Source organism: Typopeltis vanoorti, chromosome 21 (assembly GCF_054136105.1).
Source record: "Typopeltis vanoorti isolate ZY-2024b chromosome 21, IOZ_Tvanoo_1.0, whole genome shotgun sequence".
Lineage (NCBI taxonomy): Eukaryota > Metazoa > Arthropoda > Arachnida > Uropygi > Thelyphonidae > Typopeltis > Typopeltis vanoorti.
In genome coordinates this window covers 11,266,647-11,410,825 of record NC_143569.1, presented here as the reverse complement: position 1 = coordinate 11,410,825, position 144,179 = coordinate 11,266,647, and the positions used below count along the sequence as shown (strand labels likewise).

Below are 144,179 nucleotides of genomic sequence, written 5' to 3'. Positions count from 1 at the left end.
AATTATTTAATTATAAGCATTCACCCTAGCAAATATTTCTGAAACTTTACCTGCACCTCACACAACTATTTAGGTTCTTGTACCTTTTTGTGTATGGAATAAATATAAAAGTCCTTTATGATTTGTCGAATTATGGTAATCCCAGCTAATTTGAAAAATTAAAAACATTGACTTAAAGTGTTATTCAAAAAAAGTTTGAAATAATTTAAAACAGTATTACAATCCATAACTGGGTTCATATTGCCTCATCATAACAGTGATAGTATTAATGCTGTATGGATCATTCCCATGTAAGTTGCAAAATTTCATATCACACAATATTATTATTACTACAGGCAACTCCAAAGAGTCCTTACTCATCCAGGGAGGCCCACCAAATTTCTTATAGTTCTATGATAAAACGAAGAAATGTGTGATGAAAATTTTGATCTAGACTATTAATACGACAGTTGATTATTGATTAATATTTTGTAATTTAAGTTTTCATTATAAAGACTTTATTATTTCTTGACTACTCATGCACTAAAACATTAACTTGTCTTGTATCTTAGAATGAATTCCTGCATGTCTAATAGGTGTTTTATTTGATGTAATATGGACTATCTTTTGATATAATAAAACTTCAGAATTTGGGTTTCAAATTAAATTTTATACATTGACATTTTCTGGTGTTATTTCATTATGAAGCTGTGATTTAGTGTATTACAGGATACAAATAATGTATTTAATAAGGTTTCATAGATATGGGTGCCTGGTGTGGGATTTTTAATATAGAGAAGAAATTAAATCCATCTGAACTAATGAACACTAAATAGCTCTTATAAATGGCAAGATATTTAATCGGAAAGACTTTATGTAAAATATTGCAATTGCTTTCAGTGAAGTGTGACAGTATCATGGATGTTTAAAACTTGGCTAAACTGTTAATCCTGTGAACAAAAGGAAGTTAGAAAGAACACAATTCCTTGTTCCAAAAATATTGTAAGATCTTTAATACAGCCCAGGCAGTCTTGCTATTACAACCACATTGATTGCATGACATGAAAAATTTCCTACAAAATGTTCAATGTTGTACGGATCCAAACATCCATGCAGTGTAACCATATATTTCATGACAGTCAAATATAATCGTTGGGTGCTTGTTGAAAAAAAAGATTATATTTCTCTGGAGAAGTTGCTCTGTTAAATAAAGTAGTATATTTTCCAAACAAAACACACTTGCAAATCCTTCAGTTTATCAGTGAGAACGTTTTTGCTAGAAGTCACCCAAACAACCCTACAATGTGAAATACCTCAAGGCTTGGTCATTAACTGTTAAATTGGGTATTATTTCTGAACACTTAATGGGATATTGAAGATGGATCTTCAATATCCAGATACTGAAAGAATGAATGAATATATATATATATATATTAATAAACTAGGTTTTCAGTTGCTGCACAGGGAGCTTAAGCTACTCTAATGCTGCATATTAGAGTAGCTTAAGAGTTAAGTAATTTTTATTTAACTTTTATTTCTGTATAATTATGTCTGGGTAATAGAGATCTGAATAACATTGACCTGTTGCCTTTAACATTATAGGAAATTAACACTTCAACAAATTTCTTTATAAAGCATATTTTTCACAGAAATAATATTCATGTGTTTTCTGCATTCACTTTTCCAGTAAGTTAATATTTCTTCACTATACAGAATCTGTTCAAGGCAGATTAGTGTGGAAAAAACTTGAAACTGACTTTAGCTATCTTAATGCAGAAAAAAAAATGACTGCAATTTTCATTCCTGTATATTTGAATTGAGAACATGGCATGTATAGAGAAATAGAACATAATTAGCTCATTCCAGTAGCATAAATTTTCTTAAATGGGAAGGCTTAATGGATTTTTTTTTTTTTTAATTCAAGGAAACTTCAAAAGATTTTGACTAGACAACCTCAGACATTGTTGAACAAATTGTAGCAGCCTTAGATTAGTGGGTGTGGCTTCTTGTATAAGTGGGCATCTGTGACAATATAAAACTGATATTTAGATCAGGACTTTGGTAACTAAGGCTATGGAAGCCAAGATGTCTTGGCTTTTATAGTCTGTGGTGACAATTAAGGTAGTTGGCACACACACTTAAATGTAATTCAGTATTAATAGGCATTAGTCTTTCTTTACTGTTTTCAGAAGCTGAATAAATTTTGTTTTACCTGATTTATTCAGATAAATATTGGAAGACTTATGTGATATGCAGGTAGGTATTGTCTTTAATCTTGCTAAGATACTCATTTTAAGGGAAAGAAAATCAAGTAGATTACTTTTCCCTTAACCCTTGCTTACACTTTGGACCAAATGTGCTATACCTTTCTGTAGCCACTTTGTGTGTGTGTGTGTGTGATAGAAAACAAACATGTTGATAATGCAGTAAAATGTTTTATTTTAGTCCAGTATATAATTCGCCTAGTTTTTTTTTTTTCCATATTGAATGTTGTTCTCTTCAGTTTTTATTGAATTTAAGCACGATTATAGTTTTCAGATTTCATGGGATGGTATTGAGAAATGTTTGTCCTACCCATAAATGGTTGTAAATCCAAAGTGGAGCTAAGGTTTAAAAAAAAAAAAAAATTAAAACCATAAAAAAATTAGGCATTTCATTAAAAAAAAATGAAGCCATAATTCATTTATGTTTTGTGATCCAGTTGCAGGAATTTTAACTTCCTTAAGCATAAAACAATTATTGACTGAATCATTTAATCCTCTTTTTCATGCAATGCATATATATATTTATTTTTTGTCAATATACCTTGCAGGAAATTGAAAACTTTGTATAGAATAAAAACAATCTGGTCACTCATTATGAACTTAGTATTTGGCTCATACTCCAAACTGTTCATTTCTATGGTAGAACAGACTGCATTATCAACAGGCAGCTGCTAGTTAATGAGTTGCAGACATGATTGATATTGGGTAAGGGCCAACTTTGTAAAGTTGCAAATGAGAGACAGTGTGATCTAATAAATTGTTCATGTTCCTAACTCAAGAACCCAAGCAGTGCATGATTGTTGGAAATGTGGGTTTTTCAGTTTTTGATTTGATTCTTTCTCTCCGTTGTTTCTCAAATTTCACACATCTAAACCAATCGTTTTTTTTTCCTGCAGTAGCTGCCTATCATTTCTAATAATTTTGAACTTTTGCAAAAATATTTCAGCTTGTATGTATAGAATGTGCTTAGGAATAGAAAAAAAAAATCATAGTATATTTATAGTATATAGCCATAGTATACACGTATAGTATATAGTCATAGCATAGTATAGTAGTAAATAGTCAGTATACAGCGGAGACACTAACCACTTGGCTGGCCGAGTGGTTAGCATGTCTGCCATCCAGCCAAGAGGCTGGACGGCAGACATGGTGGTGGTGGTCGGCAGTAGATGGCGTTAGTGTAGTTGCGGTCAGTTGGTGGATTGTGAGTGGTGAAAGGAGAGGTGTAGAGCAGATGCCCTCCCTTGATGAGTCTTTGGACTCCCTGCAGGTGACAAATAATAATAATAGTAGTTCTGGTCTGTCTTATTAGGTAGTCTCTCCTCCCCCTTTTTTTTTTGTATAAAGTGTGATATACAAGAGTCCTGGGTGTTCTGTAATATGTAGATAATAAAGTACTATTAATGGCAGAGTGGACAGCATCTCTGATATCCACTCAAGCTGGGTTTAAATTCTCCTGTGGCTTTATTTAAGTGACTGAGGATTTCCATCTAATGAGACATCCTTCTTGGGAATATGTGAATGACTGAAGAAGTTTGTGTTTGATTTGTAGATTTAGGATTCCAGATTATCTGCTCATTACTTGTCCATAGTGCTATTAATGTACTATACGTTTATAACCTTTGCTGGGTAGGATTAAAATGGTACTTATTTTTAGAATAAGATTTTAAAATGAGAAATACTGTCATTGTTTACTATTATCTCTCAGCCCATCCTTTTTGTGTAGTATTCTCAAGTACTTTCAACCCACAATTATAAGTTCATTTGCTATTTATATATGTCTATACTTATATTTATTATATAAGTCAACTCAGTTAGGCTAGTGGCTGTGCGCTTCGCAGCCATATGCCTGGGGAAGGAGTGTCCTAGGTTCGATTCCTGTTGGTGACGTGAGGAGTTGAAGGATCTTCCTCAGCCATAGCAAAGTTAGCTGGTCTTAGGCATAGACCCCAGTTTATCCTGGGATTTTTCATCCTGTAAAGCAGGCAAAAACCGCCTTGAGAACTTAACACTACAGACATAGAATACACTGGGGCATAGGGCTGACCACCTTATCTTGTGAACAGTTTGAGGTCCGATGATTAATAAACTCTTGACACCACAAGGTAAAAGAAGGAAAGGAAGATGAGATGCTATTTAATATAGTAGCTAACATGTATATTTTTGTTAAATCCCTTTAAAGTATGTACTACTTAATATTGTGCAACAGTTTCCCCCTCCAAGTAGATGGGTGACATTAGGGATGGGGATGCTGAACAGTATTCAGCACTAATTTTAAATAAATTGTTATATGAAAAAAAAAATACAATCATGATTAACTAATCATTCCAGATCATAAGATTGTTACCATGCAGATTAAAGTTAGAGGTGACTATATCGTGCTTGGGTAGGCTAACCATATTTCCTTGAGACCAAAACGGGATGGAGGGGATTATGTAATATTCTGTATTCATGAAAAATAAGACGATAAAAAAAAGTTCTATTACATATACACATTATTTTTGCAAAGTCTTTTGCAACCAATAACATTGGTGTATGTGTTATCTGCACACAAAGCAACAATTTTGTTTTGTAAGGTAAATTTTTCACTTACTTCAACATAGCATACTGTATGCCGGATGTTTCACCAGGTAAGGAAATAAGGTCTAATTTTGTCTTGAACACCACAATTTGCCAAAAAGTACTGCACAACGATTGAAAAAGTTGATGTCTTTTTTTATTTGATGCATCCAAACTGACCATACTGCTTTTTATTTTTATTTAAATCCTCTTATTACTTCATCCAATATGTATGGTGATAAAAAGTTGGTAATTCCTGCTTCTGATTTGGTACATGCTGAAGAAAATTTTGGTGCATAAATTTTATTTATCGATGTGGACAAGCAGGCCTTGTCGCACAGTATAATAAGCAACAAGAGCTTTACTTGCTGCTATTTTATCGCTTTCACTATCACCACAAACGAGCTGATGTTTTTAACTGAAGCCAGTCTTTTCAGCATCCTTATGTTTCTGGCTATGTAGATGTTGGTTGATGTCGCTTCTGCCTCCATGAGCAACGGACAAATGACAATAGGCATACCACTTTTGTTCCATCACTACACAGCTTGTCCAGTTTAATAAATTTGAATTCTTTCTGAAGATCCTCATTAAAATGCAGTTTCGCCTCTTTGGTATTGCAAGGATAGAACTTAATATGAAATTTATCCCACCGGCATTGAATAACAAAGCCACCAGTTAGCATACAGGAAAACAAACTAACGCTACAGCAGAACAGACGCCTCGTCTGAGATGCGCAAGTGTTGCTAACATGTATTTTTTTATTTTCTCGCAATAAATACTGCAGATATTGATATTTAGTATCGAACAATGCGACTCCATGGACATATACAAATTATTGTGGTGTCCATGACATTGATACACGATTATAGGTTATGAATAATAATTTACGATTGACTAATGTAACATGTTTTTATTAAAAACGGGACAAAATTGATATATTTTTATTAAAACTACGGGACGGCCGGGAAATATATGAAAAAAAAAAACGGTACGTATGGTCAGCTTATGCTTGGGAGGTTGAACATTTTTTTAATGCACTAAATAAATAAAACGAGTGGACTACATTACCTAGGTTTTACGTAAATAGCTGCAGTAAATTTCTAATGTATCTAATGTATAGGAGAATTTTATAATAATAAAATTCAGTATATGAAAAATTCAGAAAGTAAGAAGTTGTCTTTAGCTCAATTAATTCCTCCAAATGAATTGCAATTTAGAAGTTCACAATTATCCTCCCCTCTTGTAAAAATTCTGTCTGAAATTTTTGCAACATTGTTCCTTGGCATGCAGAGAAATAAAGGCAAAGTAGAGCATTTATTATGTATGTTATTCTCACTTGACATTGTTACTGCTTTGTATTCACTCGGAAATAGTCATTCATTAGTAAAGATTAGTCTAAAAATCTTGCTGTTATGAAGGCTCTTAAAATTAATAAATAAGTTTTGAGGCACAAGTTTTGGTTTTGTCTTGTGCCTCAAAGGCAATTAAATTGTGAATTAAGTGCTCATTTTAGAATTTTCACTTGAAAAATGATTTCACTACCAATTGTAAATCCAGAAGTGAGTTTATCATGGGGAAAAAGGAGGCATTCGATTCTTGTTAAACATGTATGCCTAGCTTTGTTATAAGGCATGTCTTTAGAATGACTTTTATTAATGTTAGAATAATTTTTTTTTTAAAACTAGATATCTAGAAATAATTCGGATTTGAAATTTTGCTTTGGTAACATCAAATTCCTGATATGTATGCTGAGCTGGGTTGCCACCTGCCCCGAATTAGGCGGGACATCCCGAATTTTAAGAAAATTTTCAGCGTCCGGAATTACACCTAAGCGGGACAACATATTTAAAATGCAAATATTATTAAATCACTAATACCGGTACCAGTGTATTCAGTCTTTAATTTTTTATAAGGTTAGAATTACATATTCAACCTTGGCTTTTTCATTTTATATTATACATTTAGAGGAGAGGAAGACTTTCATATTCGATAAGTGTGTCCCTCTTTGGACTTACCAAAAGGTGGCAACCCTAATGCTGAGGGAATATACGTGATATTGTAATACAGTAAAACCCGAAGTTATGCAGTAGGTGGGACCAACAAAAAGCGCTTAAGTCGAATTCGCGTAACTCTAATAATAAATAACTAATAATAAAAGCTATAATTTTGCATGTAATTTATATACAAACATAGGTTTATAAAACACCTATATATTTTAAGATATAATCATAATTGTAGTTTTTCGTACATAAAAAAAAAGTTATTTCGATGTCGATGGTTTAATAAAATCTAATAGATTCGTCTGACGGCATAATGTCTTTTTCATGTCACGCAAAATTTCTTCATAGCAAGCTAATGATTTTTTTATTCCTTGCCTTGTGGCTACAATTCGTTCCTCGTTAGAATCTATGTCCTCCAAAATCTGTAAACCTTTCTTTTATGATTGTTCTTACCGTGGATTCCTGTAGATCGAACTTCTTTGCCAGCTCACAAATTTTCATTCCGCCTTCAAAATCCTTAATAATGTTGAGTTTTGTTTCCAAAGTCAATGTTTTTCTTTTCTTGCTAGCTGTAGAAGAATCTGACTTGCTTCTTTTGGACGACATTATTTTTTATGTGATAAAATTTTTATCAAGAACATAACATTAAACAATCGCAAGGTTTGTAGACTATAAAAATCGTGTATGAATGGAGACCGCGCGAAACACGTCAGTGCTTGTTCACAGCATGTGCGACACTTGCTAATGCGGCCGGCGCCGGAAAGATACGACTAGTGGTGAAGCGGGACGGGAATACATACATATAAGAAACCGCGTAAGTCGGGGTATGACTTACTAATGAAAAAGTTACACCACTACTAACTTCCTGCCAATTAATCTATTTCCTCCAAATTAATTTATCTGTCAAGATTTCAATGCTATCAGTTAACCTGGGTTCACATCCTATCCAAGATGCAAATAACCTTTGTGGACTTTTGAACTGGAAGTGAGAAATGAAAACCGTGCACCTCATACAGAGGTGCACGGTTTTCATTTTTCTGAAACAAGCATACTAGTCAGAGGAATGCATGCAATTGGCACTGTGTGTGTATATAAGACGAACCACCCTATGGAGCGATTTCAAAAAAGTAAGGCTGTTTGAAATAGGCAGTTACCCGACAGTGTGAAAATTTACAATCAGCAGAGGTAAATGATATACAAGGAAATATTTTTTTAAATCATAAAATAAAACTAAAAGAAGAGAGAGAGAAACTAGCTTCATGAAACCAAACAGGGCATCTTGCTATTTCAGAGCTTTTAAGTGAGGCTGAGTTACTTTAAGGAAGGAAGCCTATGTTCATAAGGTAGGCTGTCCCAGGAAATGGATGGAATAAAGGAAAAGTTTAAAGGTCCAGTGGTTGAAGTGTATTTGGATGATGGCTAACTGCTGCTTGTATGTATAGTTGATAAAGCAGTATCAGGTTGTCTGTGGGACTAGCTGGGGAGGAAAAAAATCCTGTGAGTGGTCATCACAGCAAAACAACCCTTTTGGAGAGCAGAAATTTTTAGTTTTTTTTTTTTGGCTCACACTAAGATTTTTTTGAGTGAAATTAAGTGTTTTGGTAGCATTTAAATGTAATGTTGAAGGAACATGGAGATCAGTGTTTAAGGTACTAGTTGTAAAAGACCTTGAATCCCAGGACATTTGAGTGATGCAAGGTTTCAGAAATATAATGAATATGAACAGTGTATTATAAACACAAGCTATGGATATTATTTCAGGCCATTGAGAGAGGGAGAAGAACAGGAGGTACTTCTACATTTGTAGAGAAATCAGGTGTTCCATATGCATTGAACAATCCAAGTGCAAATTCTTCTGTAAAAAGCCGAAATTTCAAACGTTTTTATGTCACGTTTTAATACACACACAAACTCCAACGTGCAATAATGAAAAACATTTGATTTGATATTAATTGAATGGTAAAAGTATCACTTTTAAGATTGCATTAAAATGAGCTGCAACATATCTGGCGTTCCTTTTATATATGTCCAACAATGTAGTTGCTTTCATTTGTTGTTATTGTTGTAATCCTGAAACGAACGATGAGCGCCAGGGGCAGAGCTCCCTAGTATATATATATATATATATATTATAGTATATATGTTACCGCTAAAGCTCGAAAGCCGTTAATGTGCACATTTCCTAGCTAATCTGCAGATTAACTGATTTGCTCCGTTAAGGTGCGGAATCAAGGGTTTTCCGCATTTTACCTAGGTAATGTGCACATTAACGGTTTCGTTTCTCTCATTTCCTTTCCCTACTCCTTCCCCCCCTCTCCCTCCACTTTTAGTTTGGTTTCGCCAGTGTCATATGTTTTGCAAATTCATTTCCTTAATTGTAATAATATTTTAAACCGTTTGATTCTTTGTATTATAGTTTTTTAATTGATTGATGATTGATTCTATCAACTAATTTGTTGATTGTTTGATTGTATTAACTTGATTCTTTAGATATCGAAAAATAAATAAATAACATTATGTTAATTTAAGCGTACAGAAACGTTGCTGTTGTTCCAGCAAAGATCTTATTTTCACTTTAACGAGTGCCTAGTAGGTAATGTGCAGATTACCTAGGTAATTTGAGAAATGAAACAATTTTCGGCACTTCGGATCACCCTAGTTAATCTGCACAATACCTAGATAATCTGTAGAATAACTGATTTCTGCACTTTAGCGGTAACATATATATTATATATAAACATGGTATATTAACATGTATATAAATGGCAAAAAAATCCTTATCCCATCCACAGTATACAAAATATATTATAGATTTATAATCTTCCGTGGGTGGGAACCACACATTTAAAAAAAAAAAAAAAAAAAAATGAAATGTCTAGTGAGTACCCTATTTCTTATCGTGTGGATGATCCATGAAAGTTAAAACATAGCATAATTTAACCAGCAGCATAACTAGAGAATTTCGATAACAGGAAATCCTGTCAGTGGTGCCATCGAGGAACTGCACAGATACAAAAGAGCTGCTATGCTTCTAATATGAAGCAGTACCATGGGGTGACCGAATGAATAGATAATCCAGATATCCTCTTATAGAGACAAAATGGAACATTCCCCGCCACCTCGAGCTTTTCGTACTGTACCAAGAATGAAGTTCATGTACCACTTTGTAAATAGTCATGGCCATATAATAGGTGGAGTGAATATAAGGAGTGAAAAGTTTATATATACAGTATGCTCAGACGAGGCAGCCTCCTTGTCAATACGGAAGGTTCCACTATTCAATAGGAGACACTGCACTTAAAAATCAGTTTTGAACTTTAAAATTAGGCTTTGCCATTTTAAAATCAGATTTCGATTTCTTGATGTGATATTTTGCAAGGTACAGTACGTAACGATGCCAGACCCTTTGACACTAATGCACATGTCAGACGAAGGAGAATCCATTCCGATAATAGGGTAAACAATCCGTATTGTGGATTCTTTACCCTATTATCGGAACATTGTATATTTTTTAAAGTGGTAACTATTTTCCTTGTATAACACTGAAAATTTTACGTATAAAGCACGTGATTTTGTATTTGGGTGACCAATTCGTACATCGCCTTATTTCTTTCTCCCCTTCAACGTGAATTGACTTCACGTTTCCAACTGAGGTTCTCATATCTATGGTCGGACAGTACAACTTAGGTGGAGGACAAAGCTGGAGTCTGCAGTCACTCCCCCCCCCTTCTTTGAACATTTGTTTCAGCAGAGCACGAATAGTAATTACTCATGCACAAAAGCTTTTATCCAATCCAACTGCTTTGCCTTTCTCCTGCAATAAATAATAATCGGCCGAAGGAAGTATTCAGTTAAGAGAAAAAGACTTAAGTATTAGTTATGTGGACTGTGAGTGAAAGCAATCCATTCAGCCTACATAACCTCCATTCTAATTTATGTGACTTAATTAATGCTAGCTTATAAATAGCCACACTGGAAGAAAGAAACTCAACTATTTCGAAATAGTTCTGAAAACTGTGTTTAAAGATTAAAAATTTAAAAAAGTTGATTTATTATTATAATATTATTATCAACATATCAATTAAAAAACAATGTGTTTGGCTTTGACTACCTTCAAAGATACCAATGGAAATTATTTAAAATTACTCCGTTATTTGAAGCAAACAGCTACAGCCTCTATAGCTCAATCAGTTTCAACTTTGTCGATATTCGAATCCAGGTTTTCCGTCCAAAGGGATTTGAATCCCGTCTAAGACGCAAGAAGCTTTTATCAGGGGTTTTGAATTGAAGATGAGTTAGCCAGTCTCATAAGAGGTGTAAAGGTTTTCCCTCACGGAAACTCGAATGGTTCATTCTTCAGCTTAACTGGCAGGGAGAATACACACACATACATAAGTAGGAACATCGCCTTGCTCAAACTTGGAAGTTGGGAGATCGACTGATTATGAACAAAAAACAAGTCAATGCCTTGTATGTATAGGGAGGAGAGGTACACTCAGTCTCCATAAAAAAGCCCTCTTTATTTTTTGGAGTCTGAATGGGCAGTTCGGTCTCCAATAGATAGTATTGAAATACTACATTTATGCCAATGCCTTCAGCGGATGAAAAGGATTTTTATTTATTACTACTTAAAAACCATCATGAAAAATTAAAAACTTATAAAAATTTATAACACAGTTTGACAGTACTAAATAAGTTTCCCATCAACGATTTTCTTTCGACTTATCTGAAATCAGATAAGTCGAAAGAAAATCTTTGGTCTAATATACTGTCATCTTACATTTCGTTCTGCTAATCTCCATCAAATTCCCCAGACCTCAAGACTTTCTCTGTCTCTTTCCTGTCATCAAACATTTGCTCTGCTAAACGTTATCACATCACTTTAGATTTAACTCTGTTCACACATTCTCGAATACTAATGTTAAGTTCCTAATATCATCTGTTTCCTTCTAATTTTTCTCAGAATTTTCATTCTAATTATCTAAACTGTCCTGTTTCTAACCTAGCTCTCAGACATGTTTTCTCATTTAGCTTTCTTAGCGATGGTGAAAAATCCAGAGGAGAGTATCCAAGGTCATTCCTATAGTCTGTGGGTAGTTGGAGCATGAGATTTATTTTTTATTGGAGAATAGTGAATCAGATGGAATGGGAGAGGTATGATATGGAATCATATCATACCTCTCAATAAATGAATTTAATGAGAGGTATGATATGATAGGTATTGTATGAATAATGGTTCAACGTTTACTCATGATAAATCCATGGAAGATGCCATGGATTATAACATTAATTTAGGGTTTGGTGTGTTATTCCACTATTTTCATCGTTTTGCTGTCAACTAGTCTAGCCCTCCTGATTCTGCTATCCATTTCCATATTAGATTGCAGTCCTCACCAAAAATTGTGTCTTAATGAAACCTTTTAGTTTTATAGATTCTCCATAAATCGCAAGCGATGTTTTCATGTTTTACTTCGCTTCATACTTTTTCTTGCTGATATCATACCAAATTTGTTGCAATATGTTAACTTCGTTAAATGACATGTGGTCCTGGCATGACCATTCGTCACAAAGTTTCCTTCCTACAGTTTTTTTTCCCCATTCTTAAGCATTTTTAACTTTCCTGAAAAAGATCACCATTGACAGTATGTTTTGGACAATGCAGAAGCAGGTTCTAATTACGTTGATTCACTGTGCCCGCATAACCTATTAAAATTGTAATATCACAGGTCTGGTTCTTTCCCCCACAGCGAAAAACTGAAATTGCTGATTAAATAACTTATAAGGCTATACAGCTATCCATTGAATTTGAAACTTTTATATAATACTATGGACCTCCTTTAGTCTGAATTACAGCACATTTGCCATGAAATCCACAAAGTGTTGCATTGCATCTTTATATCTACAACATAACAGGCTTGCACCAGACAGTTCTTTAACTGGCTCGAATTTGATGGAAGAGGACTGCTATCCGGATCTTTTATTCTAACATGTCTCATACATTCTGAATGGGGTCTCAGTTGTGACGGTGGCATTGTACTCCATGAAACAACTTCCACCCCTATATGGGTGTTCACAAAAATTTTTCCAGGGAGGGGGGCATAAAAAAATAATAAAATCAGCTAATGCCTTTTATTCCCTTATAGGGAGTTGGGGAGGCCTTTATACCTATCTAGCTTTTGGAGACCGAGTGGGCAGTTCAATCTCCACCGGTAGCCAATCAAAGATAGCTGACCCATGTCTATCACTAATTATAGCAACCACCGATGAAGAGGCTGGCAAACAAGTGCTGCCATCTCTTGGTACCTAACCCTAATAAGATGTTACTGTCTGAAGTAATTTCCATACTACGGTCGATTTTCTTGAGTTTACTGGACGAAAAACTCCGAGTTTCCCGGAGGAAAAACCTGTGTAGCTCAGTGGAAGTGGCGGTTGGTCGCTTAAAGTCAGACTTAAGTTCAAGTATAGTCGCTGACCGCAGGAACTTTTTCTAAGCCTTTCTTCGACCGATTCCCGAGTCAGTCGATCTCTGCCACGCGTGGGAAACTTAGACACAAATAATTGCATCCATAAATTTTTACTTAATTGTTTTTTTTTCACAAGTGGATTACAGAATACAGTATTGCATCAATACAAAAACAGATAATGTACATAAAATGTATATAAATGTACAACATAAAGGAAACAATGTATGTATAATATATATAGATAGTAATAATTTTAATAATCACTTATCATATAAGAATTGAATTTTCCATCTGTCGTTTGCAAACTTATCGATGACATTTTCAAGAAATTTCTTCTTTACTGCTTCCTCTTCTAGTTTCTTCCTGTGCACACTAATCATACATAAACCTAATAAGCGCGTTTCAGAGATAGTGTACCTTAACCGTGTTTTCACACGTCTCAAGGTGCTGAAACTTCTTTCAATGGTACAGGCCGTAACAGGTAATGTCATACCAATAGTTATTGCTGCAATGCTCCAGAACTTCTGGTAAAGTTTGGGGAATTTCAGTCGAAGGAAAATTTGTTCATTTTTCATATTTTCTTTAACAAACCCAATGCCAAGTGAAAGCTGCTCTATCCCAGCAATTTCTGCGGTTTCGTCAGGTAAGATTAAAAATCCAATAGATTTATTTGCAACAGATGCAATGCTTTCTGGTATTTCCATTTCACAAAGTTCTATAGGCCTTGACAGCCCCGACGCACTTTTATTACAAAATTGTAGTTTTGAATCACACAACCATGGTAAGTATTCCCTCTAACCAAGCAATCTAAACTGTCTCTTTCCAGAAGAGTCTTTTTTTGAAATCAGTCCTTGTTGAGAACATAAGTATTACAAAGGATTTCAAATTTTAAAGTTGGCGCTATAGCGGAAATTCCAACGTAAGAACCAATATCATATCCCAATAAATTATTTGAACTCGACAGAGTCATTTTGAATCGATGTTCCAGGAATCGGATCTACTTGTGTGTGTGTATCCCAAGGCATACATTTTTCTTGCTCAATTTCTATTTTAAGTATTTTTGCATTTTTTTCTAAGGAAGAAAAATAATTCCTTATCCATTCGGAAAGAGGGGAAACACAAGATTTTTTTTTTAGAATAAAACTATAAATACATATTTTCATTTTACATCGATTTTAATGATGTAAAACTTAATTCTTGGGGGAAAATATTCGGAATTAATGCAGTTTTCAGCATAATTTCATATATATATATATATATATATATATATATATAAACTGACCGACTTATTTTATTAAAAATCAAGTAATTAATTAATCCCAAAATTCTAAATTAAATTATTTCACTTTAAAAGCAAAAAAATAAAAATAAATAAATAAAACAAGTAAAATAATACTAAATTACATACACTTACCTTTTAAAAATGTATTCTTTTAAAAATGTGTTTCACTGTGTGAGGCAAGTGCCCCGTTTGCTCCCCCCCCTGCAGATGCCCATAACCCCTAGATAAAAAAACAAAATTGAGATGGACTTGTCGGTGAAATGTTCAGATACCCGACCTTCCAGCAATATCAGGGGACGCGATCTGTACCAGCAGAACATGATCCATACCACCTCCAGAATCTTGCGTTGTGTTTTCCAAGGCAAGCTGGGTTTATTGCTTCATGGGGTCCTTGCCAAATTCACTGACTACCGTCTGCACAAAATGAGGTGGACCATGATTCGTCATATCACATGCCTTTTTTTTTTTTCCAGATTTTGATATCATCCCTTCTTCCAGTGTCCAATCGCTGTGTTCCTGATACCACTGCAGAAGAACTTTGATTCTTCGCAGAAGTAAGTTGTTTCCGTATAGGCATGCGACTGTCACTATCGATCCTCTTCAATTTTTTCCGCGCAGAGTTCGGTAAGATATGGGTCGGGAACAGCCTTCGTTAAATGCTTCGGTCAATTGTTGCACACAGGAAGTTCTGTTTGACCATATCAGTCTTCTCAGACGACTCCCCTGTTGTAGAAATCGATTTGAGCTCATACAGACTTGGATATATGAGGATATTATGTGTGAAAGATCACTCTTGTTTTAATAATCCTGTTAACTTAAGTAATAAGTGACTGATGAGGAAAATACATGCACTGTACTTTTATGGATTTTACAAAAGCGCTTGATAGGGTGAAATATGATAAGTTGATAAGTTGATTTAAGTTTCAACGTATATATTTAAATAATGAATTTGTAGAGTGGATTGACTATCTGATATACATCTAAGGGTTGTGTAGGAGGATGCAATACCAGGGAGAAGTTACCACAGGAATCTGTACCGGGAACTTACTGTTCGATCTTTAGCAATGATAATTTCATTGGAAATCAAGAAGATATTTAGCTGTTTACATATCATATAAAGTTATTATCATATAAAGGGGAATTACATTTAATAATTTAATAACCTTCCCCTTTATATTATCATATAAAGGGGGAGGTTATTAAATGTAGTGCTCATGAATTTTTGGTGTACATCGGGACCTTTTTTCGTGGTGTTTTGCGTGGTTTTTCCCATTTTTTTAAAATGACAAATATTGCTAGCTACCAACAGTTGATCCCCCAATGCAGTGTTAAATTTAAAACCTGCTCAAGCTTCATGTGAGAAGTTAACAAACTTAATTGTCTCTCACTCTGTCCTCAAGAAATCAGGTAAGTATTTTCCTTATAAATTCATTATAGTGAACCTTGCATTATAACCGTTTCTCTGGTCCATGTGAATTTGATATAGGTGAGCATCTCCTATATAATGATTAAATAATGGCTCAAATGATTATTTGTTTGATTTGTGTATAGTTAGTAACGTGTCCTTGATATGAGACTGTTCCAGCTATTTTGTAGTTAGCACCAGAGCAATGCTTTGAGCCTATAATTCTAATAATAATGTAAGCAGCTAAATACCTTAAATGCTTTGATATGTACGTAATTTTAGTTGTGTTGTAAAGGTTGCAGTTCATCACTTCCAGAATTTATAATCTAAGAATGTTAGCCAGCGCACAAGTCAGGTGAATGTTGCCCAGGTCATGTAGCAAGTGATCATCACCGGGTATACATTCATCCTATCATGTACGCATATAGCAACTAAAATAGTCTTAACCATCCAGGAGCGGCAGCTACAAGGAGAAGGCCACAAGTAGTAAGTTCAATTACCATTGCAAAACAAAGTAAACCGATTTTTTTTTAAAATGTCGATGTTCCTAGATTTATCAACATATAAGTATATGATACAAGGTGTACGGTACGACAGATGGTTCAATAATTCAAAAGAAAGTTCAATAATTTTTTATTCTTGAATATTTCAATATATATATTCTATATTATATTCTGTTTTGTATGATTTTGCATTCTAGAGGTTCTCTATGCCTAATGTCCGTAAATCATGACCAACTTGTTCTACACGTTATGGCGTTTTTTAACACTTATACATTGCACGAGAGTTCTTGAGCACAAATTAATGCAATAAAGTGCAATAACAGAATTATTACATTGATGGACCCGCGATTTCAGTCAGGATTTACGACCTGCAGTCATGGAAGATTTCTCCATGACTGCAGGTCGTAAAGAGTCCAGCTATTCCTGTCCTGAGCCTTTCTAATTCATTTTCTTCCAACTTTCTTTTGTTGGGTCTTCCAGGTTTCCTTTTGGTATCTCTCGGAGAGTAGCGTACTCAGGATTTAATCTTGGGGGGGGGGGGGAGTTGAGTAGACGATTTGAGAATACACACTACGCATCGCATACGACCTATCACTGGGAATCTGCAATGATCGCTAATTCATAAGTAGTGTAGAAATAGAAGAGACGACACAACAGATTAAAAAAATAATTAGGAAAAAAATTTTTGGAAATTTTTCTAGTGTTTTCCTTTTCCAGGGGGAAGAGGTCCCTGGCTCTCCCCTCTGGGTGCGCCACTGCTCTCGGATACCAATTTGTTACTCTGTCCATCTGTTGTCTCATTTTAGCGAGATGTCCTGCCCATCTACTTTTGCTGTTGTAGATTGCTTTTATTATATCCTGAGTCCAGACTTCTTTCTGACTTCTGTTTGTCTTATCTGGTCTATTTTCCTCATGTTGCATATTCTTCTTTCTATTGCACATTAAGTTGTTTTTAGGCTTGGTGCTTTTAAAGTTGTGTTCCACGTTTCACTGCCATAAATTAATGCTGGTAGGATGTGACTGTTGAAAAGATGGGCGCTTATTTCAATGTCTGTTTTGGTTGGTAATTGATTTTATTTTGTTGAAGGCCATCCAAGCAGCTTCGTTTTCTTCTTGCTATTTCATTTGATATGTCGTTATTCATGTTTATGGACTGTCCGAGGTAGACGTAATTTTCAACTTTTCGATGATGTGCGTTCTAGAGTGACTGCATAATCTTTACACTTCGTTTTTCATCCATCTTATTTTGTCCGGATGTATTTCCAATGCAATTTTTTGGCAGTTTAGGCTAATGTCATTCAGCATTGATTCTAAGAGTCGGGTGGCGGGTAAGATATTATTTAACATTTCACCTTTCATGTCAGTTTTTCGAATGATGCTGGCTAGATGTGAAGAGATTAGGTGATGACATCGCCCTGACGTACTCCTCTACTCTACTAAGTTAATTTTAATCAGGTGATTAAAATTAACTTAGTAGAGTAGAGGTGATATTTGTTGTGCCTTCTTTGTAAATATCTTTTATGAACTGAATATTTGCTATTTCTACTCCTTGTTCTAAAGCATGGAATACTGCAATTTTTTGGCGATTTGGCTTATGTTATTCAGCATTGATTCTAAGAGTAAATCTTTCTACTAGAGCTTTAAAGAGTACTGCGTTATGCTCAATAGTGTGAAATGCCTTTTTACAATCTATAAAAAGAAAACAGTGGCATCTGGTATTCTCCACATCTTTCTGTTAGTTGAGTATAGTTTTATCGTTATGCCGTCAGTTCCTGGTGATCGGTCAGTTTTCATATGGTGAATGGACATATTTACTTCTTCAGGTAGAACAGATGGTATTTCCTAATTTTCATTTAGTACTGGAGCTATGACTACTTGTTTAGATGAGTAAATGTTCTCATAAGACGATTTTATTTTTTTCCATTCCACTTCTGTTTATGTGCTTGTTTTCTTGATTGTCTACGAAGGTTGATAGTAGTGGTTGCTTTAAACATTTTTTTTCTACTTTTTTTTTTAGGATACTGCAAAGCCCAGCTGCTTCTGGTCAATTTTGTCATTCTATATATATATATATATATATATATATATATTATAGTCGTCTTTGATATTCTGACTCAGTTGTTTACAGATAATTCTATATTCTAAACGGACTTTTCCTGTATCTTTTAATTTTCTTCTTTTCTTCAAGTTCTATCATTCTCGCTGATAGGCATTCCCTGGTCTTAGGTGGAAGTTCATGGAGATAGCTGGCCCAAGATTATTATTAATTATACCTGCCATCTGATGAAGAGAGGTGGCTGACAAGTGCCGCCATCTCGTGGTCCCTATTCCTAACATTATGTTGATTATCTGAGAATAGTGTAGGTTTCCAGGAGAAACGCTTGCATGTGCCAGAGATTTTCACATGCAATGGACTAACTTGGGAACCTGTCGAAAAAAAGGGCTTAGTAAAAGTTCCTCAAGTCAACGAGAAGAATTGAACTTTCGACGCTGGGCGGTTTAGCGCTATAGACGGCACTTATCACTTCCACTGAGCTATACAGGCCCATAATTATATGGATACAGACTTTATTAAAAATTCGAAAAAGCCTTTCTTCGACCGATTCCAGAGTAGTCGATATCTAGCACAGGCAAGCGATCTTTTCTTCCGTAAACTCTGGTTTTTCTCCCGTAAACTCAAGAAAATCGACCATAGAACATATCCTGTAACACATCCTGTTAGGGTTAGGTACCAAGAGATGGCAGCACTTATTTGCCGGTCTCTTCATCGGTGGCCGCCTATAATTAGTGATAAACATGGGTCAGCTATCTCAGATTGGCCACCGGTGGAGAACTGCCCACTCAGTCTCCAAAAGCTAGATACGGTTTAAAGGTCTTGCCTACTCCCTGTAAGGGAATATAAAGTGTTAGCTTATCATTATTATTATTATAAAACGCAATATAGCACTAGGTAATGTTGATGGCGGTGATATTGATGTTTCTTTTTAGTTACTCTAAATGGGAGTCCATTTAGAGTAGCTAAAATTTTAAAGCAATATTTTATGTGGACCACTTTGAGGAATTTAGAACAGACGATATCAGTTACCACTTTCACTCTGTGTAGTAGTCATCACTTAACCTTGAAAGGAGAATTCAAATAGAAGAGAGGTAGTGATAAATCTTATTCTGCAAAACAAGAAAACCCAGATTTAATTCGATTGCAATACCAAACAACCCAATCCAGTTTACATTTCTAAGTTAGTTTCCACAAAACCTTCCTTTATCCAAGTTTTCAATATTTAAGATCATTAGATGCATATTGCTGTTATTTCACCGCATCCATTTTTTGACAAATATCACGAAAAAGTAAGCTATTACACATTAGTAGATCGCCATTAGATAATGGGGCTATTTCGCTCTAAAGACCTAGACCTAAATATCCTATTTCAAGCCATCTCGCTCCTTCAATAAGCAGTGTTAGACTCATGCTGGGCGATAGAAATTGTCTATCATCTCAAATCACTACAATGCAATTCGAACCCACAGCCTGAGTCTAGATCTGAGTGCTATTCACACCCAGTCCAGATTCTTGATATTTGCCAATCCAGGTTCTCATTATTTCTCAGCCACTAAATCCAGATTTTGCATAAAACAAATCACTAGGCCTCAATTTGTGATCCCTTGTATATTTAGTTCAATACATCCAAACCATTTATTGCATACACACTATGCCCCAATATTGTGCTTTCTTAGTCGTATGTTCTCAGGTTAATTTTTCTCATTGTGGGATGATAAATCAGAGCTGTTCAGGTGAGGAAATTCTACTGCATGAGACTGGCTAACTCGACTTCAATTGAGGATATACTTTTTTGAGAGATGTACCTCACAACGGCACATCTCATCATAAAAATAGAAAATCTTGAGATTCCATGGGAGTTTTTATCATATTTAAGTTAAGGGATATTATATCCCATATTGTTTCTTAGCCGAATAAGAAACTCAAAGAGTTTCATGCCGAATATAGAAACTATATAAAGTTCGGCGATTCCAAGCGTAAGCAAATACCTGGATAGTGCAGCAACTGACCATTGAAGGTAGTGCAAGCTGAGGCAACTCATGTAAAAGGTGGAGCAAACGCTGATCACTACCCTTGATATTTACCCATAATGTGAACTTAACTCCTAGGAGCTGATTATTGTTCAACATTATGAGAGAAGGTCACTACCCAGACCGGTTTCGACCTTTTTTGAGGTCTCATCAGTGAGTAGGTAGACCATGTTAATACCAAGTTTGTAGCGAACAGAACTTACATCCCTTCTATGAGAATTGCCAAGATGTGTCCTATTAAATTACTAATTATAATGAAGACCCAAAGGCTTCAATTCGGCGACATGAACTTATTTAAGTTAAGGGATATTATATCCTATATTGTTTCTTAGCCGAATAAGAAACTCAAAGAGTTTCATGCCGAATATAGAAACTATATAAAGTTCGGCGATTCCAAGCGTAAGCAAATACCTGGATAGTGCAGCAACTGACCTAAATACTTGGATAGTGCAGCAACTGTTTTATCATGTAATTATATCTTTGAAATGTTTTTAACATGGAGGAGAGATCTCCGTTTTTCTTTTCGAGAACTGTTGTTTCTAGAAAAGAAAAACGTACTATTTAAATATAAGGTCGCGAAATTTTAGCGTTCATGATTGATATAATAAAAAGTAAATTTTCACTGAAATATGGGAGACATCTATACAACCTGAAGTTGAAACTAATCTTGCATTGTAGAACATATCTCTAATGCAAAAAAAATATCATTTAAGAATTGTACAGTTTTATTACCAAAATTACAGTATTAAGAGCAATAAATCACACTTTGACAGCAAAATAATACACATTAATGAAGGCCCAGATTATAGCCTAACTCTTAATTATAAAAATGGATTTTGATATTTGCCAACTGAGCCTCTTATACAGAGCACGTGTAATGTGGTGGAGTCAACTATTTCATTTTTTACGTTTCTATATTGGCATTATTGATTAACAGAAAATAGTCAATTTCCTCTAGTTGGCAACTGGAAGCTCTTTAAGCTATTTCTTTGGGAGTTCCTTAGTCTAATCAGACGAGTAGAATTTTTTTTTAACAAATTTTAACCAATGCATCTGAAAAAAGAAAAAAAAAAGCAGCATCCAGAGAACACATTTACTGGAGAGTATTAGAAATGTTAGGTTTTAGAGCCACAAGAAGGTGACGTCTGGCTATCATACTCTCCCTGAAAGCTTCAGTCATTGGATTTGCTTCCTATCACTGAATGCCTGGAGACTAGCTGCCCAATATCTTCAAAATATTAATTAGGGGTAAACGAGCGCTGCCTACCAACTGGAATAAAACGCGTCGTGGTATTTATTTATTTACACTCAATTTTTATTCTTCCATACTGTTTTGTTTCTCTTAACTTACAAAAATGAAAACAGTCACCCCGAAATAGCAGTCGCAGACATTTAGTTTCATATACGAGGGTGGTATGTAAAGTTCTCCGCCTCGACTATAGATGGCAATACTATCGGTACGATTTTTTTTTCTAAGCTGGTACATCTGTCATGAGCATCCATGTGAAATTGCAAGTCATTCTATCAAGCAGTTTGTTTTATACAACTGTCTAAAGCAAAAGTGTTGTCTGTATCCCTTGAAATGGATAAAATTGAGTACTGTGCGGTTATGAAATTCTTTGTAAAAGAAGGTTTAACGCCAAAAGAAATTCATTCGAAGTTCATAAAAGCTTATGAGCACTCTTCTCCTTCGTTTTCGACAATCAAGAAATGGGCTGCAGAGTTTAAACTTGGCCGTACCAACCTTGAAGATGATCCACGTGAAGGACGTAAATAAACTGACGGACGTAAATGAAGGACGTAAACAACACCAGAAATAATTGATCAAGTGCATGATATGGTATTGGATGACCAGAGAGTCGAAGTGCGTGAAATTGCGGACACTGGGCATTTCAAAAGAACATGTAGAATATATTTAAATTAAGGGGATATTAGATCCCACATTGTTTTAAAACCGAATAAGAAACTCAAAGATTGGAATCAGAGTTTCATGCCGAATATAGTAAACTATAAAAGTATCGGCGAATGCTAGCGTGAGCTAATGCAAGTAGTCCTAGTACGTGATACAATCTCTGGCAACTCGCAGCAAAGGGGGTAAAGTTCTGATCGCTGTTCTTGGTATTTTCCATAATGTAAAAACACATTTCCTAGGAAATGTATGCTGTTATTACATTATGGTGGGAGGTCACTAACCAGACCGGTTTCAGCCTTTTTTGAGGCTTTATCAGTGAGTAGCCAGACCAAATATATGCCCACGGGTATAGCGAAAAGAACTTATATACTCTGCTATACGAGTTGTCAAAAAGGTGCAACCATTAAGTTACTTAAATATAAAGAGCCAATAGGCTTCAAATCGGCGATATAAACATTATTTAAATTAAGGGGATATTAAAGCCCACATTGTTTTAAAACCGAATAAGAAACTCAAAGATTGGAATTACTATGGATGATACTTGGATTCACCATTATACACCAGAATCCAAACAGCAGTCAAAACAATGGACAGAAGCCGGTTGTAGTAAGCGCTAAAGAAGACAAAGTCGGTTCCATCAGCAGGTTATCTTGAAGTAACCCCTGGGAATATTCCGATCTTTTAACAAGACTACACGAAAAAATTCGTGAGAAAAGACCCGGTTTGCAGAAGAAAAAAAAAAATCATCTTTCATCAGGACAATGCACTTGCCCAGAAAGGTGAAAATTATGGGATCTGCACTATGAATTGTTGGAACATCCACCCTATTCCCTAGATTTGGCTCCCTCTGACTTCTATCTCTTCCCAAAACTAAAACTCTTCCTTGCTGGTCAGCGTTTTTCTTCGAATCAATAGGTGATTGCTGTAGAGGGGTATTTTGCAGATCTTACTGAGAACCACTACAGGGAAGGAATAATGGCGCTGGAGCATTGTTGGAATAAATATATTAGTTTTAAGGGAGATTGTTCAAAAATAAAAATAATTTTGAAATTATAATTCGTTTTTTCCATTGTTTGGCCGAGAACTTTTCAGATCACCCTGCTAAAAATGACAGTTGGTAGTATTATTCATCTTTTTTACGTACCACTCACTCACGATAGGTTATAAAAACTTATAGTACATTAGTACTGTGAATATATTTTGTTCATTTTACCTAGTCTGGAAATTCTTCTCTATAGACCAAACGTGGAACTTTTGGAAGCCTCATCAGGCTTTTAATAAGTGGGGAAATCGGTTCACACCATGTGATGAAATTTATTTCTCACCTTAAAGCAATCACAAACATTCATACCTACGGAAGGATTCGAATGCACAGCCTGTTGGTTGGAGAGTGGTATGCTAACTACTCCAATCAGGCTGCCAGATTATGCTTCATGCTAACTACCGGTTAATAAAAAAAACGAAATAAAAGTTCGTGAGCCAAAACAAACTATTTGATTTTATAACAAAATGTTTAATTGAAATATACATAAACGCGAAGGGAAATTATTTACTTTCGATATTAAAAAGAAATCAGCTAATTCGTTTTGTTCCCTTATATATAGGGGTAGGTGAGGCCCTTTTAGCCATATCTAACTTTTGGAGACTGAGCAGAAAGTTCAATTTCCACCGGTAGCCAATCAAATTTAGCTCACAGAAGACTATCACTAATTATAAACGATGAAGAGGAGCTGGCAAGCAAATGCTGCCATCTCGTGGTCCTTAATCGAATATGCTATTTTGTGAAATAGCGTGATTTTTTTGGTCGTTTTCTTGAGTTTATTGGAGTATGAAAATCTCCTTACCCGTGCCAGAGATCCACTAACTTGGGAACCGGTCGAAGAAAGGATTAGAAAAAAAAAGTTCCTCTAGTCGGCTACTGGACTTGGACTTGAGGCTCTTTTCTCACACCTTAGGGCAGAGGATGCAAACATCACTCACTGAGGTACACAGGCCTCTTTCGATATTTTTATTATTAAAAATATTGTTTGTCCGCACTGTTAGCCTAGTGGCTATGTGTTTTGCAACCATATGCCTGAGAAAGAAGTGTCCTGGGTTCGATTCCCGTCGCCGACGCGAGGAGCTTAAGAATCTTTCTCAGACATAGCCAAGTTAGCCGGTCTTGGGTGATAGCAGGGTTTTTCTCCTCTGTTTCATCTCGCAAGTAGGTAAACCGGCCCCGTGAACACAGGCAGCTAGAGCCATAGAATATACCGGGAGGCGGGCTAGTCACCTTATCCTCGGGACCGGTACGACTTAGAAGGGCTTAAGATAGCTCTGTAACAGGCCAATGGGTAGAAGGGAGAAGAGAAGAAAATTTTTCTTTATAGAAGTCAAACCCTTATTTCAAGGCATACTATTGAATTTTGATATCCGACTCCCTGTATTTGTAGTTCATTCGTTGTAATAATATGATTCTACAAGCTGTTATAATTTGTTTTAATGATAAGTTACTCATTTTGACTTTCTTATAATTTAAGAAAGTTTAAATGTTTTGTTCCATTTCTTGTGAATTCTTTTAACAATGGAAATTCCATTCGGATAAAATCGCAACCCTGTACCAGTCTTAGCAGATGGTGCATAAGATCACATAAAAACTATCTGATACCTAAAACAAGGGAATTTATAGTTTCTAACTAATTAAAACATTAACCAGACGAAATCAAACAACAAAAAAAAAAAAAAATAGATAAAAAAAGTGGTGATGGATAAAACAGTGAGGTAGAGAACAGTGTCAAGAATATAAAGCTGAAGCCAGTGCTTGGCGCACTTTTTATTTCTTTTTTAAATATACATAAAACTACGTAAATAATAATTGACCTATGAAACATCAAACGATATCTTTTGTATTTTATTTTCTTCTCCCACCTTTACAGACCTATTCTGGTTGTGGAAAACTTTGCAAGATCTTAAGTAATGTAAGAAACAACTATATTTCAAATTTCATAAAAAATTGTTGAATACTGTAACCCAGGGGTCTTCAACTTTTCAGACAGTGCGGGCCGCATTAAAAATTTCAATGAAGGACCACTAAGCTATACCGCGGTATTTAGAGTTATAAGTTGCTTTCCAGATTCACAAGGAAGGCTGTGCATTTGATACTTGACATAAAATCCTATAAAAATAAACAAACTCAGCTTTAAGAGCATAGGTAGGAGTCCAGTTCATGATAAGTAAATACAATCAATACTTGAAAAAAGATAATTTAATGAAGAAAACATTCATTTTTTACATTGTCAATGGGCAACTTGACAATGATTTTCCTTGACCAGCTTGTCGATGTTGGCATCAGTGTTGAAAGTCGCTATGCGCAGAGTATTCTCAGAGACACGCAGAGATGTTGGTCCGTGAAGCCCAAAACAAGAAAAGTTCTTGTTTTGGGCTTCACATGCTTCATTCTGGAGAACTGCTCAAATGTGCTTCCTAACAAAGCGCACATCTTCAAAGCCATGCCAGCGAAGATTAGAGAATGCGTCCTCAGAAATGTAGTCTTTGTAAAATGTAAGCAAGGGCACATTGAATAATTTTTCCTTCAAAGAAGAGTTGGAGTTCAAGCAGTTCCATTTGTACTGAGCCTGGCATTTCGGCAGCATTGACACTGAATAGCATTGAAAATAAATTTAAAGAAGGCTGGTTACGAAAATCACTAAATCTCTCTTCGAACTCACTTCGCAACACGAATAATTTTGTAGCGTATTCATCAAGAGACGAACAGTTGGACTCTGAGGCTGAAAATGAGTTGTCTTTTTTTTTTGCGAGTTGTGCCTCCCAAAGTTTGGCCACGAAAGCTTTGATGATGTGATCAAAGAGAGTGTCCACCACTTAATCTTTGGATTTTAACCGCGTGTTTAGGTCATTCATATGCAACGAGATGTCGATCACAAAGGCAAATTCTGTCATCCACTTCGGATAGTTAAATTCCGCAATCCGATTCCCCTTGATTTGCATGAACTGCTGTATTTCGCTCCTTAAGTTTAAGAACCTTCCCTCTGCTCAACGAACGCACATCACTAATAAACCATCGCCGTGATCCTCTTTGCACTCTTGAGTCAAAAACTCTTGGACTCGACGATGATTCAATCCTCTTGCCCTAATGTTGATGACATCACAATAACTTTCATTACATTCTCAAATCCAATAGTTTTCACGCACAAATTCTCCTGGTGGATTAAACAGTGGTAATGAACGAAATCTTTTCCTTCTAGTTCTGGTTCTTTCCGTAGCAGCACAACAAACCCTTCGTTCTTTCCCACCATAGAGGGGCACCATCCGTTATCACACCGTCGAGGTTGATTAAGATGAGGTCGAACGCTGGAGCGTTTACTTGGCAGCTTCAAGAATATCAGTGCCTGTCGTCGTTCCCTTCATAGATATGAGCGCTAGCAGTTCTTCTATCACATTGAATTGTTGACCAATGCCATGGACAAAGATAGCCAGTTGTGCTGCATCCTTCATCTGTGCCCTCATCTAAAGCAAGTGAATATGACGTAAATTCGGATGGCCGTTTTTTTAAAGTTCCTTCAATGTCATTGGCAAGTTCTTCGACACGTAGTGCTACATTTACCTCAGACAACACTTCCTTATTATTTGGGCGTAGAATATCAGCAGTGATGAGACACTCTTTTACAAACTCGCCGTCCAAGAACACTTGTTTTTTCAGCAATTTTTTCAGCTATTACATAACTTACTTTGACGCACACTTCGCTCTCTTCCCTCTGCCTTTTAAACGTACCCTACTGGCATTTTAAATTTGGAGACTGTTCACTTTGTCCACACGAAGCCCCTCTGGAAGGTGATCGAAATTGGACGCATGCTTTATCTCGTTTTATTTTATATTGTATTCTTTTGATACTGACACTGACTCACGACCAATTAAACACACTGGCTTATCGATCGCACAAAAAGTACAAATTGGTCCACTTTTCATTAAAAACCCGATAAGAATAACTTGATTTACCCTTTTTACTTATAGACGTCATTGTCATGGAAAGTGAACCCAAAAAATAATCCAAAATGGCCGTGTAACGGTTATTATCCACTGAATATGTCTCACACTAATGCAAAAAGCCACTTATACGCGAATATTACACTGTTCACGACTGACTAACTATGCATGAGATCCTCATGTATTTATATTAAATAACGAAGTATCAGGAACCTTCGAGATGTATCTGGAAGGCATTAGAGAGCGAACGAACTACTGCTTCAGCCATCTATGCGACATTAGTACTTAAGTACCGCTTAGTGCTGGTAGATGGCTGAAAAAGCATGTCTATTTAATATTTATTTTTATAGGATTTTATATAAAGTATCAAATGCACAGCATTCCTTGTGAATCTGGAAAGCATCTTACAATTCTATATACCACAGTATAGCTTAGTGGCCCCGCGGGCTTCATTGAAATTATATTTTATTTAATCGCTGTTAAGTAGTTATTTTTTCAAAATGGCCGGCGAGCCACGGCAAAGAGCTCCGCGGGCCACGGGTGGCCAGCGGGCTATGCGTTGAAGACCCGTGTGGTAACCTATAGACGGGGAGCGACTCTTATCACGACCTTTCTTTATTAGTCCGAACGGCTAAATTTCTATTTAAAATCTGTTCACTCACTCCATATCTGTACACCACACAATCTTTAGACTTGTCTACAGAAAAAGCATTCGTTCCTTATTTCGCTCTTCTTTTTTTAGTTTGATTCGAATTAATTTCTTTTAGGATACCTTCTGAAAACAAAAAAAAACAACCACCATATTCCAAAAGCCAAAATAGGTTTAACGATACAAGCTATAGAAGTGTATGAGAATTTTGCATTTTCCTTCAACCCAGTGGTTGATGGAGTAGCAATGCTACATACTGGCCATTGAATTAAAAACTTATTTTACATAAAGGCATGCGATCCTTTTCAATTGCCTGCGCATAGTTCTGTGGGATACGGGTTGGCAACAGACTTCATTAAATGCTTCGGTCAGTTGCTCTAGACGATGGCGATTTCGTTCCTAACAGATTGTCTTAGGACCACACTTACACCTCTTAAACAAGCAATGTGAGTGATTTTTTCCACCGAGGATGTCTTACCTTTCGAGAAAGTAGTCAGATCTGTTTTTTTTCAAAATCGTGAGTGCCCGTCTGACTGGAGCCAGACGGGCACTCACAATAAGCCCTTTATCGAACTCCCTAAGGATCCGTTTTTTCCATTATGATCAACACTGTTGATGATTACTGACCAGCAGCATTCTTAAATAGTTACCTAGATCACGTGATGTGAGTATTTTTTCATTTTATTATTATTGCCTCCAAGGACTCATCGAGGGAGGGCATACTACAACTCTCCTCTGCGTAAGTGACGTTTATGTGTATCTGCCAGATATCTGCATAAAAGTTTCTAATTCAGTGGTCGGTATGTGTAAAATATTTCCATATTTTCATGCTCACAAGGCCCAATGTGTGGAACTATTTACTAAATACTATTTAAAATATGCATTTATCAGCATGTAAGGATTCTTTTTTTAACATGTAGTACGAATTTCATTGTAGGTTCCTTAACGGGAGGGTGATAACGTGTCGAATAACAAACGTCTTGGGCAACTAAGGCAGGTCATGTTTTAGCAACTTGCTCACATTGTTTAATAATGTTACCATTGAACTAGACAAGGGGAATGGATACATCATGATACCTTTGGATTTTGCCAAGACTTTTGACAGAATACAGCATGGTAGACTTGCATAAATTGGAGAATGTGGATTGATAGTAGAATATTAGCGTGGATAAGAGGATGGCTACTGACAGATATCAAAAAAGTGGCATACGGTCTGCAATTTTTAAGGTAACCAGCAGAGTAAAGAATCAGTGCTTGGTCCATTGTTATTCAATCTGTACATTAATGATATTGGGAAGGATTGGCAAGTGACATACAGCTATTTGCAGTACTTGCAAAATGATTAAATAGGCTGCAATTGTGGACATGGGAAAGTGGATATCAGTAAATGTCAAGTCATTCACTTCGGCGTAATAAGATAGCTAATGTCGTATTATATTGATGGGATTATGCTAGAAGAAATTGATGAAACGGATCTTGGAGTGTTATTGGATAGATAATTGAAATTCAGGGGTCGTGTAGCAAAGATTGCCAGTACAACTCAAAAGATAATAGCAATCCGGAAACGAACGAATGGCATTTTGTATCTTTACAAGGCCTTGATAAGAACACACTTGGTATATTGTGCGCTGGTCTAGTCTCCTGATTTCTGTTGTGATTCTGATATATATTTATATAGTGGAGAGATTGCAAAGAAGTGTGTTAAAAATGATATCAGGATTGAGAATTTATACACCGCAGACACTAGCAAACAGGAGAAAGAGCAATGATATGATTGAGACTTGCAAACTCCTCTAAGGGTCATATAAGATTTCAGTTGATGGAAAATTTTCAATTTATGGAGGGTGGGGAAAGGACAAGAAGGCAGTCTTGGAACCTGAGAATGAATACAGCTAAGAAGGGGGGGGGGTAAGGGCTAGATTTTTCTCTAATAGGGTAGTGCACGATTGGAATGGATTGCCATTGGATGTTGAGTGCAAGCAATGCGAATGAATTCAAGAATAAGTATGACAGCTAGTGGGTGGGTATGTGGCCTCTCTCGATGAATGTGCGACGCCCTGGAGGTCTCTCCTAATATTTCTTTCCATGATCTTATCCTGGAAACATTTTGTTGAATATTAAAGTGAGCAGGTTCTAGGCATTTCCACATGACATTTTTTAAATTTAAAAATGAATGTACTTCCATCATGAAACTCATATTTTTCGTAATTGGGTCAAAACCTTAAAGTAGCATCTGCCTAGAAACTCTGACTGGGATTTTCTGGTTTTCCCTTTTCAGTCGTTTCAAACTGTAGGTGACTTTGTACGCATTGTCCCCAAAGTATTCCTGGTGAGATTTTTACAAGGTAGTTCACCATTGCTTCCCCCCCCCCCCCCTATTTTATCCGGGCTCGGAACCGGCATGTGGGTGGGACGTATTCATGACTGCAATCCATGCGAGGGCAGGAGCCGGTTTGCCTGTCCTGTGGGACGAAAAACCTGGGTGTAAAAACCCCTACCACCATATGAGACCAGCTAACTAACCTTCAGTCGAAAGAGACCAGATAAATTTCTCACGTCACTGACTGGAATCGAAACCAGGTCTTCGTCCATATACTGCAAGAGCTACAGCGGCTCTGGGATTTTCTAGATGTCCAAAAAAGCCTGTGCTGGATTTAAGTTTGATGTGGCCTCCGCTGTATACCGAGTAAAATTTCACTATTCTATAAGGATGTAGATATATCTTGTAATATGAGGACCTAATCTATAGCTTATCCAGCATATGTGTAAATCTAACATTAACGATCAGATTGGTACTTGCAATCGGAAATGTATTGGGAAAATATCTAAAGATGTCACTAAATTTTGAGCAAAAGTTTAACAAGAGAGATGCACTGTAGTGGAGAATGTTGAAAATCAATATTCCAGTTTATCAGCCGACGATAGCGAGAATAATGCAAACATTATGACATTTAGAAATGTGTAACCTTCAAGAAGGTAGACATTGAAAAGCTACTATAAACTCTCCATTAATATTCATTTCTTAAAAAGTATTAAACAATTTGTAACGTCTAATTCTAAAACGTTTGACACAACATATAAGTTAGACTTCAGAACTACTTGCTTTCATAAATTAAGGAACAAAGAAATAAATTAAGGAACAAAAAAAATCACGATAACTCAAAAACTAAGCGGAGTCTATGTGCAACTCAGTGAAAAGCAGTATGATGAGAAAGGAGCACCCAAAAATTGTTAATAAATATAATTTAATTTCATTCAGTAACAAAGCCCCTAACAACAGCACAGCGCAGCACTCACGCCAATGTTTCACTGTTTATAATGGTACCCAGGCACGCAGTCGGTACTAGCAACCATTGGTCCTGAAAAGCTCTCGTTAACCACCTTACCTGCCATTAAAAATCAAATACGCACCCTCAAAAGCTTGATATCCATCATAAATTTCAAAGTAATATCAATGGTATTACAACTTGTGGACATATACATACGTCCTGGCCGGTATCCTTCAATGGAGAGGTTCAGAGCAGCGTCTATCCAGAGTATCCCATACATGGTTAATGGGATTAAGGTCAGGAAACCGAGCTGGTTAATCCACGAGTACGAGTCTCTCTTGAAGATATTGGTCCACGAGTTTCGCTCGATGAAGACGAGCATTATTGTCTTGTAGGGACTTAGTCTATGTTATGTTAAGGAATGTTAACTATTCGTTCAGTTTTTGTAGTAGATGGAAAGTGTGAATAAACATGCTTTCACTTCTGAGAAATATCCATTTTTATCAGCATGCGTATTTAATACAGTGCACTTTAATAAACAAATAGTATTCATAAATATTCACAAACAGTATGCTCTGCTTAACCAACTTGGTTTTGTGTGTAGCTAAGTAATGCAGACTGCTCAATTTCTCTTATTGTTTTTATTAGATAAAACAATTGCTTTTCCTAATCTAATTTTTATTTAGATACAGCATTTGGCACAGTCAATTAATTCGTTAAATGAGTTTTTTATATCGGTTTTTGGGATACTGTTGAGGGTCGTGGTTATTACTGCCGCTTGAACGCTTTCAATGGTGTCGTATCGCTTTCCTTTCAGCTGCAAATGAAGTCCGGGAAAGAGAAAGAAGCCGCAGGGTGTTAAATAATCAGGTGAATACGCCGAGTGATTCAACACACAAACTTGGTCTTTGCTCTCTCACAATGTTCGAACGATGAGATGGTGCATTATTTTGTGCAAGAGTGACCAGCTGCCTGCATATTCATGCATACGCGACGAATTCTCGCTATCAATCGCTTCAAAACTTCGAGATAAAACTCACCATTGACTGTTTGGCCAGGATGAACGAATTCTTTGTAGATAATGCCCTTGGATTCATAGAAACAAATCAGCATTATCTTTACTTCTGACTTCTCCAAGCGACTTTTTTTCAGATGCCCCCTCTTGTGGTGGTCTGCACTCAGCATCTCTAGCGCTTTGTTTCGGGCATATACTCAAAACACTACGTTTCGTCACCAGTAACGATCATCTCAAGGAATGAGTCCTTACGAGCAGTTTTAATGAGGTCATCGCAGTGTCCAATTCGATACATTTTTTGGTTGTCGGTCAACTTATGGGGAATAAATCGTGAATTCAATTTACGAAGGCCCAAACTCTCTGTCAAAATGTTGTGCACAGTTTATTTTGGAATATCCAATTCATCTTCAATCAATCTCACGGATGATTTCGAGTTTTCTTTGATGAAATCACGCACTTTTTTGGATGTTAACTTCACTCAGTCCAGTTTTCGGATGGCCCGGCTTTTCGTCTTCCTCAAGCGACTTACCACTTTGAAATCGTTTAAACCACTCATAAACTTGAGGACGGGATCAACATGCATCGTCGTATACTTTTTGAAGCATTTGATGCGTTTCGGTAAAACTCTTACCAAGTTTAAAACAAAAGTCAATCGCAGCTCTCATTGAAGCTCATTTTCCGACGGTTCATCAAAACACACCGTCACTCTTGGCACTATAACTCGGCTTCTAATGAAACAAATGTCATAAACAGTTGACACAACACTAATGAAGGTTGCCACTTTCGACAACAAAAAGATACACAGGTGCCGCCACTAGTTTCTTCTATTTTCGAAAACTTTCAAGGATTTTGGCCCTGTTCCACTATCATTCGATCCTGTCCTTGCTCGCCCCTGTCTTGTCTTCCAACTGATTATTTGAAATGTCATCCTTTCAGTACATTCAAATACACTTTTGCCATTCGTATATTTTGTTAGCTGTTGATTAGTAGTTCTTTACAGATAGCTGCTTTCTTGCCTTATGTTCTTTGCAAGATTTCCCTTTTTTAAATTTATTGCAGATTTTATGGTCCATAATTCTATTCAATACAGTAGAGATCATGTCAGAACTTTATGAACTCATTACTATTGAATGTTTTGGAATTTGGTCACATCTGAAAACAATAATCACAGGAATTACCTTTAGGGAGGTTGAAATTTTGATATCAATAATATCGCTTCTGGTATTGATATCCTATATGATATAGTTCAAGTAGTTAATTTGTTCGATCATTTTACTTCTGACAGGAGATGGTACTTTAACCCCCCCCCTCCTGTTATGTCTGCGGATAGTTGCAAATTTTTTTTTTAACAGTTATGTTTAAGGAATATATTGCTCATGACAGTTCTATTTGGTCATCCGCAGCGTTCCAGAACAGCTAAAATTAATTTATGTTTACTATTTCATCTATATTAAATAAGAGTAGTGATATACTGGACATCCTCCCTGAATTCCTATTATCTTTTTTTCATTGATTCTTACAGCTATTTGGGAGTTCTGATACATGATGGCTATTGCTGCAACTACTTGATTTAATTAGCTGCTGCCTGTGACTTGAGTTCACATTCGTGCTTGTAACTTATTAAAGTATTAAAAACATACATTCCTCTATAATTTCATGGTTGGACTTGTTGCCTTTTTATTTTACATATTGAAATTGAAAAGATATTGGCTTTATCATGCCAGGAACAGCATGGCTGCATCGTTAACAAGTTCTATCTTTCTCCATCTACTCGAGCGGATTATCCTGATTAACTGCTTCGATATCTTGTAATGCTATTTCTGCCACTGTAGTGCAAGCGGCCAGTATTACATCGGATTTAGTTTCATTATTATCTTACGTCTTATAAATTGAAGCAGGTTTTCATTAAACTCATGTTTTTAAAAATTGGGTTCTTCACCTTTCTCTTCCCAAGCTGGATGTGAAGCTCCTGTTTTAAGACCCTTATTCTCTTTAATGATTTGGATAGTAATCAACTACATGGGAAGATAATGGTTTCTCCACATCGCTACTGTCCACTTTTTGTGTTGATCTTGGTTTTCCAATTAAAGTAACCGGCCTGCATAGAAGTTAAGTATAATGGTTTCTCCACATCGCTACTGTCCACCTTTTGTGTTGATCTTGGTTTTCCAATTAAAGTAACCAGCCTGCATAGAAATTAAGTATATTAACAACGCCAAGAATAACAATAAAAAAAAAAGTAAGGGGTTCTATTACTAAAGGAGTGATGCAATATCAAACACGCCATCAAATTAAATAAAGCGGAATTCTTGTACAAAGAAAATTAGTGGTATTCAATTGAAACTGGCGACAGATGCTTACTATTGTGTGCACAGGTCTTTATACAGCTGACGTAATCAGTACCTTCTTGCTGATAGGTTGTAGCTACAGAAACAATTTTCCTTTCTCAACATCGTATTTGTTTCACTGGAGTTCTGCATAGCGTTTAGAACATGAGATGCTCTCTTCCAGTATAGGCATACATTATTACGATTGTACGTTCCAGGAAAATGAAAGGACAGAAATTGTTGATGTTGAGTTCTACTTATCCGCTAGCCAAGCTGTTTCACAGAAACAGGACTAGTTTTACTTACTGCAAAGCAGTCTTTACAATAGTGTAAGGAACATATTTTATTAGATAAAGCAAGAAAAATGAAATCCACTACTACATCTTAAACCATTGTGCATGGCTAGCTTGATGCTCTAGCTAGCATAAAATTATATATACTAAAGTTACAAAGACACTCAAAGCGCGATTAATGAAGTCCCTTGCGACCAAACACGTAGCTTTTTCAAGTCAACCTTCCAAAATGAGCAGGAAATCATATCATCACACCCACTTTTCTCAATCTTACATATTGTAGAACATTCATGAATTTATAAAGAAATCAAAGCGTATGTTCTAGCCTCTCAGGAAAGCAAAGCGTTTAGGTTAAGCGACCGCATCACAGTACATTTCCATAGCTGAAGTTATTTTAGATCACAAAACAAGTTATTATAATGGTGTCAAAAGACTCATCACGGGTGACCCTACACCCGTGATAAGTCTTCTTAAATTCATTCACAGACAAAGCAAAATTTACAACCCTCCAAGCAAAAAATTTAGTCCTAACATCCTTGTTAACCACTCTTACGTAATCTCCAGGTGTCCCTTGTTCTCTCCCTTCCTGCACTGGTCTTTATCAATCCTATAAAATCCCTTTAATAAATTATATGCCTCTTATCCACAACCTTCACAGACCTGCAACAATTTTTGTTGCATTTTTGCAATTTTTGTAACTCTCCACCATTTCTTCATCACCAAAAAATCCAGATGACCAGATCTGTGTCTGTGTGCAATAGTCCAAATGCGGTCTTATTAATGCCTCATAAAGTGGAACAATAACTTCGTTAGTTCATATTCAAGTTATCATTCATAAAAATCAAAACTCCAGAAAAACGAGCACAGGTCCTTTGTTTACCTACATACAAGTGTAACATATACTGCATACAGAGCAACAGTAAGAGATTTCAAGTATCATGCAAAGAATATACGCTACAATGACGAAGAGTCTCAACGAAGCTAAATAAGAATATCGAGCACTTCTGCACTCTTATGGCTTAGTTAAAATGACACATGAACACAATAGTAGCAAACTACATGTATGGTAGAACCCTTTTAATGAGAAACACACCAACAAAAGCTTGCAAACCTCAAGCACATCCGCACGTTGTTATGTTTGTGAAAATGATTAGTGCCTCAACGTATTTTGACCTTTTTATGCAGCTGCTCACACTTCTTAACATGAAATAGTAAGTAGCCACAACACAGCTAATATTCAAGATCCTGGCTACCAAAGCAAACTCCACATCATGTGTGAAAATATCGGTAAAACTGTTACAAGTTATTTAAATACATAATGAAATAGTATGGCGACAACTATGTCAACACATCTACTCCGTGTTGAAAATAACTGTATTGGTCAGCGTTCAGCTGACCAATACAGTTATGTAAGTAGGAAACTAACGTAAATGTAGAATATTAACAATTGTCTGAAATGCAATTTTCGGTGATCTTGAAAATACGGTTAGACAATGAAAGAAATGGATAAGTAATTTGAGTGGATTTCAAATTTAACTGTATAAATAAAGTTGTTCACTAGTTGCTGCTGGTATTTGCATTTTGGGTAAATGATAAATGCCAATTCGGTAGCCATACAATCACTTAACGAACAGAAGTATCAGTTCCTATTACCTTGTTCCGGAGAACAAGAATTTTAGAGTATGTTTTATAGGATGTACGTCAAGATACGAAAAGCTTAAAGAGACCCATACGTTTTTCAGGAAAGGCACGTACTAAAACTGAGCTTTAAAAGAAATCTGATGCCTAGCGCTCTGGCTATTTTCAGACTTTATATATATATATATATTAGTAGTAAACAGCACTGATTGGTGTAGTAACATTGATATGTAATTCTCATGTACTGAAAAATTTGTTATGAGAACTGCAAAATAATGTCAAAAGAAATGGGATGTACTATTTGGCAACACAACACGTTATTATAAACATGAGATTGTTAGGGTATTTCACATTAAATGGAAAGGTGGTGATATCACAATTAACCTATCACCAATGTTCAGAGAAATTTTTTCGAGTTAAGACAGTAGTGCCTTGCCAATGCATGTTATGAATATACTCGTTCAGCTAGAGAAAAAGGTTCTCTAAGAGAGCCTGAATTTCCAGTAGCCTATACACACGAAAAATCTTTCCTTGAAAAAGAACATAGCTGATATAATGCTATAACATATATTTTCTAGTGAGCTTATATAACTCAAACACACCACAATGACATATTGCCACATTCACTGCAATTGTCAATAGCAATTAATGAAGTAAGCGAACATTAAAGAACTGCACATGAAGTTTCAGTAAGAAAATTAATTAACCAAACGTGGAGTAGTTATTCGACTTAAGCACAAATGAAATCTTAGATTCGTACAAATAATCTGAAGAAAAAAAAACTTGAAATAGTGGGATATTTTATCAGCCTGGGCAGCATATCCGCTCTCCAGCCAAAAGGCTGCGGGTTCAAATCCGCCTGTGAGCATGGATGTTTGTGATTGTCTGAAAATACTAGTGGCGGGCGGTAGATGGCGTTGGTGTAGATTATGCGAACCGCATCATCAACAGAGCTGTGGAGCAGCTGCCCTTCCTCGATGAGTCTTTAAACTCCCTGGAGGTAACGTAATAATATTTTATTTTAAAACAAAACATATATTCGTTTCAGGGCTACGTTGTTATAATGCAAGGAAACACATGCGACTGCATGCGTTTCCTTGCATTATAACAACGTATAATCATTCGTTCAGCATCTGTCATTAACATATAATGGAGGATACGATAATCCCCTTCCCTCTCTCCATCTGTGGTGACGATAAAGGACTACATTATTCAAAACTAGTCTACTTCTGTGGGAAAGGTAAGCGCGTGAACCAAAACGTCAAAGGAAATTAAGAACTACATTGTCCTGAATATCATCAATGGTTCCTGGGCATGAACATAACTCACTGAGTCAGCCCAAATGAAGTCTCATGGTTTAGGGATTATGCAGTGCTTGCCTTTTTGAAGTTTACAGAAAAGACACATCTTTACGAATTAAGGCCTTAGAAGAGTCAGAGGCATGGGATGAAGTTGCCCATAAGTATGGAAATCCAAACTTATGGTGAATACAGGAAGTTAAAATATAGTCAGTCATAGGAAAGCATATAGTTCCAAGCAAGTCAGTATGTGCCTTGAGAGAATAAAAACTGGGGGGAAATGCAAGAAAACAAACTAATGCTATAAAAGTTGCTAAACAACTAAGAAAGGTGGTGTGAATATATATATAGAGGATAAATATCAGGATGACAAAACGTTCTGGAGGAGTACTGTGAAAGGAATCAGAGATGAAGTAACATGAAAACTAAAGATATTGTAGATATCTGGAATATGATGAAATACTGTTACAAAAAAAAGTGAGTGAGAAAAACACTAATAGAAATGCAATAACAATTAATATTTGATAAAAAAAATATATCATATATCACCATGAAATGCATCTAGAATAGGCAATATTGAACCAGGAATGTTCAAATATTATTAAGGTATAATATAATAAGTTTTACAGCAGCAGCAATGTATATTCAAAAATAAAACGGAGGAATTCCCTTAGCAAGTAGACCAGGTAACGATAGGCATAAAATGTGAACGAAAACTCAATAAACGTCCGCCGTCCTTATATAATCTCTGAGAGTTGGAAGCTCCATAACATAAAAATTAGGTCACGACTCTGACCAATAGGAGACAATACAAGCACACCAGACAGAAACACCTAACCGACACGACCTCCATCCCCGAGTTCCGAAGATGACACGGCTCACACCCCTGACTTTTTTCTATCAATCCCTCCTCTTACCCAAAAAATAATTCCAATCTTTAGATCCTTCTGTCACCAACCCCCATGCCAAACACTTTCTACCAACCCTTAATATTTATATATATATACAGCTCAGTGGAAGTGGCACTTGCGACCACTGCGCTTGGTCACCACCTAAAACTTTTTCTACGCCTTTCTTCGACCGGTTCCCGAGTTAGTCGATCTCTGGCACAGGCAAGCGGGTTTTTCCTCCCATAAACTCAAGAAAATCGACCGTAGTATTCGCATTATTTCACACAGTAACAAATCTTGTTAGGGTTAGGTACCGAGATGGCAGCAGTTGTTTGCCAGCCTCTTCGTCAGTGGCTGCCATATTATTAGTGATAGACACGGGTCAGCTATCTCTGATTGGCTACCGGTGGAGATTGAACTGCGGATTCAGTCTCCAAAAGCTAGATAGGGTATAAAGGCGGTAGCCGATTTTTTCTTTAAACCCGGATTTCTTCAAATAATTCCACTCCTTTAACAGCAGATGAATGCATATTGCTGGGGAGAAAACAACATCCAAAAAAAAGATATGTCCGAATTTTCCTCCTATATTATTCTTTATATATATATATTTTATAACACTTAATGCCCTAAGATTTGAATAAAGAGCCAATGACAAAAAGGGGCACTCCTAAAAGAAAGTAGGCTATATTAGTCATTAAATAGGCCAAGTAAGATTTATGCAAGCATACTTAAGAAATGAAAAATGATGAAGAGGAAACAAACTGCATATCAGGAATACGCTGTTGTCCACTAACCACGCAGTTAGAACAGCAGGCGTATAACATGGTGAATCGTCTTGCTGAAAGAGAATTGTCAGTTCCATAAAAACACCACAATGTAAGAATTTTTGTCTGCAAAACACTCAGATACCTCTGAGTTCAATTTGCATGGTACCACAGAGGTCCAGGACCATACTACCACACCCCATAATTTCATAGTTGGAGTAATGCAATCTGGCAAAATATATTCACTGGGCTCCAACTACACCCATCCATCTACTCGGTAGAGGGTGTAGCATGATTCATCCCTATGTAACAGATTTCCAAACTTTTACATCCCACTGTGCATGCTCTTTACACAATTGAAGATGACACCGCATGTTGGTTTGGGCTTGCATATTGCAATCCTACTATTGGAAACCCATGTTATGAGTCTGTTCTGAATGTTTTTGTGCAGATTTGTGTTCAAGTCAATGCCCACAACTCTGCATTCAATGTCGGCTGTATAAAGGCATGTTTGGTGGGTTGTCCATTGGCATGCAGCACTCGCAGTTAACTCCCATCTTAGTATGCTATCACTAATTGTTGACTTGGGATGGCCTTGTCAATAATTTTGTTGAAAGGTAAGCCTGCAACATGGCATCCTATCACAATGCATCTTTCAAACTCCATTAGTTCCCTTCTCACAGCCACTTCAACTGGACAGTTGCACTGACTTGGGAACATCATATTCCTCAAATTTTTACCAGCCACAAACATGTGATTTGTTACATGGCACAATGCAACTTGTCCGTGGTGGTGGGTGTCCATTGACTTCTTTCCAAAGTGTAGTTGAGTATCACGGAAATACAAGAATCTGATTTCAGATTTTGTTGATATGGAAAAAGCTGTTCATATGTGATCTGTAGAACAAGTAAAATACTGAAGTTAAAAATATTTTTAGTGAATATGGTAAAATGAATTAAACCTATAAGTGTTTAAACCAGTTTAACATATTGGATTGGAGAAGGTAGGCTAAAAATAATGATCGAATACTGGAGATCAGAGCTCTGAGAAAAATGTTAGGGAAATGTACAGGTCACATCATATCATATCATTAAAACCGAAGATGTTAGAAATGAAGTTGAGGTTATTAGCATTCAACAATGTGCAAGCAAAGCTAATCTAAGATATTAATAGCAGAATGAAATTTCTCATTTACATTACTGTCGGATAAACATATCTGGCAGAAAAATTTGTTAGAAAGAATAACCTTTTTGTGTTATATCATCCTCTACTCCTCGTAGGTACGTACCACAAATTTGACAGATTTTCACTGGAATATCTCATCTAAAAGTAGTCACCAATTTTCAGTAAACCCACATGAATGGAATGACTGTTTTCAAAACAGAACCCAGCATGACTTCTGAAAAACACCTGCTCCATATGAAGCAGAATCTCCATTTTGGTTGAGAATTAATTCGAAATTTTAAACACAATGAAGTGCAAGTTTCTGTATAATGGATATTTCATATAGGAGTTTCATTCCTCAGAAATAAATGATATTCTGTGCACACATGCAAACTATCTTGGTCAACAGAACAATGGGTGGAAAAAAAAGACAATATAGTCGATTAAAGCAAATACAACTAAAACCGTCAAAAAGTGCTGTCTGAAGCCCCATGGGTTATGTTAAAGGAATTTCACACTTTAGCAAATTTCATCTTTAACTATTTGTGCAGACCATACTAGTTTGTTACTCACTTAGTTTCTAATTTAGTAATAACTTAGAAAAAAAAAAAAAAAACCTATTACTTGGGGCATTTTGTTTTCATTTCAAAACTGCTAAAAATATAACATTCCTAGGTGTCAAATCTATATATGAGAAAAGCAGTGAATACCACTCTGTGATTCTTTAAAGGAATTAAATATATTTAAATACCTTAAGGTATGATTATAGATTGTTTACTTTCTCTAGTTATTCATTTAGAGTATCTTGAGAGAATGACAAAGGCACAAAAACAAAAAAGTAAACAAATCTGATATTGACCATACTCTTCTGCAGATATCCAGTCATGTACTTACCAAATGTCAACCAAGCTGGCAAAGATACTTTCACAATAATCACCATGCTTGAATCATTGGTCAGCTATAGACTATTACCATGTGATTTCTCCTTACCTACATTTAATTTCAGCAATGAAATCAATTACATAGTTTAGGCAGATCATACTCTTTTTATATGTATAAGTCTACAGTTCATGAAAGTAATTTTGTTGAATTTAAGCCTCTTAAGAAAATGTGATTGCCATATCAAATTTAGACTTCCTATACTACTTTGTTATTACATTAATAATGTTGCAAATCAATGCATCTGAAATTTTTAGTTTTGATATTCAGCTTTGCTGGCCTGGTTGCAGAATGGATTACATCTTTCCTCCATAGGTTTGAATTCTGCCATAGTAAGGAAAATGATTAAAAGCTGTGGATTTTTCACCTCTACTCCTCCCCCTGCTTTCTAGCAGAAGTTTAAATACCTGAAAAGTAACAGTAGGATGAATGGATTATCCAACCCTTAGCCCATCCATGGTATATGTACACCAGGCAGAACATGGTGGGTGAGAATAGCATTAAAAAGAAGTGAAAATGATTATTCTACTAATGCTTATTTTAATATATTTAGCATATACATGTTACTTCATATTCTGGAAATTCCTGTTGTAAACAAATCTACAGCTCCAGACATGTTATGCTGAAATACACACACAATCATGGTTAAGTGAAACATTAAGTGAAGATATAAGATGCATTAACGTGTAAATGCTTAAGCTATCTGATATTGGTATTTTTATGGGTGAAACTGGGAACAGACCTATTGTTAAATTTGGTATCGAGTATTGGCATTTATTTTTCTACTAAACGTGCTTGGAAGCAGCCATTTTTATGATATATCAAAAGCAACTTTAATCCTTGACACAGAAATTAGTAAGTACTGTAGGTAAGTAAAGAAATAAAAGTGGAACACTCTTCTAGGGACCTTAACATGAAACCCTTTCAATTCACTTAAAGCCTAATACCAAATGATATTCATAAACAAGCTAGTGAAGGACTAACAGCCTTATGGATTGGGGGAGTGGACAAGCTATCCACTTGGCAAATTACATTGGTATTTAACATGTTAAGTGCTTACTATCAACTCTAGAAGAAATGCTTTTACAAAATACAGAAAGTTTTTTTTCAGCTAAATAAGGTTTAACTTATTTAAATTTCCAGTGCTACTCATGTATAAAGTCATGTCATATAATTTAGTCATGCATATTAAAATATGCATGACTAAGTTATATGACAGCATTTTTAAATTTTAAAAGTTTGAAATGGAATATTAATGAACCCTTTCACTGCTGAATCAAAAGAAACTTTAATCCTTGACACAGAAATTAGTAAGTACTGTAGGTAAGTAAAGAAATAAAAGTGGAACACTCTTCTAGGGACCTAACATGAAACTCTTTCAATTCACACTTAAAGCCTAATACCACACGATAAACATCTGCTATCACACGATATTCATAAACATGCTAGTGAAGGACTAACAGCCTTATGGATTGGGGGAGTGGACAAGCTATCCACTTGGCAAATTACATTGATATTTAACATGTTAAGTGCTTACTATCAACTCTAGAGGAAATGCTTTTACAAAATACAGAAATAGTTTTTTCAGCTAAATAAGGTTTAACTTATTTAAATTTCCGGTGCTACCCATGCATATTTTAATATGCATGACTAAGTTATATGACAGCATTTTTAAATTTTAAAACTTCGAAATGGAATATTAATGAACCGTTTCACTGCTACACAGGAACAGAATGAATTATCTGTTCCAGTAGCATTACATAATTATACATATTAAATATGTATGTAAAAAATAGCATGCAAAAATATTGACGAAAATTAAAGGAGAATTGGTACATTTCCATCTCAGTAGTGCAAAACAAAGCTGTAATTTTTATCTCGATGGCACAAATAGTTAAGTTCTAATAACCATATAAACTGAAGCTTGAATATAGTGCATACATTTATAATGCAAAGCATGGGCATGGTAGACAATTTTTACTGCTCAGAGACTATTAGAGGTCCACAGCTGCTTGAAAAAAAGTGGAACTAGAAGTTCATGGATTAGCCAAGCATGAGACAACTTAAGCTTAATGTACTATAGTTGAAGTCAGATACAGTGCATATATCTATAAATACACATACGAAATTTAACTGCTTGTGTAGAATTTCCTTTTTTTTTTTTGTGCAACTACATAACACCTAAGATAACAAGACTGTAGAAGTAGAATTCCACTACTCCCAATAACAAAATAAGCAAAGCTTATTTTGGCCTTACAATACATCTGAAGAAGGCATGACTAACAGTTCACTCATCTAATGTAATTCCACTGCTGTCCAGACTAACTCCATGTTTGTGCTGTCTACTGCAAGTTTTGCTCACAAAAGACTAGATTATCAAGTTTATGTGCAAATACATTCACTTGCAAAGTAGTCAGCATACAGATTTACAAAGAGTTTATTAGAGGTCCAAAGCTGCTTGAAAAAAAGTGGAACTAGGAGTTTATGAATTAGCCAAGCATGAGCCAACTCAAGCTGATGTACTATAGTTAATTCAATGTTACAAGGTGACCAGCTCATTCACTATTTAGAATCATGCAGTGTTTCTACTTTTAGTCAGTCAAAAGACTGACAGAAAGGCCAGAAGATATTTCATTACTGCTCTAGTCAAGGAAAAAAGAATTATAACTACAAATGTATAAGTGGAAGCACATCAATAGCTACCAGTTAAGACTGCATAGACATAAACCCTATTACTTTTAAGTTTTGCTTATTATCTAGAGACCAACTGTTAAGTATCGATCTATATTTTAATTCTTGCTGATTTCTGTAGTTTAAAGTTCTCTCTAAGTGAAGTCAGATACAGTGCATATATCTATGAATACACATAATGGAATTTAACTCCTTGTGTAGAATTTCCCTTTTTTTTTTTTGTGCAACTACATAACATCTAAGATAACAAGACTGTAGAAGTAGAATTCCATTATTCCTAATACAATAACTGGATACAGAAACCAAGAACTGAAGTTAAGATCAATACTTAACCCCCCCCCCCCCCCAGACAATAAACAGAACTTAAAAAATGAAAGGACAACAGAGAATTAAAGCCTAGTAGCTAATAATGTAGTTCCACTTATTTATATATAACAGTACTGAATTTAACCGTCCCTCCCACACACACACTCTTGGCAGAAGTCAGGCTAGGGTCACTGGTTGACCAGAGCAATAAGCTGTAGCTTTATGTAGTGTATCTTGATGTGGTTATGGCATTACTGCTCTGGTCAACCATGTGTATGCATATTCCTCAAGACCTTAATTATAAAATTTAAAATGTCAAGGTGTTATTTTAACTTAAAGTACTCTAATGCAGAAGTTTGTATACAAAATTCTACACAACGTACCATACCTTGACAGCCTTTTGTGGCTGAAATTCATGTGGAAAAAGTCCCACAAGTATGCCCCCTCCACTCCTCCTTTAGATCCATTCCAAAATGAGTACAATAATAAGAATGATGAAAACAAATGAGGCTACAGAAGTCTACCTGATGACTTAAGGATGTACTGGCTTTGTTCTGGCACACCTATGCAAATGCTAAAATAGTTCCCACTCTTATAAGTTAATACTGCATGTAATAGGTGGCATGTTTGAGTACCAATAGCAAAAGATTAAGAAAAATTCAAGCATGATACTGATTTTCTTGAAGCATTAAAATGGAACAAAGACTGGAAACAGTCACGTTATATTACATGTTTGCATATTATGCACGTGTAGTTCTCTCTCTAGTTTATGGAATTGATAAGTACAATGGAAACTGATAAAGCGATGTTGTGCTTTTGCATAAAATTTCCCTTAGCTACAGCTTGTAAAAAGCTAAGTTAAATGAACAATCTGGTTCAAATTCTAATTCATTGTGCTAAGATGAATCTGTAAACCTTCAACTTGTATTGGCAGCTGTTTTTTTTTTTTTTTTTTTAAATATACACACACACACATATATATATATAAGCTAAAAGCAATCACAAATCACACTGTTGGTATGATTATAATTAAGCAAATGGATAGAAATTAAGTATTTTGCACTTGAAAGACAAAATAATAAGGGATTTTTACAAGTCAGGTATTGTAATTACATACATTTCTAAAATTAAAGAAAATAAATATGAATACTAAGTTCAGTTCATCTTTGAAACACGAATAATTATGTACAAAACAGCAATGCAAATTGATCATTTATGAATCAGTCTATGAAAACCAAGTATAACAGACTAACTTGAGAAGATGCTTCATTTGTTTCTTTCTTTCCAACATTAAATACAATCCCAAAAACTATTTAAAGATTTATATAAAAACTCTGGCATGAAATAAAATTAACTATTAATATCACAATGTTCAAAAGGTAAGCATATCATTTAATATTTACTCTCTTGAACACATTGCTAACCGAATGATGAGCAACCTTAAAATGAGATTAAAACAATCACTTCCTGTATTGCATGTCTGGATGGTATAGATAAGAAAACAAACAAATTTACTTCAGTAAAGCTGAAACTCATTTTCCCAAAGCTATTTCGGTTTACACTGGCCAACTGATCTAGCATGTTCCACCACATGCAGGTGGAAGCCTTCAGTGGCAAGCATTATATTGCACATATGTTTTTCAGCCTATTTGATTTGCAAGATATCAAACTTTGTAATTATCTAAGCATGGTTGCTAAACCTTAAAGTTTCTCCAGTCAGATGCAATTTAACTGCAAGTCTATCACAGGCAAGTGATAGGTGGCAAAACCAAATCATCTCATGGTTGCTTCTCATTTAATGACACTCATGATCATTGTGTCAGCAAGCATACATGTGTAAGTGATTAAATTCTTATATTATGTACAATAAATATACATTTAACAAGTACAACAAAACACTGAAATCAACTTTCTTTACTGAATAAAAATTTGTCTGATATTATGTATTTAAGACCTATCAGGCTTCTGAGACTCAGCAAATCAAGCTGTTTCTTCTTTTCTATCAAATTTTCCTTTTCTCTGCATTAACCTGCAGTGCATTTTATCTCTTTTCAGGAAAAAATTCTAATTAGAAAACAGTGAATTTATATACTGCCATGCTAATAACTGTGCAATATCCATTTTATGGATTAATGTTGTACCATTCAAAAGAATTATTTCTTTACAGTTGAGCAAATATTCAAATGAATTTCAGTATCAAATTTAGAACGACATAAATAACTGACTTAATGATTTCAGTAATTACCAAAACTAAGTTAACATCTGTTGAAGTATAAGGATGTGTAATATTTTAAACCTATGTGTAGACTATGTTGGTATCCTTTTTGCATGTGTTTAAAAAATGCATAGAAATACTGATTACTTTTTGGTTAATGTGTCATATTTTTATACCATATGAATCCACAACAAATGATATGAAAAGTGCTTCTTCATCCCTGAAGTGTTTTTTCCATTTAATAAAACTAAAGACAAACATGGTATTAGATGTTTATGCAAAACCTTTTAAACATTAATATACTGGTAACTAAAATTCCTTTGGTTCCAAGCAGTGAAATTACTTCAAGACTAACAAATAGCATAGACTGACAATTGTTTTATTTCCTACACAGCTTTGTTAAATGTCAGAAATTATAAAACAGGCATGCACAATGTATGGGAGATGTGACATTGTTCACAATGTTTTATGACTGATGTCTACTATAGGACAGCAAATATGCCAGCCAAAGACAAACGGCTTTTGCTTGAAAAATTCAATGCATTTTAGCTGGCAATGCCACAGACCCAATTTTAAAACACTGATCTGAACAAAAAACAAAACTAGAAAATAAAGTGGATTGAACTCTGATAATCTTAATGAAGATTAAGGAACATCCTCCCCTCCCCATCACACCGTAGTTCAGTTTTCTTTTTTGATATCTGCTTTTTAAAATTGAACAAACACTAGAAATTCTGAAGTCAAACTGTGTTGGAAAGTACAATCTACCACTGTATTTGTAAACTGTTTAGTGAGTGAATAACTTAGCTACCACCACATACATTTTACGGAAAATAAAATTAAAAATAAAGGACAAGCAGCAGAAGAAATTTTTTGGCATTACAATACATCTGAAGAAGGCATGACTAAAAGTTCACTCATCTAATGTAATTCCACTGCTGTCCAGACTAACTCCATGTTTGTGCTGTCTGACTCTGCAAGTTTTGCTCACAAAAGGCTAGAGTATCAAGCTTATGTGCAAATACATATTCACTTGCAAAGTAGTCAGCATACAGATTTACAAAGTACAGAAAAAAAAAAGAAAAAAAAAGAAAAGGAAAAAAAAAAAAAAAAACCACCAACACTGTTTGTGGAAATTATTCTGGCATGCCTGCTGGTTTAAATGTGGCTTACTGGCTGTTCACACTCAATTCTGGACTCCTCAGTTTTAGCCACTCGAGATACCACTTTTGTTTATAGTCAGTTTAAACACCTAGTGATCTTCAAGACTGTTTCAGGCTATGCTCAGAGATGGTGGTGCAATTGATAACAATGAAAGGCTTTTGTTTTGAGGCTGAGGATGTATTAAAGACTGGGGAATGCACATGGATATCAATTGTCACCTCCTTCTTGCTGCTCATCTCCATCTCCTTGTGTATCTGAAGTCCATAACTATAAAAAAAAAAAAAATTTTAATTATAATAAATTCAAAGTATTTGTCAACACAAATATAACATTTAGGTTCCATTCAGTAATCAGATAAAAATGACAGCTGTAGTCTTAAATTTTGTTTAAATATTATAACTTTTCCCATCCATTGTTTTCCTAGTGACTTTGTGAATTACTGAAAAAATAAACTGGAAAGAACATTCCAAACATCATACCATTATACATAATTTAAGCAATCATAGAATATATCTGGTCAGATAAACATAAAAGACACATTTAGGATAATTTTTCTACATAGCTGTATTAATTGTTGCAGAAAAATGAGTTGTTACATGCCTAGTTGAAATTTATCTCCAAAACAGTCTACCTAATGTTCAGGTATACTCACTGCCCAATAGACTGAAAGCATCATTCTTTATAAACCATCATCTTAAAATGCCCTTATGTGAACAAGACAAATTTATATTCAAAATCATTGTTAGGAGGGTTACTTACATCAAAATCTACATAATTGAAGAAACCTTTCATGTCATTTATAAAGAATACAGAGAATTAAATCTCACCCCCAAAGGGCCAATCCTCATCTTTCCATGGTGCAACCATAATAGTAGGTATCAACAGACAATAGACAAACAATGATGGTACTGGTGCTTAGCTGACCAGAACACCTGGTTATTTTTGTCAAGAAGCCACTGCTAAAACTCAACAGAATTACAGATTGTTACAAACACATTTATGGCGCCTAAAGAAAAAGATTCAATTAGCAGAAGAATTACAGAAATTTCATGTGGATATAATAAGTCTTCTAAGACAAAAAGGACAAATAAGTATACAAGATATGCTCAGACAACAGTGATCAGGGTTAGGAAGAAGTAGCTATAATATTCAGTTAATGAAGATACAACTACAACAGAAGCTTAAGTTGCTTCAAGCAGTCAAGCAAATAAGTAAGATTTTGTATATAATAAGAAATAACTTATTTGTGAAAATAATTTTGCAGAAGATAGTAGTAAAGAAATATCATGCATTTGTTATGGGAAAATTTAGAGAAAAAGGAGGGCTAATAATGGTAAAACACTTGCAGGATTCCAGGTCAAGAGATAAACAAGTAATAACTATGTTCTAAAATAACATGCTTTAAAATTCACATGTAAAAGAACAAGAAAAAAAAAAAATTTAATGATGCAATGATATTTTCAACCTGGTTCAGAATATTAAGTATACAGAATTTGAAATGAGAAGTAAATCACATTGAAAAGAACATGCACAAAAGTTTTGAAGCAAATCCAGGTTTAAGTAGTATTCTGATGTGGAAACATATGAGGAAGATGAAAAACAAGAAACCTTATAAGTCCATTAGCAATATCTAAAGAAAATGTCCCCCCCCCCTTCAATTGCTAGTGATAAGTAGACTTATTGATTATTCTGCTTATAATAATTTTAAAGCAAACAAAGAATGTCAAAATACACTTGGATGGAAAGAACACAAATCAATAAGACTATATAATAAACAAATTAGTCGTTCAATGAGTTTTCAGAAGCTTTACATTGAAAAAGAGACCACTTCCTATTAATATCGCAAATTTGTCTTCCTTCATGGTGGTTGCGAATATGAATGCAGAAATCAAGAGGACTACTTCAACCCCAAATAAAGTGGTTTTTTCAACAGTTAAAATTAGACAATATACACACCGGCAAACTGAATGAAAAGTAATGGGTAAAGATTTGTTGTATATTAAAACAGGTAGCATTTGAAAGCTTAGGAAAAGAGAAGTCATCATAAAAGAGTTCTTGGTGGGATTAGGATATTTCTAAGATTACAGATGATACCCTTCTTGGAAGAATTTCTATTACCAACTAGATCCACTGAAGATAAGATTAACAGTATCAGAAAGCTTGAATAATTTCATACCTAATTTACACAAATTACAGTTACAGTATTTTCAGGATTTATAGTCATGTACTATGGAAGAATTACAAATACCACACGATAGAAAACACATTTCGAAGAATAGAAAAACATTAAATAACTTCAAGTCAAATCTGGAGAAGCATTAACATGGAACTGTTAAAACACACTGATGCAACTTAAATCAACACAGATTTCCCAAATAGGAAATGGGATGGGGAAGAACCACCAGAATCCCAGAGAAAGACAGTTATTTCAGCTTATAAATAAAGATAACCATAAAGGTCAAAACTTATCATGAAATAAGTCTTCTCAATAGAATGCATCACAGAAGGACAGAAAGATTAGAACTCCAATGTAGATTACAAAAGTTAAAGGCAGTCTTAGAAAAAATATCTAAAGTTCTCAGTACACAAGCTGTCATGTGACTAAGAAGAATAGAGAAAAATGGAAGCAAGTTGTGTTAAAGATGCTTAAAAAAAAAAAAAAAAAAAGTATTTTTCTAATACAGAAATAAAAGGGGTGAAGGGGCATTTTTTTTTATTCAATATTAGAAAATGAATGTCAAGAAGCAAGAAAATGTTTTAGATACTATTGAAGAATCTCAAAAATGAAAGCTTAGAAAAGTGCATTCTCAATCATTACCAAACTGGGAATAATACAGGTAGATATTTTTTCCCTTGAAATTTATGCTTCACCAAAAACCTGTTTTGATATTTTTGCATAAATATTTCCAAGAACATCTATCAACATTAGAGATATCTTAGTAATTCTCACATTTCATTAATAAGTTTAGTTTAATCCTTTATCCAAGTGTGAGCAAACAAAGTTTGCACCTGAAAGTATCTTCAGGACTGGGGTAAGGTAGTGCAACACCAGGCAACTCATTGCAAAGGTGGAGGAAGCTCCATCACTCATATCTCAGGATCTCCCATAATGCAAAACACATCTCCTTGCGGATATGTGTAATGCTATGCATTAAGGTAAGGGCCACTACCCATACCGGTTTTATTTCCACTACTGGGCCTGGCTCCCACTGAACGAGATCTCAATAAAGGTCGAAACCGGTATGGGTAGTGGCCCTTACCTTAATGCATAGCATTACACATATCCACAAGGAGATGTGCTTTGCATTATCGGAGATACTGAGATAGGAGTGATGAGAGCTTCTTCCACCTTTGCAATGAGTTGCCTGGTGTTGCACTACCTTACCCCAGTCCTGAAGATACTTTCAGGCACAAACTTTGTTTGCTCACACTTGGATAAAGGATTAAACTAAACTTATTATAGTCTAACCAAGTGAAAAATAAACTCTCAACATCTCACATTTCAGTTTTCCCTTTCATAGACTGAAGGAATGGGAGGTTTGCTCCTATCATCTGGAAAGCCTTTTGAATTTGTAAACATCACCTCTTGAACTTTTTTTTTTTTTTTATATATTTTTTATATATTTTATATAAGTCAGTCTGGAAACACTGCTCTAAAGATTAACAAAACTAAGCCATTTCAGACTTCTAATAAGCTTGGTGTTGCTGTCACACCAGGCAACAAATTTTCTACCCTATCAAAGAAACATCCATATTTACTTCAGGTTGGATATCTATTTTCAGCAGTTCTTTCCCACATTTCATGTTTGCAACAGCATTTCCTACAGATAGCAGTCATGGGTATGCACTTGGGTATTTGTTAACTACTTAATTTTTACTGAATAAAAATCCAATTCCTAGAAGGTTAAAAATTTTCAGTTATTCCAAATAAAGCATCTCTCTCCAGGGAGAACAGATTGAGATCTTTCATAAGTTTATGTTTACAAATTTTAAAATTTATTTTAGTAAAATGAATATTGTATCAGATCATATACAAAATTCTATTATGAATTATTGTAATCAAATGGTTAAGCATTTCTTTTTTTTTTTTTTAAGTATTCATTTCATAATGAACAGTAATGAAGACGATAAAATCTAATGCATCAGAAAATGAAATAAATGACGGAAAATCTCACGTAAAAAGATTTTTTTAATAGTATAATTTTTGCCTGTGTGTCACAGGCATCTTCAGTACATGTTAAGCTCAAATTAAACAATAACTGACAATTCCAAAAAGCGCCACCTAAGTAGCTAGTGTAAGATAACTAAAAAGGTTAATAAAATTTCCTAACAAAAAAAACTATATATACAATAAAAAGTTAGGAAAGATTAGCTGATTTGTAAAGTACTATCTCCCATTAAGGGGATAGATGTAAACCATCAGATCTGTTTAAGTTAGGAGAGTGGAGTAAAGTTTCACATGTTTCTTTATAAAGCCATTCTATGAGGAACCGACTTTTGTGAAGGACTTGTCTTTTTCCAATGAACTCTATGTCTGGTTAAGATGGCATGTTCTGTAAGTCAAATAGAGGCAGATTTTCCTGTTTGTCCAAAATAAGATAATCTACAAGAGCAAGGAATCTGATAGACACCTGGATAATTAAGATGTGGAAGCTTGTCCTTAGGAGAAGTGAGAAAGGTGGAGATTTTTCTGACCGGTAGAAAGGCAACAAAAATATTCAATGGTTTTAAAACTTTTGCTATAAGTTCACTAATGCCATGTACATAAGGGATAGGAATGCACGTTATTTCTTCTGAATTTGAAGAGAAAGAACATTAAAACTACTCAAAGATCTTTTGATGAAGGAATTCTTGTATCCATTAGATAGAAAGGAAGAAGTAATAGATTGCAGTTCTTTCTGTAAGAGATCGTCTGAAGAACAAAAGGAGTTGGCTCGATGAACCAATGTTTTAATAGTTCCTGCCTTTTGACTGGGATGGTGATGAGATTCAGCATGGATATAATGGCCAGTATGAGTCTTCTTTCTATATACTGAGAAATGTAGGTTAACATCTGGTTGGCGAAGAATTAGAAGATCTAAAAAGGCTAACTGCTTACTTGATTCTATTTCAAGAGTAAACTGGATTCTTTGATGAAGTGCATTTAACTTAACGAGAAACTGTTGAAGTTCATCAAAAGAGCCATATCAAATAGCAAAAATGTCATCGACATATCTGAACCAACGAGTAGGTCTGGGAGAAATGTTGTCAAAGATAGGTTTTTTTAAAATGTTCCATAAAGAAGTTGGAGACAGCAGGAGAAAGAGGATTGCTCATTGCTGTTTCTTCGATTTGTTGATACAACTTATTTTTAAAGGAAAAAAAGCCAGAATGTATTACAAAATCAAATATTTTTACAATATCTGAAGGAAATTCCTGTTGCAATAATTCAATACTTTCAGATAAAGGAACATTTGTAAATAAAGAAACAACATCTAAACTGATCATGATATCAGAAACGTCCAAATAAAGATCCGAAATTTTATTTTTGAAATCTAAAGTAAAGTATCAGTTCTTCTAGCTGAGGAAGTGAGTAAATTTGATAAAAATTTTGTAAGTGGGACAACTTATACAATCTACAACTGGCCTCAATGGAATGCCTGGTTTATGAACTTTCAGAAGACCATACAATCTAGGTGGATGACCAAAGAAGGTTCTAAGTTTTTTGTTTTTATCTTCATTCCAAGTCAATACATTATCTATAAGAGAATTAAGTCTATTCAATTGACTCCTGGTAGGATCCGACGTAAGAGGCCTATAAGTTGAACAGTCGCAGAGTAATAGGGACATTTTTCTCTCATATTCCTTCCTATCTTGAATAACTACAGCCTTCCCTTTATCAGATTTCGTAATAATTAAATTGTTATTTTCAGTGATTTCAATGCTTTAAATTCAGAGAAAGAAAGATTTGGACGAGGAGGCTTGGCATAAAAGAGAATTTTCGCACATTCAAAACGTAACCTGTTGGGTGTTTTTTTGGGATAAGGATCGAATACCTCTGTCTATGGTGTGAAAAAAAAATCCTTATTAGGAGCAACAGCAAAATCATAACCTTTTGATAAAACAAAACGTTCACTGTCTGTTAGAGGACGTCTGGAAACATTGATAACTACTACTACTTTATCTGTATCAATAACATTATTACTGGGTCTAGGTAGGCTGACCAGAGATTCAAACTTGCATTTTAACTTATCACGAGAATCATTATAAAGACCTTTAGGTAAGAATTCGAAGATATATGTAATATAGTGTTAAAAAGTTCAACCGTTAAAACAGATTCTAGATGTCCATAATTTCTCTATTTAAGAGGGCTAGAGACTTTTTAGCTTCATGTAGCTGATAATTTAAAAGAGACTTGCTAGCTTTTACATAGATCCGATGAGCTTTTAGGGACCTGAAAACTTCTTTTATTTTACAGCAGATAGGAATAACCTGAGCTATCTTACCTAAAGGTCTTTAATGATTCTCATGATAAGTTAAAATGCAAGTTTGAATCTCTGGCCAGCCTACCTAGAGCCAGTAATAATGTTATTGATACAGATAAAGTAGTTATCAATGTTTCCAGACATCCTCTAACAGACAGTGAACGTTTTGTTTTATCAAAGGTTATGATTTCGCCATTGCTCCTAATAAGGATTTTTTTTTCACAACATAGACAGTGATATTCGATCCTCATCCCAAAAAAACGACTAACAGGTTATGTTTTGAATGTGTGAAAATTCTGTTTAATGCCAAGCCTCCTCGTCCTAATCTTTCTTTCTCTGAATTTAAAGCATTGAATTGTAGATTCAATGCTTTAAATAGGTTGTCCCACTTACAAAATTTTTATCAAATTTACTCACTTCCTCAACTAGAAGAACTGATACTTATATAAAAAAAAACTTTAGATTTCCAAAATAAAATTTCAGATCTTCATTTGGACGTTTCTGATATCATGATCAGTTTAGATGTTTCTTTATTTACAAATGTTCCTTTATCTGAAAGTATTGAATTACTGCAACAGGAATTTCCTTCAGACATTGTAAAAATATTTGATTTTGTAATACATTCTGGCTATTTTTCCTTTAAAAATAAGTTGTATCAACAAATTGAAGAAACAGCAATGGGCAATCCTCATTCTCCTGCTATCTCCAACTTCTTTATGGAACATTCTGAAAAACGTATCTTTGACAACATTTCTCCCACACCTACTTGTTGGTTCAGATATGTCGATGACATTTTTGCTATTTGGAATGGCTCTTCTGATGAACTTCAATAGTTTCTCACTAATTTAAATGCACTTCATCCAAGAATCCAGTTTACCCTTGAAATATAATCAAATAAGCAGTTAGCCTTTTTAGATCTTCGAATTCTTCACCAACACATGGTCACCTACATTTCTCAGTCTATAGAAAGAAGACTCATACTGGCCATTATATCCAACTTGAGATCTTTTTCTTTTCAATATGACATTTAATTTCATCCTGATCAACACTAAGTGATGATTTGCTTCCTATTTCAAATTCCATATACATGCCTGTCCTGAATTAGCATGACGATATCACTGTCATTGTTGACAGTGATATCACATATTGCACAATATCACACAGAATGAAACTTTCTCGTCCTTTCTCCATATGAGTTTATGCACATCTTTATGTTCGAACAATGTCAGATCATTAAAAAAAAATTTTTCTTCTTTAAAAGCACATTTCTTTCCTACTCTGTTTAGATCTCCAAAAAGGATTATGTCAGTTGCCTCCTCTTAACTGCTCAAAAAACACTCCCTCCTTCACTACTTTCATAGACTGCCATTCAAGAAGTTTATCTTTATGTTTAGTATAATGCTATGAACACTCCTTCCTTTTGCTGATTGTCTGAAAATTGCATTTTATATTTGATGATTAGAAGAATCAATTGTTTTCATTTTGATTATGCCAATTGTTTCAACATGGTGCTTATCTAATTCTAAAGTTCCATGTTTTTTCTGTCGATATTTATGTTGATCATGTCTAGCCTGAGTTTCCTGCTGATGTTGGTTTTGTTCCAGTGGCCTCGTTTAACTGGGTAAAACTCCAGCATCGTTCTTTCTGAGATTTTGGTTTAAGCCAGTGTTTCTCAACGTGGGAAGTATGCTCCACAGGGGGGCAATTTGAATATTTTGGAGGGCAATTAGAATATTTATATTATACTTTTTCAGAATTTGGCTGACTATTATGCTAGAGTGGGGGCATCAAATTCTTTGAGACGTTGAGGTGGGACATGAGGTGGGTCCAAAAAAGGTTGAGAAACACTGGTTTAAGCCAATGCAAAATACAATCTAGTTCGTTAATTGTAAACTGCCAATTCATCTTTTTTGGTTCAGTACTCAGGCATACCTTTCAATGGAATGTACCTCAAGAAGGTGACCAGACATTATGTCAGAAGCCTCACTCAGTTGTGCATTCCTTAAAAAGATTGCAGGTCTCAGTGTGTAGCAGTGAGTAGAAACAGGACATAAATCATTCATCTTGTGTATGTTCAAAGTGACTTAAATGTCAGCCATATAAAATTAGCTTAAATGTACCTACCAGTTACAAGTTTTTATTTTATTTTATTTTTTTTTTTATATATACTTCAACATATAAGAAAGAGCATTAAATATCTTTAATATTATTAAATAGGATGTAAAGTCATTAGCCTCTATATACTAGTCAAGTCGTGAAGTTACTTCATGTGCAAACTTTGTTTGCTTACACTTGGATAAAGGATTAAACCAAGAATATAATTTCTTGGCATCATCATCAAATTCCTGCCATGTACCCTCAAGGGGGTGTACAGAATATGATAGTACTACATGAAAAATTTACATCATTACTAACTTCCTACCTACAATTTTTCTCCAAATCAGTCTATTACTTGTCAAAACTCCAACATTATCAGATCTTATATTTCTATCATCTAAGGCATATTGTACCGTATCAGTCCACCTATATCTTGGTCTTCCTCTGGGTTGTTTTCCTGCCAATCTGGCAGAAAACAATTGTTTTGCTAATCTTTCCTTGCTCATTCTGTTTAAGTGACCATACCACCCGAGATTAGCTCTGCTAATGCATTCCTGGATGCTGACAATGTCAAGTTCTTTCCTAATATCTTCGTTTTTAATATGATATTGCCATTGATGCCATCTGTTCATGCCTCTAATCTTTCTAAAGACATTCATATCTACAGTCTCTAGTCTTTGATCAAGTGTTTTACTTCTGACACAGCTCTCAGATCCATAAGTTAAAATGATTTGAACACTGTCTCGTATACATTTGTTCGGAACATTAACATATATATATTAATGTTCTCACTAATTTCTCTCTTATTCCATATGAATTTATTCAATTGACTTTCTACCATACCGGCTTTGCTGATTCTGTTGTCTATTTCCATATTTAATTTACCATCTAAACTAAATTTTCCACAGGTTCTCCACTCACAATGCAGTTGACATTTTCAACGATTCTACCTATTTTCACTGTCTTTTTATTGCTGCCCTTCATACCATATCTATTACAACAGTTATTCAATTTAGTCAGGTAATCTTGCAGATTTCTAGCAGATTTATTTACAAGTATAACATTGTCTGCATAAAGCAAAGAGCTGACGTTAACATCTTCAATTCTGAAATCATGTTTGATACCACTTTCCTTTATAATGTGATCCATATAGATAATGAATAACTGAGGGGATAACGTACATCTTTGTCTCAACACCAGATTTAACATTAAACCATCTTCCTGTACTTCCTTCAATTCTAACTGCTGACTTACAACTCAAATAAAGACTAAGTATTACTTGATATAATGCCCCACTGGCAGCATATAACTGTAGTGTATTGAATAGCTTCTCTCTTGGCACCTTGTCATGTCTTTTCCAGATCAACAAAACATAAATACAGATCTTTGTTATATTACCATGATTTCTCCACTATTTGTCGTAAAGTGAAGATCTGATCCTGACAGCCTCTATTTGGGCTGAATCCAGCTTGTTCTTCACCAAGCTTCTCTTACATAATTCTTCTCAACCATTTCTCAAATATACTTGCATATATCTTACAAGGAACACCAAGTAGGGAAATACCTCTGTAATTCTCACATTCAGTTTTATTTATTTCCCTTTTTTATATATGGGTACTATGAGAGCTCTACTCCAATCATCAGGAATTTGTCCCTCAGTCCAGCCACTGTAAGACTTTTACACCACCATATTTCAGCATTTCTGGTTGAATATCATCTACTCCTGCTGCCTTTCCACATTTCAAGCCTTTGATGGCTTTTTCTACTGCAAGTATGGATATGTATTCCTGACTGTATGCCTGTTGAGTTTTTTTTTTTTTACAACTATACTATCACTGCTTGTTTCATTTAGCAATTTTTGAAATAATTACTCCATACTTCAACTATATCTTTTTGTCCCATTTTTATGTCACCTTTATCATCTCTAACTCCTTTTACAGCACTCTTTCCTCAATTTCTAAGCTACTACAACAACCTTCAGAATATTTTGCCACCTTCTTGATATTTATATTCTATGTTTTTGCCTAAGTCCTCCCATGACCTTTGTTTAGCTAGTTTTACAAAGTGTTTAGCTTTCTTGCATTTGTCCCTGTATTCCCTAAGAGCACAAGCTGATTTATTTGCCAGGAACTTTTGATATACTTTCTTCTTTTCTTTCACTGCCTCTTTAACTTCCTGTGTCCACCATGGAGTTCTGATTTTTCTATCCTTGCAGACAACCTCACCACATGCCTCCCTGGCTGAATCTCCAAGGTTTGGTCCCTGTTCTCAAACTCTTTCATTTTTTCTTCAATAATCTTTGTGTATTTTAGTCTACAGCTCACATCTGAGAGCTGCTCAACTTTTATTTGCTTTAAAACTTTCTTAAATGTTCTTCTTTTCAATATGAAATTCAATTTTATCCCGCTCAAGACAAAATAGTGGTCACTTCCAATATTTCAAATCCCCTGTATACTCTGTAACAATTCTCCTGCACTAGGGAGAAAACATCACTATCAATAATAACATAGGCAATGAGACTTTTCTTATTCGTTGCCTCTTCTCTCCATGTGAATTTGTGCACATTTTTATGTTTGAACATGGTGTTATTAATAACCAGTCCATGTCCTGAGCAGAAATCCAACAGGTATTTGCCATTATTATTCTTTTCTCCAAATTTCCCCAAAATATTTTTGCATACCTGACAATCATTTCCTACTCTGCTATTTAGATCCCCAGTCTTGGCATCTTTATTTTATTTATTAAATATATATATACAGGTCTTTAAAGGAATTGCTGCCAAATTTATTGGAACCTTTTGACAAAAATTACCAAAACCTACAAGTTCAAATGTTGGTTCAATTTTGGGTGCTCAACTATTCCAACTCTGGAAAAACACTTAACTCTTTAGGAATAGAAACAATGAAACATTTCTGTGAAGAAATAAACAGAAGATTTGATACATTCTTTGAAAATAAATATTTCTACAAGATTTAACTAGTATTTTTCAAGTCAAACAGTGATTAAGTTTTAAATCTGATTTGAAAGTATCAAATGAAGTCAATAACATTCTCCTTATAAAAAAAAGGTGACACTTTGAAAATCAATGATGGGAGAAGGATAAATTACAGGAGTGATAATACTGCCACCAGGTCAAAAGGAGTAGAAACTGCAGAAAAAAGATATTTTAACAAACTGCTGTTAAAAATGTTCAAAAGACCTGATGATCCATTAGCATGGTTATCAAGTTCATTTTGATTTTTAAATTCATACCTGGGTGCTTAAGGGTCAAAGCTGTATAATTGAGAGGAGACCTCCACATAGCCTTTAAAGGAATGCAGAGAACCAACCAGGTCTTCTGACCTAATGGCCAATCCTCTTAGGTATCTACCTGGATAATGAATGAACGAGGATGGGCTGGCAATTTGGGATTTGGCTGACCAAATTGTATTCTTATTGGCGTAAACCATGATAAAAAAGGTACAAAATGACAGAATTTTATGCTGGTTGCCTCGTCGCACGGTTAAACAATGCCCTCAATTGTTTTTTGCCAGGGCAAACAGCAAAAAGTCAGCTACTGGAACAAATTCTAAAACACACTCAACTCAATATCATCAGAGTTCAAGATTGATACTATGAACATAAGCCTGAATGGCAAAGAAACGGAGCTAGCTGAGGAATTGGATAAGTACCAGATCGACATAATATGGGTAACTGAAACAAAAGACAAAAACTGGCGAGATCTTTCTGAGCAATAAATACAAAATGTTATATTCAGGCAATGACAATCAAGGAAAAGAAGAGTAGCCATAGTATTCAACACTAAATATGAGGCTAATCTTCTTAAATATTCACATGGAGAGAAGAAGCAGGGAATAAGAAAAGTCTCTTTCACTATGTTATTGTTGATATCATGTTTTCTCTCTGATGCAGGACAATACAGTATACAGGGGATTTGAAACTAGAAGTGATTACCATTTAGTGTTGAGTAGGATAAAATTGAATTTCATATTGAAAAGAACATGTAAGAAAGTTTTCAAGCAAATAAAAGTTGAGCAGCTCTCAGATGTGAACTGTAGATTAAATATACAAACATTATCCAAGAAAAAATGAAAGAATTTGTGAACAGGAACCAAACCTTGGAGATTCAGCGACTAGCCATAAAGAAAGCACTGATTGATTCAGCCAGAGAGGCATGTGGTGAGGTTGTCTGCAAGGATAGAAAAATCAGAACTCCATGTGGACACAGGAAGTTAAAGAGGTAGTGAAGGAAAAGAAGAAAGCATATCAAAAGTTCCTGACAAATAAGTCAGCTTGCTCTTAGAGAATACAGAGAACAAATGTAACAAAACTAAACACTGTAAAACTAGCTAAACAAGTCATAGGAAGACTTTGGTAAGAACAAAAAAAATAAATATCAAGGTGGCAAGATATTCTAAAGATTGTTGAAAAAGGTAAGAAATGGAAGAGTGTTGTAAAAGGAATTAGAGATGATAAAGGTGACATGAAAACTGGAGAAAAAGATATCCTTGAAGTATCAAGTAATTACTAAGAGAAAAACTGCTAAATGAAATCAGTGACAGCAGAGTGGAAAAAAACACTGACCAAACATGCAATCAGGAATACATATCCATATTTGAATAGAATAAGCCATGAAAAGCCTGAAATGTAGAAAAGCAGCTAGAGTAGATGATATTTGACTAGAAATGCTCAAGTATAGAGGTATAAAAGTATTACAGTTGCAGCACTGCATAGTTCAAAAGGTCTGGACAGAGGGATGAATGCTGGCATGATTAATCTATAGCATTCCTTTATGAGTATTGACTCCCTGGAAGTTTTGGATGATAATGAATATCGCATGTATTGAATAACTGAAGATAGATAATTCAATGAAATTGATTCAAAAATGAGGTCATTATTCACATTTCCTCTAAGCATGTAAACATAGGAGCACACTGCTGGTCATAGTTAGGTAGTCAAATAAGATTTAACTTGCCATTCTACTCTTTCCACCAAACTAACCATTCTCTGGGACCAACTTGCGCTGTTTCTGTCCAAGATTTATTACCTTCTTTGGGGTTCTAGAAATATCAAGTTCCTTTTATCTCCTCATCTTCCTGTTCTCAAATGACATACTACTGTGATAGGTTCTGTGACTTCTTTTGTATGGGGAGAACTCTCATAGTACCCATATATAAAAAGGGAAATAAAACAATGTGAGAATTACAGAGGTATTTCTCTACTGAGTGTGTTCCTGGTAAGATTTGTGGCAGTATACTTCAGAAATGATTGAGAAGGATTGTGGAAGAAAAGCATTGTGAAGAACAAGCTAGATTCAGGCCAAATAGAGGCTGACAGGATCAGATTTTCACTTTACCACAAACAGTTGAGAAGTCATAGGAATATAACAAAGATCTGTATTTAAGTTTAGTAGATCTGGAAAAAGCACATGACAAGGTGCCAAGAGAGAAGCTATTCAAAACACTACACTTGTATGGTGTCAGTGGGACATGATATCAAGAAATACTTAGTCTTTATTTGAGTTGTAGGTCAGCAGTTAGAATTGAAATACAGGAAGCTGGTTTAATGTTAAATCTGGTGTCAGACAAGGATATATCCTCCTCTATTATTCATTATCTGTATGGATCACATCATGAAGGAAAGTGGTATTAAACCTGATATCAAAACTGGAGATGTTATACTTCCACTACATCCCTGACTAAATTGAATAACTGTTGTAATAGATATGGTATGAATGTCTACAATAACAAGATGAAGATAATGAAAATAGGCAAAAGCACTGAAAATATCAAATGCATTGTGAATGGAGAACCTATAAAACAAAGCTACTTGGGCATGATTTTTAATGAAGATTGTAAATTAAATATGGAAATAGACAACAGAATCAACAAAGCTGGTATGGTAGGAAGTCAACTAAATAAATTTATATGGAATAAGAGAAATTAGTCAAAACACTAAATTAGCTGTATACAAGAGAGTGTTCAAACCAATTTTAACTTATGAATCTGAGAGCTGGGTTACAAATAAAACACTTCACCAAAGACTAGATACTGCAAATATGAGTCTTAAGAAAGATTAAAAGTATGAACAGATGGTCAGTGGCAATAATATTAAAAATGAGGATATTAGGAAAGAACTTGACATTGTTAGCAGAGCTAATATCTGGTGGTATGGTCATTAAAACAGAACAGGAGAGGAAAGATTAGCAAAATAAGCGTTCTCGGCCAAGTTGGTGGGAAAAAAAAGACTCAGAGGAAGACCAAAATATAGGTGGATTGATACAGTAAAAAGTGCCTTAGAAAAGAGAAATATAAGATTTGATAATATTGGAGTCTTGAGAGATAACAGATTGATTTGGAGGAAAATTGTTGATTGGAAGTTAGTAACAATGTAAAATTTCACGTAGTACTATGATCGTGTATGCCAGGAATTTGATGATGAAGAATCCATACTGTTCTCTATTTAGCAATTTAAAATCAAAGTTCTGTTAACTTTTTTTTTTTTTTTTGAAGGGAAAGCAAAATTTTATTTTTTTTATTTTCACAGGGTTCCACTGTTAGAATTAAACTTTTTAATCTTTTATAAAATCAACTTTTGACCTTTTTTGTTAAAAAAAAAAGTTTATTTAAAAGCCACAGCTTTAATTATCATCTTTTCAAATTGACACAGGTGCTTTGCTTCGCTCCTTAAACAGATGCACTTTGTAGTTGTAGAATTTATGTTTTGTAAGCAATTCACTACAAGATTTGCTTCAACAATAGGTAAGCAGGTTTTAACTTACGTCTTTTTACACACATGCTCAAAAATGTATTTCCTCAACATGTTTTGCTATCTATATGGCTAACAGTATCTTCAGGATGTTGCTTAAAATTGCAAGAAAGTGACAAAATTAAATAGATGTTTTTCATCATCATCTTTCTTTTATGCGGTGGCGAGGGTTTATTAATCATCAGACCTCAAATTGTTCACAGGATAAGGTGGTCAAGCCCTATGCCCCGGTGTATCCTATGTCCTGTAGTGTTGAGTTCTCAAGGCCGGTTTGCCTGCTTTGCGGGATGAAAAACCCCAGGATAAACCCTACTGTCCAAGACCAGCTAACATGGCTATTGCTGAGGAAGATCCTTCAGCTCCTCACATCACCGACGGGAATCGAACCTAGGACACTCCCTCCCCAGGCATATGGTTACGCGGATGTTTATTCAATAGCCACTAATATCTATTAATTGAAAAGACTGGAATGATAGTTTAAGTCATGAGTATCAGACATGTTGCATGCAATCTCTACATTGTTGTGTAAACTCTATGTTAGGGGTTCTCAACCTTTTCTAGTGGCATACCACTATATTTAATTCAATATATCAGATGTACCATTAAGGCAGTGGCTCACGTACCACAGGTTGAGAATCCCAGCTGTATGTGATTGTTGGCATAAGATAGGTCTTTGAAGTTACACATATTAATTACTTCCAAATGTTGTGAAGGATCATTCTTTGGTTTCTATTTTGTGTCCCTATTGAGTGAATCATCTCAGACTCTTTGAACAACCATCGAAGTAATCGTCTTCTTAGTAGGGAATGGAAGATGCCAATTAGCATGTCTTTGAGGATGTGTGCTTTTTCTTCCCTTTTGTTTTCACTATCATTTAGATGCTCTTTGTTGCAGATATTTATAAAATAGAACTTTTCTTTAGGAGAGCACGCAAAGTTTCATAAGATGTTGACTGGTTTGAAGGTTGTTCTGACGTTGACTGCTTTTGGCTATTTTTCTTGATGCATTGCCTTTGTAATTAATTTCTGGGTTATCATGGGTTTCATTGAATAGTTATTTTGGAGGAAGTTATGAAATAGGAGTTTGAAGTTCTTGTTTTCGTTTAATTATATGTAATTTTTGTTGATGGAACTAACTTGATTTGTGGGTTTCTTTCTTATAGATTTCTAATAATTATTGTCCAGCAATGTTTTTGTTGACAAGGATGTCAAGGAACAGTAATTTTCCCCCACTCCTACTGCTAACGTAAATTCATTTTTTTACAATTTTTGGGTATAAATAAAAAACATACAAGTTAATACCTGATTATCTATTATTGAATTTATATACTCCCCCACCCCCAAAGCATTAAATTCTACATAAAAATCAAAAGATAGTTCTTATTAGAAGAATGCCTACCGTTAAGTTATCTCTGAGGAGTTGCATTATAAGCGTGCTGTCTTTATAGGAATCTTCATTCAAGGTGTCAAGTTCTGCTATTGCATCATCAAATGCCTAAAATAAAAGAAATTTGAAATTAGTAACACAAAGGAAAAGTGCATGCTTAAAATTCGCATTATCAGAATAATGATACTATTATTATTCCCCCCCCCCCCCCCCCAACGTATGTACAAAACACTGATTTGGATATACACAAATTTCATTTCAATTCATGACAACTTAAGACATTGCAACCTCAAAGCATCTTGTGGATTGTAATTAGAGGGCTCTGAATTTTCTGGATTTCAGATAATTTATCAAATAAATGACTCTCCAGGATGGGGATGGTAACACAAAAATAAAATTTTTAGCCACATTCAATGACTAATGTTCACATATGTGTTTTCATACTTAAAAAAAAAAAATTGACTAAAATTAATTTGTCAAATCATTTATATTTTTTCATATTTTGTTCTAGAAACTTCGACATGAATCATAGCAATAACTATGGACATTTGAACATGGAAATAAGAATATTCAAATTCAAAAATCTGAATAAACCAAGATATAACAAATCAAACCATAAATTCTTATTCTTAATATTCAACTGGCGCTTAAAAGACCCACCTGCATTATTAGGAAGAGACTTCCAAATAACCTCTTAAAGAATGCAGGAACTAACCAGGGCTTCTGAACTATTGTCTAATCTCACCTTTCCGCGATGCACCCTGTTACGTATCTACCTGGGTACTAAATGAATGAGGATAGGCTAACAATTTAGGATTTGCCAGACCAAATTATATTCTTATTGGCTTAAACTATAATACAAAACAATGGTATAACATGAGAAAATTTCACGGCAGTTGGAGCATCGCATGGCCTCCATTGTTTCATCAGGGAACCATAGTGAACACAGTGAAAAGTCAGCTACTGGGACAAACTCCAGAGAACATCTCAACTCAACACCAACAGAGTTCAAGATCAGTACTATCAACATGAGAAGCATGTTGTTATATTTGGGAAATAACACGCAGAGAAAAGGAGTAGTTATAGTATGCAACACTAAATATGAGGATAATCTGCTTGAATGGCAAGCAGATATCAAGTAATGATGTGAGCAAATAGCAGAATGAGGAAACTAGACAATGAGATTTATTCCTTCTTAAGGGATTTTTTTTTAAGGCATTAGACAAGACAGCTGAAAAGGAAATGATTACCAGCCATATAATGTAATGGGAAAATTTGGAAAAAATAGCAAAGTTAATAATAATGGCATGTACCTGCTGGCTTTCTGCACAGGACACGGACTAGTCATTATTAATACCATGTTCAAACAGAAGAATATGCAAAAATTCACATGGAGAGAAAATGCACGAAATAAGAAGCCTTAATGACTTATTGTTGACAGTAATGTTTTCCCACTGGTTCAGGACACCAAGACTATACAGAGTATTTGAAAATCTTCATTTAATTTTCAGCAGAACAAAACTGAATTTCATACTGAAAAAAAGACATTTGTTTTCACACTTTCTTACGATGTCAACTACAGAAAAAATATATAAACATTATTAAATATTTTTTTATATATATTTCTTCAAACTTTAATATATCATCATCAAATTCCTGATATATACCCTCAAGAGGTGTACAGAATATGATAGTACATGAAAAAGTAACACCATTACTAACTTCCCATCTACAATTTTTCTCCAAATCAGTCTGTTACCTGTCAAGACTCCAATATTATCAGGTCTTATATTTCTGTCTTCTAAGGCACTTTTTATTGTATCAATCCACCTATATCTTGGTCTTCCTCTAGGTCTTTTTCCTGCCAACCTGGCAGAAAACACCTGTTTTGCTAATCTTTCCTCTCCCATTCTGCTTAAGTGACCATACTACCTGCTAATGCATTCCTGGATGTTGACAATAAAGTTCTTTCCTAATATCCTCGTTTTTAATATGATATTGCCATTGATGCCATCTGTTCATGCGCACAATCTTTCTCAGGAGTCTCATATCTGAGGTCTCTAGTCTCTGGTCAAGTGTTTTACTTCTGACCCAGCTCTCAGATACACAAGTTAAAACTGGTTTGAACACTGTCTTGTATACAGCTATTTTCTCTCTTATTCCATATAAATTTATTCAGTTGACCACATTCCTACCATACCAGCTTTGTTGATTCTGTTGTCCATTTCAATATCTAATTTACTATCTTCTCTAAAAATCATGCCTAACTAGCTGAAATATTTTACTTGTTCTATAGGTTCTCCATTCACAATGCAGTTGATATTTTCAATGTTTCTGCCTATTTTCATTGCCTTTTTAATGCTGACCTTCATACCATATCTATTACAACAGTTATTCAATTTAGTCAGGGAATCTTGCAGACTTATAGCATCATTCGCATAAGCAAAGAGCTGAGATTAGATTTTGATATCAGGTTTAATACCACTTTCATTCATGATGTGATCCATATAGATAATGAATAACAGAGGTGGGATAATGTACATCCTTGCCTGACACCAGATTTAACATTAAACCACCTTCCTGCACTTCCTTCAATTCTAATTGCTGACTTACAGCTGAAACAAAGACTAAGTATTGCTTGATCCCATTAACTGTAGTGTTTTAAATAGCTTCTCTCTTGGCACCTTGTCATATACCTTTTCCAGATCTACAAAACTTAAATACAGATCTTTGTTATATTCCTACGATTTCTCAACTAAATATCGTAAAGTGAAAATCTGATTCTGACATCCTCTATTTGGCCTGAATCCAGCTTGTTCTTCACCAAGCTTCTCTTCCACAATCCTTCTCAACCATTTCTCAAGTATACTTGCATAGAACACTCCACTCAGTAATGAAATACTTCTGTAATTCTCACATTCAGCTTTATTTCTCTTTTTATGTATGGGTGCTATGAGAGCACTACTCCAATCATCTGGAATTCGCCCCTTTGTCCAAGCCTTCAAAACGCTGCCGCGCAGCCACTGTAAGACTTTTATACCTCCATACTTGAGCATTTCTGGTCGAATATAATCTACTCCAGCTGCCTTTCCACATTTCAGGCTTTTAATGGCTTTTTCTACTTCAAGTATAGATATGTATTATTGACTGCATGCCTGGTCAGTGTTTTTTTACCACTGTGCTGTCATCACTGCTTGTTTCATTTAGCAATTTTTCGAAGTAGTTACTCCATACTTAAAGGATATCTTTTTCTCCTGTTTTCATGTCACCTTTATCATCTCCAATTCCTTTTACAGCACTCTTTCCTCCATTTCTGAGCTTCTTCAACAACCTCCAGAATATCTTGCCACCATCTTGATATTTTCTATGTTCTTGCTGAAGTCTTCCCATGACTTTTGTTTAGCCAGTTTTACACAGTGTTCAACTTTCATACCTTTGTCTCTGTATTCTCTAAGAGAACAAGCTGATTTATTTGGCAGGAACTTTTGACATGCTACTTCTTTTCCTTCACTGCCTCTTTAACTTCCTGCATCCACCATGGAGTTCTGATTTTTCTATCCTTGCAGACAACCTCACCACATGCCTCTGTGGCTGAATCAATCAGGATTTTCTTCAAGGCTTGCCACTGAATCTCTAAGGTTTGGTTCCTGTTCTCAAACTTCTTTCATTTTTTCTTTAATAATCTGTGTATTTTAGTGTACAGCTCACATCTGAGAGCTGCTCAACTTTTATTCGCTTGAAAACTTTCTTAAATGTTCTTCTTTTCAATATGAAATTCAATTTTATCCTGCTCATGACCAAATGGTGATCACTTCCAATTTCAAATCCTCTACACTCTGGTGTCCTGCACCAGTGGGAAAACATCACTATCAATAATAACATAGTCAATGAGACTTTTCTTATTTGTTGCCTCTTCTCTCCATGTGAATTTGTGCACATTTTTATGTTGGATCATGGTGTTAGTAATAAGTATGTCCTGAGCAGAAATCCAATAGGTATTTGCCATTATTATTCTTTTCTCCAAATTTTCCCAAAATATTTTTGTATGCCTGACAATCATTTCCTACTCTGCTATTTAGATCCCCAACAAGGACCAACTTTTCCTTTTTCATTGTGTCAGTCTTTCTCTAAAGCCTCAAAAAATTACTCTACTTCTATCTTAGTAGAAGTGGAGTAATTTTTTAATAACGGAGCAGTTCCCCATTCTCATATTTGCCCACATCACTCTACTTGAGAACACATGCCATTCAAGAAGATTAGCCTCGTATTTAGTGTTGAATACCATGGCTACTCCTTCTTTTCCTTGATTGTCATTGCCTGAATATAACATTTTGTATTTATTGCTCAGAAAGATCTCACCAGTTTTTGCCTTTTTTGTTTCAGTCACCTATATTATGTCGATCTGGTACTTATCCAATTACTCAGATAGCTCCTTTCTTTGCCATTCAGGCTTCTTATGTTGATAGTACCAATCTTGAACTCTGTTGATGTTGAGTTGGGGTGGGTTGTAGGAATTGTTCCAGTAGCTGACTTTTCGCTGTTTGCCCAGACGAAAACAATGGGGGGGCTGTTTAATTGGGCAACAGCCGACATTAAATTCTGTCATGTTGTACCATTATTTGAAATTTTGGTTTAAACCAATAAGAATACAATTTGGTTGGCTAAATCCCAAATTGCCAGCCCATCCTTGCCTGTTCAGTATCCAAGTAGATATCTAACAGGGTGCATCATGAGAAGGCGAGGATTGGAGATTCGGTCAGAAGCCCTGGTCGATTTTCTGCATTCCTTTGAAGGCTACGTGGAGGTCTCCTCTCAGATGATGATGTCATCAAAAACCTGAAATGTTGAAAGGCACTGTAGTAGATGGTACTTGACAAGTAATGCTCAGATATTGATGAGTTAATTAACTAAAAATTATTAATTAATAACTGAATTAATTTCATTAATTAATTCAGTTATTAATTATGAAATTAATAACTGAATTAATGCAATGGTTCCATTGCATTAATTCAGACGGTCCAATTCTTGATGTTTGGGATATGATCCTCAAGTTTGAAGACAAGAACCAAACCCAGAAGAAAACAGTAAACTGATTCAGCCCGAGAGAGTGATGTGTTAAGGTTATATGCAAGGAGAGAGAATTCAAAAGTCCATGGTGACTCAAGAGGCAGTCAAGGAAAAGAATAAAGCATATTGAAAGTTTCTGATAAGACAGCTAGCTTGTGTTCTTAGATAATACAGAGAAAAAGTGAAGAAAGCCAAGCACTATAAAAGCAGCTAAACAAAAGTCTGGAAGAATGAAGATAATAATCATCAGAAGTTTGGCAAAATGTCCTGGAGGCTATTGAAAAAAGGCTTAGAAATGGAGGAAAGAGTACTATAAAAAGGAATCAAGGATGAAAAAGGTGCTATGGAAACTGAAGATAAAAGATATTCTAGATGAAACAACTAGTGATAGCATGATAGTAAAAAAACTCAACAGGAATGCAATCAGCAATACTGGATGTTATAAAAAAAACATCAAAAAGCTGATCAAGTAGATGATATTTGAGTAGAAATGCTCAAATTTCAGATGATTAGAATACAGCTCTCATGATACTCAACTATGAAAAAGGGAGATAAAACAATGAGAATTATAAGATTTATGAATGAACTATACACGAAAAAAATGCTAGTTATATGGTGTAAATCAGAATTATATCATGCAACAATTTATATTTGATTTGTAATTCAGCAGTTAGAACTGAAGGAGGTAGAGGAAGATGGTATTATATCATATCAGGTGTGAGACAAGGATAGACACCATCTGTATGAATCATATTATGAAGGGAAGTGGTATTAAACATGATATCAGTGTTATGTTATGTTGTGTGTGTGTGTTCTAATGGATAGTTTGTCTGATTTGCAAATTAATCAAAATTATAGATGTTAATCTCGGCTGTTTACTTTATGCAGATGTTATACTTCTAAATAAATCTAGAAAACGTTTGCCAGATTCCCGACCAAACTGAATAACTGTTGTAATAAAAACTTAGTATGAAAATCAGCAATACACACAATCAAAACAGGCATAAACACTAAAAACATCAAATGCATCCTGAATGGCAAATCTATAGAACACTCCAGCTATTTGGCACCAATTTTTAGTGACTATGGCATAACTATGCAAAGAGACAACAGAATTAGCAAAGCTGCCTCTTTTCATGCCACATTTATTATAATAGTTATTCAATTTAGTTAAGGAAATCCTGTAAATCCTTGTACTAGGTTTATTTCAACCTACAGCTCTTTAATGGGAAAGTTAGCACGTTTTTTTTTCTTTTTTAACCATTACTGCACTTCACATGGCACTGATGTGTGATAGATTCTTGTATATTTTGTGTGTGGGAAAAAATTACGAATATAACATCTACATAAAGTAAAGAGTGATTTGAATATCTCCAATGTCTAATGCCAATTTCCTTTATATTGTGATCCATTTGGATCATGACTATAATGTGAACCCTTCTCTTATACCTGATAAGATAAACTCAAATTCCTGCATCACCTTCGGTTCTAAGTGTTGATTTAGAACTTAAGTACAGACCATGTATTGTTTAATACACCCTCTGTCCAAAAAGAGGCCGAACTTTTGATAGAAAATAAAACACAGGCCAATTATAATTATTCAAGTCATTTATTTCAATCAATACACTCTCCCTCAGCTTTGATACAGCGTGTGGCACAGTCAATTAATTAGTTAAACAAGTTTTTTTTTTACATCGGTTTTTGGGATACTGTTCAGGATTGTGGTTACTGCTGTTTATCGTTTTCAATGGTGTCATATCGCATTCCTTTCAATGGCAAATGAAGCCGGGGGAAGAGAAAGAAATCACATGTTGCTAAATCAGATGAATACGGTGAGTGATCCAACACACAAACTTGATTTTTGCTCAAAAACTGTCTCACAATGTTCAAACGATAAGATGGTGTATTATCGTGCAAAAGTGACCAGCTGCCTGCATCACAAAATTTATGCCGTATGTGACGAATTCTCGCTATCAATCACTTCAAAACTTAGAGATAAAGCTCATCATTGACCGTTTGGCCAGGCTGAACAAATTCTTTGTGGATTAATGCCCTCGAAATCATAGAAACAAATCAGCATTGTCTTTGCTTTTGACCTCTCCAAGTGACTTTTTTTCAGATGCCCCTCCTGGTGGTCTCCACTCAGCATTCCGTTTTGGGCTCATACTCAGAACACCACGTTTCACCACCAGTAACAATAGTTTCAAGGAAGGTGAGTCCTTATGAGAGGTTTTAATGAGGTCCTTGCAGTGTTCAATTCGATACATTTTTTTGACGTCGGTCAACTTGTGGGGAACAAATCGCGAATTCAATTTACAAAGGCCCAAACTCTTGGTCAAAATGTTGTGCACAGTTGATTTTGGAATCCCCAATTCATCTTCAATCAATCTCATGGACGATTTCAGGTTCTTTGATGAAGCCACACACTTTTTGGAAGTTAACTTCGCGCAGTCCAGTTTTTGGATGGTACGGCTTTTTGTCACCCTTATGCATCTCACGACTACTTTGAAATCACTTAAACCACTCGTAAACTTGAGTATGGGATAAGCATTCATCGCCATATGCTTTTTGAAGCATTTGATGTGTTTTGGTAAAACTTTCACCAAGTTTAACAAGTCGATTGCAGCCTCTGTTTGAAACTCATTTTCTGACCGTTCGTCAAAACACACTGCCACTCTTAGCACTATAACTCGGCTTCTAATGAAACAAATAGTGCATTAGTGGTGTCACAAACAGTTGACAACACTAATGAAGGTTGCTGCTTTTGACAACAAAAAAAAAAAGATACAACAGGTGGCACTACTAATTTCTTCTATTTTTGAAAAGTTTGGTTTCTTGTTGGACAGAAGGTGTATATTTGTAGCATTTTTAACAGCTTTTTCCTTGGCACCTTTGCCACATGCCTTTTTCGTGATATGCATAACAAATAGAGATCCTTGTTATATTCACATGATTTCAACTTTGCCATTTATCATGAAAAGATGACTGAAAATCCAATACCCACAACTGCTATTTGGCTTGAATCCACCTTATTCTCTAAGATTCTCTCAAGTATACTTGCATATTTGCTTACCACAAACACTCATTAGGGAAACTACTCTAAGTTTCAGATTGTTTTATTTATCTTTTTATAAATGGGTACTACAAGCTCTACTTCAATCAATTTGATCCTTATGACCAAGCCTTTTGAATTATGCAAATATATCTGCAATAAAACTTGAATAGCTCTATATTTGAACATTTGTGGTCAAACATCATCTACTTTTTTGCATTTCAGGTTTTTGATGGTATTCCACTTGAGTACTGATATCACTGCAATTCACTTTAATGTTTTCTACCATTGTGCTGTGCCTGCTTGTTTCATCCAGCAATCTTTCAAAGTAACTCCGCACATCTAGAATATATATCTAGAGTTTACTTCACACTTAGGAAAATTCTTTTACAGTACACTTTCCTCAATTTCTAAGCTTTTCAAAGCCTCCAGCATATTCTGCCACCTTTTTGATATTTTATGTTTTTAAAGTCCTCCCATGAGTATTGTTTAGTTACACTTTTGATTTTTCTATCTTTGTAGACAATCTCATCACATTCCCCTGGATGAATGAATGTTTACTCCATGAATTTCCACTGAATCTCAAGCTCTGCTTGTTTTCAAAGCATTTTTGTGAACAACATCCGAGTCTACAGTTTAATTTTGAAAGCTGCTCAACTGATTTCTTTTAAAACTTTTTACACACTTATCAATATGATATTCAACTGTATCCTGCTCAAAACTAAACAGTGACCACATCCTATTGTAAATCCTCTGTATATTCATTATTGTCCCTGAACTAGAGTGAAAATATTGCTACCAACAATAAACAGTCAATGAGACTTATTTGTCATCTCTCCATGTGAATTTGTGCAACACATTTATGTTACAATATGGTTAGTAATGACTAGTACATGTCCTTAACAGAAATCTGGCAAGTACATACCATTCATTTTAAAAAAAGGTTTAATTTTCTTGACCAAAAAGCTCTGGAATGACTTTTAATGGGATTATACTGATCAAGTGCATATAATAAACAACTATGTTATGCCAACTAGTTTCACCAACTAAGGCTGTTGGCATCTTCAGGGTACATAACTGATGTAAGGCACTAAAAAGTAAAAACTGTTACAAACTATAATCAACCGATTCCAATTATATTAAACAAAGAACAGAGTGCGTACAATGCATGCATCATCTCACTTGTTATTTAGGAACATACTATAGTTGGCACTGTAATTCAGTTCTGGCGAGTTGAGAGATCTAATAAGGGTCTTCCAGATCATGGGTAAGATTAGGAACTGTTGAGGTTTTGTATACAGCAGGCAACTGTTGTGGCCTCTTTATATATGAAATTCGCAACATTTCGTTGAGAAACTGAACAACATCTCGATCTCCAATACGGATCTACTCGCCAGCCTGGATGTTACATCTCTATTCACTAACATCCCTGTGGAGGAAGTCATCAACGTTTTAGGAAGTTTGTTCCCACAAGACATTACTTCTCTGTTCTGTCATTGTTTAACATCAAACTTTTTCTTACGGAATAAAACCATATATCAGCAATTGACTGGCCTTGCAATGGGTAGCCCCATCTCTCCATCTTGTGCTGATCTCTTTATGGAAGATTTTGAAAGTAAAATCTTATCTCAAACAGACCCTAAACCCACAGTATGGTGGAGATACGTGGACGATATCTTTATTGTTTGGAACCACACAAAAGAGGACCTGTTCGACTTTCTTAACGAAATCAACTCTCTACATCACACAATCAAATTCACTCTAGAACTTAAAAAAGATAACCAATTATCATTTCTGGACACTTTAATTAAGAAGTTTCCGAATGGTGGTATCAACCTCTCAGTTTACCGCATGTGTACATTTCACTTCCTGCCACCACATTTCTCTGAAACTTTGTATTATATACATGCTGAAGAACAATGCCTCTCTCTCCTTACAACAGATCAACAAGATCTCCAGGAAGAACTATCCCTGATATCTACCAACCTTAGCATGAATGGATTTCATCCAAGACTCGTCCACAAGATACTTTTCTCTGAACCCTGACAAAGACAAGGAGATGATATAAATTATATTTCTACCATCGTCATCCCATACTTAGGGACAATTTCCAATATTTTTATTTATTTCATTTTATTTTCCAATAATTTTAATTTATGGATATGATAGTTGCTTATAATAAAATAGCTGATCAAAGAATTCTAAAAAGAAATCAGGAGTGAACAGATCAATCAATGGCAGAATAATATGAAAAATGTACAATGTATAAACAGAACCAGTAATAATTTAATTATTATGAGAAAATGTTAGCCAAATAGTTATTTGATGCCAAGAAAGATCCACAAGACTCAGTTCTAGGGAAGTGATGCTGTTAAAAGAGTAAAACATATGATTGACAATATTCATGAGCCAATACAGTGCAGATAAATTTGGAACAAAGCTGCTGACTGGAAGTTTATAATAAAGTGGTATTATAGTATCCTGCGCAGTCCTAAAGAGCACATATCAGGAATCTAATAACATTCCAAATAGCAACGGAAAGAAGCATTTTGTGAATTAAGATGACACACACAAAAAAAAAAAACATTTGACAACTCCATAGTTTAATCATTTGGCTGGAAAAGCTCAAATTCTGTCTGGAATGCAAACAACCTTTATAAGGGCTTTTGAGCTAAAGGCTGGTCAGCCAATCTATAGAGATGAGGTTTCCACTGGAAACTAAGTTTTTCATCCGATAAAAAGGTGAACTGACCATAGAAGTGAGACTGTAGGTGGTGGATTAACAACTAATACATTAAACAGAAAATGAAAATATATGTTGTGTATATGTATGTCTAACACCATAAAATTGATGTTTTAAAGTGTTTTTCTATTGGGTCGATGCATCTGTTTAAGATTTGCAAACTTAAATAGAGATCCTTGTTATATTTCTACAATTTTTTTAACTACTGTAAAATAAGTACAATGCATATGACTAAATTAGACCTAAAGTTAAAGGTAAAATTGAAGATTGTCACAGTGACACATGTATAAAATATGCATGTGTCACTGTGACAGAAGCTCGCCAACTGTCCGTCCTGCAGAACAGCACCCTCACTCCACAAAACTTACTTTTCCATCCATACGAGATGGTTTAATTCTTGTTCCCATGAGATTTTGTAAGGTGCACAATCCTATTTCTGTTAGACACCAAAACCTGCTCTGGGAGTCAAAACTCCTACACACTTTCCAAGTGATGATTTAAAAAAAATATGCCAGTCATTGAAGAAAAAATTCAGCATATTCAGGTGGCTTTATTTATACCTTCATACAATGAATGAAAAATAACCCTCGCCAAGTTACTTCATAAAAGGCAATCACCTATCCAACTTGAGTAATTTTTGTTTACCTGCAGTTCCGCCTCTTATTCACGAGAGGTGAAAGTGCAGGTGAACAGATAAATTAAATGACCATCATAAATTAGCTACCATTCCAAAAACAGCACACCATATGTCTCCTGTAGTTTTTTGGAAAAAATCAGAACAACACTAAAATAGCACACTTAACTTTCCCAATTCCTACATTTCTTCAACTGCATTCAAAACATGCTCCCAAACTAACACCTGTCTGATATCATCACTGTAATCTTTTATATTTAGCTGGCACTTATTTCAATGCATGGAATAATGTATTGCCCAAATCCTCTCCAAGAAAATGGAGCAGCTAATCTCCAAACCTTTCTGGTGCATGTTATGGCTAACATGATCATTGAACACATGCACTAGGAAGGTTTGGAGAAACATGTGCTTCACTCTTTATATTTCCAGAGCATTTATTTGCTCATGTCTGACATCAAGGCTCACTAAGTCAATTGTCATCCTACCCATCAGCCTCTTATTGGATAGCAAGCTTTCTTTATTATATGCCACAGTGGATTACGCCTTCTCATCAAGCTTCTCCAGAAATGTAAGAGTGCCTTAGAATACTTTTCCATCACCTATCCTCTTTCTCCTACACATAAATTACCTATTTTCTTACTAATAATCCTATCTACAGCTTTGTTCACAATACCCATTTGACAAACCGTGCAGAGCTCTGAAAAACACTGATCTCTAACTTACAAGGTACTGGTGATATGACAAATGATCCCATCAGAATATTTCTTGCATAGAAATAAAGTATTTCTGTTTGAATCCAGCATATATTTAATTTTTAAATACAAAACTGCATTGATGCCAGTTCAGATTAAATGCAACTGGTACTTCATAATTTTGATTTCAGAAAAACTGGGAGGTTGATAGGACAAATCTACGTATATATGACCAGTCTGGTTGGCTGTTAGTGTACTTGATCTCCAACCAACAGGCTGTTGGGGTTTGAATCCAGCAATGGATGTTTGCAATTATCTTCAAGTGAAGATGAAATTCACTGCACAGTGTGAGAAGCCCTAAGTAAGCCACACTGTAAAGGCCCTAAGTAAGAGGGCTAATGGTCTGAAGTGGTCTCAAGATTAGGATTTCTGGAAAAAAAAAAAAACATTAGCCCACCCATGGTGCAAAATGTGCTATAGGTTAGCATATAACCTCTTGTGGGTGGGAACAGCATTCAATCCAATGCTTTGAACTTTTTAAAGCACCATACTAATGAATAATTGTTACTTTGATCCCAGGAACTTGGTGAAAAGACTAGAAGGATCACCTACAAGCATGAATAATAGGCAATTTATGTGATTCAATAATATACAATTCAGATAGACAAATCTGTAATAATTATAATAATAATAATACAAGTTTCATATTTAAATATGATTTGCAATGAATTACTACTACTTTAAAAATTGATTAATCATTGAAGAGAAATGAAGTTAGTTGTCCAAGTTTAATTTCTAATTAAATTATGCAGTCAATATTAGTTCATGCTGCATACAGTTAGTGATCAGCTCTCTGTTTAATTGTTATGAATTATTCAGGGATTTAAGCTCAAAATAAGTCTTCTGTTTTACCTGCTTTGCCAAATGACAGGCTCTGTCTGGTGCACTGAGTATTTCATAATAAAATACAGAAAAGTTGAGAGCAAGACCCAATCGGATAGGATGAGTTGGCTGCATTTTACTCTTACTGATATCAAAAGCTTCTTGATATGCTTTCTGCGACTCTTCAATAACACCTGCACAAAAAATAAAAATAAAAATAAAATTTCATTCATACCTGTTTTGCCAACTGACATGCCTTGTCAGGAGAATTCAGTATTTCATAATAGAACACTGAGAAGTTTAGTGCCAGACCCAATCTGATAGGGTGTGTAGGCTGCATTTTACTTTTACTGATATCAAATGCTTCTTGGTATGCTTTCTGTGACTCTTCAACAACACCTAAGAGATGAAATAAGATACTGTCAAAATGAACATCTAATCAAAACTTATCTAGAATACAGATTATTTTACTTATGTACCCCCCACTCCTCCTCTTGAATGACCAAGAGAACTTGTGCAGTATGTTCTTAAACATTACAGTTTAAAACATTCTAGACCATAACAAGCTTCTAAAAATGCATTTTGGCACAAGAGGCAACAATATCCACTTTGAGTTGCACTTTTAAGATTAGCTTGTTTTAATGTAATGGGAAGAAAATACTAAAAACATTTCCACAATCAGAATTCTGATTTTAATGAAACAGCACTAAATTAAAGCAAAAGGGACTAAACAGTAGAATGGAATATCAAATGCATTGCTTTTTCCAGAAGCACTGATTTACAAAAATTATATCTATTGTGAATTAAGGATAGTAGCTCATGTTATTAACTTTGTTAAAAACTAAAATATTTCCAACGAGAAACAGTTCCATAAATGTGAAGTTTTTCATAGAATTTAACTTTAGTCTCATGAAGGATATATTATTTCTATAGTTGCTGATGTCTTTCTCAATGCTTGGTTAGAAAAGGATGGTGAGAGGATCTCCTTGGTGAAGTCTAGATTTTCCAAACTTGATTAAATATTCCCTACAGAAAGTGCAATTGCAGAAGGTGTTGCAATTACATAGTTGTATCACATTTAGATATATATATATTTTTTGGGAGATGTGTAGTGACTTTTGCACCTCATAGCACATCTTCATATATTGGCATATGCCTATTTATAATTTTTAATCATATCTTCAAGAAGTGTTTAGGTATAATTAATACTAGGTGTAATTTTTTATTTCAGTTGTTATATTGTAGCTTATATCCAATCAGAATTTCCTCTTTTCGCAATTTTAAAACCAGTTATGAATCTCAATTGTCAGACGGTGTTCTGCTCCAGTTTTAGGAAGTTCGGCAGCAATTCCACTAACATTGTGCTATTAGATGGTTACTATAGCAAAACTTTGCACTAGCGAGTAAAAAAAAACTAATCTACCCTCTATTCCCAGGAATATGAATACCCGTGAAGGTTACTGACATTTAGTTAGGTAACTACAGTTAGACTATCTCATATCAAACTTTAGGTCACTAGGTTATTACAGACAAAAAGAATATTGTAAGCATAGGACAAACCACCTTATCCTCAAAATTAATTATGAAATCCAAGGCTACTTGGAAGGTTGTGGGCACAAAACTATTAGAACAAAAGTTCTAACACTAATACTTAAAAAAGTATCAGTGTTAGAACCACTGATGATCATGAAGTGTTGTGCTTTTGCACATTTGCAATAGCATTAGTTCTATAGGAATTAGGACTGATCTTTTGCTTAGTAAGGCTGAAATTGCTATATGAACTATTAGGATATGTTACTAATAAACAAGGATGAATGCTAAAACATATAGGTCTGTTTTATTCCATTTAACTAATTTTACTGTTTATAGTGAAATAATCCAACAAATTGTAATATAAAATTATTATACAGCATTGCAATAAATAATGGAACTAGTGTGCAGTGCTTCTATGCACTTACCAGCAAAATAATCAACTGGAAATACATGGAGCAAAAGTAATTCTACAAAGGTATTACTTTAACTGGATTTATCAGAGGAGGCAGGAAAGGCTAAGTCAACCACAAATTCTTCAAATTCAGGAAGTGCTTAGTGTTCCGAGTATGATTCAGCACATGCTTTTGAAAGATTTAGGGTCATCTTCAGGGATTGAATGACAGCAATAGTAGGGTTCTTTAAAAATGTGCATTGCATTCAACTTAGTCTGCACAGCTTGCCTTTTCTTTTCTGTAGCAAGTAACTGCAGCTTACATTTATTTGCTAAATCTCTTCATATTGAGGTGGGGGGGGTCTATTTGCAAAAAAAAGATTGCTTTATTAAAACAGAGGCATCAACTTTCTGCTACATACCCTCAAAGGGTACACAAGCTACTATGACAGTGCTACATGTTTCAGTTTGTATTATTACTAAACTCCTATCAACAATTTTCTTCCATATGAACATTGTTTTATCTAACATTTTGATTTTCTAATCACTTCTGACTGAATCAATCCACCTAGATCATGGTCTTCCTTTGTTTTTTCTGCCATCAAAGATGTTTCCCTAGCATTTCCTATATGTTTGAGTTACCATACTACATTAGATCAGTCATACTCACACATTCTTGCTAACAATGCCATGTTCCTTCCTAATATCTTCATTTTGAATAGGATTCTACCCAATCTCCTAATCTTCCTCAGAACTCTCAAATCTATGGTCTAATCTTTGATCAAGTGCTTCATTTATTTCTAGCCCTGCTCTCAGATCCATGACTTAAAACTGGTATTATGAACACTCTTGTATACTGCTAGTGTTTTGGCTAACCTCTTATTCCAAATAAATTTATTAAAATGGCTCTACACCATTACCAGCTTTACTTATTCTTTTACCTTACCATTTCCATATAAATAGCTGAAGTATTTTACTTGTGCTATACATTTCTCAAAGTTTTCACAGTTGATCTTTACACTGCCCACTTTCATTCCAAATTTGTTACAGTTATTCGTTTTAATCAGAAAATCCTGGAGACTTGCACGGGATGTTTTTACAAGTAAATCATCATCTACACCAGTGTTTCTCAAACTTCAGATATCTGCGTACCCCTTCTTAAATTTTCACGATTACCAAGTACCCCCTTATCAAATAATAAAAAAAGTATATTTCATTGTAAATGTCTATTTTATTTGAATTTATATGTTCATGTAAACAAAAATGATTTATTTTTAATAGAACAAAATTTGGAATAGGTTCCTCTTCATTTCCCGTCCATGAAAATCCACATTTCAAGTACGGTAATTCATATCATACTCAGGAAGATTTTTCATCTTCTTCCTAGTTGGTTCTCTAGAGATGTCAGATGACACACCCATATCAACGTTTTCTTGTTGCTTACAGCTACTTGTATTTGCTATATTGCTCTCTTTTGTGGGGTTTATAAATCCAACCATTAACCAATAATCCATACTTAAGAATCTGAAAGCTAAAAAAAAAATACCGTATTTACTCAAATATAACTCTCACTTTTTTGCCAAAATTAAAGCTAAAAAATGGTGAGAAATATATGCGGGGATTTTCGGAAACTAAAGTTTTTCAGAAAAAAAAAAAAAAACTGCAAACAGTGCAACTTACCAAGAAGCCCCTACTTACTATCGCTACTTCAGACATTGAGAACAGTTTCATTGTGTGCATCATCAGTCATCCACCCAAATAGCTTCATCTTATTTTCCCATTATCTCAAGCAAAAATTACCAGTAATTTACAAGACTTGAGATACGTAAAGCAGCTATGAAGAAATGCACATGATTGGTGCGGTATTAACAAAAGATCGCGCAAACCAAAGACAAATTAGCATTTCAACAGTTGAGTTGAAATGCTATTTCTCTTCAACTGAATTCCATAATATCTGAAATACATTCACTATATATTTCTTAATTTTAACACGTTCATGACAGAGTGGTGTCAAGCAAAACCATATGTTGCACCAGCAACATACGGTTTTGCTCGAATCTATACAGCAGTTTCTGTTGGAAGGGAGATGCGATTCATTAGTAAGTGCCATTTTTATCCCAGTTGTCTCTAATTGCACTATTTGTTGAGAAATATAATGATTCCATGCGTTAATGATGCACAACCAAAAATTGCCACGTATCCCCTGAAGACCCCCACATGTATCACACTTGGGGGTCTTCAGGGGCAAAGAGACAAGTTTGATACCTCCAATTAAACCTGGTATTAACCACTCTACCGGCCAGGACGTATATACGTCCACATTTCTATGGATGCGAAGTGCATATTAAAATTGTAATACCATTGATATTATATTGAAATTTATGGATACGAAGCTTTTGAGGATGTGTATTTGGGTCTTTAATGGCCGGTAAGGTGGTTAATGCCACATTTGTAACGTGAACCAACAGATGATGGAGAAGAGTGGAGATTGTTCTTTTGTCTTACACCAGAGTTTATATCAAACCATCTTCTGATTTCTTCAATTCCAACTGCTAATGTATAACTTAAATATAGAAATGTATTGCTTTACATAAATGTTCCATTTACACCATATAATTGTAGCATTTTGAGAATCTTTTCTCTGGGCTCCATGTTATGTGCCTTTTCCAGATCTATGTAACTTATATAGAGATACCATCAATAAAAGTTTGGTTTTTTCCCACTATATATACTTAAATTGTTTTTCTTATTCTTGTACAACTTTGTATTTATAGTTCTGAGGTTTTCATTTGGGAATTCTTCCAGTTTCTAACAACTACTATCTTCTTTGTCAACTTCTACTCTAAATCAAAGGCTTTTGAATAATGTAAATGTATAAACATACATTTTCTGTCCCCTCTTCCAAATACGAAATGATACACTCTGCTGACACCACTTCACTGCATAGTAGATTCTTTGTAGGATGCAAGATATATTCCCTCCAAATGTATGGCAGTTTTCTTGTCTTAAATAGCAGCATTATTCTGAGCAGAAGTACAGTATATTATAAAAAATATGCTTTGAAGGCAGTAATAATACCTTAGTCCATAGAATACAGGTGCAAGGTAGTAGTCAATGTATTAATTGACTACTATAAGGTAGTATTATGGGATGGCCAGCACAAGTGAGTGGTCTTAAGTTTCATACCTCATTAGTCAGGGAATGACTGTACTTTTCAATTGTAAGTAAATATTATATTCTCTAGATTACATCTTTACACTTTGATATAAAATTTCTGCACTTGACTCAGCTTGATATGTGCTATTACTAGGTAATGGCAAGTATTCATATTATCTCCTGTGACATTTAAGATCAGATCTATTTGTTAAGTTTTTGATGTGAAACATCTTTATGCACATTGGAATGAACAATAATAATGGTCTAAAAATCTGTAGCATATGGAAGGCACATATTCTACCCACTTAACCTTTCTCCCTAAGAGTTAATTATAAATAGGACCATAGATAATCCAGGATCCTAAATCTAATACAATTGTCACATTAAATTAGGACATCATTTTTACTAGCAAAACTATCTATATGAAAGAATGTTTCTCTGATGTCTTAAATAGAATATAGCTTTCATGAGTTCATTTATTTATTGTAATTTTATTTTATTTTTACTAGAGGTCAAGTCAGTAGAATAACCACTGATCAAATCATTGTCTCTTCAGCATACAATGTGAAATGTAATTTAGCTCGTGTCTCTCTCTCTCTCTCTGTGCGTGTGCGTGTGTACTTCAGATGACCTAAATATATGAAGGTCAAAACATCAGGAAATTAAAATAATTATTTATAACATGGTTGTAGAGTTCATAATTTGTTAAATGAAAAAGAAAAATTCTGCGTATGCGATAAACCTTGCAGTACTCAAACATTAAGCTTCAAGATCTACAATAAGTATGCTAAACACCGATCTTCAAACACCATCCTACAGTGGGATAAACTGCCAGGTGACCTTAAATGTTTTCAGAACAATTTTTGACTGCTTTCTTGCAAGAAACTTAGTTCATCACTTAATTTTGATAATGTTCAACTGAACAATCAAGACCAGATCTCTTCTTACTATTTCTGGTATAATCACATCACTTCTATAGCACTTTCAGCTTCCAGAAAACTTGACCGCAGACTAACCAAACCCATCCCACATACAGCATTTGCTCTAGGTCTTGTGGTCTCATGCATGAGAATGATATTTCTCAGTGTTGAGGTTTAATGGAATATATACAGCACTCGGAAAACATTAAAAAAGATTAAAACTGATTTTAATACTTCCAATATTTCTTCTCAGTCACTGAGACAGCTTCAGGGATTACAAAAAACTAATGTAACACACTCAAATACAACACAATACTAAGCTAACCGCATGTGACTAAAGTCCTATCTAGGTGGTGCACCCTCTATGGGTGATTGTAGGTGGCCTAGAATGTAAGGTGGGATCTCTGATGATTAATGTTTCCCAAATTTTCAGTAGTTTCTAGGCCCCCTACAATCGCCCATAGAGGGTGCATGCACCACTTAGATAGAACTTTAGAGTCACCCACATGTTTAGCTTAGTATTGTGTTGTATTTGGGTGTGTGTTACATTAGTTTTTTTGTAATTCCCGAAGATGTCTCAGTGATAGACGAAATATTGTTAAGTATTAAAATCAGTTTTAATTCTTTCCGAGTGCTGTATATATTCCACTAAGCCTCCAACATGAAGTTGTATCTCTCTCACACAGACATGCCACTGCCAAGTGTGATGGTGTTAATTAAGTTTTTTTTTTTTTAAATAGGGACAACTCAGCAAGTGAATGTCATCATCATCAAATTCCTGCCATGTACCCTCAAGGGGTGTACAGGATGACAGTACTACATGAAAAAATTACATCATTACTAACTTCCTATCTACAATTTTCCTCCAAATCAGTCTGTTACTTGTCAAGACTCCAACATTATCAGATCTTATATATAAAATAGCAAGCGAATGTCTCCACTTTCAAATGTTTGCTAGTTGATAATGAAGAGCAAAACAAATAGCATCTATAAACAACGCTTACTGCGAAAAATCCAAATTCTTAACAAGAAAATTTCACAAAGCCATTGCTAATCCAAGTACAAAGATATATTCCAAAAAAAATAAGCCATTTCACAAATAACCTCATTTCTGTAAGGTCTACAAAATCAGAGATAAATGAACTCAAGATACCTTACTTCCCTGATGAACCCAGGATTGTACCAAATCCAGATGTACAAAGGATGTATAATACTAATACCAGAAGAAGACAATCAGTCAATAAAAATGGAAAATCAAGTATGCTTATCATATACTTGATATATTTACAGAATTTACTGGAAGAGTAACACCTTATCATACCAAAACAAAGCACTAATCAATCCACATCACAGAAATAGTGGTTTAAAGATCATAACATGGACAGCCATCTTCTTTCAACTCCAGCATCCAGATGAATTGATTCCAAGAAAGCAAATTTGAAGCCAAACAAACAGTTTTCAGTATAATTAACTTAAAGATTCTAAGTGGCATACAAAATAGTATGAAACCTGTATAGTGGATACCAAGTCTAACTGCTTTGCAACTTAAATTATTATTACATGACACCTTCCAGGATTCATTGTGAGGAGAAACTACACCGTATCCACCATTTAATCCTATAGTAGCACTAACCACCAACATACAATGCCATCCAATGCCCATCAGAAAATTTTCTGTGAATTATGTGAATACTGCAGCTGATTTTCTTGTATGCAAGATGGAAAAAACATCCCGATACCTCTACATAAAAGATCAACTCAATTTCCACTAAAAAAAAAAAGCCCACAAAGATTCCTCAACACTACGAGAAAATCAGCTGCAGTATTCAATCAATGGTCTTCTCAGGGTGCAGTGTCACATTGTTTTTCCAATTGTGCTAAAGGAGGTGCTTGTTGGCATACTTACTGTTTAATCAACAGGCTGTGCTCAAAATCCCACTGTGGACATGGACATATGCAACTGTCACTGGAAAGATACTAGTGTCACTGTTAAGTGAAAGACCATCCTGCTTACTAAAGGCCTGAAAAGTTTGGTCTGCAGGGAGGAATTTCTGAATGAAGTTTAAAAACCCACTTAGCTCACAGTATTGATGTACTACAAGTTTACTATAAAGCCATAAAAACAGTAATGTGGCAAACATTAAATAATATCAAACTACTCAAAACAAACTGGCTGATAACATTCCAGTAATATGAGTATGTTCTCTGGCCACCTAAAAGTAACAGATGGGTCACTTAAATCTAATGAATGCCAGCCAATTAGTTATTGATATAATAATTTTAACTCCCCACCCCACTAAGGTCTTACTGACAGAGTTAGATGCTGTAGTATGAGTTATATAGTCCCTAGTGTGTACTAGAGATAAACGTTAAATTTGAAATGCTTAAACTTCCATATTAGTTTAATTACAAAGTCACTACTCTCCTCCAGCACTGTAATAGCTCTCAAAATTTTTGATAAGGAATGCTAAACACAATGCAACAAATAAAGTCTATGTAAGACTGAAAAATACTACTTAAAAATAGATAGTCTCACGAATGGATAATGGAGAGCAAAAAATGACCACTGCCAGTGAAATCTGCTTATAGTGTAGACCAAAGTTCCATAAAAAAACTTGAAGTCCATGCTAATGGAAAGCATGTTATGTTCTATATAAACTCATAATTTACCACAAAAAATACAAAAGTTGCAATGTAAACATGTGACACCAAAAATGCAAAAAATGATACTTATACAGGGAAAGCATATACAAAATATAAAAAAAGACAATTTAAATTGTTGGTTTAGGATTAGCTGGAAAACCAAGACAGAAAAACTAAACACATTATCCATCACCATCTCATCCTTATCTCCATTTCTTAATCCTCTACCTCATGGAGTTGTTTGCAAACTAGAGGATCCTGGTTGAATTGAATTGCTAAGCTCTTCACAAGAGGGTTAAGTTTTTGTTTTAACTATAAAAATACTTTCTGTTGCCAATCTGTTTCAAGACTTTCATATCACTTCTTTTTGCATAAGTTATTTCAGTATGCTTCTTGCTTCATAATCTACAATTCTTTATAACAGTAGTAGTCATCTTTTGCATATTGAGGAAATGAGAACATCACTTATCACTATGAATAAACTTAATATCCATTTTAACATCTGGTTTACTGCTAGTAATAAAATTTCTAGCTTTTTATTATGCACAAGAGCTGGATTACTAATCATCTTCAGATTTGGATATGGATACTGTAATAATACACTTGTTTTCTATCATTAACTACTAAAGATGACTTAAATACTAAAGGCAAACATTTTAGATTATAATAGCTTTAATTTCTACAAACAGATTCTATACCTATTTTGAAGCAAAACAGTCATAACATGCTAAAAAATAAAACTAATGTAGTCATCAACTTAGTGGGGAATGAGTTGGAACACAGCCATGAGAACCACAAATGCAGGTACTATTAATAAATACTCATATAGTGGGTGTGCCTATTATACAAACAGAAAATATTTCGATATTAAATGGATAAGAATCCTATATTGTTTTATAGCCAGTAAGTGAAACTCAAGATCAATAACTACGATCTATGAGTTTCAATGCCGAAAAACTATCGGCGAAGGCAATTCGAAGTAAAGGTGGAGCAAGCTCCCTCACTATTCTTGATATTCTCTCATAATGTAAAACACAGCTCCTAGGAGATGTAATACTGTCATTACATTATGAGGGGAGATCACTACCCAGACCGGTTTCAACCTTTTTTGAGGTCTCATCAGTGAGTAGGTAGACCTGGAAAATATCAAAGCTTAGTGAAAAGAACTTGCATACCTTCACTATACGAAGGCCATAAAGGTGTGCTTGTATTTTGTAATTAAAATACTAATTTAAAATAAATTAGAAAATATTTCGTTTTAAAAACAGGGAAGAGACTTCATAATTAGTTAACTTTCAAATAATTGCAGTTCACTTACAAGGACTAACTCAAGGTGAAAAGTCCTTTTAAGTAAAAAGCAGCAATCTCATGGGTGTAGCATGTACAAGAAAACCTCGCTTAACGTGAATTCGATGTGTGCGATAATCAGTTAGCACGACTGAGTAAAATGACACTATTTCCCTCTTTATGCAAGTGATTAATCGGTTAATGTGATGGTTTTACACTATGCAAAATTTTATGCGATGTGAAATTTATTTGTTGGCAAAAAAAGCTGGAAGTCATTAAGAAGACATGAAAGTGGCGCTAGTAATACAATGTTTGTGCAAGACACTGGCATACAGCGAGTCTACTGTTTGGAATATATTAAATAAGAGCAGAGAATACAAAGAACAAGGAAAAGCTGCTACTGCTTCTTTAAGGATACAGATCACCCAAAATAGAAGACATTTAATGGTCGAGATGAAAAGCCTTGTCATTCTGAATTGGGGATTATAACCAAAAAAGAATGGCTCTTAGTACAGGGAATATCAAGGCAAAAGCTCTCAATATTTTTACCTCTTTGAAAGAGACCAAATTTCAAGAGGAATGTGAAAGCTTTACTATGAGTTTAGGATGGTTTGACCATTTTAAAATTTGAACTGGACTGCATAACGTAATATTAACTTGGGAATCTGCTAGTGCAGATAAAGATTCTACAGCCATGTTTCCTGAAGAATTGGCAAAGGATAATTCAGGAGGGTGGTTTTGACGATCAGCAAATATTCAATGTTGACGAAATTGGTCTCTTTTTAGAAGCTTATGCCAACAAAAACATTCCTAACTAAAACTGAAGCATCTCAACTAGGATACAAAGTATCTAAAGATAGTCTTATGCTTTTATTAGGAGCCAATGCAGAAGGCTACTTTAAACTCAAGCCTATATTAGTTTATCTGGCACAAAACCCAAGATCTAACATTATTGAAGAAATCGGCACAATTGGAAAAGAACTTGGATAACGAAGATTTGAGAAACTTGCTTCAATTCCAATTCAGAACAGTTAAGCGAGAATGATCTCCTTCAACTAGAAGAACAGCGTATATACGAAGAAGATAAGGAGTGTGAACAAGAAGAGAATGTTACGATTAAGAAGCAAACTGCAAAAGAACTTCAGCTAGTTTTCAATCGCAATGATCATGCTAAGGAAATTTTGTTTGATGCTGATCCTGATATGGAATGAGGCTTCGAAATCCGCACGACAAGATTAAAAAGGCAAGCATGATTCACACAACTTTCCTTAATTTTTTTTTGTAAAAAATTAGCTCAATCAAATGTTTAGACATTAAATAAAAATTTAAACAATTGATTTTTATTAAGTTTGATAATTTTATCCTCTAATAGAGCTTATACAGTAATTTTTTTTCTAAATTTACGCTAACTGATGGATGAATTACAATTATTCCTATTGTTCATTGTATTTGTTTAACACAGATTAATTGATGGTTTAATTAACCACGTTAAGCAAGGATTTCCTATTATATAATACAATAGTTTCATATGTATATGAAACTATAGCATTTAAGCTGATTTTTCAATAATTCAGAAATAGCTAATCACTTACTTTGCAATGGTCAGTTTTCTGTGTAATAGTACACACACAAATTTGTTAGACTGGTTCAAGTGACCATGCCAAGACATTTTTGCAATTACTGTTAAGAGGCAGCCAAATTGATCCAATTTATAATGTTTTAAAAAGCTAATATAGATAGATACAGCAAATATAACGAGAAATAGATATAAATGCCTACATTACAGTTAATTTACAAGAGCAATAAGCTGGGCAAAGATAGAAATGTTATATCTGCTCACTAAGGTTATTCTTTCATATATATATATATATATATATATATATATATATATATATATATATATATAAAATACACCCACTACTTGGAAAGAAGTTAACGGGCACCCCATGGGCAAGGTGCATTGTGCCATGTAACAATTCACATGTTTGCAGCCATTGTAAATTATAGGAATTTGATACTCTTAAGTCAGTGCAACTGTGTCTGGTAAAATAGCTGCGAAAAGTGAACTGAGGGAGTTCAAAAGATGTGTTGTGATATGTTGCAGGCCTCTCTGTTTGGCAAATTGTGCCATCGTAGGTCAATAATTACTGATACCATAATGAGGAAGTGAAAGGAGTTCTACTCACAGTGGACAACCCACCACATTCAAATGTGACTGCATGCTACAAAGGATAAATGTTCTGAGCATCTGAACACGATTCTGTACAAAAACATTCACAACAGAGACTCGCAACAGGGGTTTCCATTCCATGGTAGGACCGCAATATGCAAGTCCTGCATTAGGCTAACCAACGTACAGTGGGATGCGGAAGCTTGGAAGGCTGTGTTATGGAGTGACGAATCATGCTATACCCACTACCGAGCAGATCAATGGGTATGAATGCCCAGTAACTTCTCTTACCAGAGTGCATAACCCCAACTATGAAATTCGGAGGTGGTGGTTTATTTTCTTGTATTAACCTTAGACCTATGTTTGTGGTGCCATGAACAGTGAACTGCTGGACAATGCAATGCTTCCTACTTTATGGCATTTCTACAGAACTGACCATAACCGTTTGGCAGGACAATGCACTGTGCCATGAGGCTGCTGCTGTAACTGCACAGTTTGTACATGAATATCATTCATCACTTGACTGGCCTACACAGAGCCCTGATTTCAACTCTACTGAACATCTGTGAGATGAACTGAAGCATCAGGTGAGGTCAAGGAAAGTATGCCTTATAACAGCCCACGACCTCATTACATGCCTACAGGAAGAGATGTGCACAAAATTCTTACTGATTGCTATTGTACACTTGTGGAAAGTATGTCTTGAAGGATTGCTGCAGTCACTGCAGTGAAAGGAGGTCCTACATCTCACTAAGATGGGTGCCATGGATGTTTATTCCTCACACTATGGTGTCTGTTGACTTCTTTCTAAGCTGTGGGCATGCACACAAACACACAGGATTATGCCAGTGCAATGTACATAAAGTATACTCACTGTTTTTCTGATCTCCTGTCGCAACTTCTGCTAAATACCTATAATAGTCACCTTTCATCTTCAAGTAGAACACTTTACTCTCTGCATTACTTGCTTTGGGGATCAAGTATTTGTCCAATAAACCCTATAATAAAAAAAAAGATAAGTAAAAAGTGATAGAATTGTGCTCAGTATGAATTAAAAAAAAAACATTACAGGACATAATGTGATAGGAAACTTATAATCCATCGTATACACGATGTAATGTATTAATTTAACATGATTTCGCTTGGCGTGCATTAATCGATGGATTAATTAACTGCATTAAGCAAGGTTTTCTTGTATATGAAACCATTGTGTTTCAACTGATTTTTCAATCTACAAAAAACACTAGAGCAACTCTTCTGCCTTCACTGCTTCAGCAATAATTCGGAAACAGCTGATCACTTACTTTGCAATGGTCAGTTTTCTGTGTAATAGTACACACATAAATTAGCAAGACTGGTTCAAGTGACCATGCCAAGACATTTTTTGAATTACTGCTAAGAGGCAGCCAAATTGATCCAATTTATAATGTTTCAGAAAGCTAATATAGATACAGCAAATATAATGAGAAATAGATATGAATACCTACATTACAGTTAATTTACAAGAGCAATAAGCAGAGCAAAGATAGAAATGTTATCTGCTCACTAAGTTTATTCTTTCATATATATAAAATACACACACAATGCTTGGAAAGAAGTCAACTGAAATCTAATTTTTACCAAGACAAATTAGATTTCAATAACTTATTAAGATTAAATTAATTTAATCAACGATTCATACAACAGATTAGCAGAAATCATACTAAAGTGCTTGTTTGCTTTATTTCAACTGCCATCATGGAATAACATTGCTCCCATTTATTAATCAAATGCTTATATAATTCTTAATTCATTGAATCAAGAAACCTTCTCCCCCTTTCATGGGACAAACACTCTCAAATTCCACATCTTGCCAGCCTGCATTTTTTATTCACTCCTTACTAGTACTTTTTTCAGTCTGAGGTATATTACATGCTTAATGCTGATACATTTATTACAGTGTTCTAATTCTTCATAATCAAATTTGATATATATGTCCTCAAGGGGTGTACAGGATATGATAGTACTACATGTAAAACTACATCATTACTAACTTCCTCTCTACAATTTTCCTGCAAATCAGTCTGTTACCTGAGAAGACTCCAATATTATCAGGTCTTATATTTGTCTTCTAAGGCACTTTTTACTGTATCAATCCACCTATATCTTGGTCTTCCTCTAGGTCTTTTTCCTGCCAACCTGGCAAAAAAACACTTGTTTTGCTAATCTTTCCTCTCCAATTCTGCTTAGGTGACCATACCACCTGAGATTAGCACTGCTAATGCATTCCTGGATGTTGACAATATCAAATTCTTTCCTAATATCCTCGTTTTTAATATGATATTGCCATTGATGCCCCAATCTTTCTCAGTACTCTCATATCTGCAGTCTCTAGTCTTTGGTCAAGTGTTTTAATTCCAACCCAGCTCTCAGATCCACAAGTTAAAATTGGTCTGAACACTGTCTTGTATACAGCTAATTTAGTGTTTTGCCTAATTTCTCTCTTATTCCATATAAATTTATTCAGTTGACTTCCTACCATACCAGCTTTGTTGATTCTGTTGTCTATTTCCATATTTAATTTACCATCTTCACAAAAAACCATGCCTAAGTAGCCGAAATGTTTTACGTGTTCTATAGGTTCTCCATTCACAATGTAGTTTATATTTTCAATGCTTCTGCCTCTTTTCATTGTCTTTGTCTTGTTATTACTGACCTTCATACCAAATCTATTACAACAGTTATTAAATTTAGTCAGGGAATCTTACAGACTTTTAGCAGATTTATTTAGAAGTAAAACATCTTCATAAAGCAAAGAGCTGAGGTGAGCATCTCTAAGTTTGATATCAGGTTTAATACCACTTTCCTTCATAATGTGATCCATATAGATAATGTACATCATTGTCTGACACCAGATTTAACATTAAACCATCTTCCTGTACTTCCTTCAATTCCAACTGCTGACTTACCATTCAAATAAAGACTAAGTACTGCTTGATATAATGCCCCATTAACATCATATAACTGTAGCGTTTTAAATAGCTTCTCTCTTGGCATATGCCTTTTCCAGATCCACAAAAGTTTGTTATATTCCCATGATTTCTCAACTATCTGTCGTAAAGTGAAAATCTATCCTTGACAGCTTCTATTCCACAATCCTTCTCAACCAATTCTCAAAATATACTTGCATATATCTTAACAGGAACACTCAGTAATGAAATACCTCTGTAATTCTCACATTCAGTTTTATTTCCCTTTTTATATATGGGTACTATGAGAGCTCTACTCCAATCGTCTGGAATTCGTCCCTCTGTCCAAGCCTTCAGAACTATGCAGTGCAGCCACTGTAAGACTTTTATACCTCCATACTTGAGCATTTCTGGTCAAATATAATCTACTCCAGCTGCCTTTCCACATTTCAGACTTTTGATGGCTTTTACTATTTCAAATATCGACATGTATTCCTGACTGCATGCCTGGTTAGTATTTTTTTTTTTTTTTTTTTTTTTTTTTTTTTTTTTTTTTTTTTAACACTGTGCTGTCATCACTGCTTGTTTCATTTAGCAATGTTTTGAAGTAATTACTTCATACTGCAAGGATATCCATTTCTTCTGTTTTCATTGTCACCTTTATCATCTCTAATTCCTTTTACAGCACTCTTCCCCCCAATTTTGGAACTTCTTCAACAACCTCCATAATATCTTGCCGCCTTCTTGATATTTATTTTCTATGTTCTTACCAAAGTCCTCGCATGACTTTTGTTTAGCTTACATTTGTTTCTATATTCTCTAAGAATACAAGCTGACTTATTTGCCAGGAACTTTTGATATGCTTTCTTATTTTCTTTCACTGCCTCTAACTTCCTGTGTCCACTATGAAATTTTGATTTTTCTATCCTTAGAGACAAGCTCACCACATGCCTCTCAGGCTGAATCAATCAGTGTCTTTTTCAGAACTTGCCACTGAATCTCTAAGGTTTGGTTTCTGTTCTCGAACTGTTTCATTTTTTTCAATCATTCCATGTGAATTTGTGCACGTTTTTATCTTGGAACATTGTGTTAGTAATAACCAGTCCATGTCCTAAGAAGAAATCCAAAAAGGTATTTGCCATTATTATTAGCTTTGCTCTTTTCTCCAAATTTTCCCAATGTATTTTTGCATGTCTGACAATAATTTCATACACTACTAGTTAGATCCCCGACAAGGACCAACTTTTCCTTTTTCATTGTGTCAATTGCTTTCTCTAAAGCCTAAAAAATTCCTCCACTTCTAATCTTAGTAGAACCTTCTGTGGGACCATAGGCACAAATAAGTCTCATTGTCCAGTTCCCCCTTTCTGATATTTGCCCACATCACTCTACTTGAGACTGCCTGCCATTCAAGATATTAGCCTTGTATTTAGTGTTGAATACGAAATTCAAAACGGGGGGGGGGGCTTGTTTAACCAGAAGCTTTCACTCATCATTTTTTATTTTGGTTTAAGCCAATAAGAATACAAAATTGGTTCAGCTAAATCCAAATTGCCAGCCCATCCTCATTCATCCGGTATCGGTAGATACCTAACAGAGTGCACCGAGAAGGTGAGGATTGGACATTATGTCAGAAGTAAGTCCTGATCAGTTCTCTGCATTCCTTTAGAGACTATGTGGAGGGCTCTTCTCAGTTATATAGCTTTGACCCTTAAACATACTTCTTCTAATTCTTTGTATACATAAATCACAATACATAACTGGGCTGATATGCTCCCACTGCAATCACATTTACTAATGTGATTCACTCAGGTTGAATAAAGCAAGTCCAAAAATATAATTTCCAGAAAGAACAAACAAATGAATTCCATATTATTCCAACAGCATGTCTAACTGCAAAGCAAGTAGTACAGATTATCATCAAGCTTTTTTTTTTTTTTTTTTTTTTTTTTTTTGTATATTAGGAAATAGGTTTATGCTGTTTATAACAAAGATTTTTTTCCTAAAAGCAGTATAGATGGTAGGTAAAAAAAAACTACCTTACTCTTTCTTGTAACTATTCTAAACAATTCTACATATTATGTTGCAACATTTTTGCTTGGGAACATTTCTTCCATGATGTCACAGAATCCTTTAGTAATCAAGTCCAAAGAACAGTCAACTGTACTTTTAGCAGTAGACAACTTCCAACTAATGCTGATTAAAACCTTTCAATAGACATGATTTCTTATGTTTCATGACATTTCACTCTTGTATGCAAGAGTGAAATGTCATGAAACATAAGAAATGGGAAATTCCTTTAATGAAGAAAAATTAGTATCAAGACAGATCCTACACATGACAGCCAATTTTCTATAAATACCCTCCCCATCCAATATTGAATATAAATAATGTACATTATCCAATGAAAAAAGGTAACTAATGAAAATGGTTCATAATTCCATTTAGAGTCCTAATCAAAGAAATCAATAAAAAAATAGTTCATGTTTTCATACAACATTAAACTTTTTAATCTCATGCACATTTCACTAATTCTAAGTTTTTTTATTTTTCCAAAATATATTGAAGTATAAGCAATTTTTCTAATAAAATTCCTTAATGATAGAACTTGGATATTATTAACTGGCTTATATTTTGCTGGATTACAAACCAGCATCATTATAGCAAACCAATGTTCTACATACATACTCACTGTCACATGTAAACTATCATTTTGCTCTGAGGATGCTGGTTTGTAATTCAACAAAACATAAGCCAGCTAATGAATGTCCTAAATTATAAAATTTTGTTCAGTCATAGAAAAGCACTACAAGTGCACAGAAACACTCTTGCAGTTAAGCATACAAAAAAAAAAAAAAAAAAAAAGTTGCAATGAAACAATTTAATAATAAGACTTCATTAAATCAAACATTTCTATTTGCATATAATAGATCATTATAAGTAAACAGAATTCAAAAGGAGAATATTAACAGTGGATTTCAAATGATGAGCCTCATGCTAACAGAGCACAGTAGATAGAGGACAAAGTATGATCCAAAATGCTATAGTACATCAGTATACAACTATCTTTTGAAATCCATTTTTGATATTCTACTTTTTTTTTACTATGTCATAAGTGCCATTAAAAATGTAATCATCACCACGCGTATCAAGGATTTAGGCCTAGCATGGCCTGTTCCAGCCTTAGAAGATATCGCTGAATCGTTTAAGAGGATGTCCTGGTTTTCTTTTTCCTAATGGCTTGTACTTTAAGGCTTGTTTTGGTAATCTTTCTGTTTTCATTCTTTGAACGTGTTCCATCCATTTGTTTATATTTTTAAATTTTTTCTATTACTGGTTCTTGGTTTAATTCTTTCATTTCTTTTTGATCAAATAGGGTATACTTTGCAGTTTTTCTCATAAACTTCATTTCTGCTATTGTTAATCTTCATCTTTTTGTTTTATTGTCTAGATTTCGCTTCTATACATTAAGACTGGTAGGGCTAATGTATTGTATTCTTTTAGTCTTGTTTGTTTTAAATATAGAGTTAATTACACCTGTTATTTTTAAATATTTTGCAATTTTTACATTTATATCTTTTTCATTTTCATATGTGATCATACATCCTAGGTAAAATGAATTCACCTGTTCTAAGATCTTGTTATCTATTACTATTTTAGTTCTTGCTGGATCTTGTCATTTAAAGGCCATAGTTTTTGATTTTTCTGTTGATATTGTCATACCATAATCTTTGGATATCTCATTTAGATCTAAAATAGCTTTCTGTAAGATATCTTCAGAATTTGTAATTATTATTATTTGATCATCGGCAAAGAGGAGAGTGTTTAAGTTTACTGTAGGAGAGAGTAATACAAAGGTATCTAGCAAGTCTGGATGTCTCTACACCTTTTGTAGTATTCATGAATAAGTCCAATACCAGCTTTGTCCATTGAAAAATGCGTGTCTAAATTGTCAAAATCTTAGATCCATTTTTTTTTTTTTTAAAGTTTGAAAAAAAAAGTTAACCTGAAATGTGTTGTCACTTAGTTTTACTAAGAGTCTTAGAGGCTCATTACTGAATTTGATGAGGAAGCATCATCCATTATCTATCCTAGGCATCAAAGGCTTTTCTTCCCCATCATGCCTACAAATCCAATTACCTTTGATGTAGCACATAGTCAGGGTGTCATTTTACTTTGTGGTATTTCAATCCTGTACTTTTGTCCATCATGGGATATCTGTGAGTAACATGCCTAGTCCATTGCTACTTGATGTTTTGATGGATAAAAAGAAGCAAAGTTTTGACACTAAGTATTTTTCTTATTGAGTTTTGTGGTATCATCAAGCACCACATAAATTGTGCTCTGAATTTGAGCGTTTATATTTAGCTTCCTTGTTTTAAGCACTATAAATACACAGAGAATGTAGTGGTTAGGCTTAAAGGCATAATCATTGAGTTTTGAATACTTACTGCAGCTTTCTAGCCAAGCATTGTCTTTTGAACTAATTCAATGGTAGTTTGATCCATTGATAGCCACTGTCCTAAGCAGATACAGCAAATTCATCGATTTTTATTATTTCTTACTGCACTCAGCTAATGAACATAACCAGAGTGAATTTCTTTAAGCCAGACATTTTCTCACCCCCCCCATAGGCAACAGGCCCCTAAGTATATTTTCTTGCTGATTGGTATTCATATTCACAAAGATCATTAACAGCACACTTCACCACCTGGACACATCCACTAATTGGCAACTGACAATCGAATTTCAAATTATCCACACCCAATCTTTTAGCCACCATTCCTCCACTTTTCTTTAAATCAAATGAAGAATACAACCAGCAGCTGGTTGAATTTTCAGTCTTTTTTTTTTTTTTTTTTTAATAACCCTCTCCCCCACTGCTTTTTCTTAAAGACTCCAACTATCAGCTGTTCAAGAAATAAATATCCTCTTTCATCTTACCCACACATAGCATCGATGTTTTATACAACTTGTAACAAGTGGTTATGGCATTAAAAAATGCATGTTATTAAACACGAATAATAGTTACATCTAATTTTATATATTTTCTCAGAACCAGTACTGTAAACATTTATAAACCAGATAGTTTTTTGAAGTTTCATACCGTGGCATCTTGCTTTTAAAATCCACAAACCTAACATATAAATCTTCATTATATTCCTCCTTATATGTCTCAAGAAAGTCGATTTTTGCCTAAATTTTGCTTGTTCGATATTTTTTTACCTTAGATATTTTCTAGAATACTTATCTGTGAAATTTCTAATGCTTATGTTTTATTTAAAATCACATTGCTTCACTGCTTTTTTATTTCTAATCTCCTCCCTTTTTATCCTAGCTGTGAAACAATATCATACCTAGAATATCTGCAACTGTTTCAAAATAGATATGCAAACTGTCGCATTTAGAAAAATTATAAACTAAAACTTATATGGTAATAAATTTAGGTGTAAAATGTTTACCTTAGTATTTAAAGTATCTTTAATACACCGACAATGAAACAATTAAAAGGCAAACAGAAGTATTTTAAAAACCATGACTATAGCATAAGTCAGCAAGATGTTAAATTCTTAAACACACACTTCCCCAAAAGAGAAAACTAAAAGTTCTCACAGGTCTCTTTGCATGATTGCTTTACAAGAAGTCTGTTTTGCTTTTTTCCCCCAAAGCACCCTATGTTGAAGATGTCATGTAATAATAATAATGTTTGTTCAAGATAGCACTTTCAGCTAGGCTAGACTAATCAGGTTCATGATACTGCATATAAGGAGGGGGGTGTGGTGAATATTTGGTTTTACTTAAGTTCAGCATATTTTTTCAGATAATCAGCTTTAGTGAAAAATTCAGTATGTGCCATCTGAAGCAGAAAAATTCCTGTTACATGTATATCATAACAAACACAACCAAATGAGAAAGCCTTCTCTTAGCTTGCATGACCATTCAAAATAGGCTTTCTGTGAATTTATTCTGCACTACAATTTTTCAGAAAATTTCTTTTGGCACTAGCTAGCTAATTCTCAAGTTTTCATCAGAAGTCAGAAATATTTATAAACCAGATGTATGCTACTAAAAAATGCTGCAGTTTTTTTTATTTTTAAATACAATGTTCTCTATGAAATTAAATGATAGTTTTATTAGGATCCATCCATAGTTCATAGCCAAATGTAGAAAGTGAGGTTTTGAAATTTTACCAGCAAGCTTATGAGAACAGGACAGGAATCAGAATTGCCCTGGCTGCACTAAACAACATGAACTCTAAACCCACAATCTGTATATATGCCTCTTAATTAATGCATTTAGGCAGTTTTACCAGCCTGAAGCATTAGGCTTTGAAAAAAAAAAGTACAAGTGGAAAAATTAGAAGAAAAAAGTTCATCTAACACTAAGCTATGCCAAAGTTAAATTCACCATAAGTGATCTCCAGATGGGTGCATAATAAAATATTAAATTATATGGCTAAGAAGCTTACATCTGTCTTATATAGATACTGTAATAGACAATATTACAGATTCACCTATATTTATTTTATGGTGAAATATGAAAAACAAAAGGAAAGTAAGAAATGTAGAAAATTCTTATTTTCGAAAAATTGCTATAAAGCTTATATTCTTACTAACTCTGGTAAACTCGGAATTATTTTTGATAATATAAAATAAACAGAAATAGGAGATATTCAAGATACATCTTATTTTATAGGCAAATGTACATGTATATAGAAACTTAGAGTTTTGAATAAAGAGCTTATGAGAATGCAATGCTCAGCATTAGAATTGCCTTAGTTTGCACTGCTTAAAAAGTTTAGTTTCTTTAATATGAAATCTTCTGCAGCTTCTCCCACTTAAGTGGGGTCACTGTTGATGACGAGTTTCCTCCACATCCTCCTGTCTTGGGCTGTCACCACATCCAAGTTCTTCATCCGCAAGTCCTCTTCTACCAGCTCCCTCCATCTCTTCTTTGGCCGCCTACACTTCCTCCTTCCTTGCACATCCATCTGCATGACCCTTCTTCCCACATTCTTCCTCCCTCCTCATCACATGACCGAACCATCTCAACCTTGCCTCCTGTATCTTCGCACCTAAGTTCGTAACTTTCACTGTTCTCCTCACATAGTCATTTCTCAGACGATCCTTTCTGGTCACACCGCACATCCACCTAAGCATTCCTCAGGGTCACAGTTTCTATGGCATACGTCATAGCTGGCCTCACTACTGTCCTATAGATTTTGCCTTTCAGATTGATCGGCACCCTCTTATCGCATAACACTCCAGCCATCTCTCTCCAGTTCCTCAACCCGCTTGTATCCTGCATCCCATTTCCTTCTCAACTCCTGCATCTTCTTCCACTGTTGAATCTAAGTATCTAAAGTCCCTCACCTTCCTGATGACATTTCCTTCCAGCTCCAGATCTGTCTCCTGGCCACCGCTCACTGTGCAGCACATATACCCTATCTTACTTCTGCTCAGTCTCATACCTCTTTCTTCCAGTACTTTTCTCCATCTTTCCAGTTTAGTTCCCACTTCTTCTCTTGAATCTGCACACAGTAAGATGTCACCTGCATACAACATTGTCCAAGGCGCATCTTCTCTCATCTCCTCCATCACAATGCTAAACAGAAACGGACTTAATGCTGACCCTTGATGCAAGCCAACTGTTACTTGAAAACTTTCTGTCTGTCCCAGACAGGTCCGAACACTTGTCTTCACATTTCTGTATATCTCCCGCACCAACCTGACATATTTCTTCGGAACCTTCTTCCTCAGACACCTCCAGACTTCTTGCCTTGGCACTCTATCGTATGCTTTCTCCAGATCAATAAATGCCAGATGTAGCTCCAGTTGTTTCTCTCGAAACTTTTCCATCATCTGCCGTAACCCAAAGATAGCATCTGTTGTTGATCTACCAGGCATGAAGCCAAATTGTTCCTTTGCAATCTCCACCTTCTTCTCAATCTTCCATCAAGAACCCTTTCTAGGGTTCTTGATGGAAGATTGAGCAAGAAGGTGGAGATTGCATCCCCTTTACCCTTGTAGATAGGGACAAGAGTACTTTCCCTCCATTCCTCGGGTATATTTTCCTGTTGGCAAACTTTCATGAACAGGTCCCACAGGAGATCAAGTCCATCTTCCCCCAGTGCCTTCCATGCCTCCATTGGAATCCTGTCGGGGTCCACCGATTTTCCATTCCTCATCCTCTTCATGGCCTCCATCACATCCACTCTACTGATGTTCTGCACCATCTTCGCTGTGAGTCCTTGCATTTTCCTCATTCAAAAGTCCCTCAAAGTATATTCTCCATCTGTTTCTTATGTCCACATCCCTCCATAATACTCTTCCTTCAGAGTCTTTGATCTGCCTCACATGTAAGATGTCCTTTGCTACTTTATTTCTACATTTCGCTAGTTGGTAAATTTTTCCTCTGTCCTTCCTTTGTTTCTAATTGATCATACAGATCTTGATATGCCATGGCCTTCGCCTGTGCCACAACTCTCTTGGCTTCTTGCTTTCTCTCTCTCTGTACACATCTCTGTCCTCTTCCACTCGACTCATCCCACTTCTGCTTTGCCTTCCTCTTAGCTGTCACTGCCACTTGTACATTATTATTCCACCACCAACCCTCCTTCTGCTTTCTAATCTTTCCAGATGTCTCACCAAGCACCTCGATTGCACAGCTCAGGATTACTTTTGAATTATGTTTCCACCAATCTTGTACACTTTCCAGTCCATCCGAAATCCTCTCTAACACCCTCTTCCTAAAACGATTCCTCACACTCTCTTCTTTTAAGCGAAACCACTTAATTGTTTTCATCCCATGGCTTCCAGAGTTTCTTATATTCGATCTTATTTTCAAGGCTGCGCACAGCAGTCGGTGTTGCTGTGCCATCTTTAATATGAAATAATCTGTTTATTTTACAAACACCAAAATTAATACATTTAGGCTCTTTGATAATTACTCTTAAGAACTAACTGCTGTTCACTTATGAAACGTGTAATTCTCTGAAAAAGAACTGCTTTATTGAATGGGGATTTTTTGTTATTTTAAGGTTTCTGCCTGATTTCTGATGAAAACTAGAAGTGTGAAGTGACTGTCAGGACAGTGAAACTATAATCGAAAACTAATAAAAGATAAATATATGGATGCCTCAGCAGTATGAGGCTTTTTTTTAGTAGTGCAAGCTGAAGCAACTATGATGCAGAAGATTGTATTCTCAATCTTCTGCATCTATTCTAACAAGTATTCTAAGCTCTCCAGTCAGTTTTCAAGGCACACACTGGTGAGTACAGGCATGGCAAACCCAAGATAAACCTGATCTTACTTCCTACAATTGGTATATTATAACTGATTGGCCTCCTACTCTTCTTATCCACCCCCTCCAGTACTATTAGAGGAATTTGAGGGCAAGGGGGGGGGTGACTTCCCTCTCAAACTATATTTTCCACTATCTACTAAAAAAAAGGCAAGCCTAGTTGCCTCAAGGTGGCAGCCACACCACTAGAAACACCCCATGCTTTGGCTAATAACCAATTCACAAGTATTCTAATACTTTTAAGCCTCAAAGAAAGAATGAAAGGACTGCTCAAAATGGAAATGACTCTAGACTGGCTAAATAGGTACTGATTAAAAAAAGATTATTACTCATTTCACTACCTGGAATGCAAGAAGTGTATCTCATAAAGAAAACCAAAGAAACCAACTACACATATATCTATAGTGGAGTACAAGAGAACCAGAGAGCAAGAGCATCAATGATTCACAAATCCCTTAAAGACAATATAAATAATTATAAATACTTGGATGAAAGAATATTACAACTCAGATTGAAACTTAAGAGGATATTTTACAGTTCTCAGATTATACGCTCTAGAGGAGGAGAGAGAAGAAGAAAGTTTGAACTATAACAAACTCCAAAATATAACAAAATAAACAAAAATGGCATGTTATTACTACTGGATGATTTAAATGCTAGCATCGACAATGTAAAAATCCAAAATCATGTCAGAACTTTTGGAGAATTAGTAAAAAATAGAAATGGCCAAAGATTAATCTATTTCTTTCTACAATAATCTAAGAATAATGAATACAACATTCAAACACAAAGACGTTTATTTTTGACATTCAATCCTCTTGCTGATGTGAATCAGCAAGAGGATTGAAATCTATTATAGACTATACGATACCTAATAAAATAAGTAGATTCATTTTTGATGTTAGTCTGAGATTTTGAAATTGAATCAGATCATTATGTATGTGTGATATCAATATGGTTCCCCACAAGATGGTACCAGTATCCATTAGACAATTGAGAACTTGGGTTCAAAGTCTATTGTTTATCTGACTCCCATAAAAGAAAACTATATCAGCAAAATATAAATGAAAAATTACAACAACTACCCTCACATGAATCTATTAATGAAGAGTGGAATCATCTCTGCAATATTTTAGGAGATTCAGCCTAAGAAATCTTAGGAATGAAAAAACAATGGAAAAGAAAAAAGGCCTTTGTATCTATGATTTTCCCGATTTCTAGGGATCTAGAAATCGGGAAAATCATAGATACACAAAGGCAGGCCTATAAAAAATGGTTAAGCACAAACAAAAATAGAGGATGGAATTGAATATAAACACAAAAGAGCAATAGCAAAAAGAAAAACATGTAAAAGACAGTTCAATAGAACAATTTCATTACCAATTTAGAAAACAATATTGATAAACCTCAAGCACAAATTTATAAGAAACATGAATAATAACCTTAGAGAATTTATCAAGATCAATATCATATATTGAGGACTCGCCCAAATACTATAAAGAATTATGAAGAATTGATGACAACCCACCCACTCTCAGAACCATTATCTGCAAATATTTCGCACTCCTTTACCCTTGAAAATTTAGAGTCAACACTTAAGCAAAAGAGAAGATGGCATCAATATAGAACTTTTCAAGTGCTCAGAAGACGACTTCAGATACAAACTACTAAAATTCATAAGTAAGATCCTAAATGGCCAATTACCACCAGAACACTGGCAAAATACTATGATCATCTCCATTTAAAAAAAAAAAAAAAAAAAAAAAGGTATTATTTCTGGGAAACCCCTATGTTACTCCTCTTAAAAACTATTATTTTTACGACTATTTTGCCTGCTTTTGTTTAGGAGTGCACCTGTTTTGATGTCGTTGGCTTTTTACTCATGAATTCTTAGGGCATTACAGATGTATTTTACAGACAAATAGATGTAGCATAATAGAAGGCAATTCGCACATACCTTTTCTCGGATGATGTTGTTGCCTGTCTTCTTTCTGCAGCACATACTTCTGCTGTTATGATGTTGAAAGGAGGGCTTAGGCAATGTGGGAGAATTAATTTGAAAAAACAGATTTTTTGTATAATATATACATATATTATTTTTAAGGGTGGGAAAAAGATGAAAACAGGGACTGAATATAGCAACTATTTTTTTAGAGGAAGGGTTGACGGGGTGCGAGCCGTTTCGACTGTGTGGGTCGTCGTCTGAACTCACGGAAGAAGTGGATGCTATGTCGTACCAGCTTGGTGTTTCTGCCTTTGAAGTGTTTGTGTTATTGCCTATTGGTCGGAATTGTGATCTAATTTTTCTGTTGTGAAGCTTCCAACACTCTGAGATTATGTAGGGTCGGTGGACATTGACTTCTTGTCACATTTTATGGCTATCATTTCCGAAATTCTCAGCATTGTTTCGTTGTCTTGTCTGTCTATTATGATGGCCTTGTTGATTTGCAGGGTATGCTTTTGTTCAAGGGCATGTACTGCTATTTCTGTTTTCCCTGTACTTTGTATTCTAATTTTCCTTTTTCATATTAGTGTTTAAATGTTCTGGAATAGGGATGTTAGTCAGGAAGTGTTCTTGTAGTCTTGCCCATAAAGACCTGATGGTAGAACCTGTGTAGGTGATATCACAGTCTTTTTGGCAGGGAAATTTGTAGACTACATTGTGTTCTAATGTTTCTTTGTGTGTGTGAGATTTGTCAATTTTTGGTTTGTGATGAATACCAGTTTGTAGTCAATATGTTTGAAGATGTATTTGTAGGCTTTGTATGTGTTCTGGATGTATGGCAGTTAGATAATTTTTTGTGTCGGGAACTTTTTTTTTTTTTTTTTTTTTTGGTTGTTGGGTTGTTTTGCTGTCCTGTTTGCACAATTTATTAGTTGTGTGGGATAGTTGCGATTTTCAAAAATCTGTGTTAGTTTTTTTTTTTTATTTCTCTGTTGAGATAATTATGTTAATTGAAAACTTTTAGGCATTTATGAATTGTGATAGGGTGACCGATTTTTTTTATAACAGAATATGGATGGTATGAGTAGAAATGGAGGTAGTTTCCGATATGCATAGGTTTGTGGTATATTTCCGTGGCTATTTTGTTGTTTTTTCTGATTAATGTCAAGTTTAGGAAATTGATGGATTTGTTCTGTTGGTTTCTATGGTGAATTTTAGCCTGTTCCTGTAATTGTTTAGGGACGCTTGTAAGGTGGTGATGTGTGTAGGTTCTTCAATGCACAGAATATCGTCCATATATCTGCCATAAAGGTGATGCCGGGGGGGGGGATAAGTAGGAGTGATTCTAAGTGTGCTAGAAATAATTCCGCTAGTTGTCCGTTGATGTTTTGGCCCATAGGGAGTACCAAAAATTGCGAAATCTTCTAAACCCACCAAATCTCACACACACACAAAGAAATATTAGAACACCACAACATAGTCTAAAATTTCCCTGCCAAAAAAGCCTGATATCACCTACACAGATCTTTATGGGCAAGACTACAAGAACACTTCCGTGACTGTAGCATCCCTATTCTCATTGGCAGATTACCCATTAAGGCAATGAGGTACGTGCCTAGGGGACTCAAGCCAAGACATTTTCCTATAGTGTTTTAAAATAGATTAATGTTTTCAGTAAACATCATAAAAATCTTGATTATTTTAAGCGAAATTTTTTTTTTGCAAAACAATTATGTTTTAATACGTACTTTGAATAGCACGTACTATCTATGCTTTAAATTAAACCGAGCTGAGCCCCTCATGGGGGGGGGGGGGGTTAAGTATTTATGGCTGTAGATCCGTATGTTCACTGGGCCGGTTTGCCTGCTTGCGGGATGAAAAACCCCAGATAAACCGGGGGAAAAACCCTGCTGTCCACGCCCAAGACCGGCTAACTTGGCTATGGCTGAGGAAGATCCTTAAGCTCCTCACGTCTGCGATGGGAATTGAACCCAGGACACTCCTTCCCCAGGCACATGGTTGCAAAGCGCAAAGCCACTAGGCTAACCGCGTGGACACGAAAACTGATTGCATTGCTGAAATAGGAAGTTTCGCCTAGTTGCTCCTTAACTTCATTTGTTATTGAATTGTGCAAGAGTGAGGTGTTTGTTTCAAAAATAACTTTTTAGTGTGACTTTTGTGATTTCATTATTTGAGTGTAGTGCAAATAAAAAAAAAAAAACTGATTACAAATTTTTTAAAAATAAAATAAAAAGTTTTTATTACTTATCATCCTTTAACAGGCAGAAAAACCTTAATCTGCCAGTGCCTATTAAAAATAAAATAAAAAGTTTTTATTACTTATCATCCAGTGCCTATTCCAGAACATTTAAACACTAAAAAATGAAATATCAAAAAGAAAAATAGAATACAAACTACAGGGAAAACAGAAATAGCAGTTCACGCCTTGAACAAAAACATACCCTGCAAATCGCCAAGGCCATCATAATAGACAGACAAGACAACGAAACAATGCTCAGAATTTTGGAGACAATAGCCATAAAATGTGATGAGAACTCTATCAACGTCCACCGATCCTACATAATCTCCGAGTGTTGGAAGCTTCACAACATAAAAATTAGGTCACAATTCTGACCAATAGGCGATAACACAAACATTTCAAAGCAGAAACACAAAGCCGGCACGACATAGCATCCACTTCCTCCACGAGTTCAGCCGACGACGACCCACATAGTCGAAACAGCTCGCATCCCATCAACGCTCTCCCTATAAAACCCTCCCCCGTAAAAAACAGTTGCTATTTTCAGTTCCCGTTTTCATCTTTTTCCCACCCTACAAAAAAACGCTCTGCCCACCCTTAAAAATAATATATGTATATATTATACAAAAAACCAAGGTTTTTTCAAATTAATTCTCCCCACTCCCCTTTCAACATCATAACAGCAGAAGTATGCACACCACAGAAAGAAGACAGGCAACAACATCCAAATAAAGGTATGTGCAAATTTTCTTCTATTATGCTACATATATTTGTCGCTAAAATACATCTGCAATGCCCTAAGAATTCTTGAGTAAAAAGCCAATGACATTAAAACAGGGGCACGCACTCCTAAACAAAAGTAGGCAAAATAGCCATAAAAAAAAAATAATAATAATAAAAAGGCAATATTAATGAATGTCAAAACTATAGAGGCATTAGCCTTTTAAACACTGGATATAAAATATGTTCAAGTCTCTTAAAAATTAAATTAACAAAATATGAAAATAATTTTGGAGAGGAACAAAATGACCATAAAAGGCAGATCATGCACTGATGCCTTTTTTACTCTTAAGCTCCTGATAGAAAAAAGAAAATAATTCAATTTAGAGACCCATATATTATTCATCAATTATAAAGACTTTTGATAAAGTCAATCATAATAAGCTACTGGAAATTTTAAGATGACAACATTCCTAATCAGTTAAATAAAGCAATTTAATATATATGACATCTATAACAATAATCAAATTAAAATAAAAATAGCGGCACAAAAATCTGAGTTGCAGAACATAAATCTAGGTGTCCGACAAGGATGTCGTTTATCGCCACCTCTCTTTAATATCTATATTAATAATATTATAAGAGTGGAGGGAAACAACCAGTTTTGGAATTCACATAAATGAATACACCAACATCAATACAATTTAATTTGCCCATGTTCTAATTGAAGATAACGAAAATTCATTGCAGCGAGCAGCCTTTTCATTAAATGAAATAGCAAGAACATACAATATAGAAATCTCTACTTACAAAACAAAGTCATGGCATTTAAAGATGATATTATAGAATAGATTAATACATTCAAATATCTAAGCTAAGACTTATCTCATGAAAGAAACAAAGATATGCAACATAAAATAATCAATTATATAGGAATAACAGAAACTAGATATTCAATCCAAATTTAATAAGCAAGAAAACAAGAAAAAGAATTTATAAAACTCAATAGCAAGATCTATTTTAACATATGGTTCAGAAGCCTAGACCGTAACTCAAGCTGATAGAAAAAGACTAATAAGCTTTGAAATGAGATTCATGTGCAAAACAGCTGGATATAAAAGACTAGACTTCAAAAGAAACAGTGATATTAAAGGAACTTGAGATGATCTGTTTTAGACTACATCGATCTTTATAGAGAGATGGAGATGACATACAGAAAGAACGAGTGAAGGAAGACTCCTGAGAGAGAGAGAAAAAAATCGACCCCAAAGAAGAAGGAATAGAGGACAGCCTTTGAAAAGATGGGAAGAGACTATATAACAGGCCACTAGGCCTATTACTGGAAAGCAAGAAGATATATAGATTTATTTTCATGTGGATGCATGATTAGATGAAGTATTATGAAAATTTATCAATTTTTTATTTTTAAAAATTGTTTATAAAATTCAACTGAATATACTTCAGCAGATCCCTAGATATAAGATCTGGCCTAGATGAATGCTATCTCAACCAAGCATAGGGTATTTTGGGAAAACTACCAGCTTTTATACAAAAGCAACGTTCTGTATAGAGCAGCTATATGAAGGGCTGCTTGGCTTCCTGCATACTGAATTTAAAACAAATCTTCCAAGCTTTTGGTTATCCTCTTTATGGGAATGTATCAATCTTCTATAAATTCATAATTATCTTATTACATCTATAAAATTATTTATTTTAAATTAGAAATTTGCCATCTTATGTTACAATGCTAAAATATTGATAGATCCCACTTTTGAGTTTCTTCTTTTTTTTTTTTTTAAATCAAAATCAAAAATAATTATTAATTTTATTAGTTACACAATTTTGAATGATTTCATGAATCGGCAGTGATCATAAAAGGAAACAGAAACAGTATTATATTGCTAACCAATTACAGATTCTATAGCTAACATTACTGATCTATTTCAAGTACACAACGAAGACATCTTTGGAATTAATAACTTAACACGTATTAAACCAACAGTAATAACTTTAATGAATGAAAAGGTATAAATATTTCGTACTGAAAGTAACTACATTATCAGTGTAGAACAAACAGTTAAAGGAATGGAATACAAAGTACAGAACAGTCGGATTACAAATTAAATTGTTGCAGCGTGCCAGAAGACTGATATTAATAAAATGTTATTAAAAAATTCTTAAAAACTATTTCATTGATGGTTGCATAAGATGAGAATCTCCCAAACTTTTGGGGGAGAGAGAGAGACAGTCATTTCTATTCATATTCCGCCGATGTAAAAGGGCTTCGCAACTTTCTTTAAAAAGGCATTCATATTTGAACCTGCATCTGTGGAGAAGACAAGCTTTATCCTACTGGATATTACACTAGTGGCCAAAATTGTGGAAACCTTTTGGAAAAAGTGTATTTTTGAGGTTTGATGGCTCATAACACCACTTTTTTTGGTGTAATACCATAAAATTATATATCAATGGAAAGATAATTTAATCAAGAATGTAATGCAACAAAGTTTGTTCAATTATCTGCATTCTATGAAAAGTTATAGCCAAATAACCAGAAAAAAAGAAGCACAACTTGCTTAGGTTGATATGAAGTAGCTTTCCTTCATTTGAATGTAGCCAATAAACATGAGTGTTTAGAGAGCCAATCAGGTGTCATCTTGTTTTGGCAATGAGCCAATAATGTCACAGCAGGATTCAGCTATTGATGATGTCATGTACTGGAGCTGAGAGAAGGACATTTGTCAGTGTGTTATGTGATTGCTATCAAGTTGGGCGAGTTTTTATTATGTTTTACAAGCTTGTAAAACATAATAAAATTAAAGAAATGGTGCAAAGAAATTGACTGGTCACCCAGAAAGTGACGTAAAATAATACTATTAGTAAACAAGGCTACAGTTACAAAGAAATTAGAAGAAAAATTGGTGGAAACTTAACCAAAGATGGCATTTCTAAATTTTTGAAGAGGTATAAGGAGACTCAGTCACTAAACCATACTGGTAAAGGCAGAAAAGGTGCACAACAGCAAGTGATGATAGAAGAATTGAGAGACTGTGCCTACGTGACAGAAGAAAATCATCTGGGTGCACACAAGATGAAATGGTGCGATACAATGTGAAGTTGAGTGCAAGGACTGTTCGAAGCAGACTGCAGGAATTTGGTCTAAATCCTAGAATTTCACAAAAAAGCCATTTTTTCTCTCTCAAACAAAGGTTGAAAAGATTAAACTGGGCTAAAACCCATGTAACTGGACAGCGGAACAATGCAACAGTGTTATTTAGAGTGATGAGACCAAAATCACCCCGTTTGGTAGTGATGGTATAAAATACGTAAGGAGAAGAATCGGAGAAGATTTGTATCCTGATTGCATTACACTTACCGTGAAACACCCACTTACTGTTATGATCTGGGGTTGTATGACATCAAAAGGTGTGGACAGAACTTGCGTGATTAATGGGAATATAAATGCCCAAAAATACATAAATGAAATACTTGACCCCAAACTGAAGCCTTCTGCACGTGATTTTTTCCAAGATAACGAAGCATTTATATTTCAACAGGATTCAGCTCCATGTAATGTTGCTGCTGTGTGCAAAAAGCGGTTTCAAGATAATCATATTCCACTGCTGGAATGGCCTGGGAACAGCCCAGACCTTAATGCAATCTAAAATCTATGGAGCAGACTAAAGAAACTTGTTGGTCAGAAGCAACCCACCAATAAAAACCAATAATTCAATCTTGGTTTCACATTATAACAGATGCAGAACTAAAAAACTTGGTTCACTCCACGGGAAGGTGTTGTAAGGCCGTAATTAACGCTAAAGGTTACCCAACTAAGTATTAACTCACATTGTGAGAATTTTTGTTTATCTCATTTTTTCTGTATTTCACTTTTCTTCTTTATAACTGCTGTTCTAATAAAAAATCCTTCATAAACGCTATTGCATTACATTCTTGATTAAATTATCTTTCCATTGATATATAATTTTATGATATTACACAAAAAAAAAAAAAAAGTGGTGTTATGAGCCATCAAACCTCAAAAATACACTTTTTCCAAAAGGTTTCCACAATTTTGGCAACTAGTGTATGTTTAGTGTCAATGCTATGGTGTGCTAGACTAGACTAGACTTATAAGGTTTCATGTATTCAATATAATGCTGATGTTCCTTCATTCATTTTCCCACAGAACGGCCAGTTTGTCCAAAGTATGATAAATACATTCACACGGTATCTGGTAAACACCAGCTAATGATAGAGGTGATAGTTTGTCTTTTGTAGATGGCAACAAGTGAGAAATTCTGTTGATAAGAAAATATGTGGGAATAAGATGATACTTCTTCAAAATTCTGCCAATAGGTTCTGAGATACCTGAAATATAAGGGATTGGAACCCTGCGGTCTGTTGAAGAATCCTGAGGAGTTGGAACATAGGAGTCAATTATCTGCTGAATTTGATTAGGATTGTAACCATTAGATTCTATTAATTTTTTTTATGGTGAAAAGTTCTTGTTGTAAGCTTAATGGGGAGGAGCACACTTTATGTGCTCTATTATTACCAGATACTATATGAATGTAATTTATCATACTTTGGACAAACTGGCCGTTCTGTGGGAAAAAAAGAATGAAGGAACATCTACACTGATGATGAGTTATTACTTTTAAATTAGTGTTAAGTTATTAATTTTAATTATGCCACAGCTACCTCTAAAGATTATCCTTGAAATGGCAAAATGATGGAGGAAGAAGCTTGACCAAGCTTTTCACACAGAAAAACAACTGAGATTTGAATCACAAGCAGTGGCAGGCCCTGAAGTTTTAAGCGGGGGTGCTGCCTATACAAAGTAATTAAAAAAATTCTTTTTTCCTAATCAGTAATCAATTTATTAATAAATTGGTTACTAATTAGGGAAAAAAAGAATGATTTTTTTAAAAATTTTGTATAGGCAGCACCCCCACTTAAAACTTCACAGGCCGCAAGTTACAAATTTTGAGTGCACAAGAAAAGTTCCTTATGTATGCTATCGTGAAATGTATGAAGAAGAGAAGGAAACTTTTGGAATAAAATGATTTTTCTGTAAACAAGAAATAAAAGAAAAACAAGTTCCTTCCTTCAGATAAATAAATCAGTTTGTGCAGAAACTATTGTTTTACTGACCTTTATTATTTATTATGTAGTTTCTGCACACAAAAGTTTTATGTAAATCTATAACATTCCCATACCATCCATGGACAAAAGAACTTTTTTTCCATTTTTTAAAAAAATTCTTATTTATTTTCTTCTTTCTCTTTTTAACATAATACAGAAATCCTGCTCTAGAGACCAAATCTGAAACTTTCTCAAGCCACTTCAGGCAGTGATGAAATTGGATAAAGGTAATGGGTGTACAGTGATACTGCTGGATTTTGCAAAGGCCTTTGATAGGATACCACATGGAATTCTAATTAGTAAACTACAGTACATGGGGATGGATATAGGGTTGGTAAGATAGACAGGAAGGTGGTTTATGGAGAGATATCAGAGTAGTTTATTCAATAGTCCAAAAGAAAGCCTGTGACTAGTGGTGTGCTGCAGGGTTCTGTTCTTGGACCACTAGCAAAAGTGGCTAAATCAGCTTATCAGGTCACTGAAGAATACTTTAACGGCCAGAGACAACAGGTTATTGTTCATCTTTATCGAGCTTTGATAAGACCGCATCTTGACTGCTGTGTGCAGATCTGGGCACCAGGGTTTCTTGGTGATGGGGAGAGAGGAGGTAGAGAGAAACCAGAGGCAAGTGACCAAGATGGTAGGCTGGTCTATGGAATGAACCTTACGAGAACAGGGTGAAGATTTGTGGGTTACAGAAACTGGGTGATATTATTGAGACATTCAAATTACTAATGGGTTTTTATAAGATTAATTCAGAGGAAATTTTTCAAAACAGGTGTGGTGGTTGAGCAAGAGTGTTAGAACTAGGTTTTTTATTTGGAGAGTGGTGAATAAGTGGAATAAGCTGCCAGTCTGTTGTGGGTGCCATGACTGTGAACAAGTTCAAATCCAAGTATAACATACTGTGCAAATGCTGAATAGTTCTTGACATGATATTTAGAGCCTCCCTTGATGAATAATAACTCCTTGGAGTTGTCCGTAATAATATTTTGCTACCCTCATACTTTCTATATTCTTCCTATGATTTCTATTTAGCTTTTTTTTTTTTTTAGAAATAGCTCAGCCTTCCCATATTTTTGAAACACTTAATGCATGAACCAGTACCCCCCTCCCACCTGATATATCTGGTATGTACAACAAACTGATGCTACTAGCTAAGATGCTATCAGTTACACATGATCTGCATGTCAGGCATCTAATATTAAATACCCAAATATGATTATTAAATAATATTTTTGTGGTTTGCACCTGAAGAGTATTCACCCTGGATCCTTTACTGCCTCTACTTATAATACTCATGTTTATTCTGTTCAGAACTAAATGGTGTTCACTCAACACTTTAAATATCTTATAGATTTCTTGTATGCTCATTTTCATCATGCAAATTTATGCTGGAAATCTGGAATTGTTAAAGACTTAGTGTTCTCAGTAGTAGCCTATTAGCTCTACCCTCTTTTCTGAATACTATAACATAAATGCTCTACACACTGCCAATAAGTCTAATCTTTAAAAAAGGTACCTGTGGAATAACTATAAACAAATTACATGATAACCACAGTAATTAACTGTAATGAAAGTACATTAAAGTTAATTTATATCATATGGGGTTCCTCCCTTTCCTCCCCTGTCCCTTATGACTGGTTGAGCCCTCCAAATGAGGAATTAAGTATGTATTTTTATGACTGTAGATCTGTGTGTGTTCATGCCAGTTTACCAGTTCTGAGGGACAAAAATCTCGAGTTTCCAGGTGGGGAAAACCCTCTACCTCCATACGTGACCAGCTAACTCACCTTTAGTCGAAAGAGACCAGATAAAAGTTCCTCACGGACAGAAATCAAACCCAGGTCTTTCTAACCAAAGGCTTCCTCAATACTGACTGAGCTATGGATGCTCAGTAGCTAACAGTTAATTATGAAAAACCAGAGAACATGTAAACAAGGTAAATCATACAATTGATTTACCAATTTCCTATCCTGTGCCACTGTAAATCATTGATGCTACAATACTTATCCAGATTTGTAGTCATCTGTAAAATCAAACAGTATATTTGCAGTGACTGCATCCTCCATATATACTGCTCAAAACAATTAGGGGATATTTTGGTTTTCTTGTAAATTATCAAGTTATAAAAATAATTTACAAATGTAACACACAATTTATAATAAATTGATTATTAAAACAATATCACATCAATTACACCCTATCCATAAGTAAGAAATATTTATTCATGTATAAAGTACCCAATAGTTATAATTAGTTGCAGAAATTTATAATTATCCAACAGAAACTAAAATATCCCCTAATTGTTTTGAGGAGTATAGCTGACATACATGAACTACCCAAGCCTCTTGTCACATTCAGTTCTGTCTTTGACTACCAATCCACAACTTCCCATTGTGTTCATGTTAAGCCTCAAATAAATATGCATGATAAGAACATTAGACAGGAAAAAATTTAAATCATACAAGATGACTAACAGAATGAGTGCACAACTAATTCTTGCTTTGTGTGAGGAACACTAATTTTTAAATAACAGCTTCACGTAAGAGAAAAACTAAATAGAATTTCCTATTTCTATATATTTTGACATATTGGCAAAAGGCAAAATGTGATGAGCTTCAATCAAGGAGGAGGCAGAAGAACTAGTAAACAATATTTAAAATTCTGAATACAAGAGCGAGTCATACAGCATGTATATATATCACGTGTCTTAGTTGCAGCTGCACAGTAGGAGAAAAAAAAACACTATTCGAGTTTAGAGACATGGGTATAGATGTATAATTAAATTAAAAAAAGAAAAATAAACCACTTCCTAAAATTTAGAGATAAGCATACAGTTTGTCCAATTATTAGGATGATGGCATAAGGCTTCACAATAATAGGTGATAAAATTTGAACCCACTGTAGTGTAGCATCGACGTCATGAGAAGCAAGGCCTGAACCTTCCGATTTCAAAATTCTTAAAATCTTGATGTTCTTGGATTCTAATAGTAGCAGAATGCCTATTATATAAGTAAATTATATCTGCAAACATATTTTGTAGATGCAAATACTACTGAAAAGCCATAGATTCATCATGTCCCCCCCCCCCCAACATATTTATGGTTTTCTGAAGTAAACAAATCTAGTTACGTCCAATAGTTGATTGCATAGGATCTAATTATTTTGCAAAATATTTTTCAAGACTTCAATAAACTTTACTGGATAAACCACCTCAATCAAAAATACTGAAAGTTTATTTTTCACTTGGTTAAACTATAATAAATTTAGTTTAATCCTTTATCCAAGTGTGAGCAAACAAAGTTTGTGCCTGAAAGTATCTTCAGGACTGGAGTAAGGTGGTACAACACCGGGCAACTTGTTGCAAAAGGTGGAGCAAGCTAACATCATCCTATCTCAGTATCTCCCATAATACAAAACACATCTCCTTGTGGATATGTGTAATGTTATGCATTAAGGGAAGGGCCACTACCCAGACTAGTTTCAACCTTTGAGGTCTCTTCAGTGGGAGCCAGGCCCAAGTGGAGATACCAGGCAGAAGCATTAGCAAGGTCAACTCTACCTATAGGAGTTGACCAAAAGGTATGCCACCTTTTTATTAAATTACTCTGGATTTAGAGAAAGATGTTGAAAGTTTATTTTTCATTTAATTAGACTATAATAAATTTAGTTTAATCCTTTATCCAAGTGTGAGCAAACAAAGTTTGCACCTGAAAGTATCTTCAGGACTGGGATAAGGTGGTACAACACCAAGTGAAAAATAAACTTTCAACATCTTTCTCTAAATCCAGAGTAATTTAATAAAAACGTGGCACACCGTTTGGCAACTCCTATAGGCAGAGATGACCTTGCTAATGCTTCTGGCCTGGTATCTCCACTTGGGCCTGGCTCCCACTGAAGAGACCTCAATAAAGGTCAAAACTAGTCACCCTTCTCTTAATGCATAACATTATACATTTCTGCAAGGAGACGTGTTTTGCATTATGGGAGATACTGAGATAGGAGTGATGTTAGCTTGCTCCACCTTTGTAATGAGTTGCCCGGTGTTATACACCTTACCCCAGTCCTGAAGATACTTTCAGGCGCAAACTTTGCTCACACTTGGATAAAGGATTAAACTAAATTTATTATATCTTAATCAAAAATAGTTTTGAATTCAAAGAAAAATTAAAGATCTTCACTTTTAAAAGATGTGAAATAGTTTCCTTTGAATCTAGTTTCACTGTTTATAAAACATACCGTTTCAAGAAAAACTACAGCATTTACAAGTAGATTTTTGTACTGACGTAGTCAATTATTCAAAGTTTACCATCAATGCTAGTCATGGTAAAAGTTATTTCAGCAGATCAAGATTGCTGCAATGGTTAGTCTTATATCACCTGCTTTGGATGATTATTTTATGGCACATTAAGAAGATTGGATTTCCAATACCATCTCATCGACCTTGCATTTGGCTACATTTTGTGGATGACATCTTTGGAATTTGGTCTCACCCTGAAACAGAACTTTAATTTCTGGATAAAATAAACTCCTTATATACTTACATGTCATTGTAACAACAATCTCTCCTTTTTGGATACTTTAATACATCTTAACTCTGTTGGTAATACTGAATATTCTGTTTACAGAAAGATCCACACACCTTCATATCATCCTTTACAAAAAAAAGTAGGTATTATCAAAAGCCCTTGTGCACTGAGCATGCACAATTCGTTCCTCTAAGTCTCTACTAGAAGATTTCATAAAATAAAACTTACTCTGTTACTTAATGGATACAACAAGACCTTGATACAAAAAATTTGATAATTATCACATTCTTCCAGATTGCAATCTGATGTTAAAAGGATCAAGCATATCCTACTTAAAGGAACAACTGAACAAACATAAGGACCCTCCGCAGATATCGTATACCACCTTCATACCAGCCTGAAGTTGGCATCTTACTTACTGCATACCAACAATACATTATCACATCCATCCTTGCTTGGTGTTTATCAAATATTCTGTTCTTGTCATCTTTGCTAATTTGAACAGACGGGAGTTTTGCTGCTATTAGAATCCAAGAATCAAAATTATATGACTTTTGGAATCTGATGGTTCAGGCCTTGCTTCTCATGCCATCAACGCTAGACAGAGTTCATTGGAACCATACCAAGAGCTATACTATTTTTCTATAGATATTATACTATATCTATTTTTAGTAGTTTATTCTTGTGTGAAGAACAAATTTATGCAATGCTGTTAGTTCTTAAAAATTGAAAGTTTGGTGGTAAGACACAGATTAATGATCAGGATATGTTCTTAAATTTCAGAGCACTAAACGTGATCATTTTAACTTCATATAAATACAGAAAAGTGAAAACATAAACACAAAGAGAACAGTATTGGCCTCTTTATTTCATCAGGGGAACTAAGACAAAAGTAAAAAGTCAACTACTGGAACTAATTCTGACTATATTGCTGATATGGAACCATCAACGTAAGATATTATATAAATCAAGTGGATATTAAATCTGGCATTATTTCAAATGCTGAAAACAAACAGGTATGATCTTACTAAATCAGAAATATAAGATGTTACATTTAGGCATAACAATCAAGGAAAGGAAGTAATGACGATGGCATTTAACACTAAACACGAAGATGAAACTGCTTTCCAAAATCAAGAAGTTTAAAGACTTATGTGGGCAAACTTCAAAATGTGGAAATGAACATAAAACTTATTTGTGCCTAGTCTCACAGGAGGTTCTAAGGAAGAAGTGGAGGAATTTTAGCAAGTTGTTATAGCATGCCGCTGACAGGGGAAAAAAAGTGATCCTTGCTGGAAATCTAAACAGCATATTAAGAAATGAATTCCACTGGGCATATAAGAATGTTTTTAAGAAAGTTTGGAGAAAAGAGCAAGACTAATAATAATGTTATTAGCTTTGTATCTACATTTCTGTTCAGGATATGGACCACTCATTACTAACACCATGTTCCAATATCCATTTACAGTCCATCTTGGAAACTCAAACTTGCTACTTCCTCTTTCATCTATTTCTGATCATTGGAGCAGCCAAATCCACTCTGCCTTCCTAAAAGAATACAACCTTCAGCTATTCAAACAAAATGTAAACTGATTCCACCTTTATTCTTATTCTCTTGTCCACACACAGAACTAATCTGCTATTGGTCTTGTGACCTTTCTGTAACCTCTTATAGGTCACGTGAAGATTTTGGCAAGAATAAAGAAAAACATCCAGTAGGTGGCAAAAATGTTTTGGAAACTATTTAAAAAACTTAAATGGAAGAAAGAGTAGTGTAAAAAGAATGAAAGATGATAAAGGTGACAAAAACCAAAGATAAGGATATCCAGGTTGCTAGAGCAATTACTTCAAAAGACTTAAATTATTATATTGCAGGGAGTCCTAAGACTCAAACTATTAACACACTATCTAACATACCTCTACTTATTATTTAATAAGTAGAGGTACGTTAAATACATACCTCTACTAAACCATTTATTAGACAAAACACTCACAAATGACTCAGGCAGCCAATTCTATTCATTCACCAATTGAAAAATCTAGTCTTCACACCCTTGCTAACCATACTCTTACACAATTTCCAGGAATGACCTCTTGTTCTGCACACTCTAGCCAAGTGCCAAAACATTAATTAATCATTAACCTATAAATTTATTTATAGGTTAATCTATCACAATACCTCTTTAAGACTCCATCAGTTCACTTCTTGCAGCTATTTCACCAGACACAGCCGCACTGATTTGGGAGCAATTAATGATAAATTAACCTATAAATATTTTATAGGATTAACCTATAAATAAATTTATAGGTTAATCCTATAAAAGCCTTTGAGTAATTTAAATATTTCTAGCATATCCCCCTTTACAACATATCAACCAACTGTTTACAATCCATGAACCCTCAACCTACCTCATAATGAGAATTCAGAAATCGCTCACCATCTTGGTCATTTGCTTCCTGATCCTCTCCACCAATTCCTCATCGAAAAAAACTAAGCGACCAGACATGAATACAGTATTCCAGATGTGGTTGTATCAAGGCTTTATACACTGCTTGGAACAAAGTCAACAGACAACAACATGGGCAAGGTGCATTTTGGCATGTAATGAGTCACTTGTAACTGGTATAAATTGGAGAAATATGATGCTCCCAAGTCAGTGCAGCTGTGTCTGGTGAAATAGCTGCAAGAAGTGAACTGATGGAGTCTGAAAGAGGCATTGTGATAGAATGTCATGTTGTAAGCCTATTTGTTCAACAATTTGCTGACAAATTGGGCCATGCAGTGCAGGATGTCAACTGCACGTGCTGCTACCCACAGTGAACCCACCACTCACCAAATGTGACCGTAAGGTGCTATAAAATATATGTAAAAAAATGGCATTCATCAGCCAACACATTAAATGTGGGGATCCTGGCATTGATTAGAACATGAATCTGCATAAAACATTCAGAACAGCATATATCACAACATGGGTTTCCACGGTAAGACTGCAATGTTGAAGTACCATATTATCCAAACCGACATGCAGCGCAGTTCTTCGGTGGTGCAAAGAGTGTGTACAGCGGGATGTGGAAGCAGACGGACAGGTGTGGCAGATGCATGCCTGGGGAATGTCTCTTACCAGAATGCGTAACCCTAACTAAGAAAAGCAAAAGGTGGCAATGTGATGGTATGGTCCTGTTTTTTATGGTTTGGCCCTAGACCGTTTGTGGTGCCACGAACATTGAACTGCGAGAGGTATCTAAACATTCTAGACAATGTAATGTTTTAACTTTGTGATGTTTCTACAGAACTGACTATCGTCTCTTTTAGCAAGAAAATGCAGTGTCAAAGCTGCTGCTGTAACTGCAAGGTTTGTGATCATGAATATTACCACACTTGACTGGCCTCCACAATGCCATGATATGCAATGTGAGTGTTCAGTAGGGTTGAACATCTGTGGGATGAACTGGAGCATCAGGTGAGGTCAAGGGACATCTGCCCCACAACATTTCAGGACCATATTACATGCCTACAGGAAGAATGGTCCAAAATTCCTATTGATCACTATCATACAATTGTGGAAAGTGTGTCCTATAGGATTGCTATAGTCATTGCAGCAAAAAGAAGTGCTATATCTTAAGGTATGTGCCATGACTGTTTGTTTCTCACAACTATGGTGTCCATTGACTTCTTTTCAAGCAGTGTATAAAGAGGAATGAAAACCTTATCTCTGCTTGTATGTACTTTAATAATACAATTAATCCTGTTACCCTAGCTACTACTTTAGCAATATGCCCTCCAAACTTCAGCTCAATCTACTATTAACCCCAAATCCTTGTCTTCAATTCCCTGGGGTACAGTTGCCTCAAATGTGATATACACTTCATAATCTTTGTATATCCCAAATGTATAACTTTACACTCTTCCTTTTACACTTGTTCTGCCCATACTATCAGCCTATTTAAATCATCTGGCAAGCTCTTTACATCACCTTGATTAGCTATTACCTTACCCTACTTTGCATCATCAGCAAACTGAATATCTCCCTTCAATTTCTTATATCATCATTTATGTACAAATTAAACAGCAGTGGTCAAAGCCAGAGCTCTGCAGCACACCACTAGTCACTTTCCTCCTCCTAGATTCTGCTCATCCATATACTACTTCTTGGTATCTGTCCATTGGCCACCCTTTTATCCTTACCACCAGTTTCCTATACATCACCATTTGTTGCAGTTTGCATAACAGTTAAATGTGGTATCCTGTCAAATGCCTTTGCGAAATCCAGCAGTATTTTTCACTATTATAAGAGTATCATATTCCTATCCACCCATTCCTGAATTCTCTTTTTGACCAACTTTTCAAGCACTTTACTCCTGAGATACTAATTGGACTATAATTTGTTACCACAGACTTATTCTCCTTTATGCAAAAGGAATTATTTTGTCCTCCTTCCACTTTCTTGGGACTTTTCCAGAGCTGAGATTTAAAAAAAAAAAAAAAAAAAAAAGCAATGACAGAATAATAGAAAATTTTCAATAGAAATGCAAACAAGAATACATAGATACTTGAGGCAAAAAAGCCATCAACCTGAAATGTGGAAAGAAAGGCGAAATACATATCCATCAGATATGTTTAAATATGGAGGTACGAAAGTTCTGCAATTCTGCATAATTCATAGAGAGCCTTGTTTTGACAAGGTTATATAACTTAAGGTCAAATTTCAGAAGATAGAGCTCATAGTTCCTATCTATTTAAAAAAAAAAAAAAGGAATAAAATCAAATGTCAGAATTATCTGAACACTTAGAGAAATTACAAGATTTATGCAAGCATACTTGAGAAGAGGTTGAGAAAAATTGTGGAAGAGAAACGTGAACAAGCTGGTATCGCCCAAATAGAGGTTATCAAGATCCTATTTTTACTTTACGACAAACAGTTGAGAAATCATGAAAATATGACAAGGATCTGTATTTAAGTTTTGCAAATCTTAAAAAAAGGCATACGATGAGGTTCAAAATATTTTGGCTCTTTTGACAGTTTTTAGTGAACACAGCAAATTAAATTTAGAAATAGACAAAACAGATTATGCAAAACTGATATGGTGAAGAGCCAGCTGAATACATTTATATGGAATAAAAGAGAAATTAGCCAAAACACCAAACTAGCAACATACAAGTTCTAACCAGTTTTGGGTTATGGATCTGAGGAAAATTAGGAGTAAAAATTAAATGGCATCAATGGCACAATCATATTAAAAATGATTTTAGAAAGGAACTTAACATTATTAGCATTCATGAATGTGTGATAATGTGGTATGGCCACTTAAATAGAATGGGGAGCTCTGACATCTCTAGGAATATATAGGAATATAATAATATAATAGAATATAATAAAAATAGGAATATAGGAAAGAGACCCTCTTGGGTCTCTTTCCTAGGTGGAACGATTCATTCAGAAATACCTTAGAAACACGAAATGTTAGACATGACAATACTACAGTACTGACAAGTAATAGACTAATTTGGAGGAAAATTGTTGATAGGAGAGTAATAATAATGTAAAGTTAATCATATAGTGTTGTAATAGTAGCCTGACCATGCTCTGAAGGTACATATCAACAAATTGATGACAATGACTTTTTATTCAACATATTATAGACCAACTTATAACAAAGCTGCCACTTCACCATGCTATGCTTAGTAGGTTACTATGCTTTTTATATCTGTCAAACCAGCAATTGGAAGCTGTAAATATTTCTGATTTCAATTATGTCTTTTTCAAGTGTAAGAAATGGAGAAAGCAATAAGCATTACTACTTGACTTAAGAACAGTTTGATCATCCATCCAAATATAAGGCCTTTTTCCATGTCTTCTAGAACCGGTTATTTTACTGCTAATTATCTGATTTTGTATAGTTGTTCTTATATAGCAGACATTGCTATGTTTAAATAAGCAGCTTTATCAACCTGAATTTTACCTGATTCAAATGCTTGACCCTTGTAATTATCCATGGAAAATGCATTTTCTTCGCATCATTGATTTTGCATTTTTCTAGACATTATGGGCCCATAAAATAGAAATTTTTTAATCAATTCAAACACTGTGCATATTATTTAATAACTGAACATGTGTATTTTGTGCATAAAGCTGGAGAATTTGAGGAATTATGTACATTAGCATCATTGCTTGAAGGCAATGAATTCAGGGAGAAATCTGGGAATTAATATTTTACCAAGTGTTTGCAAAAGAGCACTATAGCAGTGAACAGGGTAGCTTTAACTATGGTTTTACTGTAAAGAATTAATTTTGTCTTGAATGAACAATTAAAAAAAGGTAAAAGTATAGAACATGAGAAAATACTGAATAGTTACTGGAACAAGCAAAAAGACAAGTCTCTTGCAAGAGTAAGATAAGAATGCACTGAAACAAAAACAGTCAAGATGCCAATGAGTTAATGGTTGTCTAGGATTAATAGTGGAAAGTTTTAGATATCTGGTGCAAGTTTCATGGGGGAAAGAACTTGAATGGACAGTCAGTGTTTACAGACTGTTCAAGAGAGGATGGATGTGCAAAATCAGGGAAACAAATCACTGCAAGTGGGCATGTATGCAGGGTCCTGTGAGATGATAGTGTGAGAATACTTTCTTGCATCTCAAATATGAATGACTGTGGAACAAAAGGGGATACTGTAATACATATGGCAATGCTTCTATCAATGTAATTGATGCGTACATAGAAAACATTACATTAAATGAAATTTGTGCAAATATTCTATATGAAAAATGAGTTGTGGGGACTAAGAATGTATGCTAATAATGTGACTGCAATACCTAAGAATGATTGCAATCAAAACAACAAATACTGCAACAAGATTATTATTATTATTATTTTTTTTGTGTATCTTTGATGATAAAAAGTAAATACTTAAGTTTAGACATTGTTTTATACTCCTCTTTATATTAGGATCAGTATCTACAAGCTGCTTGAGCACTTTCGGAGTGAGAAACATGTATTAAGTTCTTTTATATCAGGTCATCCCAAAAACTGTCTTCTTTAACACTGTATTTGTTCAAACAGTGTTTCAGCTGGTCTAAACATGAATTTTTAAAGCTTTATTAATATTGCTAAGCTGAGGGAGATCTCATTCTAAGGAATTTCACCTTGCAAGAACATCATACATAAGTTATTGTTTAAATAATGTTTTAAATAATTTTAACTGTTTAAATTACCATCATGCTTTACGAGTTAAAAAAAAGCAACAATGCTGCTAACACTATAAAAAACGTGCAAGAAGTGGATGCAATAATGTTTTGAATGTGTGAAAGTGCCAGATTCCAAAAATTTTGACAAGGGGGGGGGACTATAGCTTGAAAGACTCCCCTCACTCTGGGTGCCCTGTCTCTCTCTCTCGATAATATGCTGGAAGCTACTATTGCAAGAAATTCCAATGCAACTGTTGAAGATTTAGCAAAAGATCTTAACTGTCATCAACCATCCATTGCCATTTGCAAGAACTTAGAATAGCGTCTAAGCTTGGCAAGTGGGTTCCTCACAAACTGACGAATAACAATCAAAGAGTGTCGACATCTGCACTGCTCTTCATTCTTGAGAGGTTCAATCCCTGTTTTTGAGTAGTGCACCAGTGTTGAAAAGTGGATACTTTACAAGAATGCTAAGTGCTGAAGGCAGTGGGTTCATTCAGGGAAACAAGCTAAACCTCAACCAAAACAACCTTCACCCTAAGGAGGTTTTGTTAAGTGTTTAATGGGATATGGCTGGTATTATACACTGAACTCTTGCCACAAAACCAAAACGGTCACAGCTAAGGTATACTATGAACAACTCAATCGACTGAACGAAAAACCGAAAGAAAAGAAGAAAGAGCGGTCAATCGAAAGGGTGGTTTTTTTCACCATGATAACGCACACCCTCGAATCACCTGTACCAAGATTGAGGAACTCGGCTGGGAAAGGCTGATCTTGCTCCTTCAAGATTACCACTTGTTTCGAAGTTTGTAACATTTCATTAATGAAAAACAATACTATACATTAGAGGCACTGAAATTGAGCCTACAATTTCTTCCTCCAAACCTCCTGAATTCTATAGAAATGGCATTATGAAGCTTTCACAACGTTGGAGGAGCATTATTGATTCAAATGAAGAATATATACTTGATTAAATTTGCTAGTGATTTATCTTTAATATCCTTTCAAAACTTATGCTAAAAATGACATTACTTTTGGGATAACTTAATAATTCCCTCCTCCGCCTGCACATTTTTGTTAGTTCAACCTGTCTCTGTATCATCGTGTGCATGTTCATCTAATTTAAGACTATTTCCTAGTTCTGAATATGATTTAAATAATTCACGTTATTAAATTATCTATTTGCTCTTGGGACAAAATCATGTGGCAAAAGATATTTCAGAACTGCTCTCTCACTGATGTCACTTCAATCCATGATTATTAAATGCTTGTACAAATATAGAGATCTTAAAAAATGCAAGTGCTCACTGGTTCACAGGCTGTAATAATGGTGACATGAAAATGTGACTGTCTAGTGGGATGGTCATGGATGTTATCCAAAATCAATAGTTTCAAAAATGAAATTATTCTTGCAATAATTTAACTGACAGACAAAAATAGCTCATACACCAGCCTTCAAAAAGAACCTGGTCATCCATGATTTGATTGCCAAATGAATGGTGCCAACTGCTAGGATTCTATGTACAACACACTAACACGAGTTTCAATTTGAAATCCCATTCAGCATAATTTTCTAATAAGTGGCAAATCAATTTTCTGACATTATATCCAGGTAAATATCTTTCTTAGCTAGAATATTTGGAAGGCATTTCTAGAATCCTCTTTTTGACATAAAATATTTATAACCTTCTGCCACTTCTGCCTCTTTCAAAAATATCTAGAGATTTTGCTACATTCTTTATTTGTACTTGCAGATTTACATGTCATTCTGACTTTACGAAGGCCTATTTCAATTTAAGATGAACCATCAAATAACCAACACTAAAATTTCTTCACAGTTCTTGCTCGAATACCATTTTCATTGCAATAAATAGCTTAGTGCTGTTTTTTTAATGATAAATTACTAAAAAGGAATTTTTTTAGTTACACTCTTTGATCTAGATTACAATGATTTAAAATGGAGCATCTTTCAATGTGTTTATTCTTAGTGGTCTGGAAACACTGAGGTAAAGCAGCTTTACATTTTTTTTTTATCATATTCATCTGTTTTGTTCCCAAATCTATTTTCACTTTAAGTTTTCCTTCCAAAGTAATCTCCTGTCACTTCTTGTTAGTATACACTGTTCATTTTTATTATTTTATCAATATTCAGTGAGGAATATCAAGTTTTTATTTTAAAAAAATGTATGTATAATGGGAGGAGCCAAACAACCATCACGTTCCCTCAATGACAGCTGGAACACAAACTGACGTGATTTCAGCAGAATGTGCAAAGCCATTCATTCTGCAGACTAAGTTCATGCATGTCATTTGGGAGAAAGTCAACTCTTGCCAGACAACACCACATTAAGTTTTAGACAGTGTTCATTGAAACCTGGTAAAAATTTATAAGCTGCATTAAATTCAATAAATGTTAATCAAGGGATTACTGTAATAATGCAGGAAAGTATGTGAAACAAGGATCACATGTTCAGCATCGGTGAAGGATATTCTAATTTTAAGTTGAGCATTGCAAACATGACTGGAAGAAGGATATTATTAAAGAGAGCAAAACAGCTGGGAAAGATGATGTATATGAAACTATCTAGGATGAGAAAATCCAAAAGACAAAATATAAAGTTAGTTGCTGCTGTAGGATGGGAGAAAAGAAAATATGTCATTAGCTTACAGGCACAGCACAAGTTACTGGGGAAAATGAAATAATTTCTTTAACTGCTGGAGATAATTATCATAAAAAAAAAAAAAAGCACATAACAGATGCTACCTTAAGTTTCAGAGTAAATCCGATGATAGCAAGGTCTTGAGTCTCCCCAACGAGTCTCCAGCCTCCATGGAGATGTCGTAAATAATAATAATTATAGCACAGAACCTGTCCAAAACCAAGGTAAGCAATGCTTCCAAACAGAGGAAGTTATCATGAACAACTTGGAAAGTGACTGGGCATGTGGAATTCAAGACAGTTTGCGTGTAGAACGACAAAAGTAGTTATAGAAATGTTCTGTAGAAATATCCAGATATGAAGCTCATATCATCTACTGTTTTGGTCACACATCAGTAGCATATATTTAGAATTCAAGTGTTCTATATCAAAAGATGATTTTTCACACATATTATGAGATAAGTGGTCCACCATATGAATAAACTTTAATAAAGATGGATGAAGATCAAGGTCAAGCAAAACTTTAGTTGTGGCTAATAAAAAGTGCAGTAATCTATCATTTATCTGACCATACCAGGAAGGCAATTTACCATTCTGATAACTAAAAAGGGTAAGATAAACAGCAGATTGCTATTTTTCTTCTTCTTTAAATTAAAATGCAAAAAACTGTCATTCTAGGGGTTAACCAGTTAACCAAAACCCTCATGTAATTGTAAACGTCAAGGTAAATGCTTTAAATATTACTAGAAAGTTGTGTTTATAAAAACTAAAATGTTTATAAAGCTAAATTAAGGATTTTTTTCTTCTTCTTTTGGACACTTGACAGTCTTTGTTCAAGTCATAAGGTCACTTAACATAAAATGCATTAAACAAAACCTGAATGTATAGGTCACACTATTCCTGGTTAAGATTTCATTGAGGTTTAACAGAAAGAGACAAGTAAACGTCTAAGGAGTTTTAGTATTAAAAAGGAATCAAAACATGAGAACCTACTGCGACAAAAGATGATAACCAGATATCAGATAAGGACTGAAGAAATTGTACTCATGTATGTTAGATACATGATAAGTATGTACTACCAATTTCATCTATTTCACTAATGAAACAGCAAACATTCAAAATATCTCATGTCGAGAGGGAAACATGAGAAACATTATGGTACAGCGAAATGTAACACATACGGAAAAGCTTTTCACTGCCAGAAGCTGAATTTAAAAACTATTTTTAATAGCAAATGTGACCATAATGATTACAAAAATAACTGGCTATGTGAGTGAACATACTTATACATGACAATGTCAATTAAAAGGGACTGGTTATTTGAAATGTTATCAACGAAATTATACAAAGAATATAAAATAATACGCAGATGTCAACTTTTTCTTCTCCCTTAAAGAACACACAAGAAAATTTTGAAATTTCACTACATTAATTTTTTAACAGTTAATACGTTTAATAATTTAATTTTCATGTTATCAAACATCACACATGAGCAAACATTGGTACATTAATTTCTTGCAAAAAAAAGACTTCCAAATCAACAGCTTAGTTACAATCTGGTCGCTACTGACTTCAAAGGTCACCGAACTATGCCAGATAATTTTTCACCTTAGTACTTTCCAAGTTCAAGTTCGCTTAATGCAACTGCAAGTGACAGCATGAGTACCAATGCAAAAAATACCCCCCCACACCTTCTGTAAACCAATAAGATAAACTATTAAAAGGGCACCTGCATTGTCAAAATTAACACCTGAAATACGGCAATTTATGATAAACTTAAACAGAGGAAATAAATATGCATGCGTAACTTTTATAAAAAGACTGCTTGAACATACTTACATATGCAAATACTTTTTCTAATAAGCAATACTTACAAAATATTCAATCAAGAAACTTACCAAAACATCATAACAGATTTCACGTAATTCTTTTTCCACCTTTTCCCGATATTCTTTGGCCATTTGCTGCTTCCTTTCGCTACCCTCGGTTTTTTGCTCTATACTTGAAATAACCCTCCAGGAACTTCGACGGGCTCCAACAACGTTCTTATAGGCAACAGATAGCAAGTTTCTCTCTTCGTTGCTTAATTCAACGCCCGTTTCTGTTACCTGTTTCATTGCAGCTGCCATATCATCATAGCGTTCTGCCTGTTCAGCCAGTTTAGCACGCTGCACCAATTCGTCTTTATCCATTGTAGTTCAAAAGTGTATGAACTGCAAAAAAAAGCAAACAGCAACAATTAAATTCTGCTGTAGGGGCCACTTTATGCTTAAGCCTATTAGCAGACAACGCCGGATGCCCAGATATGTACACCAAGATGGCGGATGAAAGTGTAAGAATCAGCTATACAGATGTAATCGGCTAGTATTACTGATAATTAAGTAATGCAGTGATAATAAACTGATTGGTTTAAACTAGAAAGGTAAATGGAAATGTAAATTTTGTTACAATAAAACTCTCCATTACTGAAAAAAACAAAATTACCGTTGGGCGGAGGTTTCTTCTCTACGCAGGAGTAATGCGGTTGCAGCGGGTTCTTCCTATATACGGGGACACAAAACTAGAAAGAGAGAGGATGACGTCACTAGTTGCTTAGTGACACTAGTACGCGGTTTAAATATTCACTATATCATACCAAGCATAATTTTTTTTTTCGATGCCAACAGTGATATCTCCAAAGAGATATTTTTTAAGAATACACTTAAAAGCAACAGATAAAATATGAAGGAGAGGGTTTCTTATTGTAATATATTTTAAAAATTACAACCCATTTGGGATAGTTATATTAAATCACATAACATGGCGTCGTTCACAAGCTTCGGAAATTCAGAAGGGATGATGCTTTTATAGAGAACATCCCAGCTGATCTAAAATCGCGTCTGCATCGTATTTTCAAATCTAATGTAGCGTTTTCAAAAAAAAAAAAAAGAAAAAAGTTCTACTTCCTCTCGTTGGGAGATGAAAAGGTGTTACATGATTTATTTATATCTATCATCCTTCATCATCTCAGCAAAATCAATTAATTTGAGACTACCTCACAGGAGCAGAGCCATTAATCTGACATACAACGAGGAATTTTGTATATATCCTCCTCTCTCCTGCCATATTAAAGAAATTTATTCTGTATTTATCAAAAAATCTTCTGACGAAATTGAGCAGTTACACATATTTACCTGGAATTTTCCGTTATTAGCAAATTGATCCACTCGTCTCGGAAATCAGAGATCTAATCTGTGGCCATCAGCATTCAGAATAACACCTCCACCTTGTCTATGGAGAGACAAGAAATAATCCTATCTGTACCTATCTCTTCATCACTGTGAAATCAGGATTTGTGACATTTGCTTTCAAAACACCAGAACAGATAGTATTGCATCTTCACTGAGCTGCTGACCACTTACTTAAAACTGTCACACAAAAGGTGAAGTTGTCTTTTCACTTTTTGTATGATTTCAGGGAGAACACCTTTAATCTTTTCCATCAACACTTGAAAGTGATCAGTTGCCAGATATACAGAGCAACAGCATCACAATCCACATTTTTCTTTCAAGCACTGACGAAACAAAAGGAAAAATAGATTTTTCTATATATAACGAACTAGAAAGGTAAACAGCCAAGAGGCTATTTTTTCCGGCGACATAAATTAAGTTAAGGGGGATAGTAAATCCCGTATTATTTTACAGTCGGTTACGAAACTCGGAGATCGAAATCCATCGAAATCTAAGAGTTTCACGCCAAAGAACTATCTGCTAGTCCAAGCATAGAACTAGAAAGGTGTTTAGAAAGGAACTGTGATCCCATAATTATTTACGATGTTGCCATTTCTTAACAGAAACCTGCTGATATTTCACAATGGTACCAGAAATTACCTTGCTACTCTGATTTGAGAAATGCATACATCAAAATTAAACGCTACATGATGTCCACTGTTCAGCGGTCTAAGTTAAGGCATTCACTCAAAATTACAGTAAATACATTACTCAGACTCTGAGAATACCAGTCCCCCAGAAGTCACCATACTCCATATTTGGGACACTCTACAAGAAGCGTTTCAGTAAGATAATGTAGATACATTAAACTTCACAATGCACCAATATTTCTTTTCATTAGAAAGATGTCTGTAAGCATCCAACAAGCATTTTTGCTATAACAACAGATAGCGGAAGCATTACAAAAGATCCTCATGAAATCTTGTACTCATTTCAGTATTATCATAACATGTACAAAGCTAATGAAACATCCACCTGTGCCACCAGGAAGATCTCTCTCTGACTTGAAAGGGCTACAATCCTCGATGCACTACAAAACAGCGCTTCTGATCATGCTACAAGATTTGACAAAAGCTTGAGCTTCTCTGATAAATTTTATGGATCATTCTGGGAAAATACTCAAATTATTCTACACAGAGCGTTTGTCGTAGCACTTGCCAATGGCCTACTATCTAGCATGACAACTAACATGTGATGAAGTTTATCCCACAGAAAGGTGACCTTATGAAACAGATAACCTGGCTACACATCTCCATTATAAAATATGCTGCTAAATAATATGAAAAGTCATTGCTAACAGATTGAAGTCTGATTTGAATGAAATAACAGACAGGCACCGGAACTATTCTACCCAAGTAAGATCCAACCATGAAATCTGCACCTCATTAGGGATCCGACAAATATTGCTGACAACAATATTGAAACGATAGACTTCGTAAGCTAGACCCAGAGAAAGCATTCAACAACATTGCACATTCTGTATTGTGCTTCTTTAAAACTGTCGGTTATGGCATTGCATTAGTTGTTGTAGGTACAAATGATTTGTAAGGAGACAATATGGCTATTGTTGAGGACGTGAAGGAATTGCTTCAGGTAGCAAAAGAGAAGAGTGAGAGAGTTAGGATGGTGAGTCTGTTCCCGCGGTATGACAGTGCAGAGTATAGAAGGAGGGCCAAAATTGCAAATGACTTTATGCGTGAATTATGCAGGATGAATGGTGTAGAATTTGTGGATGTGTGGAGCGAGTTCGATGGGCGAAAGGATTTATATACGGTGGATGGTTTACATTTGAATGGATTTGGTGTGCGGAGACTTGTAAAGGTGTTATTGAATGAAGTGGAAGTGGATGTGCAGAATCAGGGGAAACCACAGTTATTAAGGGGGGGGGGAGTAGATATGCAGACTTTAGGGAGACAGTTGAGTGTATGAATGTGGAATATGCCCAAGCGAGTACGAAAGACTACGAATCAGAATGGGACAGTTAGTATAAGTCATCAAAATGGGGATGGGACAAATTGGCTTCTGCAGTTCATGTATACTAATGCCAGAAGTATTAGGAACAAGAAGGAAGAATTTTTGGCCTTGGTTGGCACTTCCAGGCCACAGATTATTGGCATTACTGAAACATCGCTGACAGAAGATGATATAGCTAGTGGGATTGAACATGAGGGGGGGGGTATGGTGTGTTCAGGGGTGACAGGGAGAATAAAATGGGGAGAGGAGTGTTATTGATGATAGCTGATGAGCTGCAGCCAAAGAGAATAGAAGTGGAACGGCAGGATAGAGAAAAGAGCACATTTGAGGCTATTTGGTGTGAGATTGAGACTAGCAGAACAAAATATACAGTTGGGTGCTGCTATAGGCCAGTTGATGGAATAGATGGTGAAGATAGTATGCACAAGGAAATAGAAGAAATGAGTGGAAGGAGGGTAATTATTATGGGGGATTTTAACTATGGTAACATTGATTGGAAGGAGGAGAGGACACATGAGAGGAAGGAATTGGATTTTATGCGATTATTAAGGGATAACTATCTGCGACAGCATGAAATGGAAAATACTAGGGGTTAGAGAGTGCTTGACCTAGTAATTGCATCTGAGAATTTGGTTGTAACGAACGACCACGTTGCCACCAATTGGTGACAGTGATCATATGATCCTGACTTGGAAGGTGGCTAAAGGTGTAGAATTTAGAATTAAGATAGGGTATATGTGGAAATATCAGGCTGGTAAGTATGACAAGCTTAGGAGTTTGATTGATTCATTGCCATGGCATATAAAACTGCAAGGGCTAGATGTTGATAGTGCATGGGATCGGTTAGGAAGTGTTTGCATGAGGCAATGGCTGACTGTATGCCTGGAGTCCGAATAATAAATCATGTAGGGGTTAAATGGATGAATAACACCATTAAGCTTGAGCTGCAAAAAAAAGAAACAACTATGGAGGGAATTTAAGGAGAAAGGTGACCGCCAGGCATATGAACAGTATAAAGCGCAGGCCAGAAGGGTAACGAGTGTGGTAAGAAAAGCAAAAACGGATTATGAAAGAACATTAGCTGTGCAGGCTAAAGAGAATTCCAAACAGTTTTTTCGATATGTTGCAAGTAAAAGAAAAAATGTATATGGCAGAATGATTTTAAAAAATGCTAATGGTAGAGAGGTAACTGAATCAGTCGATATAGTGGAATTACTGAGCGAGCACTTTGCAAGAATATATCATCCAGGTGGTGTCATTGCAGGAATCAATGAACCAATATATTATGCGGAAATTGTGGTGAATAAAGTGGAGGTGAGTAGTCTATTACAAAACCTCAATGTCAATACATCTGTGGGATTGGATGGTTTGCCGGCAGAGCCTCTGCTACTAATGGCTCAGTTAAGTAACTTTCAGCGGTGTTAGTAGTTGGAAGGGGAACAATCGTTCGATGCTGTTGGCACACTCTCCCTCGATGAGTCTTTGGACTCCCTGGAGGTGTCAAATAATAATAATAATAATAATAATATTAATAATAATAATAATATACGAGCTCGAATCGTACGTGAAGCGGCTGAAGGATTGTCAGTCCCCTTGACCATTTTGTTTAATTTGAGTCTCGGGTCTGGGTTAGTCACGAGGGGGGTGGAAAGAGGGAAAATAGTTCCACTGCATAAAGGAGGCACAAAGACTGCTGTTGTAAATTACCGACCGATTAGCATATAAGGAATCGTTGTCAAGGTCTTGGAGAAATTAGTCAAGAGAAAAATACAGGATTACATAAATGAAATGGGATACTGTATGCGGGACAACATGATTTAGTGGTACATCATACCTCAGTAACTTGGTGAGGAGGGCAATTGATGGAGAGATATCATAGAGTGGTTCATTCAGGAGTAGAGTCCAAAAGACGGCTTGTGACTAGTGGTGTGCTGCAGGGTTCTGTTCTTGGACCGCTACTTTTCAATTTGTTCATAACGATATAGGAAAGGATCTGAGAAGAAATGTTCACTTGTTTGCAGATGATGCAAATTTGGGTAGAGCAATAGTAAGTACACAGGATGTCAAAATTTTGCAACATGATTTGGATAGTTTGGAGGACTGGACTAAGGAAAATAGATGTCGATTTAATGTGGCAAAGTGTAAGGTTATGCATTTTGGGGTGAAAATATTAGCAGCAGTATATCACATTGGTGGAACCGTATTCCAGGATATTGATGAAGCCAGGGATCTGGGACTGTTGGTTGATAGGGAGTTGAAATTTAGGGGGAACATCGCAAAAGTGACTTAATCAGCTCATCAAATCACTTTTTTGCTGAAAAATATTTTAACAAGCAGAGACAAACAAGTTATTGTTCCTCTGTATCGAGCCTTGATAAGACCCCGTCTAGACTACCTGTGCACAGATATGGGCGCCAGGGTTTCTCCTTGATGGGAAGGAGGTGGAGAGGATCCAGAGACGAGTGACCAAGATGATAGTAGGTCTATGGAATGAACCCTATGAGAATAGGTTGAAGATTTGTGGATTGCAGAAATTGGTTGATATGAAAAGGGATGATATGATTGAGACATTCAAATTACCGAAAGGTTTCTATAAGATTAATTCAGAAGATATTTTTGAGAATAGGACTGGTGGTGGGAGGACTAGGGGCCATACACGGAAGATGAGCAAGAGTGTGGTTAGCAAGGGTGTTAGAGCTAGGTTTTTTACTTGGAGAGTGGTGAATGAGTGGAATAAGCTGCTAGAGTCTGTTGTGGGTGCTACGACCGTGAATGAGTTCAAGGCAAGATATGATAGATACTGTGTGAATGTTGAATAGTTGTTCTTCACATGATGTTAGGGCCTCCCTCGATGAGTCTGTCGACTCCTTGGAGTTGCCGAAATAATAATAATAATAATAATAATAATAATAATAATAATAATAATAATAATAATAATAATAATAATAATAATAATTCAATCCAAATTAAATAAAAATAAGCTAATGCTTTTCATTTCCTTGTAGTCAGTAGGTGAGGCCGTTCTAGCCATATCTATCATTTGGAGACTGAGAGGTAGTTCAGTCTCCACCGGTAGCCAATCACATATAGCTTGCCTAAGATTATCACTTATTAGAAGCGATATTTCGTGAAAAGTCAACTAACGATTGTCAGCACCTCTCTGACCATAGCCCTAAAACATGTTATTGTCTGAAAACTAACTGAAAAGAGACCCGTGAACTGGTCGAAGGAAGGATAGGATAAAGCTTTTCTAATTGACGACGACTAGAATCGAAAATAGATCATTCATTGGGTGGATCATTGCGCAGAGGATGCAAATGACACTTTCCCTGAGCAATACAGGTCCATTCGTTCAATTCACAAAGATATTTTCCCATAGCACTCACTTCTGCATGGAAATAAACGACAAGCTCACTTATACTTATAGTAGATATAAAGGACTTTCATCTTTCTGGTGGCCTTTTCACAATTGTCAAAGAATTAGGCCGATCATATGTCAATATAGTTCAATGGTCTATATTTTGACCACAATGACCACATTTTGGTCAAATGTCGTACAATGTCATTTCTGATCATTATAGTCAGAAATGTGATCAGCCTACACAGAATCGTTTTTTTGTGTCGAGTAAACATGTTTCTTTGGGCAACCTATCTAATACTTTCTACCAAAATGAACTTAACAGTGCATTTTGTTAACGAATAACCTTAAAGCTTTCCAAGAGGAGCATTTCTCGCACACCGAAGCAACAAATAAAGAATATGAAGCAGTTTCATGAGTCAAACCACACACACACACACACACACACACACACACACACACACACACACACACACACACACACACACACACACACACACACACACACACACACACACACACACACACACACACACACACACACACACACACACACACACACACACACACACACACACACACACACACACACACACACACACACACACACACACACACACACACACACACACACAAATTTACTGTTACGTTGATTTTGATCCATCATTCCCCAACACAACCAACAAATGCGTGTTACAACACAACTCAGCAAATTTCCAACATCTAGCCCTTATCTGCTTCAGACTATGTCTAATGCTCTTCTTATGAATTTGTATCTGTTCTGCTTTATCGAACAACTTCCTTAAGAGACGTACACTACTAATTTACTCCAGTTTCTATAACCACTTCAAAGTGGTATTACACTAAAATCATTCTCTGGCTACTTGGGTGGCAGAGTTAACAGCGTTTTGACTGTAGAAGCAGCAGGTTATGAGTTCGAATCTCAAGTGTAGTAGGGTAGTACTTGTAATATTTTCGAATGGCAGATTAAGTTTCATCGCAATCTGTGAGCAGCCATCCTGCTTATTGAAGGCATTAACTGGTGCCCTAGCCTATTCACAATACTAATGGGCTATAAAATTAGGACGTTTTCTGGTTGAGTTCGAGAGAGAGAGAGAGGGAGAGAGAGAGAGAGAGAGAGAGAGAGAGAGAGAGAGAGAGAGAGAGAGAGAGAGAGAGATCAAATGAAGAATGTCATTTCGAAACATTTTGCTTCTTTTCTGACCTTCATAAGTAGTGTCACTGAAGTTAAAATGAAGGTGACTTGAGCATTTTAATTCGCGTTACCACTAATGGTGGCTCTATAGAACTCTGAAAATAGAATTCATTTCCATAGTAGTAGCTTCCTAAAGACCGTTATAAGTTCGATTCTTGAGGTTGCTAAATAGTGGACTTTAATATTATTCAGCTGGTTCCCGAATTAGTCTTACTAGAAATTCTGTGTTTATTCTCGCATGTGAAAAAAAAAAGAAGAAAAAAAGATCGCAGAACTCACACTATTACAAATGATAATAAATATTAGGCAACGAGAAATGGCAATTATCTTTCTCTCTTAATTTCAATAATACAATCCAATCAGGGTCCAAGAATATCATGTATAGACAGATGGATACGAGGCGCTTAAGTTTGTGTGAAAATCACTTAAAACTGGAACATTTCTCACATCGTTGCTTCTAATGTAATTCATCAACAAATGAATTGCCACCGGAGCAATAAAGAGTACACTTCATAAGGAATTATTCTCATTCACATATTTATTTGATAATTAGTCATGTTTGGTAATGTCATAATTAGATACATATTGCGTCTTATTTATTTACTAATAGGTCTGTGTAGCTCAGTGGAAGTGGAGTTTGCATTAGGCTGCTGGAAGACAGACTTAAATGCAAGTCTAGTCGCTGACTAAAGAAACTTTTTGTAAGCCTTTCTTCGACAGGTTCCAGAGTAAGTCGATCTCTTGCATGGGCAAGCAGAGTTTTTCTCCTGGAAACTCGTTCTGTAAACTCAAAAAAATCGGTCATAGAACCCACATTTCAGACAATGATATAACCTGTTAGAGTTTGGAACCATGAGATGGCAGCACTTGTTTGCCAATCTCCTCACTGGTTGTCGCTTATAATTTGTGATAGTCTTATTCCACCTCTCTCTGATTGGCTACCAGTGGAGGCTGAACTGCTTAGTCAGTCTCCAAAGTTAGGGCTAAAACAGCATCGAATATTCCCTTCGTCGATTATTTATTTCAGCTTGCTATGTTGGCTTTTGAAGTGTAAACCTTGAGAACATACCCAACTTGTAGTTAAATAAGGGGGAAATAGCCAAATTATATTTTTTGTCTAAAATTTAGTCTAAAACCCGGAGCAGAGCTGACTACTACCGGGTGGGTCCCCAGGTGGCGGATCTGGGAACAACCTTCAGATATGGAGGCTAGCTGCGATATAAGCAGAGCAATCTGGCGAATAAGCAGCCATGGACCAACAGCGACTGAGCTATCAGGGCGTGGGCGAGCAGAAGTGGCAACTCTGTCTTACTTAAAACCTCACAAAACCCAATGACAACTCGGTGACATGGCGAGTAGTGCCGCCATTAAATAAGCACCTGCTGGGGTTACTGTCCCTGACACTGGGAAGCAGCATTGTCAGTACTGATACAAGGTTGAAGCCAAATGATGACGGAAAAGCTTGTGATCAGAGATTTGCAGATGGCAATATGATTATATTGTGTACGTCTGTAATACTGCAGAGCAGAAAGCAAATGGAGAAACTACTGCTCTACCTTATCTCCAGAACAACCACCATGGCGAGCAAACCCTTACAATTGGCCCCAAGTTCCCGGCGTCCCTTAAATGGGACAGGGATGCGAAGAATCTCCGGGCTCAAAATGGTGTCCACTTTTAAAATTGCAACTTGGAATGTCAGAACTCTGTATGAAGCTGGCAAATTAAGAAATCCTACAAGAGAAATGAAGAGACTAGGCATCCGGATTTGGGGAATTTGCGAGAGAAGATGACCAGGATCTGAAAAGTGTGAACAAGATAATACAACAATATATTACTCTGGGTATGATGAGAACAAACATCGACATGGTGTAGGTGTAATAGTAGATGAAGAAATCAATAAATCAGTAATAAATTGGATTCCATTTTCTGAAAGAAAAATGCTGTTACAACTTAACGGAATCCCCGTTAACATAAATATCATCCAAGCTTATGCACCCACAGCTGACAAAAGTGAAGAAGATGTTGAAGAGTTTTATGAACACCTAAAAGAGATTAAAAACCTAACAAAGAAACATGATATAAACATAGTGATGGGTGCCTTCAATGCAAAAGTGGGAAGACGGAGTGATGAAGAAATTGTTGGAGAACATGGCTTAGGCACCAGACATGACAGAGGAGATCGCCTAGTCCGTTCTGTCAGGAAGAAGATCTAGCAATAGCAAATACCTGGTTTAAACTTCCACCCAGAAGACTGTACACTTGGAAATCGCCTTAAGATAACCGACATAACATTGTCAGAAATCAAATTGATTACATACTGATAAATAAAATATTCCACAGTAGTATAAAGAGTGCAAAGACTTATCCTGGAGCAGATATCTCATCAGACCACAATCCCATAGTTGCAGAAGCACGTCTTAGATTAAAATCAGCTAAAAAATCACAAAAGAAGAAAAAGAAAATTGATGTAGAAAAACTGAAAGACCCGAACATAAATAAAAGTGCCAAGTCACAGCTTAACTTGCGATTACAACAGATTAACACAGAAGAAAATAAAAGAGTGGAATCTCTTTGGAATAGCTTAAAGAATGTAATCGTAACAACAAGTATTGAAGAAGTAGGTATGTGAATAATATAAAACAACAGGAATGGATGACAGATGAGATTCTTTCTCTTATTGATAATACAAGAAGAATGTACAAAAACAAAGACCTATCCAGATATACAGAAACACATAACATCATCAAGAAAAAAATAAATAAAAGAAACCAAGAAAAAGTTTACGAAAGATTTATGTACTGAAATTGAACTACTTCAGAAAAACATGATAATTTCCATCTGTATAAGAAAATCGACGAAATTTCCGAAAAACTCAGAAAAAAGCAAAGTATCTCTAAGAGACGAAAATGGAAAAATAGTTCTAGAAGAAGAGAGTAAAGCACAGATTTGGATGAAATATGTAACAGAGCTTTTCAATGATACTAATCAGAAGACAGTAAATATAAAAGATAACATTCAAGGACCAGCAATCATGAAATGCGAAATAGAGAATGCTATACAAACAAGTAAAACAGAAAAAGCCAGTGGACCAGATGGTGTGCAAACAGAATTTTTAAAATTAATAGAACCAGATAAAATCAAACTTCTTGAAAAACTATTTAATAAAATATATGAAAGTGATGAATTTCCATCAGATTGGCACAAATCTACATTTATCAGTATCCCAAAGAAACCCAAAGCGAATTCCTGTGGTGACTTTCGACTTATTAGTCTAATGAGCCGAACATTAAAAATATTTTTGAAAGTAATTCAGAATCGCATTTATAGAAAAAGTGAAAAAACTCTAAGTAAAACACAATTCGGCTTTCGGAATGGTTTTGGTACTAGAGAGGCCCTTTCCTTTACTCAAATATTTATACAAAAATGCATAGAAAAACAGAAATCTGTCATTATGTGTTTCATAGATTTTGAAAACGCATTCGACAAAGTCAGACACACTAACATAATAGAAGTCCTTCAACAAATAAGACTAGATGAACAAGACATAAGACTAATAACAAATCTGAATTGGAATCAGTCAGCTACCATTCAATTAGACAACATTACCACCAGTGATACTAACGTCAAAAGAGGAGTGAGACAAGGATGTGTGCTCTCACCACTCCTGTTCAACATATACGCAGAGGCAATCTTTAAAAAAGCATTGGAAGAATGTCCAGAGGGAATCACAATAAATGGAAAGATTGTTACGTGCTAATTACAGATAGCATTATGGATCTCCAAAAACTCATTGACAGAATATACATAGAAAGCCAAAGAATGGGAATAAATATAAACATGAACAAGACAAAATACATGACCATCAGCAAGCATCCAGCCTCATCAATGAAACTGACACTCAATGTGAAAAATATTGATCAAGTGTCAAGATATAAATATCTTGGTTGCTGGCTTAATGAACGGTGGGATCCAGAAATAGATATAACGACAAGGATTGAAGTTGCACGGCAGTCCTTCATGAAAATGAGAACACTATTCTGTAATAAAGACCTAAACATTGAAGTCAGATGCAGAATGATGAAATGCTACATGTGGTCTATTCTGCTCTATGGAGTTGGAATATGGACATTGAAGGCGACAACCAGCAAGAAAATCGAAGCCTTTGAGATGTGGCTATACAGAAGAATGATAAAGATATCATGGACACAAAAAATTACCAATGCAGATGCTTAAAATCCGTTGGCAAAGCTAAACATCTTGTACAAATAATCAAGAAACGAAAAACATCATATCTTGGCCACATCTTGAGAAACAGCAAATATCAACTTCTACAAACTATTTTGGTATGAAGAATTGATGGCAAAGGAACTAGAGGAAGAAAAAGAATATCATGGTTTGACAATATCAAGACGTGGACAGGAAAGAGCAGTGCAAAACTGCTCAGATTAGCACAAGAGAGCAGTTTGTTCACCAAGATGGTCGCTGACCTTCGATAGAAGATAGCACAATAAGAAGAAGTCTAAAATTCTTGTAAGATTCACATAATAAGAATATCTTCTTCTAGCCAGTTTTATAACATTTTATGGTCATAGACCTACTCCATTTGCCTCTAACTTTCTCTGTGGAATGATTCCCGATCAACCTTCTCCAGCCATCACCAGCAGGTCATCCTTCCATCTTCTCTCTGGTCATCCAGTCCAGGCATTCGTCTTCCTTCAGATGGATGCCACTGAGTGATTGTCTTTGTCCATCTATCACTGTTCGTCGAGCAACATGTCCTGCCTATCTCCATTATAAGAATATAATACAGTACTCTCAAAAAATAAATAAAAGAAAAATCGCTAATGTCTATTATCCTCCAAAGGTAGTAGGTTACAGAGGCCATTTAGCTCTGACTTTTGGAAACTAGGTGAGACAGCCAAACTCCACCCTTACCCAATGACAGATTGTAGGTGTAGACTATCAGTTACATTACTGTGAGCAAATATGTCATATATTCATTCATAGATAGATCTCCGACATCTACAACCAAGTTACATGCCCTCTATGATTGCACATTATAGAAATGATAACATATGGATGATCATTGTCAAAGTTCTTAGCTAATGTTTCAGTCAGCAGGTTAATTATTTCTCTCTCTCTCTCTCATACCCATCCTCAACTGTATATCATTACCTTCTCGAGTTGAATGCAAATACATTTCACTCTTCTTTCTCGTGTGAAATATCCTTCACTTCAAAATTTTTACAAGTACCACCCTAAATACTATTCCCTGATTTATTCTTCAGTAAGATTGTAAGGGACGGCTTCAAGATCAATGCTTAATAAACTCCCCATCTTGCAAATGAAATGTTTTCATTTTCAGGACCATATTAATGTGTTTGCGATATTTAATGTCTTATAATATGCTTATATAAAATGTAATGTGGCATATGCTTCCATAGCTTTGGGTAGCTCAAAGAAAGACCATTGCAAACCATTGCAAGTGCGATTCTAGTCAACAACCAGAAAACCGTTTTCTATGCCTTTCTGCTGCTGGTTTCCTAGTTAGTCTTTTTCACAGGAAAATAGGACTTTTTCTACCGGAAACAGGATTTTTAACACCGCGTCTCAAAACCATCTGCAGGACTCACACAATTATAGACAGTAATAAGAATATTAGTGTTTAGGGCCACGCGATGGCGGCAGATGATAACCATTCTCTCTGTTTCTCCTCAAAGCTTCGGTTTATTGATAGCATGAGCTCACTTTCAGCAAAATCTGGAAGATAGAGAATGGCAGCTCAACTGTCTTCAGAATGTTAGAACTAAAATAAACTCTGCCTATTCCCTTAAAAAAAATCAGCTAACGCCTTTTTTATTCCCGTATACGGGGAGTAGGCGAGGCCGTTTTTAGCCCTATCTAACGTTTTGGAGACTGAGCGGGCAGTTCAATCTCCACTCGTACCCAATCAGAGATATCTGGCCCAAGGCTATCACTAATTAAGCGGCACTCAGTGAAGAGAGACGGCTCAACAAGTGCCACCATCTCGTGGTCCCTAACCCTAACACTGTTATTTAATGTGTGCAATAATGTGGATTTAACGGTCGATTTTCTTGAGTTTACGGGACGAAAAACCCGAGTTTCCTGGAGAAAAAATCCGCTTGCTCGTGCCAGATCTCGACTAACTCGGGAACCGTCGAAAAAAGGCTTAGAAAAATTTCCTCTATTCGCCAACTAGATAACCAAGAAGTCTTCCTTCGTGCGGTTAAGCGCCGTGGTATGCAAACGCCACATCCACTGAGTTACACAGGCTCTCCCTTTACCATATAAAAGGCGTTAAATGATTTATTTATCTATTCATTTTTATACCACGAGAGACCTTTTCTCTTTCTTTGCATAAACATTCTAGAAGCAGTTTCTCTTCAGCAACCAAGGAACTGTTTTTTTTGTGTGTGTGTGTGTGTGTGTGTGTGTGTGTGTGTGTGTGTGTGTGTGTGTGTGTGTGTGTGTGTGTGTGTGTGTGTCCTGTTTCATATTCTAGATTGCCTTTGAACTTCTCTTACTCTTATATATTATGTAAATCCGTCCAATTATTGAATTGTTCTCGTTTGAATTTACAGCTATTGGCAACTAAGGCTATAATTGAGTATTTTATGCTGTATTGATTGTGTGCGTTCATTTGGCAGAGTTTGCTTGTTTTGAGAAAAGAAAAATTATGCCGACTCATTAAATAACTGGTAGTTACCAAAGGTACTTATCTCGATTTCTATCTCGTAGGTGGTATTCGAATCAATATCTTTCAACAAAAAGGCATCGTTGATACCTTATTCGAACCAGATCTTTTCAACCGAAGGGTATCATCGATAAAGACTGAGCTATTGAAGCTCGTTTTCACCGACTTTACTGTTTTTATATATGGAAGAGTTAATTTAACAGTTTATATGAAATGAGTAAAAATTCACACAGAAAGAGAAGCGCAAGAAATAAAAAAAAGTCTTATTTATGCAAGCTAAAGAGAGTCCCAAATAGTTCTTTCAATATTCTGCTAGTAAAAGAAAAACTGTAAACGGCAGAATGATTTTAAGGAACGCCGATGATAGGGAGGTCACTGAATCAGTCGATATAGTGGAATTACTGAGTGAGCACTTTGCAAGAGTATATCATCCAGGTAGTGACATGGAAGGAATGAAGGAACCATTACTTTATATGGGAATTCTGGAGAAGGAAGTGGAGGTGAATAGTCTATTACAGAATCTTAATGTGAATACATCTGTGGGATTGGATGGTATATCAGCACGGGTCTTACATGAAGCGACTAAAGAATTGTCAGTGCCCTTAACCTTATTATTTGATCTTGAGTCCTGCATAAAAGAGGATCCAAGACTCCTGCTGCAATTACCGACTGATCATCATGTCAGGGGTCGTTGTCAAGGTCGTGGAGAAAGTACTCAAGGGAAAAATACAGGAATGGATTGATGAAAATGAGATACTGTGGGGGACAGCATGGTTTTGTGAAGGGTAGATCATACCTCAGTAACTTGCTGAGGTATTATAACACAGTGACGACTGAACTGGATAAGGGTAATGGATTTACAGTGATACTGCTGGACCTGGCTAAGGCCTTTGACACGATACCACATCGAAGTTTAATCTGTAAACTGCAACATATGGCAATGGATATAGGGTTGGTGAGATGGATAGGAGGGCTGTTGATGGAAAGATACCAAAGAGTA

At 35.2% G+C, this 144,179-nt stretch overlaps 1 protein-coding gene across 2 annotated transcripts; it reads right to left on the bottom strand.

Moving 5' to 3' along the window:
- Positions 1–47,254: 47,254 nt before the first annotated feature.
- LOC150094621 (14-3-3 protein zeta) lies at positions 47,255–129,266 on the bottom strand. Of its 2 annotated transcripts, none has more exons than XM_090411479.1 (6): positions 129,132–129,266; positions 128,546–128,860; positions 90,820–90,943; positions 78,081–78,244; positions 64,788–64,883; positions 47,255–48,327 (listed from the first exon to the last, which is right to left on the bottom strand). In XM_090411479.1, the coding sequence occupies exons 2-6, from the start codon at positions 128,837–128,839 to the stop codon at positions 48,268–48,270; spliced, it is 738 nt and encodes a 245-aa protein (XP_090267605.1). In that variant the 5' UTR covers positions 128,840–128,860; positions 129,132–129,266; the 3' UTR covers positions 47,255–48,267. The 2 variants fall into 2 exon arrangements, with proteins under 2 accessions (XP_090267605.1, XP_090267604.1); XM_090411478.1 differs by lacking the exon at positions 78,081–78,244 and adding an exon at positions 77,876–78,039.
- Between the last annotated feature and the right edge of the window lie 14,913 nt (positions 129,267–144,179).

Excerpts from the sequence above, each read along its gene's own strand:
- LOC150094621 (XM_090411479.1), bottom strand. The coding sequence starts at position 128,839 with ATGGATAAAGACGAATTGGTGCAGCGTGCTAAACTGGCTGAACAGGCA. Across the intron at positions 64,884-78,080 it reads CATGTCAGTTGGCAAAACAG|GCATTTGATGATGCAATAGC; the intron begins GTATGAATGAAA and ends CTTTTATTTTAG. Across the intron at positions 48,328-64,787 it reads TCCTCAGAGATAACTTAACG|TTATGGACTTCAGATACACA; the intron begins GTAGGCATTCTT and ends TTTTTTTTATAG.